This window comes from Mycetomoellerius zeteki, unplaced genomic scaffold, assembly GCF_001594055.1.
Source record: "Mycetomoellerius zeteki isolate Tzet28-1 unplaced genomic scaffold, Tzet1.0 scaffold22, whole genome shotgun sequence".
Taxonomy (NCBI): domain Eukaryota; kingdom Metazoa; phylum Arthropoda; class Insecta; order Hymenoptera; family Formicidae; genus Mycetomoellerius; species Mycetomoellerius zeteki.
This window is the reverse complement of record NW_017257172.1, coordinates 14,904-131,582: the sequence shown is the minus strand read 5'-3', so window position 1 is coordinate 131,582 and position 116,679 is coordinate 14,904. Positions and strand designations below refer to the sequence as shown.

Below are 116,679 nucleotides of genomic sequence, written 5' to 3'. Positions count from 1 at the left end.
ATTATATACTTTATATTTCTTTCTCTGTGTATTGTTACACGAGAATATCGAGAATGACTTTTTATATACCTTGTCTAGCTTTAAACAAGAACTAATTCCTAAAATAGGAAGAAGAAGGCCTTTTGATACTTTTCTCATGAAATCTGCTCTCTCACTAGCGAGGCAATAGCTTCTATCGTCATTAACATGTTCGACATAATGCATATGCGAAAGGTATTAGTCGACGACTGATTGTGTACTTTGTGAATGGACGATAATGAATAATAATTATGTTGACGCACAAAAGTAATTGTAATTGTGCCATTATAAGTATTGAAATTTAAAACTGATTCTGATGATTCAATATTTACAAGATTTATAATCGAATCGTAACATACTTATGAATCTAAAACAATATTCGATAGCGATTGCTATCTGCGAATACAAAAAACGCAAATTTCTTTCGATCTTGCGTATCTTTGCAATGTGTTATTGTTACACGTAGCGTATGTAGACATAATATATAGATTCAGAAATTAATTGTTTTAAAAAAATTACTGCTTCTTTTCTAATCAAGTAAAAGTTCAGTCGCAAAATTCATTATGGATTAAAGTTCTTTCAGAAACAAACAATGTGAAATAAAACCGTAATATGAATACACAATAAGTAACGAAAAGGCCTTATCGGTCTGAGCTGGATTGAGCTAAAAATATTATATATAATAATTTATTTTTACACCATTTAATTCAACGTTGAAAACATAAAAATACATTTTTTATAAATACTATGTTTCCGTACAAATTTATATAGAACTGAATATGTATATAGATTCATACCGAAATATTATTTAAACATTATAATTCGACTCAGATTGATAAGATCTTTTAGAAATATTTTGAGATGAACTCCATTTGTATTTGTATTGCGTAATTAATTTTTTTGCTAAATTTTAAAGATTACTACTAAGAGATGGATATTAGATGAGGTTTATGAGATTTATGAGGTTAAAAATTTAGTATGCTTCTTGTATTTACAATTGTGTAGTTGACTTAGATTATGACGAATCAATTGTTAATTATAACGGACGCTAAGTGTAATTGTGTTAGAAAATGTGAGAAATTATTTACAATGAATTAAGTGCAATGCATATTATCGCGATTTGCATAAATAATTACTTCTGTATTCCAAATTAGTTTTTCGTGGATATTAAATTCATTGTCTGAAAGTATTAAAATTCATTAATGTCAAAGTTGCATTATCATTCCAAAAGGATACGAAGTAGATGCATGTGGATATGATTACAACACATATAAATACGGGAAAAAATTGGGTTAAAGCTAAAAAGTGAAATTTAATGCGACTCAAATTTAAAACACGTTTATATTAGCTCTGTGTGTGATCACGCGATTGAAAAATTCTCAAGGGCCATTTGCAATTTGAATAATTAGAATTAAGTATCGCAATCCCAGATAGCACATGATATTAATAGAACGTATATGAACGTTCTAAGAATATTGGTACATTCTTAAAATGTTCTATGAACGTTTATAAAAGGTGCTGTATGGGATCATTGAATAATTCTCAATTTATGATGATTATTGTATACGTATACATTTCATACATAAACACATACGTGCGTATACACACACATATACGCACATTTCATATTGTGTGTGTACATGAACATGCGTCCATCATTTTAGTTATAATTTAATGTATGCGTAATATAAATAAAAAAAATTTACTATGTGTACATTTACTATTTACTAAGTTTTATTGCATTACTGTTAATTAATAGTAATATTACATAATTGAACTTTTGAAGAAATAATTTTAAGAACACGCGTTTGTTTAAATCAAATTATTTTCTGTCTATTTTATTATTATATACATATTATATATATATTTCTATAATAAGCTTTTACTTTTTATATTATTTTACTCTGTTATATAAATAATACACGTGTAGTAAATTTTATATTATTTTGTATAATAGTTTTGCATTTCTAGAGTTTTTATTATTTTCTTTTAGAATTAACTTAATTATATTCATAACATTAGCATTTTTAATAATTATTATTAATAAGAAGTAGAAATACTTCTTATGTCATGATTAGCAAGTATCTTGGTCTCGCCCGGTTTCACGATCGCGGACGGGTCTCTCGTGGCAGGCTGAATGTCTTCCAAGATTATTTTTGTAATTTCGATTATATTATATGTCTTGTGGTTCGAAACCGATGTACCCTTCCTTGTTGTTGATGAACTAAAACTCGTTTCACTGATTTCCATATGACTAATCATAATATCCTAAAAAAATGACATGTATAAATTAAGAATAATTTCTTACGCTTCTTTTCGAGCACGAAGTATTAGCCAAAAATTGATATAAAATGTTAAAAACAAAGGACTCCGCACAAAACATATGCAAAAGTGCTTTCGGTCGAATTGGCTGAATTTTTAATATGTTGCAGTCCTTGTTATTCTGAACAAATGCCTTTAATTTGTTAAAAATGATCGTAAAAAGCATGTAAGCAAACTATTCACAATATTATCGTAGATAACTTACTAAATCGGCTTGCAAACGTTGAGAGACAACCGAATCACCATATTTGCGAAAATAACTGTCTGCGTAGCAGCTGCAATGATTAAGATTCGTCTGCTTATTAATGACAAGAGTCTCTGTGGAAGTCATATGCAATCTCGGCGGTAATAATTTTAATCGAAATCGTGTCTCATTCGGATTTGCAGCCCCAGAATGACGATATACATCGAAGGTGACATTGCATCTGCCTATAGTGGATGCGGTTTCACCCTCAAATGTGCCATCCCTGATATTATTAAAATTGTCGCCGGGATGCAGTTGCTCGGCCACCATCTTCAAGATGTTGAGGTCATAGATCCGCGTCAGCTGGCTTGTGATGATATTCTCAATGCCTTTGTCGTCAAAAAATAGCTCGATAGGCGCATCAGTGATATTTCTGCGTCGGCTCACGATATTGTCTTCCTCATCAATCATACCAAAATCGAAGCCGTCGACGTATCTAAGACTACAGCTCAGAGTATCATTCTTCCTCGGAATGCAATGCAACCGAGAGGTAATACGATAACCGGACGGATTGCCGCATGCTGGACGAGAACACTGCGGTATCCCTGTTACGTTCATGTGAACAGTGAAGATGTACTCTGGTCCATACGGCCACGCACCATCCTCGATAGGAAGTTGCACGGCTAAAAAGTTAAAATTTTTATAAGCAATTTATAAAACAATATCACTCTTATCGTTAGGTTATTATTAAACTTATTTATTGTTTATTGCGGCTTTATATTATATTTTATTTGTAACATTTATTATTTATTTATTGAAAGACGTACACTATAAAAAAATTCTTTTTTAACCCTTATACACACGATACATTCGTGTCCTACGTCTAATCCTATTTTTTTTTCTAAAAACTAAAAACACCTAACTAAATGGTCTCATCTTTTCCTATTTTTTTTAAATATATAACTTTATAAAATATTTTCTGAAGTATATGTAAGAATCACCTAATAATTTTTTTTATACTTGTAAAAATGATGAAAATGAACTTGGGACACAAACGATTTATCACGTGTAGCAAAGGTCCGAAAAATCATCATATGTGTACTAAAAGTTAAATTTTACGAAAGAGAAGAAATATAATTTATAAAGAAATATATAATTTATGATGATACATTAATTTATGAACAGTTGACTTACCTAAAAAGAATGGTATAAATGTTGCAACGATCATATCACCGTATACATAAATCGTGGTTTGACGCCACTCTTAATCTTGAAAGCGCTTTTATACTGTCTTTATATCGTTAAAGACATTCTTATTATGTAATTCATTTTAATTCACTCGACGTGTCAGCGCCAATTATATTAGAAGACTTCGTGGAAATGTAATCCACTTGCTTTTGACCTCTAACAGATTTGCTACAATTGCATATTTCCCAGATAAGACTAATATTATGTGCGTTATAATTAAAATTTTATATTTACTTAAGTTCAAAGTTTTATGCGAGAGTATATCCAAAATTCGTTGCAGGAAATATTATCCTCTCATAAAATATCCGTGACAAATATACTTTCCTCAGATGAATTATTCATTAACCTGCCTCTGAAAATATTAAAAGCCTGGCTTTTTTTAAGAAAATATACTCCCTAGAATTTTGTAATAAGTTAAAACGAATTACCCTATAGGCGCAAAATATTCCTAGGTCCTAGAATGTTATATAAATATTATTAAAAAAATTAAAATAAATTATTATAATATTTTGAGAATATTTTGCGTATAATTTTTTAATGTTACGAGAGTATTCTATGGATGTTGTATATGTCCACTTATATCAATATCCTTGATGTATTTCCTTTAACATCCCTGAAATTATTAAAATATTTATTAATATTAATTATTTTTATATTATTGTAGCTTGAATTCACAATCCAGTAACGAAAATGTCTTATCTGTCTATGTTGCATCTTGTGCTTAAATAACGTTTAATGTAATTTTACGTACATATTCAGTCCTACAACTGCACGCCAAAATTATTTTCAATCTTTAAACATATATTTAAATTGAACCGGTGTAACAGTTTTACAAACTAAAATAAATGTGTGTATGTGTGTGTATGTGTGTGTATGTGTGTTGTTATGATACTTTATAATGTTCGTACAATATTACAGTAACACTAAATAATGTTACTTTTGATAATCATGTAATATTATTAGGAGTGGATATAACCATCCATTAATATTTCAAGAATATTATTTAATATTAAATAATATTATGTGCCTATCTGCCTATAGGATAATAGATAAGAAGTGATAACGTGTGGATAGAAAGAGTTAAGGGATCAGAGAAAGAAGAACTTTAGAAGAAGGGATCATGAAAAGAAGAACTTTATTTTATATACAAGATGCTATTTATTTGATTCTGTTTACAGTTTGATAGTCTTAATTTAATTAGATATTTAATACCAGCAAATTGTATAGCTTGCCTACAATATGTAATGTAAGATATATGGTATATTATAACGTAAGATATATATTATCGAAGACACTATATAGATATACATACACACACATATATATATATAGACTGTCGCTTTAATTTATAAAATTGCTTGGTATATCGTTGTTAGTATTTAAATCGATCAGTTCGCCATAGGACAGAGTCGGAAGTTTATTTGGCGCAGGTTCAATGCTGTTTAGATTAATCTGTATCATTTCTTTAAAGGATAACGTCCCAATTTCGGATTCAGTCGGAAATCTTACTATTCCATCAAATTCAGTGAAGGTTTCGAATTTGTGTGAATTGATCTGTATTTTGCTGACAAATCTCCTCTGCAAAAAAGTATAAGGCAAAAATTTTATATATATGTACACAAATATACGCACGTGTACATACCATATCTAAGATTCCCCTTGAAAAATCGACATATCGCGGTGGATTAATACATCCCATCCGAGATTTCTCGATCGAGAGAGTCGTCCCAGGTTTCGCGTCGACCAATGGCAATATTCTGAGCCGAAAATCGGTATCTATTTTCTCGATCGTGTCAATCTCGGGTTCTTCACGCATGATCTTGTACGCGGCCGCGCAATCGCCCATTGTCGAGTTTTCCCTGGCCATAAATTGCGACATGCCAATCTTTCGCCGATCGACAATCACGTTAAACTGAGTGGCAATCTTTCGAAGAACGTTCACGACTTCCATGCGAGACGGTGGCTCGATCACCAGGCCTTCCACACCGTGCTCGTTAAATTTAATCTCAAATATTTGTTCCGTTTGTGCTTCCCGCGTCATGTTGTGCAGATTCTCGAATAATTCCGATTCCGTAATATTATACAAATGGCAGAATAGAGTGTCTGATGTTTTAGGACGACATTTTACTGTAGAGATCAATTGTATCTTGTGGACATGGTCGTGGGGGTCTGGTTTTATTATATAAGTGATATTCATATCATACGAGTATTCTGGCCCGAACGTCCATTCTGACGTATCGTTGACAATTACGTAGGCGGCTAAGTAAATTTAATTAAATTTAATATTAATAACTGTTATTTATCGCTAAAAAGATATATTTTTTATAAATGCAACTTTTTAAAACTCTAATTATATATAATACACACACTCACTCTCTCTCTCTCTCTCCCTCTCTCCTCTATTTCATCTGATCTTTTTTGCTTTCAAAATTTGAATCAAACTTTAAGACATTTTTTTAAACTTCTCTCAATTAAACTATTTAGAAATCGATGTATAGGCATGACTCAAATTAAATTTGTATACATATTTAATAAAAGATACAGCTCTAAAGCAAATTATTAAGAGTTTTTAAGAAAATTAGTGGCCGATAAATATCTAGATATATATAATTATATTTCAATTTCCTCGACAAGTTATTTTTATTTTGCTTTATGTTGTTTTTTTTTTCTTTAAAAGTTTGGATAAACGAATGCAACATTGAATGGTAGGCACGTGGATTCAAGTAGTTATACTTGTTAATGGCTTACCGACCTAGGAAGTACGGAATCACGCTGGCGTACATCTCGCGACAATGCGCCTTGCTACACTCTACACGTACGTTGATACTACTCCTCTTACACTCGTACGCTCCTTTATATCAGAACGTGCTCATAATTTAACAGCGTAATATTCAACAGCGCTTGCGTCTATAGTGAACCCCAGGATGCCGTATATTATGACCGCATATGACGTATGCACGTTCATATACATATACGATCATAAATAATTACATAATAATATATAAATAATAACATACAGAGCGTTTTAACTTCAATCTTTTGGTTCATGAAGTTAATATTATTACTGTAATTAATTCTATGGAAATGGAAATTTTTTATTACATCCTAAAGCGTTTATTTATGACATTTTGTGTCAAATAGATTTTACACTAATTTCCAAGATATTTTATTCTTTAAATTAAATTAGGCGTTCTTTTTACTATTAGATTATTCTGGTAATTATAATCGTAATATTATACCATTATTTTATTGTGACGACAAATATATTTTGTTAGGCGAAGAGCAAGTAACCATATCCGTTGAAAGTACATTATATTTTATGGCAGCCAATATTTCTTAGTCAGATTTGTGTTAAAAACAGAAGTCTCTTTACACACGAGCTTTAAACGAAGTCAAATTAGTTCACTCTGGATGTGAATTGTAGCGAGAACAATCATCGACAATATAGCGAGAACGTTTACCAAGAAGATATTCAAAGAATTAATGTCAATTCCAAGCTACATTATTCTTAAACAACCTTTATTACGATTGCATTTAATGACTTATATACTATATAAAATAATATAATTTTACTTTAGATTATATACATACGTATATTTTTAGTATTTTCAATTAAATAATGTTAAATTTTACAAACAGAAATTCCATTACAAAATACTGAATATTAATAATATATTATAGAATATATATTATTTATAACTAATTTTCATACATAGATCTGTGAAACAGTTTCCTGGATTTTCTTCAATACGATAAATATTTCTAATTATTCGTCTTCCGAAACAGTTTGCAAATTTGAAAAAGCAAATAGACTTGTCGAGGCTGGATTTTGGATCTCTGGCAGTGGAATTTTTGAAGTTTCGACGAGATCTATTCGCTTCAATTTTAGGCTTATCTTTTGATAAGGACGCATAATTCGTGATTTATTTGCTGTTTTCATTACACCTTCTGATATCGTATAGGATACAAATTTATCTTTCGAAATAGTGATATGACTGGTGGAAGTGGTCTGAAAAAAGGAAAAGACAGATTTTGATTTTAAAATATTGTCCAAGCCAGTAATTTTAAGAAAATTGTTATGTTACAAAACAAGTTTCGTGATATATATATATATATATAATTATTTAATTACGAGAAATCGAACTTTTGGAATATTCAAAAATGATAAAAAATAGATTATTTCAAAATCTTTATATCAAGTTTTAAATACGGTGGTCCACTTAAATCGATCATCTTGAATATTTCATTTATTTTTAATGCTATAAAAAATGTTTCAAATGAAAGTGGTACTGTTTCGAGAGGAACGTATTTTGATCACGTTTCACACCTTATTCTTACACATTTTGACATAAAACATAAAATATCTCGTAAACTACTGGTTTTTTAATTGATATCTCTATCTTAATATCTACTTTTATATGCAAAATAATTAGAAGAATCATATTATGTAAAAAAATCACATATTTCCGTTATAAAATTGAAGATGATCTTTATATTTTTTTGGAACCTCCACCTAAAAACAAACAACGTGACTAAAATACGTCCCCTTCAAAACCGTTCTACTTTCATTTGAAATATTTTTTTATATCATCAAAAATAAACGAAATGTTCAAGATGTTCGATTTAAGTGGATCAGCCTGTATATTAATAATTGTTTTCGTTGGAAAATTATTAAGAGTATCTTTTCATTTATCAATTTAAATAACTTTAAACAATTTCTTTATCGTACCATATCCATATAGAGTTGCTTGTCACCGCGACTATAATCCTCATCATTTCCAAAGAAGTATATTGTTCTTCGCGGGCATCTTTTCGGCTGTCTGTTTTTTTCCACCTGGAGCCTCTCTATAACTAAAGGACGCTCGAGTTCTGCGCTTGATGGCATGAATCCGATCTCGAATTTCTCACTCTCCTCAATAGAATCATCGTTATTTTCCTGGAAATCCAGATCTTTACGAATGATCTTAACGTCAACTTCGCAGTGACCCACTGTCGAATTTTCCATAATTGTAAATCTATCGCGACGTTCCTGCATTTCGAAACCAACATTCAATTGGCTGACTATACTCTTGATCATGTCGAGCCTCCATCTAGGAATCGATCTGTGTACCACCAGATTTTCAATACCTTTTGAATTGAATCTAATTTCGAAGGGTTCATCGCCCACGAATTTGTACCTCGTGGGCACAAAATCCTTCGCGTTCGAGCATCTATTGTCTTTTGGATCGGGACGTTTGATTAAAGAATTCTGGAAGTGGCAGCTGAGACTGTCGTCTCCCTTAGGTCGACACTTGAGCTCGGTAACAATCATAGCGCAGAAATTGTCGTTTTCCTGAACAATGTTGGCCAGGGATGTGTTTACGAGAACATCATACGTGCATTCTGGACTGTAACTCGCCCATTTGGTTTGTTCATACTGCCGATCGACAGTAACATTTGCAACTATATAATACAAAAAGATAGCTAGATAGATTGATAGAGATATAATATTACGATTGGTAAAGAGAAAAGTGAAGTTAATTTTTATTTATCAGATGAAAACGTTTTGACAACTAATCGAAATCGATATAAATAAAAATAATGTAAAATGTGATTGTGAGATACGAATTACTGAATTTTTAACATATTATTCCACTATATAAAGTCTGTTAATAATATAGAAACAAATTTTTAGAACATACCTAGGAAAAATGGCAGAATCGTCACTAACATAGTTGATATTCTCACTTTGACTGATGCTTCTGCCTGTCATCCATCTCCTCTTTATAGGAAAGATCTTGATGTCTTAATTTATAATCATCTCCTTGAAAATAATTTCGCGGAATACCATTTCCGCTTAAATTATGCAGATATCTTCCGTATTGGATGTGATAAGAACGTTGCTTTCGTACTTATTGTTAGAATTGCTTTAATAATGGCACGCATTGCAAGTGCCAGATTTAGATGTAATTGCTAAATTTGTCTGCGTTTGTTAATCACTGTTCGTATATATATCTTTATATATGCATAATCACAAAAAATATATATGTTTGTAATTTTTTAATAAAAAAACATTAAAAATTATATAAAATAAATACAATGATGACATAAATCAAATGAAAAATATATAATGCCTTGTTGAGCCAGCCATTAGATGTACATGTGAAAAATGATTTATTCTATTGAATGTACATATGTTTCGATCCACGCTTCAGATCCTTTTCACTGTACAATACAATCTGAAGTCCGTCAATATATTGCTTTAACGAAGTCATTATACTTCCCGATGCACTATGCAAATAATTAAAAAGTAAGGTGCAATTAATCCATACATTACATTATACAATAATAAGTCAAACAATAATTAGGTACAGATATGATCTTCGAAATGTGCAAGAAATAGAGATGTTAGGTATATTCGAACGTTGGGATTCATCTAATAATAACCATCATAGGTCAATGCATTATTGAGAAATAATAACTTAAATAAAATAAACATTGAAAAGATGGAAACTCATTTACTACTAAATAAGTTCTCATAAGCCTTATAATAATTCGGTGTCAGTCTGTAATTTAGGCTATTTTTTTATTCTGAATGTGAATCATCTCGGAGATTAGTCTTTTATTTAAAATATCTCTTTTTTATCTAAAATTTTAATGTTATTCCAGTCAAATTCATGCGAGTATTCCATACGATGCTCCGTGATTACTGATCTTTGCTGTTTTTTGCTATTAATATATATGATTTTGGTGTTCGCTAATTCTCGCTTTTAAAGTACTACGTGTCTGCCCCACATATGATGCATCTCATTGTTTGCATATTTTGTACACTACATTGATATGCAATATTAATGAAAGCCTGTCTTTATGAAACAATTCAATTTATTAACACTTCTATATGCCATACTGACTATTCTATTGTTATTTAAATAATTCTTAATTTTTTCTGAGATGCCGGAAATATAAGGTACAGTAAAATATTTTTTATTATTACTCTTCTCTCTCTCTTGCCATTCCTATCACGTCTGTCTCATAAATGAAATTTTAGTCTTTGTTTGATTGTGAAAAAATCAGCTGCAACGGATACCCATTGTTTAATAATGTTTTTATGATCTTGTTAAGATTTTTGGTGTGAAAAATAGGATGCGACAATAAAAGATCTCCATCTATTAACTCCACTATGACTCCTATTTTTTGACACATCGGATGCTGAGAAAAATAATTTAGATAGCGACCTGAACATGTGAGTTTTTAATACCAATCATACATGATAGTTATTGTATTTCAGCAAAATCAAAAATTATGTTACAATTAATTTATTACTGGATAAATACAATTATTTAATTTATTTATTACTGGAAATTAAATAAGTAAAATATTTATTAATCTTTTCTGATATATGTACAATAACAATTACAATTACAATATAATGCATTATAAAAAATATTTTTAATTTTCTATTAAATATACATACATATATGATTATTCTTTATATATAAGAATAAATATACGATATCCAAAATTTTATTCAATTAACTCTATAAAATTCAAAGTGAGATAGAAAATAAAGTAAGCCAATGCGAATAAATTCAAAACGGCAAAAGACAATGTGATCGTTTCATAAATTTTACAAGGAATCTTTAGACGTTAAACAATTGGATTTGCAAATGATATAAATGACATTTAACAATACAAATTTTCGTAATTAAAAATTGATGAATTGGATTGATTAAGAGCAAATTTTGATAAAGTACAAAGATCATCAATATAAGTTTAACTTTTATTTCTTGCCGTTCTTACAATATCATACAAGTAAATAAAGCTTCGTTCTCATATATGAAAATTCAATACTTCTAACTACGATTGTCGTCGTATTAATTATCATTATATAATTTAATTTATAGTTATTCCAAATGTCATTCACACTCACAACGTAATATTTGCAATATGCTTATGAAAATGCAATGTGTTGCACAATTCCGTAACCGTCTGAAATTTACATAATAGAAGGATGAATCAATCAAATTAATATAAGTCACTTTGCGACAAGTGAATTTCTTAATTTCGCCTTTCATATCAAACGTCTGTTCATACACCACCAAACGTAACATCAAAATCATTTAATTATCTTCCTCAGACGAATCGTCGATTAACCACCTGCCTATGAAGACACTAGCGGGCTCAGCTTCTTTTACAGCTGGCGGTTCGCTTTTCGCAGCTTGAATCGATTCGAGCCTAAGCCTTACGTTCTCGTAAAGGGTTGTTATCACGGTCTCAGTTATTTTGCTCGTTGTTATCACGTTCGAGGTACCTGATATGAATTCTGTTGATGTTATTATGATGTGACCATCCGACAAACTCTACAGTAAGAAAAAAAGAGAATAAATTCAATTAACGCAACAATCAAGAGTGTAATACTGTATTAAACATTACTTTGTATATTGTTTTAATTAAATTAAGATTGAATTCAAATTTATATTAAGTTGGAATCGATTTAAAAAGTACTAAGTAATTTATTAATGTATATTATATATTCGTCATGTAAATATATCTGTCAAAATTAACAATCGCACGGTAATATTCATGTAATTAATTAATTACGGAGGAATTTACAAGTAATCAATGTAAAAAATAAATGTACTTAAGTGATAAAAATGTGCTTACAATGTCAGACATAATATCGCTCTCTTCTCTGAAGCTTTCAGCGTTGCCGAAGTAATATGGCACTTTGTGCGCGCACATATGCAGATTCCGGATCTTTCGTATCTGCACCAGTTTGCCATCTTTCAGGCCGAAGACCGGCCTGAGCGCGTAGCTGAGTTTCGCGTACAACGGACGTCCCACAAGTTTCTTATCAATCTTGAAGGTCGTGTAACACTCGCCTTGGGTAAAATTCTCCATTGCGTCAAAGATAATGTCGTTTCCAACGCCATCGAGGACGGCACCTACGCTTAGCTGGCCCACAATCATACGGATCATGTCAAGCTCGCGCGGTTGAATGTTTTCATTCACCACTAGACTATCCAGCCCCCGCTTGTTGAACTTGATCTCGAACTGATCCTCGTTGATCTCGTAAGCCGGCTGCCGGTTTACCAGACCGGCTGGTACTACTGATTCCGACGGGTCCAGACTATCCACAACGAAACTGTTTGCCTTGGAGTCCTCGAAGTGACAGCTCAACATGTGACTGCCCTTCGGTTGGCAGATCAACTTTGATACCAAGTTTAGCCTTACACTGCCATATATACCTTCCTCTGGGATCGCCGTGCAGTTCACCTGGACTTGGAACGTGTATTCCGGCCCATGTTCCCATGGCTCGTCCACGGTGAGATGCGCGGCTGAGGAAAAAAGGTCATTACATCATTGCGCGCACTAGGCAAGTTATGACAGCTGATCAGGCGACGTATTATTCGACCGTCAGCTTGAATGGGCCGGTTAAGCCTGAATGAACCTAGATTAATGCAGTGACGTCAAGCAGGCCGATGTCTACGGTTAAATATCTCGATTACCTAGCGTTTTTCGTATTTCTGACGAGCAGTTCAGTAACGCGATTGAACGTTCGATTCGCGACGTGTCGATTTGGACGCATATCATTCTGGCTACCAGTACTTACAATACGACGGCCTTCGGCAAAATGAAATTCAATCACAAAGTATTGGAATCGATAGACGCGGTTCGAGTTGAATCAGTCCTGACTCGCTACGCGGTGTCACGATAATTTCGAATTCTCACCTAAAAAGAACGGTATCACTACCACGTTCATGGTGACACCGTGCAACGTTGATCTACTTTAATGGAGTTACTGATGTTCGAGCTGCTCTTATACGAGCGGCTAAACTGCACTACTGACCTCTTCTTACGATTAGCGAGCTCCAATTTATCCAAACCCGTTCTCTGTTTGTCACGGGAAAATAAAGCGTCTGCGTAAGAATAACATATTAAAGATCGAGCAATGGCTCAACAGCAAATAAGAAATAAATAACGAAAAGGTTACTTTGCAGATTTAGCTATTTGTCAACGTAATTGAATAAACACATCTACTTTCGAGTGCATACTTATGTTTAAACATAAGAAAAATGTTTATATATATATATATATATGCTACTTTAATTTGTATAAGCAGGAAACACTATATACATCTACAGATCTACTTTTTATGTAACCGTTTTTTGAAATATTGAGTTTAAACAAAATGGCAGCTGATTAATGTCAACAATTCTTCATAAAAAATCTTATTTTTGGCTTAGTTTTGACTAGAAAAAAAAACGAAATATTCTAACAAAAATTTTACGTTAAGAAATAGTTTTTAGTGTCTAGAAAAAGTATATAAAATTGCAAATCGATTAGTCGAACCGTTTTCAAGATATAGTGGTTATGCGTTTTGAAAACCATAGTATGCGTTTTGAGAAAAACGCGTTTGAAATTTTATGTTCATCTTGCACTACGAAAACAGTTTTACACACACTAAAAGTTTTACACACACACACACACACACACTAAATAGTCTATTCCAGAGCCATATAAAGCAAATCCTGCTGGTGGTTACTTCTAAAAAGTCGCTTTGACTTGTTAGCGCACGCATCTCCGCCTGAAGTGCGCGGTCTTCGTCTACTGCAAGGATCTATCTGGATTGCTTGAAGGATTTACGAACAGCATTGCAGATAAAACGATAATGTGTACAAAAAATAAACTTAACAAAAAATAAGCAAGAGAATCAACTTCTTACTATTAGTTATTCGAAGTAATTTTTCTTGTTAGCCTCGCTATAATATCGAAAGAAAAAATAAAAAGTGTTAGAAAAATTTTCTTACCACAAATTGTATCTGTCTTTCCATACCATGAATTAGGAAACAATTCCCACGTATAGCTTCGACAAAAAAGTACACTTATAATAAATACTACAAGGTATACATTAGAGGAAAAGATCGTGCACTAAGATTTTCCCGAGTTAGATTTTAATTTGCCCTTCGTGGATGATTGCTGACACTGACAATAGGCAGTGATGAGTCTTAATCGAATAATCGAGTAGACCTAACTGACCTAGGAGAAATGGCATTATGAACAAAATCTATCTCGACGATTATTACTGTCGGTGGACAAATCCGGTTTTTTTCTGAAGAAATCATGTTTATATTATATTATACATAAAACATAATACAAGCAAGTGTTAAAATATACATCTGACATATTGGTACCGTGCATTCGCATCAGATGATACGATCATTGATAAGAAACGATAGAATGATTAATGACCGTTTCTACCAAAGTAGTTTAATTTTAATCTCGGTTCAACTAACTCTTCTTTGTCTAATTTTAAAAATTATTGAAATAACATCTCGTTTGTAACTAATTTCTTTTGTAGTCTTATTGTTGAATGATTTGTCACCGTATTATCAATAGAAAGTTTAATGAAGCGCTCTACACAAATATTATTTATCGCTGTGCTAATAATGTATATATAACATTTATATAAAGAATAAAAGCATTTAGAATGCGTGTGTGAATAAGCAATACATTAATAAAATTGAGATCGCAAACTCTTATTGTCGAAATGGAGTACGCGTGCCCTACAACGTATGTCGTAAGACTCGATCCGTGTGGTCGCGTCATAATTGAGGTATAAAATATTATTTGAACAGCCGATACAACGGAGTGCGTTTATTGACCCAAGGTCATTGTAATAATTTCATAAGCGACGAAGTACGCTCGACATGCGCGGTCTATGGGCGATTTAGCAAAAGCAAACGTTGATATAGCAATCCTGTGCGCTAACATACCATAGTTCTGAATGCAACGCATCTCTTTCTTCGCAAGTTCTTGAATTAAAAGTGTATCTCAACATATTATTTGCAAGAACGCTATGATATCAAGCCGACAGATACGTCCGTGCGAGCATCGTAAATTTACGAAAAGCGCTATTACAAAATTGAAAAAAAAATGTAACTTGTGGAATGATCTTGGCTAATACTCAAGCATGGCAGCAGATCAAGTGACATAATTTTGCCATTAACACGTGGATAAGACAAATTGCAATATTAAAGTAGGTAAGATGACTGATAAAATGTGACAATATGTACAAACAAATAAGTTAGCTTATACATATGCATGTTATTTAAACTCTTTAGCGTAATGTCCGCTAAAATAAAAGTATTTTTTAATAAATTTGTGATTTATTTATTTTATATACTTTACTTATTTTATATTATACAATTATTGAGTATTATAAATCAAACATAATTTAAATTAAATTATTGCGATAAATTTAATATTTTATTTTAAATTATTTGTATTGCTATAAGTACTTATAATTAATTTATATGAGTGTGTATATTTCTAAATGGCAAGATATGATTCAAAATTGCAATAATATTGTAATGATTTTTTATATCAATAATTATATTATAACAAATAGAACTGATATGGCCATCTAGTAGTTAACTTTGCAATTAGAAGTATTTTTTCTCAGTCGGTAATTATGTTACCTTAGCGTCCATTTTGTAAGAGGGAGAGTACATATAGTATGTATGTATATACAAATATGTACATATATGGTATATATGTATATTCATATGTAAAATAGCATACATTATGTATATAAGATACTGAACTAATTAGATTAAAAAAGTATGAAAGCTATATATAGCACCTATATTAGTATTTTTTAACGAACTATACGTATATGTACATATGAAAGTTGTTTATAACATTCTATTTTTATTGGACAACACATTTTTTAATTATAGTTTATATATTTCATTTATTATCTTTATTAATATAAATTAAAATTTGAAAGATAATAACAAAAATCTAAATGTTTTTGTACATAATAATAGTACTTGAAGTATTCAAAATGCGACTTATTCTAAGTATTATTACGATTCAGATTAGTTACAAAGATATAGAACAAATAAATATTCTGTTTATTTACAGGATAACTGATTTTTACATTGGAATGTAAATTTTACACAAATCATCTAGAATTCTCAAAGTATTTATATAAAAAAAATTAAGTTTTTTGTCATTATTTTATAATTTCGATCGATACATTTCTATTAGAACACAAATAAAAAAATCCTGCTTCTTATTGTAATAACCTTTGATCTAAATGGTAAATCGCAGTTAATAAATATTTCATCTTACTTTTAAATGCAATCTGTAAAACTTTTTCATAATTTTTTTGAAATATGTATAACACATCTTTAATTACTTTAATTACTTTAGTTGATTTAATGATTTAAATATATAATAATAAATCATAAATCAATGATGACATTATATAAGTTAAATATAACTGTTCAAATTAATACGGTACTTATAAATTATTTATTATAGATTCGAAATAAAAGATTATTTAAGATTTAAAGAGACTTGATTAGAGATTAGAATAAATAAATATGACTCTGGAATAATGACTCTTATGTAACATTATCACGATTAGTTTCGTACCATCCTGGTACCAGGAAATCGAACTGTTACATTTATAACACACTTTCCTGCCTATTTCTGTAAATTTATCGATTTAAGAATAGCGTGTCTATTCTATCAAGTCTCTCGAAATAGTTATAATCTTTTAAAAAATAGTTGTACATCACAAGAATCTCGAAATATATTTGAAATATTATATAATGATTTAAGAAATCTTTCTGAAATAGAAAAATGTTCAATTGAATGAAAACAATACTCTATACTCACAAACACACATACACATACACACACAAACACTCACACACACACAAATCTGTTATAATATTAGAAATTATAATTGCATAGAGTTATAGAAATCATAACTACATACGTTTACATATATGCCTTACATATATTCTTATAAATAAATTCAATCTTAAAATAAAAATGAATGAATATACATTATTGGATAGATTAGCTAAAGACATACTTCGCTAAAGACATATATTATGCTGAAACTGGTTTCCAACACATTTCCTTATCAATGATTCTGCGCCGTAATTTTTGTTCGGTAACAAAAGAAAAATACATATCACGAGCAATTACTATATTTTTATAATAAAATCTTCGTAATTCAAGTTTTATTTCATCATAATAATACGATAACGAATAAACAATGATTTATTATCTAAGATTTTTTAATATAATTATTGTTTCACTATTAAGTGCATTATTTGACTAATCTGTATCACTAATATTCGATTATAACAAAGATCTATAATTATATATAATCTATTCTCATAATATGTATTATGTAAATTTATTTGTATATATAAATAAAGTTTAATGATAACGGTATTAACGATCGAATTTCTTAAATGATATAAAGGGTTGCATAAATATAAATGTATATTGGATTAGGGAAAAAGTCCCTTTATAAGTCGGTAAAAAAACTTTTTTAGTAACCCATATATTCTATTTTATCGGAGCACAAGCGTAGCATGGTAGACAGCGCGTGAATCTATCATGCCAGGGGACTTGAGTTCGATCCGGCAGATCCAAGAAATTTTCACGCGCTCACGAGCTCCTCTTCGGCGATCTGACAAACCACCAAATATATATCTATTGCCAAAGAAAACTTCTCAAAATTGCCGTTCGGAACCGGCGTCAAATTATAGATCCCGTATGTCTGTGTACAACTTTCGTGCGCACCACGAGCATATACGTACGAGAGGTAGGGCCGGTTCCGACTTTGGGATGTTGTATCGAAATAAATGAATATATTCTATTTTTAAAAAATTAACAATTACATCACTTGATAGAGCAACGTTTCAACTTCAAGAATCTGTATAATTTTTAATTGCGATACGATAATTTTTAACGGAATTACGAGCAATAAAGTCAAGAGAAGAGAAGAGAGAGAGAGAAGAGAATGTTTCTTTTTATTTAATCCGCGAATCATTCCCCTGATAGCAAAATATTAGCAATTTGCACGCAAATTGGCAGCAAACTCGATCAGATTTTGATTACAAAACCATAGCCATCTGTGTCCGCATTTGGCTATGGATTTGTCGACAAAGCCTGCTGACATGTTTTACCAGCAGATTACTGACAAAAACCGAGCAGAGTCTGCTGACATAACCTGACGGCAGATTGGCAGCAAAAACCGAGCAAGATCTGTCATTTTCATTTAAATCGACCTGGTTTCTTATAAGAAGTTTTGCGTACATGTATATAAACGGTTATATATAATTATATATAATTATATAAATATATATACTGATGTGAAAACTGGAAACAATCAATATAGTTTTATTGCTAAAATATTATTGATTAGCTTTATATTTCAAAAACACATGAAAAAGTTATAAAATAGTAAAAAAAAGAGATTCAGAAAACACATCCCAAAAGAGGTTTGGAATCTGTAAGAAATTTGCCTATACGATTTACATACGCCAATTCTTAGGACTCCTGGGCGATTTCTTCTTACGGGAAGCAAGTCTATCTCATGGCGATGCCGCGTATATGAAAATGACAGATCTTACTCGGTTTTTGCTGCTAATTTGCCGTCAAGTTATGTCAGCATGCTCTGTTCGGTTTCTGTCACCAATTTGTTGGCATAGCATGTCAGCAGGCTTTGTTATATTTTTGGCAGCAGTTTGCTGATAGTACAATTTTTTGCCTTTCTGCAATCAAAAATCGGTATTAGGCTCTGCTTAAAATCTATCTCTGCAGGTTTTGTTATCAGGATCAGGAACAAAAAATCGTAGGAACATTTTTAAAAAACGATTTTGTAGGGAACGCTTCAAATTAGGGAAAGCTTCAAGCTTTCAGATAATAGCTTTCAGATAGATAATCGAAAATTTGCTCAAATTTTTAGGGGGCACACTACTGACCTATAAAGTGAAAAGAAAATTTTTCATTTTTTTCAGCTCGTAGTTTCCCTATATGTAAAAATTACAAAACACTCACAAATTCAAAAAATATAGTAATCATTCGAAAGTAAAGATTTCAAGCTTTAAAACCCTTTTCTTAAATCTAAATTTTTATCATTTTTAACGAAGATATTGATGGGGAAAGGTCTTTTTACCAACTTGTAAATCCAATATACATATATATATGTACAAATATATACATATATTGTATATATATTATTCATAGTAAATATTATTAGTCTACAAGCGTATTAAAATTTCTAGTGTCCATTGTGAATAAACGCGAGAATGTAACGTTATATAATGAGAATATAATGTTATTCTCGTTTATTTTATATTGATTTACGTATTAAAGATCATCGTTTTTCATCACGCAGGCAAGTAATTCTGTATCTGACGCATAGTTATTCTATTGACGTAGGCGATTCCGAACTTAATGCGGCAGCTGCTTATTTATAAACATACATGGCAAGTTTTTAGACGAGCCGAGATTGACTTACCTCCACATCGATATGGATTTATTATATTATTAGAGAGTTTTTGCAATAACATGGATTCAGATACGGTGAACGCTAAAGTCACGTTATCCTTTTCTTAATTAGTTGTTAAGAAGAAGATAACGTGATCTTAGCATTCACTGTATCTGGATAAATGGTACTGTAAAAACTCCCTATTAATAATTGTTATATACTTAAATGCAAATAAATCCATTCTTTCCATAAATTTATATTTATCACAGAAGATGATTTTAAAAACTCACATCAATTCTTTCATCGGGCAGTTTTACCATTTACACAGTTTTACCAATTCCAACGATAATGTTTATGAAAATTGCGCTGCAAATTAGATTTTGCTTTATCATTTTTAACGGAGACAATGACTTTCCATTAACCATTCACGGTGAAATTTATCACACTTGATGGTTCAAAGCTGGTTGGGAAAAACCCGGTTCGGCACCGTTTCCATAAGCCCGCAGTAGCAGCAGCGGCCTTTAATCCCCACAATCTGATTCCGTCACGGCCAGGCGAAAAGAAACGGCCGTAAATATTTTGCTTCGGCTGTATTTCTGTTTTGCGTGACTGCGATTTGCGAGAACAGAAAATCGTAAAAGCGCTTTCGATTAAATGCACAAGCACGAAGACAGTATAATTCATAAAGAGGCACCGTATACCTCGTCTAATCACTTCGGAGAAAATCTCATTGACATTTAAAATGATTCAAAGTATGACTGACGATACATTTTCTTCCTCAATTACTCAAATACTTAATTACAAGTCAATTTTCTATTGTATTTTCTATTATTTATATGTAAATATTTTTCTATTATACGTACATGTATTTAATAGTATATTACAATAAGATACTATCATGTCTCGATAATACATTAAAAATTTTATTTAATTTTCTGTAATATGATTGTTAATTATTGCAATTAAAAATTTCTTGTGCCTACAGTATTTAAAATATTTATCAAGACACATCCTGTGCAGAGTAGGGAAAATTACTGATCTGGTAATTCCGTCGATACTTTAACGGCAAAACCGGAATTCTGACTGAACCAATTATTTGATGTAAATGATGAGTCTTTTACCAATAAGAAGGTACATTTCATCGTCACAGAACGAAAGAAACAAAATTTCCTCGTTTCTTAGACCAAATAAAGAAATCACATTTTGACCATGAAATCCAAACGCAGATAAAAATCTAAAAATAAAAGAAATACCACGGAAAAATGAGTTCTAAGAAAATCTTTAGAGGAAAATGTACTAATTTTCCATCTTTCCAGTCCAGTTGAGGGTCATTAATTATTTGCGTAATTACTGTCGCTCACGCGAATTATCGATAGAAATTATAAAACGAACTTAATTGCAGAACCTAAGATATATTTATGTAGATAACGTTGCAGATAATGTTGGAAAAATAATATATTTATCAAACTACAAGTCTATAATGTATGATCTATAATGAAAAACTTGTGAAATATATAATTCTTGAAATTTTTGTACCATTTTTTAAGATCACTCCCATTTTGTCGTGATAATTGAGAATCTTCAGTTAAAAGCTACGTATGAAAATTTAGCGGATACGCCATAAATAATAAGATAATTTTTATCTTCCATACTTTTTTTCATTACGCGCACGATAAAGATTACATTGCCATGAACTATCGACCGATGCAATAATTTTTGCAATCTGTTCTTGCTTTCTTATGTTGTTTATCTTTCAAACATTAACGAGAAATGACAGCGTGTTTCATCAGGAATACTAAAAATATGCATTACAAAAATCAATGATTTCCAAAGGTCTTCGTAAGATTACGGCACCGTTTGAGATATAATTTTTTAATGATTATTTTTCGTGAATAATCGCATCGAAGTCATTTTTGCTTCCTATCGCTGTTTCCATAGGGAATTCATGAATAAACAACTCGTATCTCTTTTCTTACGAACAATATCTGCGGATTCGTGATGACGACAGCGTGGATTTATCGGCTTAGTTAAATGCCTCAACATCTTGTTAAAACCGCAAAAGCCACGATAAATATGGGCGTAAATGTAATGTGCTGGCGAAGCTGGAAAAGTATGAAATTCATTGTCATTGCTGACATTGCAATTTCACGGTTCGCTATTCAGAAAACTAGATATAGTCACTCCAAGATTGTCATAATCTTTCGAATACATACCTAAGAAATTAATCTACCCGTTATTCGCTCTCAGTTATTATTGATCAATTAACTATTAGAAGAATAACATCGTAACATCGTCGTTAAACTTTTGAACTGTCAAACACGTACGTTTGCCATTTTCTGTATACGAGTGGTTTTCACTATTAACGAATAAAAGTATATAATTTTGACGTATAATAATGTAGGATTCCTTTTATTATATAAACCCAATTTATCTTTATTTATCATAAATTAAAAGTTATATATATAATATTTAAATATTAATAATATAATTTTTATTAATATCAGAAAAAAGGATATAATTGAAAAATATTAATTAATATCTTTACTTAATTATAACACATTAAAAATAATTTATAAGTTTAATTATACGTATCAATTAATAATATAAAAATTCCACATATTTTTTCTGCATTCAGACATTCCACAAATATTTAAGTATTATACAAATTTGAATTTATATAGGGGATTCACTGGAATTTACGACATGAATGAACCGAAATTAAAAGGGTGACTGACAACATAGCTTTATCGTCGTGATAAATTACAAGTATATTTTCTTTGCGAAACTTGATTCGCGGATGCGCCTTCGGGAAATACTTTCTTATCTAACAGCGATTTGTATACATCACTTCGGGAAGATTTTTGCGTCCACCAAGATATCGCAAACTCGACAACTGGGGGAAGTTGCAGTCAAGTTTCCCACAGACGCATGACTCGTCGACTTCGTAGTGGGGATCACAGTGAAGCCGAACGATTTATATAGAAGGAATGCTTGCTACATTAACACTTGAGTTTCGAACGGTGAATCGCACGATCGTTAAATCTCCCGGTCCCATTGGATACCGTTGGTGAAATCCTCGTGTATTTATTGAGTTCAGTAAACGCCTTGATATATTCGATAATCATGGTAAATAGATCTGATTGTTCCTTAATCCACTTAATTAATACTCTTGTATTATATAAGCTGCATTTATTAGATACCAATATTAATACTAATTTGGGGGGGGGGAAGAGAGATTATATATTTGACAATTTATATATTTACTTCAGCCTGTAATATTTGTATTGATTAATTTATACAAATCTCCATTTTATGATGAATTTTATTTCGATATCAATGTTAGCTAATGATAATGTATAATCTTCTCAAGTAACTTAAATTTGTTAAATGGTAGAGAAACGAAATTCTTAGCATTTTTTTATAACATATCTTTATCCATTTAAATTGAAATTATTCTCTATTACAGTTGAAATATATTATACTCTTCGCTACTGTGTTCTACATGGTGCAGTCGCAACGACCATGGCATGCTGGTACCGGTAATCGTCTGCCCCAGGTTCTACCTCAATATATTGATGAGCGAATGGCGGCGGAGCAAGCAGCTCAAGCAGGTCAAGCAGCTCAAGGAGACCAAATAATCCCAGCGGGTCAAGGAACTCAAGGAATTCCAGTGGGTCAAGGGGTTCAAGGAGTCCCAGTGGGCCAAGGGGTTCAAGGAATCCCAGTGGGCCAAGGGGTTCAAGGAATCCCAGCGGGTCAAGGAACACAAGGAATTCCAGTGGGCCAAGGAACTCAGGGAATCCCATTGGGCCAAGGGGCTCAAGGAACTCCAGTGGGTCAAGAGACTCAAGGAATTCCAGTAGGCCAAGGAGCTCAAGGAATTCCAGTAGGCCAAGGGGTTCAAGAAATTCCAGTACGTCAAGGATCTCAAGGAATTCCAACGTACAAAGGAACTCAAGGAATTCCAACGTACCAAGGAGCTCAAGGAATTCCAACGTACCAAGGAGCTCAAGGAATTCCAACGTACCAAGGAGCTCAAGGAATTCCAACGTACCAAGGAACTCAAACTGGTACCGATAGCACGTTGCTTGGAAATCGAATAGGTGATGGAGACAGCGGCTTTGCAGCTGCAGCTGCACCGCCCCTGAGCACGACCATAAATCCAGCTGATTTACCAGTCGATGCTCACGGCGACATTGACTTGGTAAATAGGATCAAGACCTGGCCGAGAGACAAGCAACCCTTTTGGTACATTAACTGGCAGGCGATTCAAGCTCATCGTGGCGACGTGAACAACACCGCCCGGCCAGCCCAAACGCAACCGAATTCAAGATCGTTTTTCGCGGGTTAAGACATCGAATGAATATTGCAAATCGAACAACCAACAAGACTGTAAATTTAAGCATTTGTTTCTAATAATAGATTAAGGACTCAATCGTCGATACATATTTATGGCCGTTGACGACAGCGGTTATTCCTAGTCAAAACCGTCTCTTTGGAAAAATATGCGATTTCATGTTTCGAAGAGTCGTCAATCAAGATTATTACATCGATCCGGTTTCTCGAGGATAGAGGATTCGGAGGCGATCGAAACAAATGTCATGTGATTGTGCGAATTCGCATGACTTGCCTTCGTAATAGAATTAGTGATCAAATTTTTATATGAAAAGACAGAAAAGACGATATTATGTGAAAGTTCAACCACAAAATAAATGTTAGTACTTCCAAAAAAACGATTGTAAACTTTTATTTCAAAACGTTACTGCAGAAAAATCGAAATAATATTATTTAACTATTCAACGATTGCGTCATTGTGATATCTTTACGTTATGCTGTAATCTTTTTGCAGCCAAAATTTCTGCTGAATCATAATCATTCTCTATAGTCTCTATACACAGCGCGCTATGAATCACTATAATGACTTTTCGTAAGGAAAAGACTTATAATTAAAATTGTCAATATCTTGTTTAATCCAATTGAAAATATTAACAAATGCCTATATGATTTACAGCATTATTAGTCGTTTTATAAAGAAAGTTTTCAACAACGCGCGGTTTGCATTCAACAGAAATTTATCAATGAAGTCATGTACGTGAATGACACCGAAGCAACGCGCGACACGATCCACGATCCACCTGCCGCGAAGAACAGTCGGCGCAACGTCGTTTACGTCGTACGCGACTCGACTCGTCGCGATTGGCTGGTCGTTCTGCGCACGTTGTCGTGCTCACGAAGGCTCGTGACGTCAGGGTACCGTCGGCCAATGCCGTCTCGCAGATCCGCAGTGTTGGTCGCCCGTCGCAGTATTCGTACTTCGTAGTGCTTCGTAGTGAGCCGCGCGCGTGCGGTACGCGAGAGTGTGTGCGTGCACTCGATGGGTACGCGAGATTCGAGAAGGCAGCCACGCGGAACGGTGGAAACGCGAGGACTGGCGAGGACGACCTGGACGACGGAGCGAGCATCTTGGTCGCACGACGACGCGTCGCGAAACGGCGTTAGACGCGATATGTTGGTCGAGATATACGTTTGAAGGGGACACTTGGTCGCGCGCGTGCTACGCGTACTTGGACAATTAGTGGAATCGGTTTGTGGTCGGGTGGGGAGAGGGAAGAGGGGAGAGGGGAGAGAGTCGAGAGAGGAACTGTGGCTGGTGGAAAAGAGCGAGCCAGAGTTGCCAGAGTGGTGGTGGTGGAGGAGGAGGCAAATGCGTCTGGCCGTGGCGCGACACACACGCGGACGCGACGGGCGCGACGGCGACGGGAGCGACGGAGATCGCGGGGGCGAGGGAGAGTAGATATAGCGTGGAGTATAGTATCGCGCCGCACCTGACAGTCCACGCGGCCCGGCCCCGAAAAACATTCTCGCTTCGCCACGCTATATACACGCGAGGACCGCGCCGTGTTTCACTCGGAACGCGAGCGCCATTGGCAATGTCGGGAAGTGACAGCCTGGCCGCAGCCGCGACGGCGACGGGCGTCGGAGGCGCGCGTACCTAACCTCACTTCGACGCTCCTTTGTCCGGTAGCGCGACACGCGCGCGCGCGCGCGCGCCCGCGCGCCTCGCCTCACCTCATCGCAGGGGGCTATGTCGAAGGGGGTGTTGTGTGTTATGTATCATCTATCAACGGCACGGGGGTACGATAACACGCTGCGAATTTTCTCGCGTGCTCCCCGTGCGCCCCCGTCGCCATCAAGTTTTGCCTATGATTTTCAGGACTCACTGACAATTATGTAATTCGAGCGAGCGTACGCTGTCGATCATTTGCCGAAAATTGAACGATCGGCAGATCGTTTATTAATCGATTGATGGTATTTCTGAGATACATTGTTATTGAAAGAAAGAGAAAGCGTTAATCACGCGACATATATTTTCCTTCTGTAGATTTCATCCTCTTGAATTTTGTACTACAGCTGTTATTATGCATGTATGCTAGATGTAAATAAAAAGAATAAAGTTGACTTGTCTATAAAGTTCTGTGTTCTTTATTTCATATTTACATTTAAAAGCTCAATATAATACTTGCTGAGGAAATTTTGAATATTTTTATTAATTATGTAGAGAATCTTTTACTCTTTTAATAATATATGAGTGTAGATGAATAATGAATCTTTCATATAAATAATACTCTATTAATGTTTTTGAGTGTAGCTGTAGGATAAACTTTTTAATTTAAATAATATTTTGGACACGTAGAGCATTACCAAGCATAAACCTCCTATGGATATATTCATGATTTATTAATAAATAATACTATATATAAAATATTTCATGTTTTATTAAATAATATATAAAATAAAAATCATTGTTTTTTCTGAAATAAATATTGGTTGATATATAATACTGTTATGAACGTATGTTCCGTGTTTCAGGCGATGAAGAAACAGAAGTCCAACCATCAAACTCAGTCACACGTCTTTCTTCAGATGGTAATTACTAATTTTTTTCAATATATATTAAAATAATAATATATACAATAAATATATACAATTATATATAGATTGTTACTTCTTTCTTTCTCTCTCTCTCTCTCTCTCTCACACATGTTTACCGTAACATTAATTTAGTGAAACATTTTTCAGATATCGATTTGTATGGCTTTTGTCCAGAGAGGGATGATTTCTATGGAGTAGTATGTGAAATATGCGATGCCATAGTGAAACCGCAAGCTCTCATTCAACATATAGGTATATATTCTTACATTATTAATTATTATAGTATAGTGTAACAAAGTATAATCAAATTGCTTTATGTTTAACATAATCTATTAGTATAAACAGAAATGTAGCTCTATTAATAATAATAATAACAATGAGGCGTGATATAATCAGAAACTTTAATTATTTATTAAATGCAGGGCTAAACATAAAGCAAGTTGAATTCTGATTTTATTATTTAGTTAATTATAATCCAAAATTATATTTTGAGTATTTATATAATTCAAAACGCAAAATTTTTGTGTGCGTTTAAAGTGAGCAATGGCTTATCAATTTATATATTTGAAAATTTTATTTAATATATTTAAATCAAAGTTATTGAATTTTAATTTAAAGAAATATTTTTATTATATATTATAAAAAATGTATGTACACAATGATTCCATTCGCAGCTGAGATTCAGTTAAATTGTCAAAATATTTGCAACTCATTAGCATCTTGTATACGTGTATTGCAGGTACTAAACATGTAAACACATCTTCTATTTTGCCACAGAGTGTCGCCATTCCGGCATGGCAAATTTTCCGCCACCTACGACCCCAGTCACAAAACCGTCCATAAAAACTCCCTTCTGCAAGGTCTCCAAGCTGAAGAGAAACACTCAACCATCAGTTCCTTCAGTTTCTGCTTCAATTCCTATTGTTGGTAGCGCGAAGCTGAACCACACGACCGTTAAGCGTACTGCGGATCAGGCGAACTTGTCTGTAGGTGGCTCTCTGCCGATCTCCTCGTCACCCCGATCGCCTCTTGAATCGATCACGGTACAAACTACCTCTCCTAACATAGCCGGTTCTTCGAATATTATCAGTGCATCTACAAGCAGCGGAGGGAGTCCGAGTAAAAGCCCTGGTCCCAGCAGTAACAGTGGCACCAACCAGCCTCGTCGGAAGAGGCTCAAAACGGATCGCTCGTTACTCAAAGACCGCGAGTACGATCCCGATCGGCACTGCGGTGTGTTGAACGAGGAGACCGGCAAGCCCTGCACCAGGTCGCTCACATGCAAAGCGCACACTGTCTCGCTGCGCCGAACGGTCGTCGGTCGCAGCAAGACCTTCGACAAGCTCCTCGCGGAACATCGTGCCGCGAAGGAGCAGCCGAATAGCGGCGGTAGCCGGCAGACAACGAAGGTGACGGTCTCTGGAACCGTCACTGTATCCTCGGCCGTTACCGCCGCCGCCGCCGCCACCGCCGTATCCAACCTGAATAATCCTCTTGCTCCCAACACTCCAGTATCTATTGCCGACTCGGAAACGCCGAGCTCACCGCCTGTACTATCGTTACCGGACACGTATCCACTGCCAAAGGTAAGCAAATCACTGCTTTTTTGTATTCGTAATTTTGTATTGTTAGGAAAAAAGAAAATATTTTTTTTAATCGGCCTCAGTTCAAAAGCCTCCATGCCAAAAGAACACCTCTAAATTTTTATCAAAAAATAAGATTTAGAGGTCGCTAGTGAACGATATTTAAATCAAAGTTTCGATTTTCCTTAATACATGTTTGATTTGATTCAAAAATAGCTTAATCCGGATTTTAATAGCTTAATTTGGATATGGTACCGAATGTTTTTTTGGTCGCTGAACAAGATGCAATAATTCATTTAACCCTACGATATATGTCTTAAGAAATATAGCCCGATTAATGTGAAAAAATAACCAAATTTCGAGTTCAAGATCGATTTTAGTAAGGTTCTAAGCGTTCAAATGAGTCGTTACTCTCCTCAAATTGTAGGTCTGTTCATCCAGAACAAGATCCGGTTGGAATTTTCCCGGGACCTCCTACAGGGCCTTTAAAAGTTGCATTTAATTGGATTATGAAACGTTTTTAAGGATAGAAAAAAGGCCCTGTAGAAAGTCCCGGGAAAATTCCAAGTGAATCTTGTTCTGAGTGAATAAACCTACAATTTGAGAGGAGTAACGATCCATTTGAACATTTAGAACCTTGCTAAAATCGACCTTGAACTCGGCTATATTTCTTAAGGCGTATATATCGTGAGGTTAAATGAATTATTGCATCGTGTTCAGCGACTAAAAAACATACAATACCACATTTAAAATCCGGATTAAGCTATTTTTGAATCAAATCAAACATGTATCAAGGAAAATCGATTATATATATATATACACATACGTACATACATACATACATACTTCCTTTCTCTCCTTCTTCCTGATTCTCCTGTTTCTGTACTATCCTCAGTGTGAATCTTCTTCATTTGCCACGCTATTGTTACTATTATGATTAGACTTTTGCGCGAACAATCTGTATCAAGAAAGCAAGATTGCTGGCGCAATGGTGAAATGAAAGTTTCAGTTTGATTGTGTGTAGTTGAAATAAAAAATTGTACGAGTATTGTTCTTTTGTGTACACATATTATTTTCATAACTTTGCATCTGAGAAAAATACAGGAAATAAATATATGGCTTTCGTACTTTTTGTCGAAATTATTGTGTATGTCTCGATAAGTTTGGAATATTATGCATGATATTCTTATTTTTTATTATGCTTTAAAAAAAACTTTCATTTCTGCATACTGTTATAAGTGTTAGTGATATTGAAAGGCTGGCTCAAAGAAGGTAACGCAGAAATACATTTTCTGGAAATGTAAAGATAAATTTGTTTCAAGCTTGTTTTTCAAATTTATTCAGGTCAAGCTTAAATGATTGTGTTTTAAGAATTTTAATAATTCTCAAGAAATTAGAAATTCGGGCAAGTATCCGAAGTCGAATAATATCGGAAGAATTTTGCAATTTTTTTACGTACCTTTCACAGAAATAAATACCAAATCCAATATTTCATATCACTATGTTCTTAAATTTAATTTAATGTTATATTTTATAGATAATTTTTTAAATATTTATCAAGAACAAAATCTAAATACGTATATTTTATAAATATTTCTTTTTATTATAAAATTTATTTTTAATAAATAAAAGAAACAAAACTGTTTCAAAAATATATAAACATATATAACAATATTTCTTATTTTCAATTTACCATAAGCACATTTTTTTAATTTTAGCTATTTGATAGAAAGAAAAATTTTATTAATCTTAATTTTCTTTGATGTAAGAAATATTTTGTAATCAATGTAGAAACAAAAAAAGAAATATAGAATTATGTTATTCTGCTGACAAACATGGATCGATCGACCCAGTGAAGTCAGCGTCGGGGTACAACCACAAGCTAGCGTGCATAAAGACAAACGCAGAGGGTGTCGGTTGATACTTGTTTTCTGTTTTTGTTATTGCAGGCTGTTGATTTGCTTTATCGGTGTCTGGCCCCGCATGGCTCCACTAAACCTGTAAGGCATGATTTCTTTTAGACACTTAAACGCCACCTTTTCTTACGGGGCCTATGATCCTTACTCTACGTATTGTCAATATTTTTCTTTTTTAGACCAAACTCGAAGAGGACTTTGTCAATTCGGAGGAGCTGCGGAATCTAGAGTCCACGCTGGTGGCCAATTCTACCATCGCTGGCAGCAGTAGTAGCAACAGCAGTAGCGGCTCATCACAACAGCAGTCAAGTTCAATGATGGCACCAATATCCGTAATGCTACCATCACTATCCCCATTACCGGGTACCAACAGCGAAGAGTCATCAGGAATAGCCACCTTGATACCAAGTACTACCACGACGCCCACAATGCCAGTCGTACCGGCACCACTGCCAACCACTTGCATACAACCACCTACGGTAGTCGCCACTGTGCTCGAAGGCGAGACTCCTGTGGACATCGATGCCGAGACCATGTCCATGTACTCACCCGTTTACACCACCAAAGACACTAAATCCCAGCTACTAATGCAGATACAGTCACGGCCAAATAGCCATTCATCACAGTCACCAATCTCAGTCAGGAATTATCAGCAAATGCAAGTTTCCATGCCGAGTCTGAATTTGTTCGAACCAGTGGAACAGCTGGAGCAACAGCATGCCAGTCAAATCAACGGCAAGAGATTGAATCATGCGAGCTCGGTATCGCGGCAACAAAAAAGGCACAAGTCACAACATGAGCAATTGTGCCAATCGTCGCAAGATTTTCCAACGTCTGCATCGATTCAGGTCGAAGCAACGACCACATCGTCGCCATATCCTCACTTCGGCGACATCTCCTGGTCGAATTGTCATCCGGAGCCATTGGCGGTTAGTCGGTGGCTCCGCATCTCTTCCAGCCGCAAACAATACAACTTCAATATTCACTGACATAAGACCCCACCCACTCCGGGCTGAGGACCGTGTGCCGCGGGCGTCGTTTGTCTACCTCTTTATCTTCATGCGACCCCCTTTTTCTTCACCGTCGCCCACGTCATCATCCTAGTCATCGTCGCTACACAGTCGATGTTGCGTCCACAGCCCGTCGAGGGGGGAAGACTCTTGTTTTCGCTATCATGTATGATTACTTCGCGCAATGAGATCAATTGCGATGTATCACCTTGGGCGACACTCCTGTCGAACTTGAAATGCGCCATGTGATCTTTCACTGCTAATATCGCGCAGCACGAATCTGTCAGATCACGAATGCGCTAATTGTGCCGTGAAGAATTCTCGATCAACGGCCTATGATGATCGCGTATGTGGACGTGTACCTGAACTCACGGAACTTCATAAAAAGAAGAAACGGGTTGATGCTCTATTTCCGTTTATTCGCTGAATTTATAATGTAAAATAGATACAAAAAGATCAAGAGAGATAAACAGATACGAGAATAATTGAGAGCATGTCTCGATGACAGTGAATGAATGAATGCATAACAACATTGCGATATCATAATTTTTACACAGAATCCTCACGGTATACCACTGAGAGATTTATTATACGGTTCATCACGTCGCAGAACATTCCTTCAGTCCTGTTTTCTTAACAACACGTATCACGACTCTCTTACAGGGATTGCGGAAACGAATTTTTTATTAGGTGATTTCGAAGTGCTTTTCAAGGTAAGAGTTTATGTTTTGTATCAGGGATATTTCTGTTATAAATCGAGCGACCTTTAATTGTGATAAAATGTTTCATTAGATCTTTCTACTAAAAACATAATTATGAAGTTGTTTAATATACATCTCGATTTCATAATCATAGTCAGGATTGAAATTGTTAAGCCATGATATCACAAATTATTTTTAATACCAAGTTTATTCGCTCGGCTCTTAAAGATTCAAAATGTTCTTTTGACAAGAGAAATATCATGATTTATGCAGTATTCTTTATAATTTTTACATTTTGAACTAGATTGAACTTAATTAAATGAAAAATTAATAATTGCACATAAAATTTTACGAACGGGAAAATTATAAGTACGCAATTGTTTTCACAGTGCATTTTTTACTGAATTGTGCATAAATTTTGTAAATAGATTGCAGATTATCTGTCCCATGTTGTACATAGAAAGGCGTTTAGTATCCTCTATAAAAACATAGTTTTTGCATAGAAAAAAACATTGACTTATTTCTCCATTATGTAAACAGATTGTACATACATATAGTTGTACAATCTTGATTGTACATACATATATTATATATACATATATATATACACACACATATATATATACATATATATATATTTTTTATTGATCACGATCTCTTATCCCTTTTGCATATACTCTGAAAATACGAACCGTCATTATTTAACGATATTTCCGCTTCTTTCTTTTTTTACCGTTTTTGCCATAAGGATATGATAGAAACTGTAGCTCCGAGTGATTTATTTTTCAAGTTGGTTTCATTCTACGTTACTTTGAATTTCACAAAACAAGAGATTTATAATGTAAATATATAAAAGGGACAAATAGAATATAATCTCTTTCGAGTGAATTATATTTCGATATATAAATTGAAGGGGTCAGTGGATGAAAATTTAAATTAAAAATTTCAGAATTCTCATATACGATAAATATCAGAAATAATAATTTATTTTTAAATGAAATGTTTTTGTGAAAGCATCATAAATTTATTTCATCTATTTGCCTTTTCAATAGTGAATCTGTATTCATTTCCGCTCATCAGTAAAAGTCCGCATAAATCTACGCGAACGACTATTGGCACGATCGATTATCGCACTGATTAAAGCGCTGATAAAATGCCAGGTCTTTATTCTTCCTTATCCCTATAGGATACGAAACGAACAAAATTTGTTATATTTGTATATAGTTAAATATTGTAGTGTAGGTGTGTTACTGTTTAATTACTATATAATTATTGAATTGTGACGCATGTGTCAAATGTATGACATAAATGAGAATTAAATTAATATATATTATTGTATGTGTATAGATGAGAAATTTTCAAAAATCGATCGATAAATTTCTTTTCTACGACTCAGGCCTGTTTTATTTTTAGCGCTTCGTTTTTTGAACGATTGATCGATCGCTCCAAATAAATCGTAGACGTACCACGTAGGTTTGCACGCGGACTCAAGCAGACAGATTAGTGAGCTACACGATCCCGCTGTATTCATCCAAGACGATTATTTATTTTTGTACGTACTCGTTGATTTGCATCTCTGCGCACTGCAATTTTCCGACGGGTGAAAAACGCGCGGGTAGTTAGCGATGCGGCAAGACGCATATACGCGGATTTCTTATCATAGATTGTGATATTTAACTATTAATGATTAGTAAGATAATTGTAGATGTCTCTATATGTGTTCGGCGGCAAGGACGTAGCGCGTTCTATTCTTTTCCTGATGGTAGACATATCTTGTGCATAAGCATCTTGTGCATAAGAGACGCTTTTTGTGCCGTTTCCCATCGATTTCGCCTTGTCAAGAGAAAAAAAAATTACTAATCCTGCGGAGACAATCTGCGTTGTTCCGCTTAGTTGTTGCTCGCATTAATAAACGAATTTCTTTATTGGTGAACGTAGTAAAAAAAAATTGAGAAATGATAAAAATTAAGCCAATTTGCGATAATTATTTGGAAAACGTCAAGGGGCAGAGGAATATGGAATGTATGCATGTGTGTGTTTGTGTGTATGTGCGTTATATTATATTGAATGTAAACAGGCGCTGAATATCGTTACCGCGCAGTATAAAGCGATGCTTCACATCGTCGTTACTGATCCTCTCGGCTACCTGAAATCGTGATAACTTGTACATAAATCGTGTAAGCAGATAATTACTCGCGTATACCTACGAATATCAATTAGCCGCATAGCTGCATAAGGACGTATTACATATGATGTATGTATATGCATCTGTGCAAATATTGCAGAGGGGGGAGGAGGCATTCACTGAAACTAGCAAGCATTGAAACTCTAATTGCTTCACAGGCGTCTCACCTACGTAATTTCGTGCGTATAATGCCGCATTTAATATTAGTTGTGATCCTCCTGATCCTTAGCGTCATCCACTTGACATAAGAATCATGGAAGTGATGAAAATTGCGCGGCGACGTTCAGCACTGAATGCGATTCTTTAATTCTGAGCTTCACTCGCTCGATATTAACGTCAGATGAGAAACAGGCAGCTACAAATTAGCCCAGTATGCGAAATATTACGAATCAACGAAATGTCGCGAAATGCTACGTCCATACGCGAAACGATACGGTTTCCTGTTTTCCTGAAAGCCACTTGTATGTACCACAGTTAGTGTTCATTGCTCGGCAAGTCACGATCGTATCAATGGATTATGTGCGGTCTTAAGAAACGATTCCGATAACAAACGTTAAAGAATTTGCTCTTTGGCTAATAGTGGCTCAACGATTGGAGGAGTCACGGATTTTTCACGTTATTGTCCAAGCTCTCGTAGAGCAATAATACGATCCATGATCGATTTTGCAGCAATAATAATTTCTTTAACTATAAGAGACATGTTCATTAAGAAAGCGTATTCGTTTTCAAAAACTCTTATGCTCCTACAACCGGCAAAATATAGAAAATGACCGGTGCTGCATCTTCCTGAACTGTGTAAAAAAGGAAGAGATTGAAAGAGATTCATAGAAATTTATTTTCCAAAATTCCAATTAAGTATTATTTTGGATTTATTAAAATATCAAATCTTTCTTTCATATATTTATTTTCACGGCTGTAATGAAAGTTAAGACATAAATATACATATGTAGAAAATATTTTTTACGTATATTTATGTCTTAATTTTGATATGTTACTAACCATCAGAAACGAATGGAAGAAAATAAAATGTTAATTTAATCCTGAATTCGAAATAGATTCCTATGAATTTCTTTTAATTTACTTATTTTTTTATAGAGACGAAACGCATTTGGATAAGAAAATTTTATTTAATTCTGAAAAAGAGAAGGGAACAAAGAGGAGAGAGAAACGAGAGAGGCGACAATTGTATTTTTCTTCGACTCGACTCCCCCTTGCTTCGTCAGCGCGCACGCGGCACGAAACGACTAGTATTTTAATTAATTCTAACGAATCCGCGTGAAACTGTGGTGCGGTGGATTGATACACGGTAGAATGATAAATTGATGAAGACTGAATATATATCGATGAGATCGGAAGGACTTATTCGGCGAATTAGATTGCCGTGATTTTTAGCGAATTTTTTTTATAGATTCTTCAAATAGCGCGTATAACGTTCACTTAATTTCCGACATATCGGTATTATATATTTCTTTAGCATATTGTTAAAACGTGTGCACGTTACCGTTATAAAAAAATAATGGATAGTTGATTTATTTCTCTTTGGCACTATAATTTCACGTGGAGGAACTAAAAAAAGGACACTCTGACGTCAGATTTATCGCAAAGCAAGATATTTTGTGGCATTTAATTTAAATATATGTTTTATATTTATTTGTAAATTGATTTTTTATTTGTTTACCTTATATACCCATTCGCAGGTTTATTATCTTTTTTTCTCATACACATGTGCTGGATAGAGGAAATTTTCATATAAGAAATAGAGATATGGCGAAGAAGGCTCATACGAAATCTGCATACATTATCTGCGCATTGTCACTTATTATCACATATCATTGTAAATATTATGATGCGATATTCCTATTACGTCGTATTATCTATGTGTTGTAACAATTATTCGATAATTAACGCGGCATATATAATTAACAAATATTTGAAATTGCATGTCATTTCGTAATTTCACTGTCTATTATTGATATGTAAATTTTATTAACATTGTTCATTAAATTAAAGAATCAGTGGTATTTATATGATATCATAACGTTTATTATAACGTATCATTAAAAAAATTGTTTTGTTAAAATTCTAATATATCATATAAATATTATAAATAAATTACTTCATGAATGCTCTATAAGAATTTTCTGAAAGAATAAGTATCTCAGCAATATTTTTTTCGTTATAAGTACAGCACTTCATTCTTTTTTATAATGAAAATTTAATCTCAAATTTAATGTAATTTTCACATTAAATATATAATTAAATTTATGAAAGTTATAAATGATAAAAATTTTGAATAAAATTTTCATTTATAACTTCATCAATGTATTAAATAATTAGCTAAAAATTTTTTCGAGACTGGAATGCTGTTACTGGCATACATTATTTTCGGGATACTCTAGGTCGTTGCCTCCGACTGAAACATGCATACTTTTATTACTCCATTTACGCATCGTCGAAGTTACGTAAATGGACGGAAAAACAGTTGACTGACCAAGAAAATGCAATATCTTAAAGGATCTTGAAAATTGAATGTCAACTATAACTATAAAAAATATATTTTACAAAATGATAGATTAAACGTTCTATGTAATACACTCATCGGTAAAAAAATCAAACTTTTTAACATTCTTCGTCATTTACCTACATCTTAATCGTCGCGATATTTTGTTATTGTAATAAATACAAATTTTGACATATAGCAGAAACAAGTTACTCGTCTTTTAAAACCATAAAAAGAAAACAGTTCTATTAGATTGTCCAAAAAACTATACTCTTAAGAAAATCATAAGATCTATAAAAATTATTCTCTACTTTTAGAATTATGTACAATTGAAATTCCTATTGAACTGAATAATTTATGAAATAAATAAAATAAGTAGTAAAATTCTTACTTTTCTTGCTGAGCTTATGTAAATTTTCGACAAAATATTCAGCAACTAAATATACTGTTGATACAAAAAATTGTAATTTTAATTCATTGTATCGACACAACAGTAATGTTAACAAAATCTTTTTGTCATTCGAATGACTATATTTGCTAATTACTCGCTAATTACATTATAAACAACAATCGTATACGGTTCTCGATGGATTTCTGTAATATACTTAGGCGATGTTTCAAAGATGCTAAGCGACTATGTGGAATATCAATTTGAATATTACATAATTTGTAGCGAGAGAAAGTGTTCAATGTGTCCATTTGAACTCTTACTTTTTCATACGTGTACGTTTTTGTCCCGTTGTCATCGTAACTTTTCGCATAAGTCTTCGATTTTTATATAGATCTCTCGATTATTAAATGATGTAGTGGCAGTCGTGTCATTGTAAGAAAAAGATATACGAACGATATAATAGGGTAGCGCGCGATTTGATTCGCTAGCGCTCGTGATCACGTTCTTCTCAGGTATTTAACATGTTTGTAAATCATGTAACTCCTTCCCGTAATCACTATACTAATGAAGGTAGTCGGTCCCCAATGAAAAAGCTTGTACAATAAACATCTTTCCGTGTCTCCTCGACCATCGTCGACGATCAATTTCTCTCACGAGCAGTCAAGAAGTCCATACCACTCATTGACGAATATACGTATTTCAGTATTTATTGTATTACATTTTTATAAATTTTCTAGGCGATCGCTTTTTATTATTTTACGTAATTTAGGAATATATTATTTCAGAATTTCTCGATTTACGCGAACAGAATTTTTTGTAAATTCAAATGTTTTCAGACTTAAATTAAATGAAATAGTCAAGTCTCATCAAATTTGGGAAAATATTATTTATTCTTCATATTTTAATGAGTAATATTTTTGTCTTATGTCGTTTATTTCAATGTAAATCACAAAATGAATGTAGTTTCGATTTTTATAGAGTAAACAGAATGAACGTAAATTTCTAATTATTCTCCATCGCAAAAGCTGAAGTGAGTATCGTGCGCATAAAAGAAATATGTAGATATATACGGATGCAAAGAAAAAGGAGGAAGTGCTTTTCAAATATTATATACTTCTATAAGGATGGGAATTCTCTATTTGCGTTATTACGTAAGAAGATTCATGTGTCCCGTAACACTACGCGCGGTCTCGTTCACTATTCCAAAATCTTAATGTAAAATTATGATATTTAAGAGACGGGAAGGATATTCAGGTGTTAGGAAGACAGAGAGTTCCTGATATCCGATTTCGATGATCCTTGAAGTAATTCTATATTGCCAACATAGTCGAGCGTAATATAAGCTAGAAAACGAGATGTGCAGTGATCTTTATTGCTAATGCAACTCGAATTAATGTTATATAAATATCACTGCAACGTATCTTTAGGCTTATTTCGTCAAGAATGTTCGTGGGTGTTAATAACGTGCGTTTCTATCTAGAGTACAATCGCACTCTTGATACGTTTACTCGAGATAATTCGAGCAGTATTACGACGATTTATTGTACGAGCGATTTTCACGCGCGGCTTGCCGTTTGATTACAAGAAGAAACTACGTGTGTAACGAACTATAGATATATTCTCTATATAATGTACGACAAATAACCATTTAATTCTTGATTACTTTATTATTGCAACAAATAAAAGACGGAGAGAGAAACTACGATCGTGGAAGAGTCAAATGTATTGCGGTGTGCATTAAAAGAGAAAAGAAAAGTCTCCTTTATGATCACCAGGAACAGTATTGTTACGCGGTTGATCGTTACATATGCATAAAATGCTTTGAAAATAAAATAATTTGAATCGTATCTGGTCGTATATTCTGTTATTAATTCCTCTATTTGCTAAATACTATTTTATTTTTTTATTTATACACTATTTATAGTCTTTCATTATTTTGATTTAACAAATATAACACAATATTAAAAATATTAATAAAAATTATACAACAAAAGTATTGTTAATATAACGAATTTGTTTATAACAATTACTTGCGTTTATAAGAATACATCTCATTTCCAAGTTCTAATAGCTTTTAATGTTTTGGAAATGTGAAGTTGGATGTCTATTTAAGGAATAGTTTCAAAGTAACGTGTGAAAGTGAAAGTAATGGCCGAAAAGGGAGTTTGACGAAAAAAAAGATGACGATGCAACGCACGCCGCTCTTCGTAAAACTCGTAAGAAGAAATGATATGCGTTCATCGTGAAAGAATACAACGGTCATGCAGATCTTAGGGGACGGGGAACTGGTCCACCCACTGGGAATTCCAGATTTTTTCATTCAGTGATTGTGGACTGAGGTATACATATCGAAGCTAAAAGCGTGGACTGCATTTATTAAAACTGACTTAACTACTATGTTGTCATTGAAGATGATTATTTGATAATAACAGTGCGTGTACGAATCAGAATTTTTGTTTTATTTGTAAAGATTTTTGCGAATATTTTGCGAAAGATTACATGGCAAGAACGGTTTTGCTAAAGTATTTAAAAATTTACAGATCTAAAAATAAATTTTGTTAAATCGTCAAACAATTATGTAGGACGCTCAAGCTGGTGGTTATAGAATGTCAAAACTTTGCAGCATTGCTTATTATGTTTAAGTGTTCTACATAAGAATTTTGATAGTCCAACAAATTTATTTTCAGATCTGTATCTAGCTAAATTTTTAGATACTTCAGCAAAATCCATGTAAAATTTTTTCCATGTAAGGAAGCGATAGTTACGTATTTGTAATGACTTGATGTCATCATCATACGCGGATATGATGTCTGAATGTTTAGTACGGGTACTTGACCCGTGCTCTTTAAATACGGAACAGCGATTCAACGGACAAAGATAGCATCACCACGAGGTACGAGAGCAAGATCTATTTGTATGGTTGGTGGAGTGCTCCAGCTGGACCTAATCGACTTGCCGCACGCAAATGAGAGGAAAACGAAAAAATATATTCTACACATAGAAAATTTAATTATCTAAACAGTCCAGCAAAAGAATGTTAAAATTATTGATATAATAGAATAAATTTGATATTTTAACATTATATTAAAATCTCTTGTCTCTATGCATATTGCTAGCAATTTAACAGTCTGTTAATCAATTTATAAGTGTCTTGCAATTATTAAGTGCACCAGTTGGAGCCAATCGAGTTGCTGAATTTATGTTTACACGGCCAGGTCATTGCCACTGCTGTGCAGTTGCTTTATTAGACTTTGTTGACTTTGGCACTTGACGAGAAGCAAATCATCATTAGACTGCCTGTTGCTGATTGGTTTTATGCCTTATCGCAAACATTTCAGGCTACCGTTTAATTAAGAGACGTGTATGTAATTTACATACGTATATACTAGATAATTATTTATCAAAGAAAGTTGTTATAGCCGCATTATAATGAGTGTTACAATAATTATCGACATTTAGTCCATACTTTTTCGTTGTGATAATAAGAAAGAATTTTCCTGATGAAATAATTAGTAACTAATGAACAAAAATTGTGAAGAATTTTATCGCAAGGAGATTTCAGCGACTTTTTACAGAAAAGATTTTTATTTTAAAACACAACCTTCGGAGCTATCGGTTTTCTACCTGGGACAAAGCTAAGAATCTTCTCCAACGTCGGGTCACGTCGGTGCCAGGTAGTGGGGTGTAAAGTTCCGAACGGCCCTATTCAGGGCCGAAGATTCGCCAGGGGAATGCTCCTTTTTTTAATGTCACCTATTTCATTCTTGATATATTCTTGCTATTTTTTTAAGTCACTTTTAAAATTAATTTGACATATCGTATTTATAGTTCTAAACCAATTTATTTCGTTCAAATGTTTATTTTTATTTTTAAATCATAATTATTTTGTTTTTTCATGAAGTTAAAAAAATTAAATATTAAAAGTTGAATCAAAAATGTCTATTAACTTTACATGTAACAAAAATATACACACACACACACACACACACACACACACACACACACACACACACACACACACAAAAGTTAGATTAAGAGATGAAAAAAATGATCTTCTCTTTACTCTTAAATGGCAAGACTTTTGAATCAAATATTAATGCAAAAAACGGCTGCGGTTTCAACGACCAAAAATCGTCCATCAATACATTTTTTGGTTGTAAGAACTGTAGTACGATTATAATAACCGTAAGATTTGCATATACGACTGTAAAGATATATCCATCTTACGGTTATCACAACCAAATGTATTGATGGGCAAAAATTATCATTAGTTCCAATTGTCATTATTTCCAATCGTAACATTTTTTCTGTGTAATAAAAACAAAGCGTTTCTATCATTTCGCTAAAACCGCTGTGAAAGTAAAAAATTGAATGAATTGAGATAATCCAATTATTAGATTAAATACAAATTCAAATACTAAAAATCTTTTATCGAACTTCAATTAGTGAATGTTACTTCAAATTAAACGAATATGTATTTATAGATGAAATACATATTCTGCTGAGTAGGAACGCAAAGAGCAAAATCAAAATCCGCGAATCCGTCCCTGACCCTACCGATCCCTACGGCAAGTAGTGGGTCCGAGAATTTCCACCCCGTCTTGTCCCTTTTCCTTGGGTACACGGGGGGCAACCTGTCGAGAGTCCCAGCATCCTCATCCACTTCTTCCTTCTCTCTTCGATCCTCTTGGCGCGCATAGCCGCCTATTTACCCGCGTCTCTTTTTCCGCGTCTCTTGCTGCGAACGGTGTATTATGCTGCACCGATGGAAGGGGCCAGAGGCCGAAGGAGAAGGAGAAGAACCAGTCGTGAACCAGAACCGTCGGTCCACAGAATCTCCCAGTCACCTCTCCGAGACTGTGCGGGGACCAGTGTGTGTGGAAATTGTCGCGCGCGATCTCGCCGGTGACCGTACAGGATCGATCACTTGGCGTAAAGTCGCCGCCGCGCCGCGTCGCGCCGCGCCGTTCTCGTCATCGTGTTGTAGCGTACGATCGCGCGCACGTTGATCGGGACGATGATGCGAGTGGTGGTGAGTGAAGATGAAAAGAATTAACAGGTTAGTAAATCATTTTCGTGCTTGTGTATGGTAAGTCCGTTTGTGAATGATTTATCTAAAAGAAACTCAAGTCGAAAAAAATCATTGGGGAGAGTAAACGAGTGCTTTGCGATCGTAAAGAGAGATGCTGTGCATTAATCAAGGATTATAATCCTTTAGTTTACTTCAAATGTAAAATATCATAGTTGACGTCTCCATAAAGATAGATATAGTTGATGTCTGCATAAAGAAAGATTAATATTTCAACTAAGATATTTCAATTAAAAACATAATGTTTACTAAATGATTATTATATTACGAAGCCTTGGATTAGCCTACTAAAACGATTAGAATCTTAAATTAGATCTAGAGCCAATCTTAAGCGCACCCTATTTCTACAACGAGCTAACTACCTGACAGTAATAATGTAAATTAAATTTATTCGCTGTGGCACGTTATAATAAGCATCCGAGATAGATTGCAGCGATTTTGCCGCGTTGCGTTATTATTTCATAACCTGAGTCACGAATCTTATTAAATGCATTTATTGATTTAATTGAATAATTATTTCACGCATGCTGTGCGCTTTATTGCACACATCAGTTAATCGCTGGAACGCCGACCAAAGAGTCAATAACCCGTGCTATATGAGGTCGATTATGTTATTGTTTTACGATAAACCTTTATTGTTAGAAATCACGTATTGAATGTCGCAGTAACATGATATATTTGTATCGTATAATATTCGTATTAAGGAGAAGTTCTCGAGACATCATCATTACATATATTGCTTTTTCATAATAAAAAAAATTTAATCTTTATTGATTTTTTCTTTTTATTATCATGGAATTTAAAATATTGGTTCAATATTCTTTCTCAGTAATACGATCATTATCTGACGATCGCATTAGCCTAAAGGGACTGATATCAATGTGATCAGCTTTGCACGATATAAATATATATGATTATCGTATTTCAATCGCAGACAGGACACCCACGACAATTTCCAATTTGCATATTGCGCTACAGCGTTAGAACGTCTATTTATGAACGCTTGCATCGTTATTTATGTTCTAGGTATGCTTGAAGGCAACTTATCTCTTTATACGTATATCAAACATGTTATCGGATACCCTTGCGATAGGTCCATATCTTACATATCGGTTTTATTACGAATGTTATTTTTGAACGTAAACCTTTTGATAAGGCGTTTCTGCACGCAGTCGCTTTATTATAATATATTAATTCGACGCCAAACGGTATGCAAACATTTTTATTATAAAAAGACGAACGTATGTTTAACAAACATACAGACATGTTAAGAGAGATACTGCGTCGAGCATGTTTTGCTGGTTAACTACACTAATCTTTCCTACAAACCTATGACACTCCAGAGCGTGCACCGTCTCGTTTAAGAGCAAGCGCATGCTAAACATCGAGTCACGAGCATTACGACTGACAGCAGTGTGATTAAGTCTGCAAGCGTAATGTAGGAAACGTTATTAATAATTAAAACGATGAATAAGTGATTGGCATTTATCAAATACTATCTCCTTTTGATAACACGGCCATATAAATGAAAACCTGAAATATCAAAAATTCAATACTTTTGATTCTTGATTTATATTCAATTTAATTCGAAGTAAATGCAACAATGAAAATTATTTACGTTATTCTTTTATTAATTAAAAGAAATTTTAAACACACACACAAGAAAACTTTCATAATAATTTTAATATTTGTAAAGATTATTTCTTAAATATATATAAAATAAAATTTATAATTCAGAAAATAGAATTAATAAATAAGAAAATCGAAATTAACAACATACAGCAAAAGGTAGACCCAGAAATCTAAAAAATTTGCCTGCGTCTTGCAGAGAAAAACCTTCAACATCGAAGTTTTTTTCTTTTCAGAATAACAAAGGAATAATGAGATCATCGATTGTAATAAACACTAGCTACTTTCCAAATATACTACAATCATGCCCAGCCCTGACTACAACAAAATAGTAAACATATATCTACATATATCTTGTAGTGTTCCACGCCCGTTTGTGTTCATATCTTTTTCAGGAATGAAGGCGCGCAGCAGCCTGCAGCGTGTGTGCGATTCTTTCTGTTTCACATAATTAATGCTCTCGCAGGCTGGATTACACAGGCCGCCGTAATTGCCCGGGGATTAGTTCGCCATTAAAGCGAAGACAGCGTAAACGTCGTTTCCGTGTAGAACGAATAAGCGTGATTTAACTGCGCTTTACGACACGATACACCTACTCGCCGTGATAACACGCGTTGCGCCCCGAAGCGATAGCGAGGTATTCGAGAAGATAGTTCGCCTGCCATCGTCATTTACATTTCGATTAACACTCGGCACGGCAGAAACGAATATTCTTGCACTCGGCGAAGTTTGCGCAATTGTCGGAGAGTCTAACGTAATGTTACGTGCCATAAATGTAATAGCTGAAACATCGTGCAAAATACGCGACGTAATCCATTTATTTAGCACAAACATCAAAAGCGATGTTTTATTTTATGACATGTGGATAGAAAGAAAGTACAATTGATAATAATAAATAATAGAAATATGCAATTATATTAACTTGATAATGCGTAGGTAATTGGGTACACTTTCGAGCTATTTACGCCAAACCGATGATTCGAACGTAATACGTATGTCTAATTTGCGTGGGCTTTTACTATCGATGACATCACAACTCGTCATTTTCTATCGGCCATTAATAAGATATTTCCATATAACAAGCTCTCGCATGCGCTTGGAGAATGCAGTAGCAGGTGCAAACAAACTCATCTCCGTCTTTTTTCCCGCCTGATGAAGCCGATCTGTGTCCACACGTGCGTCAATGCACATGTGCACTATTACATAACATACAGCTTGCAACATCCAGTCTATTTGGTTTGTAACAAAAGAGAGTATTTAGCACACAATCACTCATATGCCATTCCTATGTTAATGTGCGGCACAAATTGCAATATCATTCATCGAAGCTCCGTGTTCTTAAAAACTAGATACAATGATACTTGGAAATTATAAATTCCTTTCTCAATTAAGAAGATTCAATTCATTCTGTTTATTAAATTATTGAAGTTGCTCTGATTGAACAATCAGTATTTTTTAACTATACATAGAGAATTTCATTGCCAAAATATTAATAACACCGTGTTTGACAAAAAAATACCAAAACAAGGCTAGTCATTTCTCATAGTTTTTTGGACTGATTATGAATTCGATTTCTAAATTGCTTCACAATTTTAAGAAATTTGCAGTCAAAGCTGCATAAAATTGACGATTTACAAAATAGCTTCCAATTTTATGTTTATTTGAACTTAAGGACTTTTTAGGCCGTTGAATACGAATATCAAAATTGATAAATTCCCTTTTTTGCTCTTTTTTACAATTTCAATTATAAATTTCTCAAAATTGTGATGGAATAATTTTAAAAACAGATTCGTATTCAGCATCTAAAAAATTAAAAACAAATGCCTAATCTCGTTCAGGTGTTGAAAAATTTTTTGTTGTACAATGCAATAAATATTAAGAAATAAATTTTAATAATAAATAGATATAAAAAAATTATCGAAAACATATCGATACTAATATTTGCATGTTTAGAACATGCAAATGTTGGTCCGATTTCACTTTCTTCTTAATAGTTTTCTAAAATGAAACGCGTGCATTCCCATGATACCAGCTCACGTGTGGATGCAGCTGTCGTCATAAGTAACAGATTTCTCATCGAACCATTAAGTAGCTATTTCTTCCATCTGCCTAGACTGTAGCAATCTCTGAAATACATCCACACAAAATTCGTAGAAATAAACATAGACGTGGCAAGTTTTATTTTGTAAATGTTATTTTTATTTTTATGTGCATATGAAATAAATTAATATATGTGATATTTACTTTACCGTGCATTTTATTTTCTTCAAGTATTTAAATTCTCTCGAATCTCTCCTGAAAATAACACTTATTTTTGTTTGTCGTATATTTATGAATTACATGTTACATTCGCGTTTGTTTTAACGTATGTACGTGATGGGCATTTATGAATGTAAAATGTAAAAATGAGTAACATGTTATTCGCAATGCCAAGACCTTGACATTATTTCCGAGCTCGATTAAGTCGTGTAAATAATCGCAAGCTACTATACGCTTTTGACAACTATGGAAATATTTCTTTGAGGCACCGAGAACGACGTCATCGCACAAAACATAATCATGTTGGCATACGCTTCTCGGATACGTAATCCTTTCGCGGACATTTTTATTTGCAAGTATTACATTTTTCGTATTCATCTTTCATTAGTTTATAAAGCGAATATGCTAATCAAAAGAGGAAAATGCGCTACCCTTTATTATGTGTAAATTTAAATTAAATCAATTGTGCGGATTATTAAGCTTATTAATACAGAACGGCAATTCGTACATGTAATTGATACGATTTTAATTAATTACATTCACTGTAGCTAATGCAAACAAAAATTCTTTACATTTAATTCAATTGGATTAAATTAAAAGATGGAACGCCTAAAGCAAATTAATGTATATTGGGTCGGAGGAAAATTTCTGCGATACTTTTTAGCTCAAAATTGTACCTGTGGAAAAAAATTAATATGTTCTAAATAAGGAGCTTAATAAAAGTCTTATAAATTCTTTATAAGGATTTAATATAAATCCATATAAAGACTTTATATGACCTTATAAATGAATGCCAACATGTATACTATCTTTTGCATCTTTTAATTAGTTTATATTAACAACTTATTAAGTTTGATAAGCCTTTATTAAACCTTATTTGAGTTCAATTTATACAATTTAATTAAATCTTAATAAGTTTTAATGTGGTCTTAATTTATATGTGTGTTTGTGTATATAGAGCACAAAATCGTCTAAAAGATAACTAAAAGATGACTAAATTAAGACTTCTTTTAGTTTTTATATTTTCGTATATATAACGTTTAATAACATATATTAGATTCCCGAATCAGTTTTTACAAAAATCTAAACGAAATTGCATATCATTATATATTGCATTTCTACAACATTTTTCGTAATATGCCGTGTCCTGTGTACAAAAGCCACTATCTTTCATCATAGTCCCTTTTGGAGACTCGTTTTCAAAAAATATTTCATTAGTGCTCATTAGAACACGCATAAAATTTTTTACCTCTGCTGCGCGCACCTTTTATTCTATCTTGTATGGTTTTCAAACACGAGAAATTGAACTCCACTACGTCTGTCTGGTGGCGATCTCATGTACTACTGCTCGCTGGTAAGTGATGAAAGGTATAAATAAAATAATGGAAAGATATGTTCTCTTAATTATGTTGTCTTTTCGGTTAATGCAAAAGATATCTTTTAGTCGATTATTTCACTTTTCCGAAACGACAACCATAGAAAAATGTCTGTTTTTAAGTTGTCTCTCTTCTACAAAACTAAAAGACGTACAAAACATAAAGAATTTATAAACTCCTTATTAAGATCAAATATAGGTAAATTTTAAGAATTCCATATAAACATTTAATAAAGAACTTTATATAACTTAATATGGATCTTTATGTGGTCCAAATTAAATCTTTATAAGGTTTTAATAAAACCGAACCATTATTAAGATCTTATTTAATATCTTATTAAATTTTAATAAAATTTATATTAAATCATATTAAGCCTATATCAAATTATATTAAATCCATATAAAAATTTTTTTCGCGGGTACAATATCTTCGTTAAAAATGATCAAAATTTAAGTTTTAAAAAAGGGTTTTAAAGCTTGTAATCTTTACTTTCGAACGGTTACTATATTTTTTGAATTTATGTGAGTTTTATAATTTTTACATATAGAAAACTACGAGCTGAACAAAATAAAAAATTTTTTTGCACTTTGTAGGTCTGTAGCGTGCCCAAAAGAAATTTGAGCAAATTTTCGACTATCTATCGTGAAAGCCAATAAAAATGAACTTTTAGGGAAAATTTGAAACTTTCACATCAGATAGTTAAAAATTTCGCAACGAATATATTCTGTATATAATTTTGAGTTAACAAAATACCGCAGAACATTTCCTCCGACCCAATAATACTTATTATTCTCGACTTTCGCATTCACATGTTTACAGGAATAATCAAATTCCGAAGATTATATACGTATTATAACAATACTATTTCAAATTCCTATTGTAACTTTTTTAACGCAATCTATTCTTTTAACAAAGAAATGGTTGATATTCCTGACTCGCTGATGAAATGTGGCGTATGGTTATAATTTATTTTACGCGAGCCAATTTTCACCCACATATATATGGTACTATAAACAAATACCGTTGACGTGTGATCGCTTCACCGTATGAAAAATGAAAAATCGACCACGAGCAACACGACCATACATGTACAATAATGAGAGGCTCAAGTAGAATACACCCGGCGAGTCGGTCAGCACGAAATAAATCTCTCCTCGCTTAGTTACCTTTCTTGGCCGAGTTTTTGTTCCCGTTGCACTTGCCCCCGTAATTATCCATATGACGATAATCACGCGCGGTGAAACGACGACGGCGTCCACATCGTCGAGTTAATGAATCCTTTACCGTATATGTGTGTAGGTATGTATGTAATTTTTTTATTTTATATATCTTCGATTGAGAAAGAGAAAAGAAAGAAAGGAATGACAACACCAATTTGTTAAATGAAAATTATTCACACACACACAAATAAAAGTCCTAAATATTATTATATAAATAATAAACTATTAGTTATAAAAATTAAATGATATATATATCGATATATATCATTTAATTTTCATTTGATATATAAAATAACGAATAAAGATTTTTCTAAAAAAAATTCTTTGCAACGAGTTACAAATATTTATACGTTACAGTCAGTTTTCTAACATCAATTCAACTCTGTTTACTTTATCACATTTTCTTCGTTGGATCATCCAATTAATAAAGTCTCCACATAATATATAAAACATTTCTCTTAGAGAGAGTGCCACATGGGGTTTATTTAAAATTATACGTTTATTTAAAATAGCGGCGAATGACTTTCTGCACATTGATGAGCTCCGTTTATCAAAATAAACAATCGTCGCAGCGCGAATATTGCACACGTGACTGATAGATACCGGACATTTACATTAGATGTAAATAGAGTCACTGGGAATTGTCAATATTCGCCTCAACATATCGGGTCTTATCTTATGATCTGTTTTCTGTTCTGCACTAGACTGCACTAGAACTCTTTCTCACTTTCGATATATATCAAACATACACACACACATCTATCTTACTTTAAGTTCCAAAAGTGTACACTAGTTCAGTCACAGAAAACAGACCTATAAACTCATACATATGTTTGCATTAAACTTGCATGATCTTTGGAGATTTTGCATGAGAGACTGAAATCGTGATAACAGATTTTTTAAATTTCGTTACATTCGAATGTTATTTTTATTCTACACGAGTAAGTTCTATTGTGCATTTCAATAAAAGATTAAGATTTAGTTCATTGTTGCATCGTTAAAATTTTTTTAGTATATAATTATTATATTTATAAGTCTAAAAGTAAAATATAAAAATTCTTAAGGCTAACATTTGTTGCTGAAATCATCGTAAGTACTTTTGAGTCTTCGCTTTTAGACAAAGCGATACGATAATTTTATATCTTTGAATAATTTTTGTGAAAATTTATGTTTTGAGAATAGATGATATTCTACTGATATTATATAATTTTTAATCATGTTTAAATACGTAGAGATATTAGTGAATTCTCGACCCGTTATACATATTTGGTAAACATGCTAAACATGTTTGTGATTGGCGCGATCTAGCTTTGATGAAAAGGAGCGCTAATTGAATGATCGGAAAGGTAATCAAAGATCTCAATCAAAAAGAGAGAGGAAAAGAAAAAGAGTCGCTTCATTTATAGTTAACATGCATAAGTTATGAGAACAGATTAATATACAGAATCTCTATCATGATACGACCATGATATGCATGAACGTATCATCGTTATTTTCATCCAAGCAATAAAAAGTGTTATGAATAATACAACGCGAATTATTTGCCGATCACGGTTTTATAAAAAGTATGAAATCGTTGAGCAATCGTTCGCAAGTTTCTTAATCGTTCTTGGATACATGTCAAATTCAAATAAGATAATCTGATGAATTTGGTAAAATCACAAACAAGATAGCTAGGTGAGACCTTCGCTGAAACAAGTCATTAGTATTTTCGATGCGAAATACGATACGTTCAACATTCATCGCAGTCACATCTAAAAATCGATTTCACACGAATCTCATTTTATTATTAACGCTTTGCGTTAAAAAAGATGCATTTGTTTCTGAGTATACCACAATTTCAACGAATATATTCTATTGATATATAATAATAGTGTGGCTGAAGAAATAGATAATATTGCCATAATATAGTCAATAATAAATTTTAATGAAAAATAATATTTTAACTCGTAAGAATTTTTTCCACTTGCAAAGTTTAATATTTAAATGCTGTCAAGAAATTGATAAATCGAGCATAAAGAAATATTTGCAAAAATTAACTTTCATTAAAAAATACGATTTTTTACGAACCATTAATAAAGCACAGCATTGCAGTTGAAAAATGCAATTGCGATCGAAAGATTTATGCAAGGCAATGTTATCGCTGAAAATTGACGAGTTATTCAGCGAGGAATTCAAGAACGACGCTTTCCACCGCGGCGATTATTGGCGCAAAGTGTGTTCTCAGCTCTCGAGCTTTAAACGCTCTTAAAGGAGTGAGGTCTATACGCTCACGCCACGCCGCACGAGTCGTATTATTCAAGTCGCACCGCACGCGTGTGCGTAATGTGCATGGGCGAACGAGAAGCTGATAGGTGGGCTTACGGGTGTGCTTATGTTCGTTACCATGTACCGGGTGAAGCGAAGTGATGGCCGTGAGAATTTTTCAGGTAGCTTGGAGAGTTGAACTTGGAGAGTTATATGTCTGTATGCTATATGTCAATATTTTTTTTCTCTCACAAGACTCAGATTCTTATAAAAACTACATACACCCCATGAAAAAAGTAAGTTACGTTAAAAGATCATTAATATTCGTCAAAACAATTAAAAATAAATTTATTTAAAAATGAAATCAAGTCTTTTGAAAAAGCATACCAAACTCGTCATTATTGCTCTTAAATAGATATTCATATTAACATAAATATCTATTTAAATTACTTTTTTTAATCTCATAATTTTTCCAAAATTCTTTGCTAGGCTATACATTAGAAATCGGCTTTTCATGGTGAGAAAAAAAGAAAACGCCCACATGAAGTCTACGTGATTTCCACTAATGAAAAGAAGCGGCGCGACATCGGCTGCATAATGCATGCAGATATGCATCGGTGCTTCCCTTTAACGCGACATGACGAATCAATGAATAGCTTCTTCCGCGCGAAGTCCTGTAGCGGCACAGGTGCCGGAATGTTTTAAGCACCCTTTACATTTGTCCATCTATGTACACGTGCGTGTTATATTGTTCGTATGTGCTTATAACGCCGGCACGTAGTATGTACGAGCAGGACCGTATCTGGGTATAAAGTCGCCTGCGTGTAAGCATGGTACTTGGCGCCTTCCCCCCATACTACACAAAGTAAAAAATGCTGTATATAATGTAATATAAATGTTTTATTCCAAAAAATATAACGTATTTACTCGTAAATATTTTTTAGAATTTATATGAGCAGTCTTTAAAAATCAATAACAAACATCTATGATATGTTGAACAAATATTATAAAATACATAATACTGCGACGATTATCTGCTGTCTCGTTCTTGAATTCAGCCGCTTTGCGAATCGCAGTTGTCGCATACGCACATGCTACTGCTGCACTGCATAATATAGTAGTGAGATCCTACAGTAGAGAGTGGGGGATCTCTCTTACGTCCCATGAACTGGTTGCTCTTCTGAGAGCACTCACTTGAATTTAATTTGTGAAAAAATTTCTTTAAACATCGAACGTTTGCAATATGGATAATATTAATAAACGCGCTCACGAGCATAAAAAATCTTTGCAATTTGTGATTTTGTCGCCCTCATAAAAAAGGCACCTGCGTGCGATACACGTATTTTCTGCTCGATAGCTACGGCTCTGTGTACGAGAGAAGTCTTGCGTGCACGCCCACGCATCGCACGCCTCCGCGCGAGGCCTCGTTGCAACAGGCCCCGTGTACCACAGGCCCAATAAAGGAACACTCACACTGTGCTTCAAGGTAGAAGTTGTTATGGCAGAGAAAACAAAAGTAGGATGCGGCTGAATTAATCTAAATAATCTTTGACAATCACTTGCCACTCAGAAACAAACATTTCATTCAGTATTCTTCTCATTATTCTACATTCTCTCTCTTTCCGATTATTATTCCGCCTCCAATATTACTACATGATGCACTTGTTAGAAAAAGATCTGACGAAATATAAGAAATAAAATGAACTTCTGAAAATTTTAGCAGTTTTATAATTTCAATAATATTATTTTTTTTTCTTAATAGAGATTTTTTTAATAAAATACATAAAAATTGGAATTAATGGCGTGGATGTAGCTTTATTAACTTTGATCTAATAGCTGTGATTATGGTTAGCGTGCGCTATACAATACCATAAGCGCCTTTACCTTTTATGTCTAGAAACGGGCGTATCTAATTTATCTTCAACGCTTATGTATAAACTATCTCATTAACTCATGTAATATGTGACCCTGTTATCATACGCGTGCCTTTTCACAATAATATAGAGAAATGTTTATAAAAAAGCGATCTATATGTAACAATAATTTCGAAAAAGAGGATGTTAAAAAGAGGCCGATTTTTGCCCATAAAGGTGTAAGTAAAAGGAATAGCGTTTTTTATAGATTTCAATCTCCTGAATACGATAATGTTAATAAAAAGTTCGGGATCGATTCGAGATCAAAAAATCTACGAAAAACACTATTTTACTTACATCTTTTTGGGTAAAAGTTTCGGCAAAAATCTGCCCTTTTTTGGAGGATATACAAAAAAGGTCCGACTTTTGTGTCCAAAAGAATGTAAGTAAAAGAAATAATGCTTTTTTGTAGATTTTGACTTCCAGAACATGATAAAATTATTAAAAAGTTCGTGGCACTTGGAGAACACCTTGAAAAGTAAGCAAGAATATTGAAATTTGTTTAAATATATCACGTTCATGCTCAATTTTCAAAGTGTTCTCTATCGATCCTGAACTTTTTATTAACATTATTGTATTCAGGAAGTCAAAATCTATAAAAAAACGCTATTTCTTTTACTTACACCTTCGTGGGCAAAAGTCGGCCTCTTTTTAGCGTCCTCCTTTGTATTGTGTTATTTGAAAGAGTTATTTTAGTTATTTATTATCCTCTAATCCTATAACATTCGTATTTTTACAAGAATAAAAAGTATCCGATAGTCAGAAGCTTACATATTTCTTTTAAATTCGTCGGTTTTTTTCTATGTAAAATTGACGATTGACTGAGCAATCGTCGAAGTTGATGTCGAACAACGGATTTTCCAATAACGGTAATCTAATAACGCGGGATATTAGCGACTCGATACTGCGTCATTACGCAGTTTATTGTGCAAGATGTTTTCCCAACAGTGAGCAGCGATAACATTGTATAATCTATATTAATCATGCATTTTTCCGATATCTACTGAAAATCGGTAATGTAAAGTAACAATGCAATAAAATGATTTTACGAGCGGTTTCACGCGTTCCTACTGCGCTTCCCAGTATTTGAAATTCCTCTGATATTATCATTTTCTGTGGCTTCGCAGTTGACTGCTAATTTCTAAACTAACAATTCAATTACGACTATAGAAATTACTGAAGCTAAAGAAAATACTATCTTAAATTATTAAAAATTTTTAATGTATTTTTATTCTAACTTAAAAGTTTTGTAAAATTTAATCAATTTATTTGCAACAATAATCAATATTCGTGGCCTTAACGGTATTCACACTTCATTCACAACATAATGGTTAGTGATAATCACAAATTAAACACGGTAAGCAAAGAACAGCATGATTGTCCTTCGACTAACTCGCACTATCTTTAGATTCATGGTAAATAGACGACTTGTAATTTTTATTTATCTATTACACATAAATCGAAGTTTATATTGCAGACTGTTTTCTTCTCTCCGTTATCACCGAATTCTCGAACGTAATATGACTGGTAATCTAAAATTGGATTATTAATACCACATTAACCGGAATATTTGCTATTTAAGTATTAATTAAATGCTCTGCAAATTTCCATTAAAGAAAAATCAATTCTGAACTCGCTAAATAATCTACATTTATTCCCCTCGATAAATGTGGAATATTCTATAGCATGCAAGATTAAATCGATTGGATTGGAAAAGCACACGCGGATAAAGAGAGGCACGTCTCGTAGGTGTTCCAACTGTTTCGATCTGATTCCGCCGACGATAGCGATCTACATTCAAGTTTAATTTCTATTTATATGTCCCATTGTCGCAGGCGAACACAGAATGGAGATCAATTTCACGCTCAACTAAATCGCGTGCTACGATATTGGCATGTTATATTGGGAAATCCTTGAGGCAAATGTCTCCCGTTTGTTATTTCAACGACGACAAATGAAATGCCAGCGTACAAAGAGCCGTAGAAACTTAATTAACGCTAATCGGAATTTAAAAGTTATGAGCACAAAAGCACTGCTTTTATACAATCATCGACGTTTACGGCTTTTATTCCATTTTAATTACTAAGAAATTGATGTCATAAAATATCATCTCACATATTGAGACAAACGTGCTACAGACACATAAATTGATTTGTTTTCTTTCTATTAATATTATTTTCTTCTTTTCGATAAACTATGTAAGGTACCTGAGTCGAGTAAGGCCTACCTAATTTATTTTTTTTTTTAATTATATTTATAGGGATATTGAAATAAACTAAGTGAGAATTAAATTTTCATTTCACTCACTTCCAAAAATAAAATATATTGTTTATATAGAATATGTGTAAATGAATGGAAAAAAAATTTTGTTAAACTTTGACATTGTGCTTTATTACATGCATATGAATATAATAAAGCCCAAATCAAAAGTAAATTGAAAATAATAAAGAAAGTAAACATTTTCTTTCTAAATCAGTTTTAAAATGATTATTAATCATAGGAAATTCCTTAGGACTTACTCTACTCTCAAATATTACAATTATCTTTAATTTTGTTTGTAATTAACTTTTTAATCTTTGGAAATTTCTAGCAATTTGAATGTAAGTTTGGCTTCTTAAAAGATAGCAGCATTAAAAATCGTTATCTTCTGGCGTAAACTCCACACATAAACAAATAATATAATAGCTATAATAATAATCACATAAGTGGGCCTTATTTAATAAGTACATTGTTTAAAAAAAAACTTATACTTATTTTAAAAAATTGACTTATTAGTTATTTTCCATAGTTAGGAAGTTAAATATAATATTATAATGAATTATAATAAATTATGAAACATTGTATACTATAAATTTTGCAGCAGATTGTTATAAAAATAGCCTCATACACACAAGTTTTTATTGTATTAAACAAACGTGTTGCTATCGATTCTAATTCTTTAATCCTTTTTTATCTACTTCCTATCACACATTTTTTAAACATACCATATACTGCAGACGTAAAGCGAGTCTTAAAGTAATAAATTTAATAGGGCCTTATTTAGTGCCTGACCTTATTCGGCTCCAGGTACCTTATTTATTATTATTATTTACTAACAAAGTATAAAATATTTACAACATAATTATATTAGTTAATTACAATATTATTTTCTGCTTTTCAATTTCTTCGGAAATGTTTTCCTTTCTGATTATTTGTTTTCGAAACATTCGCGTTTTGGTTTCATCTGAATTTTCGCATGGCGTCGTCGTGGTAGAGTCGTTACTTCCTGTTGTTGCACCGCAAAAGAGTCATGAAAGAGAGACCGCATCTTCGCGGCGAGAAGATGACAAAAATACGCGTTATAGCTCTAAGTCGTCATCCGGTGCGGTGATATTTTCGGCGTGCACACATTCATTGAGAAAAGCCTTAATGGGCGAACGGCGTGTGGGCGCACTCATGGCGACGTGTTACGCGTGTGCGTGTATCCATAGCACACAAATCCGTCATAATAATCTGTCGAGTATGTATACTTTGTCTCTTTAGTGCGCAAGAACGTCGAATAGACGAACGGAATATCTCGACCTTTGCAATGCGACATTCAAGTCAGTCATTTCCCATTCACGAGAAAGCGGAAAATGAACGGTTAAGTAAGCGTCGATGCGCCCGAGTCACTCAAATAGTAAAGAAATCAATTTCTGAATGCGTGGCATTTCCGGGTTATTTTTACAGCACGCAGTCATGAATACGCGTGTATTGCTCAATTCTAATCCATTATTCCATTTTGAATATATATGTATATGTATTTCGCGGCCTTTAGAATTATTTTACATACAGTAATGATAAGGACGCGCACGTTTAGACATTGCTGTACCAAGAAATTGGGTAAAGAGTGATTATTATAAATTACTTTAAAAGGTAACACGAGTGTACAAAAATTCGTCGTACAGCTGTCATTGCCGTTTCCGCGCGTTGAAAGTGACAAATGGTCCAAAACATAAAGAGCACAGTTTCTTAGAAGGGCCGACAAACGCACGGCGTTCAAGGGTGTTTGAGAAACATGCGTGATATATTGGGCTTTACATGCGTGCTTTATCGGGCTCTAAAGCCGCGTTAGGTGAAATAGACGGGCATAAAGCATGACGCATAAGCTTTGTAACTTGTTGTTTCATGATACAATCTCGTTTGGAGATGACGATGGAGTTTTACGAGCTCCCGAGCACGTAGAACGTAGCGAATAAGTTACGAACCGCGGAAGGATAATGCCCCCGAATAACTTCAAGAAGATCCTGCGGATCGCCAAGATCTGAATATCTGATTTTTCCATCGCACACGCAGGATGTATTCTTTTCGTTCGCTCCGTGTGCCTGTACTTTGACGATGCACATGACCCTTTATCTTTCACTCTTTTCTTAGTTTCCTCCTATTTATATACTGTGAAGAGCCTCGTTATAAGTAACGCGCGGTTAATATCATGCTTTGAGAAAAATTTCCAGCAACGGTGAAGTTGACGGGAAAACAGGAAATTGATATTAATGTATCCCGCTAACCCTTCACGTTACTCATAATTGTTATGCGTCCTGTTGTATCGTATTACATCCTCATACCGATAATGAAAGGGTAGCGAACGGTAATCAATTATTCAACGCACATCGAAGATTCCTAAAGTTGTGTACTTTGAAAGATTCATAAGAATATATCTTTGAATCAAGAAAAGTATTTTTTATTTTATCATCTGACATTATATAAAACCTTTATTGATATACGTGTATTAAATTCTCAAAATAATTATTTAAATTAAAAGATGAGGGAAATTTTTCGGTAGTATCTATTATGACAGAGTAAAATAATTAATCATTTTAATAAAAATATATTTTATTTCATTAAATTTCATCTAACTATTTATTTTAATATTTTAATTGTAATTATATAATAATAATAAAAACATAACAAATAATTAAAATAGTATAATATTATTCAAATAATATAAATTAAGAATAAGAATTGTGTTGAAAAGGGTTACGAATCACATAAGAAAACGATATAATGTAAATAATGAGTATAGTATAATTAATAAGAACTAAACAAAGATATAAATATAAGAACTATATAAACGACGATTCCGATTGGGTCATTATCAATGTCAAACATGTAATAAGCAATTGGTATAAACATATTTAAATTATAAACGGCTTGATATTAAAATAAACCGATTTAAACATGATTATTACACATCGGAAATATTTTGCTAAACCCTTCCAAGAAATCTAATAATAGCCCACGCCAAGTTCAATATTATCTATGAAGATCAGAGAGACGAGCACGTTGTACCAGACAGATGCAAACGATTGCATCCGTTACACGCGGTAGCCGAGACAATAATTCATAATGCGGCTGAATATATCATAATATCGCGCTCATACGATGGAAGGGAGGATCGCAATATGCGAATGGCCGGTCTCTTGCACGATTTCTCTATTGTTTACGAGCCATTGTGTCCATAATCGTGGGCCAAAGGCCAAGAAGACGGCAATACGACACGTCGCGGTGTTTCTTTCCGTGTGCATCGTGTGCACAGCGCGCGACATTTTCTTTCCCTTTGTCGGCAAGATAAGCGGGATTTTCTCGCGCCGGATTGTTCCGCTTTATTGCACCGCGTACTCGTGACTATTTATGCGCTCCGTTAATGGAATCTCGCGTTTCACTTGGCGAACGATTGTTCGTTTCGATCGCTTTTGGCAGATATCGTGAAAATGAAAGTTAGCACGCGTTGCTACTCTCGAGCTCACTCGAGCGTTCTTCTTCAGTCTCCCCCGTAGGTGACAAGTGACGAGGATTTTTATGGTATAGTCTTACAAAGAAGTAAACGGATCGAGCTTGCTTTCGCTGGAAAGTAATGATGACGTTTACAGTGGTATGATGGGATCTACCTGGATGAATCAGGCTTCAATCTCGTTCTTATCATTTGTCTACTTAAATGGTAACTTCGTTGTAATTAAATAAAATCACAATTTTTTAATCAATTTCTCGAAAATTTCAGATTTTTTAGTATCATATTTTTCAAATCTTGTAGAATAGTTAATAAACTAATATTAAAACACGATAATATTTATCGTAATAAAGTGTGTAATTTCATATATAGTTACGTATACGTCATCCATTTATACAGAGTTAACAAGAATGTAAAGTTGAGCTAATTATTATAATTGAATTTCTCGACTCGATCGAACTCGTGATATACAATATGTTCGACATAATATCCGCTTCTTACAGCATTACCGGCGAAATTGAAAGTCACTTGATTTAGTGCACAACTACGTATTATTTTCCATTTTGTCTTTGCAAACAAATTATAACGAGACACGTGTAAGTTTTACAAATATCTTATTACAATATTCATGCGTATATTATATATCGATGTTGTAAGATAATTTTCTGGAGACATTAATAGATAACCGAAGATGAAAGTGGTTGTACCAGGGCATTAGCCTTGCAAGGACGAGCGCGATCATTATTCACTACCGTCTTCTTGCTACTTGCTAACTTTATGTACTCACATGTACGAACATATGTTTTGAAAAATCTAACGTGACATCTGAGCTACATTAAAATATTTATTAACATATCTTTTTACACACATTAAAAAAAAAGATTCAAAAATTGATTTATTTGATTGTAAATAATTTATTTTTTATTTATCATATTGCCTCTAAGAGGCAAAATTATTTACTTCAGAAAATTTTTGAATGAAAGAGAAAATATGGGAAGCTCGCGAGGCACCTTATATATTAATCAACCGAATAATTAATTCTTGCGGAGGCGTCGCGCGTAATATGTCGTCCTAATTCCTGCAACGAGCGTATGGGCGTACTATAATTCGTTATCAGACGGTCGGGCTTATCAGAAACACTATATATCGATCCAGTTTAACACTGTCGGATCGACGTATTCCGACGTAAGTCGCGTTTGCGCTTTCCGGTGCGGAATTTCGCGCGATTTATCGACACGTTCGTGCGTTCATCGTTTTTCTGAAATTAGGCCATGGTTTCTGAGCTCGCGCGAAGTCGCTGACTTTACTTTCCATTCAACGACGACACTGCCGTCTCCCTACACTGTACGTGAGTAGCCTCTAAGTGATCCCTTCGAGCTCGCCGAGACGGTTTTCTGTCACGAAGAGGAACGTGCTTTCATCTCGATTCGACTGCGATGCGAAGATTTTTCTTACTCGCTCGAAAACTTATTCGCTTTGTCTTCCTCTAATCAGTTTGTCGAAGGAGAACTGTTTGATTAGTAGACGTTTTGCGCACGTGATCCTCAATAAAGATTTCCGAAGAATTTCCTTTATCAGTAAGTATAATCATGTTTCGTAACTTGAGGTAATACTTTTGATTTGAGAAAATTATAACAAGTATAAATAAGCTGAAAACTGTTCGACGTAAGAGACTTGAATGATTTAAATAAAAAGTGAAAGCCACGCATAATTTCATATTACATCATGTTTCATAATTATCGTACGTGCATATAGTTAAATTATTAATTTATGATGTTTATACAACGTGATATCATCAATTGAAATCAAAGAAAATTGTTGAGCGAAAGTTCTTTTGTGAATTCTGAAACAATTCAATTATAAAATACATAATAAAATTAACAAATGGGTTTATTTTATCGGTAAATATATCTATCGTAAATACGTCTATTATCTTATATATCGCTCGGAAGATAATGTTTCCACAGAGATATCTCTTTAAGATATCGATATAAAGATAGTGAATGTGCAAATAAATACAAAGCGTAGATTGCAATATAAAAAAGCGGAAGAAATATTAATTCTTAATCATATATTAAAGATTCTGCAAAATTTAAGATGAAATTTTAAGCGAGCGGTAAACAACATCTCGAGAAGTGGAGAAAGTGGCATTTAAAAAAATTACAATCCAGGCGGTTCGCCGGAAATATTGCATCGAATATCTTCCGCCCACAGAACAATTAAAAGTTTGTGGGGACAGACAAGAAACCGCGGGAAGAACGCACTGTCGTCAGACCAGAAATCCGGGATACGGAATTAGCTCGCCCGTCGCGAACGCGTCATGAAAATCATGTTTAAGGAGGTTTATACCTTTCTGCGGTTTAAAGCGCGACAAACGTTCGGCGCCTAAAAGCGCACTCTGCACCATCCGCGTATAATAATTCTTTCAACGTACGAACACGTGGATGATATATTACGACAGTGTCGTCGCAAATTTCTGAGTCACGCGGATAACTATCAATTAGTAAAAAAAAATGTGTACCGCCAAACTTTATTTTATTCCGTGCATCATATAATAATAGATTTGTTCAAAAGTCTTAAATAATGCAATAAGAAATAATAATGCAATAAAAAATAAGCAAGTATAGCACAATTAAACAAGTTAACTGCAGAAATATTACGCGTATGAGTATAGAAAGTATCGAAAAAATCTGAGAGAAAAGATATTCGCGACTAATTAATCTCTTCATAACTGATCGCAATCCTGTGTAAAAGAAAATGTTTTTGCATCGCGCCCCCGTTATTAAAGTGTTAATTGCTACATCTTACTAATTATATTAATGAAGATCTTATTGCAAACTTTCCTTCAATTGAAATGACTTAAGAAACAAAGACGAAGCGGCTGATTAAGTTGTGCGATTTTTAACGAAGGTGTGTGAAACGATTAGAAAATTATGTAATTATTCCGAGAAACTACAACGGTCGTGCGGTTGTGCAATAATCACAATTAGGGCGTGCAGACAGTTGTTTCGACTTTCGCTCAAAAAATCTATCGCTCTCGGAATTTCTTCCTCTTCACATATTTCTTATATGTACGAGCACAAAAAAAAACGCGATGCAATGTGTGAGTCTCTTCATGACGTTTACGCGACTAACGTACGATTTTATTTGCACTTTCAGGATTATGGAAACGCGGATCTGCAAGTGTGTCTGACGATCAGCCGGGATCATGGCCCTGACTGTCGTTCCCTCGACCCGTGTTTTCAATGGAAACGGTGAGTCACTTTTAATAAAAGTGCATTATACGTCTATGGAGATCGTTGGCCATAATTGAATCGGAAATTATAAACATGGAATGTAAGAACCTATAATATAGACTCAATATTATTTTACATTTGAAAACAATATCTATGATATTCAAATAAAAGTATGAGAAAGATAATAATAGTAATAATTATTATTATAGCAGATTATTTTTCTTATATAATTTCATTTATTATAAAAACGTTAAATTTTATTTTTTATACTATAAAATTACTGCTATTATTATTATTATTATTATTTCGTCTAACATTATTTTCATTTCTTGTAATTATATGTAAATAAGAACAAAGACACCTGACTGCGTATAATTCAGAATGTGACGCGGAATACTTCGAGATGTGTCGAGGCGGAATTCATTAAGTCATTGCCACGTATGTTCGTGGTACTACGAGCGGGCGGTATGACACTAAATGGAATCTCCATATTCACCCGACTAACGAACTTCGCGAGATTATTATAACTATGTTCCTCTGGATAGTTGCCAATGGTTACAACATATTTCGGTTTACATTGCACTGCGGCCATTAACCTCGAATAAAGAGTCATTCGACGAAGATAAATAACACCTGATTGATTTAAATTTTAATTCTAATTAAAATAACTATTATAATAGATCTCACCAATCAAAAACTTCTTTCTTAAATCGCGATTGAAGTGTAAACAAAATAGTTTCAAATTGTCGATTATTCTAACAATTAATTTAATCAGTCGCCATTAATAAAATTTTGAGTAATATTAATAACCAATTATATATTACAATTTGAAATATTTTTCGAGTAAGAAAAATTGATTATTAGATAAAATAATATCATTAATCATGTATATATTTATTCAACACAATAAATCAATCAAGATAAATAATTAATTCAATTTTAAATTTAGATTTAAGGATGAAACATGCGCTTTTCGAATAAACAGAACTTGTAGAAATTATATCTGTGTTATCTTGGTGGCGTAACCTTGACCAGTTATCTCAACAGTAAATGCTCGTCTTATCAGAAATAAATATAAAGGCAAACGAAATTTTGAAGTAAAGTGTTTTTGCTTATAGTGGGGACGCAGGCGTACGTTTCCGGTTCGAAATGCCTTTGTTGCCCTTACGGATATCACATCGATCTGGACTTCGTGCGTTATTGCGAGGCCGTCGCGGCCGGAAGCGCCGGGGACAGGCCCTGCACGGAGCGACGTAAGAAGCGAGAACGTCGTAGACAATGTCAGTCAATGGAGGTTCTTCTGGGCCTGGTAATTAGTTAGCAATATCTCTAGTTGCGTGTACTGAAAGCACCATTCTACTGTGCTTAACAAATAGTAAAACCGTGGTAGTTACTAATATACTAAGTTCAATTTCACGAGAGAGAATATCTCCTATAGCGAATACGTAAATACTTGATGTCACATTTTAGATATTTTGTATATTATTTATGATATTTATTATTATTATGAATAATGTAAAATTTTTTGCTTTAATGATGTTGATAGTGGGATTTAATTAAAAAGAATTTATTTGACATAATTAAGTAAGGCTGTGATAAATAATAATCGTGATTGACGATATTCCGTATTATAGATAAAAATAAAAGTGGTAAAAGACATAGATCTTACATTTAAATGCCATTTCTAATTCGGTAATTCCATATTTTAAAAAATTACAATAATTTTAACCATGGTATCAAATTACTTCATACCATCGCGCCTAGTTTGTTTCCACTAAAATTTACCGACTTTGACGAGATAAACATGTTCATCGCAAGGCGACGAAATCGTGAAGATTCAAGATAAATCACTCGACAAAGCGCGATGGAGTGCACCAACATAATTCATATCATCGGACGTGGCGAACAAGCGTCCTCGTGTTAGATAGTTTCCTTTATTTTTGATTCTAGGTAAGTCCGGCACTGGCGGGCATAGAGGCTGAATTGCCGAAAATACCACAAGAATGTACGACCGCGAACGGGCTGACTACTCTGCCGAGATCAAATCATCCGCCGCCAAGACAGCAGAGAGATTTGCATCCCTCGCCAATCGTCGATCTCAGCGATGTCGTGGGTGATTTCGAAGCAACCCTCAAGCGATCTTGCAGGTCATCGAAAACCTCCGATTGTCGACTTTTCACAGAAATCGGTAAAATATTCCTTCTTTTATCGATAAGAGCGAAAAATATTACAAACATTAAATATATATTACATCATTAAACAATTATTATAGAATAATTATATAGAAATTTTCTAATTATAATTTGATCTCTCTATTAAAATATCGCGTCAGGAATTTGGCGTTTGTATTTTGTCTTTCATTTAGAAACAATTGTTGTTAGAAATGCAGTAGCAACTTATTATTAATGAAACTTATTAATGAAATCCATTTCGCGTTAAGTGCCTCGTCTACTGATTGTCGGAAGACAAAGAGTTCTAATCTCTAAATTATTAACGGTAAAATTAATCACGAAAAATCGGAACATCACTTTGAAAAAAAAAAAACGCTTTCGCGACCACTCGTAAAGGAAACTCAATGAGTCGCACGACGAATTAACGGCTGCTGTGAAAGAGCGGAGTAAATAAAAGAGATCTGATAATTTTTCACGCACATTGGATTTCTTCGCGCTAAATCCGTTCGCGGCCATCTTAGGATTCTCCATGGCCCAATGACCTGCTATATAGCGAGCAAACGGTGCGAGGAGAGAAACGGCCTCTTCCGTGTCTTTGAAGTCGCCACGGCATCGGAACACGTTAATTATTTCGTTATGCGATTGCCTTCTTATTATAGGCACCGGTGTTGATTTCACGAGTTCTCGCCTACGGAATAAATCGTCGCGGAAATTGTATTGTTTGGAATCGTCGACGCGTTAGAAATTACTTGTGCGTAAGCTTTCTGCGTCTAAAGTGATAATTGAATAACACCTCGCCGATTGAAAGTGCGCGACTATAATTAATTGCGAGAAAGCAAAGTAACGAACGTGCAACGTTTTTTTCACTATGTTTATAGCATCTTCCGTTACCTTCTGCGATGCAAATTCATGTGGCGAATGCATTTGCTGCTAAATATTTTCTCTTCACTAAAATATTATTTTATAGAAATTCAAATGAAATGAAAGACGTACGTTATTTTTTTATCTTGCGCTAAACTATTCGAATTTATTTTCTTTAAGAAATTTTTCAAGCGCAATTAAGATCAAAACTTCTTAAAATAATTAAAATTCCTCATTAATTTCAGTTAATTTGTTAAATCAAGGAAAAAAGGTGTGCAAAATGATATGCGTACACAGTTTTTTTTGTATTATTATACAAAATATAATGAGTGACTTTTATCATCGTGTGCGGTAAAGAATTTTCATAAGAATATTATAAACTCAGAACTTTATAACTACTTTAAAGGTACCGCTTGTCTTTAATTACGAAGAAATCGTTCTGCCAAACATTTTATTTCGCAGGCTCTTAATTTTATCAGATGTTTTAAAAGCGTTACTCCGGTCACCGTTATTTCTTTTAAACGCCTTAAAAAGATGTCTTATCTCGTTTTGGTAAACCAACTATCTTGTAACGGCTCATGCAATGGTTTCCAAACTTTTACGTTTTGTAATTAATAAAGTATTCTCTCATAATAAATTTAAATCGAATGATGTAAATATATGTAATATGATATAACTGACACTATTGAATGTTTAACAAATCTATGTTAGGTTTAATTAAATGAAATTTTAATGCAAAGAACATATCACGAATATTCATAATAAACTATAAACAATAATTATTTATAATTTATAACAAAGCAATAATTATATTATACGACAAAAATTTATTCTAGTTTTATCAAACGCATAGATACTTTAAAATAAATGTTAAAAACAATGTTTAAAACAAATTTCCTAAATATAAAAATACGAAATTATAATTGAATAAAAACAATTTTTTTTTTCTTTGAAGATAAAAGCAATAGCATAACGAAGTTCAGAAGTCACTAGGCGAAAAATGTTTCTCTCGTAGTTGAGTCAGATGCTTTCGCGACTGATTAAATAATGATACGGTTGATACCATTATGATTTTTTATTTTACCAATCACATTCCGATAATCTCGAAACATCAGCCCCCTTCGCACACGTTTCACTCTCTCCGATTTCAAAGCTGCTACTTGGGTGATTATGTTTCGCTAGGCGACAATCGCATCCGTTTCTCACGATACCTGAAGAGCCTCTCTGTGTTGGAGAAAAGAGTTCTCTTGTCTCTTTCGACGAGACGAGTCGGCTCATTCTTACGCTTGTTTTGCGATTTATCGTGTGACCGACAGCACCCCGCCGACAACGGAAACGTGTCGCAAAGTGTACGGTTTGTATCTTCTTTCGTCAATCAACTTGCAATTAGCATTATACAATCATCACAGATACAAGAAAGGAGGATGTCCGAAGAGGGAAAATTTGAATAAAGTGATTAGATGAATTGAAGAGAAACTTCTCTGTTTAGTTTTAATATTTGGAAGCCAATTTAGAATTTAAATAAGTTTTAGTAAAATATTTGTTAAAATATTATTAATTATTTTTTAACATTATGCGTGACTAAAATTCCTGTTTCTTTAAAAATAAATATAATGTAATCAAAATATTTTAACGATAATTTCAATGGTATATAAAAATGTTCGTCTTTTGGTTTTATTATATTATTATATCATCTTTCCGTTAGATGTATTGCGAATTCGTGAATATTTATATGTATGATGTATAAATGAAATTATTTCCATATCTGTCTCTCACCGTTAAATTACTAAATATTCTAATGAAATATACAGAGGAAAACAATTAGTCGAGTATCAATCAAGATTGATATAGATAACGGAAAATATTTCAAAGCGAAAGAAAGTTTTAATAACGTCCATTGTTTCCGTGAAAAAAGAAACGAATAATAAATTACACTTCTTGACAACGAAAGGAAAGATGCTCAAGATACATCGCTAGCTTAAGGTTAATATCTGCAAAAACGCGCGTTCTAAACCAATTAACAGATCTTAAAGTATAATAACATACTACGCCAATTCATCTCTCAGAGATCGGATCTACCGCGTAACAAGCTTCTCCGGCATCGCCCATCGATTAAATCCCACGTGAAAATGCGTCGCGGCAATTTCTTGCGGCTTTACGTGCTATTAAATCGCAATTCGAAGATAGCTGGCGGTCGTTTCTCCTCGCGGGCACGCAAAGAGGAGGTACATACCGTATCATACGAGTTCGCGAGGCTCGCGCTGCGGAACGCGGCGTGGAAGCCGACGCGACGGTGCGTGGCTGGAACCACCTGCTTCCGGTCGTTGTACCGGTGGCGGTTACCGCCACCACGTTTTCCACGAGACGTGCAACCGTATTACCCCGCGGTTACATTGCCGTTACATCGTCATTGTCCGACCGCGATGTACAACACCCTTTGAGGCATTATCGTCAATTTGGCGATGCATACGAAAATACTTCACGCAATAATTAGCCAATGTGCGGTATTTATAACAGATACATTTTTAACGGATCTCTACGATAATGATATCAATTCGTAAAAAAGTTTATTCTTATAGAAATGTAATGTTAGAAGATAGTGATTAATTACTTATTCTGAATAATAAAAGCACTGAACGACAGTGTAAAATAAATAACTTCTAGTATTGAATTGGTCAGTATTTTGGATTTTTGTAACGGTCGTATCGCGTAATTATTATATTTACACATTTCTAATATATTTGTTAAATAGCATTAGAAAAGAATGTTGATAAAATTTAAAGTAGGAGAGAATACATTTTCATATCGTATATTAAGGAGGCATAAAACACATACATATATTAATATTTACGCTTTAAACAGATTACATACATATGAAAATGCGTTCATAACGTTCTGTTTTTATTGAGCAACACATTTTTATAGATCATTTATTTTATTTGTTATTTTTATAATTGTTATAAACAAAAATTTTTTTAATGATAACAAAAATTTAAATTGTTTTGTATAAGTACTTTTTTAAGTATTAAAAATGACATATGCAAAGTTTCACTGAGGTTCACCAATTAGATTGTAACAAATAAATATTTTGTTTATTTACTGAACAATTAATGTCTGCATCTCAATGTAACTTTACATAAATATTCTTAAATTCATAAAGTACTTGTATAAAAAAATTGAGATTTTTATCATTATTTTATAATACATTTTAACATTTTCTATTAGAGTACAAATTACAAAAAATATTACTTTTTATTGAAATAACTTTTGATCCAGATGGTAAGCTGTCTCTAATTTTTGTTGTATTACTTTTAAATGCAATTTAAAGTAATCTGTAATTTTTTCAAGTAATTCTTAACATATCCCCCCATTTGCCTTACAACCTCCTTAATGGAATATGATTTCCATACTCCATAGCGTGTAAATTTCGGAGCAATTCCCAATCACCGTTGTATCTGATTAAGAAAGCGAAACGGTGCGTGTCATGGTAATAACGAGGTGTTTGCCTGTGTCATAAACAGAAACGAGACGTCGAAATTTTCTCTCGCTGAGCTTAAAATAACCGACTGCTCACGACAAAGTATTAACGCGATTAAATTTCAAAATTTCGCATGTAACATGCAAAATGGTTAGTAGTCTAGACCGATTGCTCGAGTAGCGTGACTTCACCGTCACCGTTCCTAGCCATTTCGGTGCAACCTTGCTCGGGCAAGGTGGTCACATATGGTCGCCTGCACCTGTCGAGCTAAACACGCGCGCACCCAACTGGTTCAACTATTTTCGAAGCACGTGCACATCGAGAACGAACGAAAATAAGATCGCGAAATCGCTAAAGCATCGACATAAACTCGATGACCGCGCGTAATCGGAAATAATGTCGCACGGTATAAATATGTAATATAAGCAATTCTTACCGAAGTGTTTCGTGTCGTAATCGTGAATATTTATCGTTTGTCATATTTAAGATTCAATCTCGCGTGTACCTACGTGTGTCGAAGTAATTGCGACAAATAGCCTAATTAATTGCCCGTGAATGGCGTTGCTCGCCTGTTTGGTGACTTTGTTATTATACAATCGTTGCTTAATCGTTACCAACACGCGTATGTTTAATTCAAGAAATTACGTACCTCAACTTATCAATGTTCAATGAATCTTAGTCGTTATTACACAATTATGATATTATTTCGTGGATTGTGAATGTACACAATCGCGTTTGTAAAAAATGTAAAAATTCTTTGCGTATACCTTTTTAATACAAATACATCTTTATTAAAAAATCGGTAAAAGTATTAATTTTCAACATTATAGTAGATAATCCATTGTTATTACGTAATCACTAATAGGTAATATTAATTAATGACGCGCATGAGAGTATGCGAAAATTGTAAAGGTTCGCAGAATACAAATTCTTTCGGGTAAATCATTAATTTTCTACACATCATTAACTGTTGCTCGATTTATTTCTCTCCTACTAAAATTTTCTTTCAAACGTAACGAACACATATAAATCATTATTTCGCACTCTCTCGGGGAAGAGCGCAAAATTTATTTAGTATAAAACAATTTCACTTTAAATAAAAACCATCAAGTTTCCAATCGGCAATGCAAATATGTACTCACAGTGATTATTAATATTTTAAAATATTTCGCCGAGATATTTCTCTGTTAATTGGAATAAATTTCAGTAAAAGTTTATTCACTATTTTTCCGCAACTTGCCTGCTATTGCAATTAACCCTTCATTTCTTGCGTGAGATATAATCCAAAATGCTCCAACTTTATAAATTCGCTAAATGTATAAATATACCTATAAATATTTGGAGATGTCAGAAACATGCGAATAATAAGAAAAAAGAACGCAAATAATGTAGAGCTAAGTACTCTGATATTTCGGATAATTTTTATCATGAGTTCACAAAATCGATCGTGTGAGTGCATTTAACAGAAATCGATCAATTGAATATTTCGCTGAAGATTGACTCTTTGAGTGACGTCGAAACATTTCACGAACAGTTGACAGAGAGACCCGGATACCGCGAGACGTTGGTGCTTTTTTCCCGCGATTAGCAAATCGGTGGAGCATCAAAAGAAGAAGAGGCCAACGAAGGAAGAGAGGCTTTCGTCCCCTCCTCCATTCACCTTTAATGCGAACGGTTGGTGCGCTCGCCGAGGCTCGACGGTTCGACGGCATCACAGTAGTCAAACGCAAACTGTCGTCGAAGCGGCGAAGAACCGCGACGGGCTGGCTACCGCCGGGTGTATATCGGGGCGCCGAATGCGAACGAACGAGCGAACGAACGAAACGAATTTGCCTACCTACGCGAACACGATGTGATCGCCTCTCGTTGCCTCGTCGAGCCAATTATATCGCCAATTTTGAGCGACTTTAAAGTCGCCCTCCGAGCTATACGTTCTCCGGGCGACCCAATTCGCCGAAATAAAGATGAGGAATAAACGAAAATAATATAGTTACCTCGCGAGAGCACGTCGCGACGAACCGCCTGGACTCCTCGACGGCTCCGTCATCGAGGGAAATCGGCCAAGATTGCGAGCGAGGACGACGATTGCGAGAACGATTTCGCGGCCGGCAGTGCCCGATGATGGCGAAAGACCGATGATTTCGTAGCGGAGTGTTAAAACGCACTGTTCACCGCGAGTGCACTTCCTTTTTCGAACGACTGATCTGACTGCGACGCTGTGAAGTTGACCGTAAAAAATGCATCTTGCCAATCTATAATTTTTCCGTTTGAATGCTGACTCACGATTGGCTAGAGAAAAATATTCCATATTTGAAAAAAGGAAACTTGCTGAATTCTCAAAATAGATCCGTTGTAAGATATGAGAATGAAAACATAATGTTGGCCGATAATTGGAACCCAAAGCGATAGCGCGCGTTGTTCTAAAATTGAAAAATACGATTATTTTTGCACATCGAGTACGTCGAAAAACGAATCATGTTCTTGAAATATCGAACAACTGACAAAGATAATTATATAGATTTGAAACGTTAGAGGGCAATTAAACGGTAAAAACGATACTACCTTTAATTAATTTACTCGCGAAATGTTATTAATTGGTGATTCGGAATAAAAAAGAATAAATTTCATTGAAAACTGGACCCAAGTCCCCCTCCCTAAGACGGCGTGAAGTAAGTAAACAACAAGTAGTAATCGGCAACTTCAGTTGGACGCGCGGAATTCTGACGAGTGTTTCATCGTAACAATTGCGTTTCCTTCTGAAAAGTCGCGCAGACAAGTACAATAGATCCACAAGACATCGACGAACGGCAAAAATGGGAGTGAAGAATTTCATCATGAAGAAGATTCCCTTCTGGAAGATGAAGGCGAAACGGAAATATCGTGAGTTCGTTTCAATGACCTGCATCTTTTGCATTGGAGAGAGAAGTATTTTTCGCTTGTGATTTGATTTCGATTTCTTCTGCGAGATTTGCTCGTCGATTAATATGCGCAATAATTTTTTAATTAAACTAAAGTAGAAAAATATCGAATAGGGCAAATCAAGACGCTGTACCAACGATTGCATTAACATTCACATTTTTTTTTGTAATTTGACCGCCGTGACGGAATGGACTGCCATTGTTTATCATCATACTGATTAGCGTACATCACTTATAGCAGCGGCGCAAGCGATTAACAGATAGTTTATCTAACAGTAAACAAGGTGAATTTGTTATCGAGAGTTGAATTCGTTATCTCGCCTCGTGAAATCGAACGACTTCAAAGATCGGTTGCTCTCTCCCTCTTTTACTTTATATGCCGACATCCGATCACGATGTTACGCTATTCGCGAGTAGCGCGCAATGCCTTTTTCCGTATTCGACAAGTGCATCTGCCTGAAACGTAAACGAGCAAAAAATGGAAGTGCCAGGGACGTCGCGAAATCGGAGTGTCAGTGTTCGAAAAAAATCTTATCTACGTTATCGTAACGATCAGTCGAAATGTAGTTTAGGAGCAGTGATAGAGAAGAAATTGCATCGCAGCGAACGCATCCATAAATAACGTATCCATAAATAACGCATCCATTTCATAAATTTGCGATTTTTATTCGCTCAGAATAAAGGATTTTTAATTGAGGAATTAGGTCGTATAAATCTTTCGTTTTGTTGAAAATTTAATTTTCTAGAAGTCTTTAAATAAACAGTGGTTATTTTATTATGACAAAAGCTAACTTCAGCTGACATGCGAACACGTAACTCTTGGCACGCAACAGTCGGATGGTTGCCTTGTTAATTTCTTTCGCTCCTCTTCGCGACGAATTTATCGCGATCTCATGATAGGCATGCGGCAGTAATGTTCGTCTCTGCTGCGAAACTTTCACGATGTTGGAGATCGGCGTTTAGCCTTTTTATTTCACTTAATCCACATGTGCAATGCGCGTGATGCGCGATTCGAACGCTTCAACGTTAATGATGATGCATATATAGAATATTCTGCAACCTTGCGACCTTAATTTTAATGATAAGTTTCTCCTCAATTAAGAGTCGATTTTTTCTTGGCAAAAATGACGAAGGAAGTCTGTTTCGAATGCTAAATATCTTTATAAATCTCTTTAAATCTCAAAATATTCTATTAAATTTGAAGAGACACTTTGCCAAAGAATACGTTATTAAAATTAAGATTGTAGATTGTGAAATATCTCGTGCGGACATATCGTTCGTCACGAATTGCGTGCTGAACATTTTGCATCGCGACGACCGAGCCCACGAGACATATCACGACATTGTCAAAGGAATTTGCCACTACGTCTGCCACATTTCTTCATTGTTCTCTTCGAGATAACGTTCTGCTCTGTAACGTAATTGCTCAAGTGCCGATTAAAAAACATTTCGTCAGAACAGGTGAACTTAGCCTGTAGTAAATGTTGCACAATAATAATACGTATATATGCAATAATACATAATATGGCGATATACAATAATGACGCAAAAAATTTAATCATTCTTCTCCATGTCTATTATCGAATAATGATACGTCAAAAAGAGCAATCAACGATTGCTAAAAGAAATAGCGACGTTATTAGTAGCTACATTAAATGAAATATTTCTAAGAAATATTCTTGTGCGATTCTATTGTATATCTAGATTCTAACGGGTTATAAAGAAAGAGAAAGGCACAAAATATCAATTTATTAATAAAATTATTTTATTATTTGTTTCTTAAAATAAATATAAGTATTATATTAAATAATACAAGTATCAATTATGGATTTTATTTTTCAAGAGTATATTTTTCTGAAAATCTCTCCCTCGTGCGGAGGAATCAGTTTAAATTAACTTCCTTAGTTAAAGGGTTAACAAAGCCGGAGGGCAGAGTTGATCGAAGAGGGAGATTAAAGTGGATGTTTCAACGTTCAGCGCAATCACGTTTTCTCAGAAATGAATAAAATATTTCTTGCAAAAAAAATGCATCGGATAGTTAAGCGTATAGTTTCCAAGACTAATTTTTTTCGCTAGATGGCACAAATGGGACGGCACCGGTGCAAAATGCGGCTCAGACAGACCAGCCGGCAGATTCTGACAACGCCAGCGTTGGAAGTGGCAATTCGAATCTTAGTACCGGCGCACTTCAGGTATGAAATTTATACTTTATTATCAAGGTTGGATAAGTTAACTTTTTTTTTTAACTAAGTTAAGTTAAAGTTAACAGCCTTGAAAATTTAACTTTATTACAATTTAAGTTAATCCATAATGGAATTAATTGAATTAAAAGTTAAGTTAATAAAAAAAGTAATTAAAAAGTTAAAAGTTAAATTTGGTCCGAACGGACAACCAAAAAAAAAAGAAAAAGAGAAAGTTTGACCATTTCACATAATTTTTTGTATTTTTCCTTTCTCACAGCATATTTATTAAAGAATCTGGTTATTTTTCACAAGTAACGATTATACAATATAAAATTATTAAACTATATGCTTATTATTCTCTCTTATTATGTCTGAAGATTAACTTAAAAAAAAATCAAATTAAAAGTTAATAATTATCGATAAAATGTAATTAAATTAAGTTAAAAAGTTAAGAGTCTAAAATGTCTTAACTAAGTTAAGTTAAAATTAATTAACTTTTTAACTTTTTAACTTAACTTTTATCTTTTTAATTTATCTTTTTATTTTTTTAATCTAACACTACCCAACTTTGTTTATTATATATTTATATAACTATCACATTATACAATATTACTATAAATTATACATTATATTATGATTTATTTGTTGTAAGAAAAAAATTGCATAGGTGATTAAAATTCGAGCAACCGAAAATTGAAAAGTTACACAATGATTTTATTCTTGCCACTATCCTATAAAAGATTTTTAATATTTTTATACATTATTCCTTATTACTCCTAATTTTAATTGATTTCTAATTAAATATTTCTAATCTTAAACTTGATAACAGTCTTTACCAAGCTCCTTTTCTTCTTTAGCTTCTAATTTTATATAATATTAGTAAGTTGACTTAACTTTGTAAAATATAAGAACAAAGAGAGATAATATTTTTTATATGTTACAGAATATCAGAGAACAAATGGCGGCATCTCTGGAACGAATGAAAGAGCTAGAGGAACAGGTCAAGGCGATTCCCATGCTGCAGGTGAGTTCTCACTAATTTCCTATTCTCCCACCTACGCTTTCGTAACGTTCATCGCCCGGCATGTAATTTGTACCCAGGCGAGCTCTTCCGTTCTAGCGAAACGTTCGTGTGTAAGATATTCCCGCTGCTTTATCATGATCTCGTTGTTCTTATTACGACGACGTCTCGTTGCACATTCAGTACATAAACTATGCGAAAATATGAAGTTCTCACACATTTTTAAAAAAATTTCGTAAATTTATATTTATATTCATGTAACAATCGCTACCAATTGTAATATAATAAACTTGACCTAAAAAATAATAAAATTAAAGAAGATAAAGATTTTTTGTATTTTATTTTTAATCAATCTTATATATTAATTTCATTTTGTTTAATATGAAAAACACAGAATATTTTATTCCTAGCTTATTCTATCTATTGATACCTGATCTAAAAAATATAATTACATAGAATATTAGTCATTTCCCGGGAAAAAATATTTTATATATAATTTTATAAAGGGTTATTCTATTGCTACAATTTATTTAGTATTCCTTCAATTGGTAATATTTCTATTACTTCCGCAGCGCTAAAAATCATGTTTTCTCACGCGTCGCAATTTTATCAATCTCTATAAAAAAAACTACACTATTGCCAGACTTATCTAACTCCGTACACATAATCTCTTTCTTTTCCTCTTGCAGGTGCAAGTCTCGGTATTGAAAGAGGAGAAGCGCAATCTCCTACGGCAAGTGGACGAGCTGAGTAAAACGAATTCCTACAATGACACCCTACACAGGCATCGCAGTCAGTCGTTTTCGGAACAACACAGCACCCTACGAAACTTGAAGAACTCTGAAAGCGTATCTACCAGGGACATGGGAACCATGTGTGGCGTGATGACAAGGGATGTCGGGGTGTCGTACCAACCGGTAAGAATTGTATTTTTATTTAAGCATACAAGCTATTTATTTCTCTAAATATCTAAAAGACGTCTAGCAAATCTTGAAATTCTGAATGTGTGTTTTTATTAAAATTATTTAATTAAATATTTTAGAGAATATATTATATTTTTTGTTGTTATTTTAATATATTAGTTTATTAACCTTAATAGCTTCATTAAACTTTACTTCACTACACACTTTTAGAATATTTATCTATTTTTACTGTAATTCTATATAAAATAAATAATAAAGAACTAATCAAATTAGAATTAAAGATAATCAATATTATATATTAAAGTTAATTTAAACTTCTATGCTATTTGATGTATGTAATTTTTAGATTACATATCTAGTTTCTTTTTTAAGTTAGAATTTCTCATTAAATTATTCGTCGGTTATATACATCCTGAAATGAGCATCGATTGCTTGTTCTCTAATTAGAAGTGAAAATCGGAATTTAAATGGAGATATATTATTTTGTCGTGTCATTTTCTTACATCGTCGAAGTCCAGCGATTTTCGCGCGCGTGTACATATTTCGCATAAATATTTATAAATAGATACGTCGAGATTGAAGATTATAAAAATATTAGTTACAATATGTATCCGCTTTTTAATACAATGCTGCGTTTCTTTCTGAAACTTCCCAGATATGTCATCGGTAATATAATCTGCTCGGTATGCAATGGTTCGTAATATTTAAGGCGATTAACAACGTATATTCAAAATCAATATTATGTTATTTTATGTAAAATTGTGTAGCAATTACATCGAGGCTAATTAGTGTATAAAAGGAGATATACGTATATATAAATATAATTCTGAACAAAAATATGCTTTAATAACTTATATTCAAATTTACCAAAACTCATTGCATCGAGTTAACAATTATTCGCGTACAGGTTCGAACGAGAGACGTCGGTATGATAACAAGCACACCGATCAAACCATCGCTACAGAAAAGTCATTTACGAATCGAAGAGATTGCGCCCGAGATCCAGGACCAGAGTACCGTATTGGCCGACGAAACATCGTCAAACTTCTCGAACCTTTGCGATTCCCAGCATCGTAGCTGGAAATCGAGTTTGACCCGCAGTCAACTGATGCTGGAAGAGATCCTGCCGGAAGTACGAAAACAGCAATTAACGAGAACTTTGCTTCAAGTGGAATCTATACCGCCTAACGAAAACAATGTGATTAATCGCAAAACCATAAAGAAAACGCGAGACTTCGGTATCAATACAGAAAACAAGTCCAGGAGTCTTCAATACAGTCACTTCCTAATTGAGGATATTGCACCGGAAGCAAAGAAGGAAGTAAAAAAGCGTTCTTTCGGCACAACAACAAGATTAAATATGAAGGATCTTCTAACGAAGGAAGATGCTGAATTGCTTGTGGAACATGCTTTAAGGAATTACAAGAACAGTTTGGTAAAAGACACTTCCTCCAGGAGCGTTCAATGCAGTCCAGAAACGCCTAAAGTCGCTGAAAAGCGGGATCGGGCGGTTCAAGTGACGGAGCAGTTTAGAATGCGCTCGCACGTGAGCGTAACTGCTAAGCCGATGACGTCGGAGGTCGGGATCGAAGTCAAACTCGGTTCTTGCATTAGAAGCATAGGCGTTGGACCAGATCCAGTGCAGCCGCCTGTGTCGTTGAACTGGATAAATTTGAGAAGTCATTCGTTCAACTATGGTGACACGCGAATGAAGACAAAAGCTAGCAAATCGGTAGCGGTGATGGTGGAGGACTTGGTAAAAACCATCACTCGCGGCACCGATACTTCCGGTCTCGCGCCAAAGTGTCGAGATTTTGGTACCTCGACGATGAAGAAGACGTTGATCGATGTGTCGGTCGGTGATTCTGTGAGGCCACACATCTCGATCTCTTGCGCGGCGAATTATTGCGACAATTGCAAGGAGACAATCAAAAGTTTGGCGAAGCAAATCGCAAATAATGCAGAGAACAGCTTGAATCATCAGAATAGCAATATGGTATCCAGGATTCCGAGGCCATCCCATATTCCTCTGAATACCAGCGATTATAGAAGACAGTTCAAACGTCAGGACACTTACACGAAAATACCAGCCGCCGGTGTGATTAGATACGACACGGACAATAAAGAGCAGTATGACAGTAGTAATCGGTTAGTCATTTGGAATTACCTTTATTTTATCTTATCTTTTACGAGATACTGGAGAAATAATAGAGATTTAGAGATTACAAATTTAAATATTTTTATTGCAAAGTATTCTTAATCTATGGGAAATAAATTAATCATATCTAAATTATTCTGCAAAAAACGATGAATTAGGGAGAGTGAATTACTAAATATTATTTTACTCCATGAGGCTTTATGAAATCTTTATTATTTACTTGGAGAAAATTACAAATTGCATATAATTAGTACATGATGGTTATCAAGATGCTTTGAATTAGTTCGAATATGACGTTCAAATCAAAGAAACTTTTCTTTAACCGTATAGCAACAATTTCCGTATAGCTCAAATTTCTTTAATTCAAACAAATGCTTTTTTAATCGAAGAAATCGAGAATTATCAAATTTTAAGACCTATCAAGACTTTCAAGAGTATACAATTTCGAATAATATTCGAAATGTTTCGAAACAGAGCAATAATTGAATCGATTAAAAATTCGCAAGAGATATGATCGAATATCCATCATTACATAATTATTCTTATAATTATTCTTTTAAATTATGTCAAGTTTAAATTTATTGTGTAGTTTTAAACTTAATACTTCCAAATGAGTAGATTTCCAATGATGATTTCCAAAATGAGAACGAAGCATTTACCCCTTCAAAACTCGATCCTCTCTTCCCGCTCAACTACGCTCCACGCCATCTGTTATTTCCGTGGTCGAAGGTCGCTTTTGCAAGGGGGTTGTTTCGCGTAAAAGAGGGTGGAAAAAGGATAGCACGAAGCCAATTACAGAGCCGCGTATGACGTACTTCGTGCCTGCCAAGCGTGCCGAGATAGTTTGTTGTTGTTTTTGAGTCCATGGTTGCGCGCGTGTCGAATGCGTCATCGAGTGCTCTTCCTGGCACAGCAATTACGTACAAAATACCGCGACGAAAGTGTCGAAGCGTCAGATATTAATGCGCGTCTCACATTGTACTGACGGTTTTGCAATGGTGAACGAATAAGTGTATCCTCGATCTGGACAGATCGATGCAACAGCAGCAACAGCAAACCACCTCTCGTTTATTTAGCGATCTTGAAGTCTCCGATATCTCGCCTTGTTTGACCACGGAAGGGTAACTTCCCCCCCTTTTCCACTATCTGATATCTTCTATTTACAGCATCATACTCATTGCTACTAATTTCATCAGTATCGTGTTAAATTTTGAATATTTTAATATTAATAACTTTATTAAGGATACTTTTATAATATTTCATAAATCTTTTTTATTTAAGATTTGAAATTTTTAACCTTTTCAATTACGCCAATTATTAGACTATATTAATTTTATTGAATAGATTTTGCAACTTTCCTTATATAATATGTACAAAGAATAATAATTAATCAGATGAGTGTTATACGTATATAAGTATTATATGCCAAGTATTTTTAAACAGATATTTAAAAAATTGTTTCTTCTTGGCTCTTACAGCATTCAACAATTGCAATCCGAGAAAATCAAGGATGAGAAGATTGTGTCAGAAGAGATGCGTAACGTGGAGAAGGAGACAGATAATGAGGAGAAGTCGGAGCTACCAGAATCAGCTTTGTTTCAACCAATCCAAGATAAGCCTAGGAAAAAGGTTGAGCCCTCGAAGGAGATGCAGGCCGCCATGAAGGTGCTCAATGACAGTATCAAGAAATCACCTAGCAGAAATATCTCTCATCAGCTTAAAAATGCTACCAATATTATACAGCAAGAATGGTTCAAAATATCCAGCACATCTAGCGCGAATCCGTTAGATGTCGAGGATTATTTGGACCGTTTTGAGGAATGCTCGAGCACTCTGCTCGAGTATATTGTCAATATGACGGACACCAGTGGAAATACAGCGATGCACTATGCGGTCTCTCATGGCAATTTCGACGTGGTGTCTATATTGTTAGATTCGAAAGTATGCGATATTAATAAGGCGAACGTGGCTGGTTACACGGCTGTGATGTTAGCTGCTCTGGCAGAAGTCAGAAATTCCACGCACGCCTCGGTAGCGAATAGATTGTTCCAGCTTGCTGACGTCAACATCCGAGCAAAATTGGTAGGCTCAGCTACATTATAATAAATACAATAGAAGTATTATCTATGTTTACGAAAATAATTAAAAAAATTTTCTCCTGTTTTTTTTTAAATATATTTATAATTATCTAATTTTTTTTTGTGCAAACAGCATGGGCAAACTGCGCTGATGTTGGCAGTATCGCACGGACGTAAGGATATGACGCAACTGCTGCTAGATGCTGGAGCAGCAGTTAATATTCAGGATGAAGACGGTAGCACCGCATTAATGTGCGCAGCGGAACACGGCCACACCGAGATCGTGAGGTTGCTCCTTGCACATCCGGACTGCGACCCATCTATCGTCGACGTAGACGGCAGTTCGGCCCTGAAGATCGCCCTGGAGGCGGGTAACCGGGATATTGGAGTGTTACTTTATGCTCATGAGCACGTTAATCGAGGCATCAGCCCATATTCTACTCTGAGACGAAGCAGAAGAGGTTCCAAGCCGACAACGCCCACTGGACCGTCTCCTTCGGCTCCAGCTAGCCCGGCGCCATCGCGACGCATTCACTCGTCCAGCGTTTCTCTGAACACATCGAAATATTCCAAATAATTCCGATAGCCGATCCTTTATATACAACTTTCTTAAGATTCATCCATCATGATTTTTCTTTTCACACATTATTTAAAACGTATAGTAATTGGCAAGCGAGAGTCACAGTATAACTGGAACTTTATATTTAAGTATAACTTTTCTTTTATGTAATCTGTTTTATATTCTCCTATAAGTTATGGTTATATTTATAATGTATATTGTTATATACATCATGCTGCGAACATACGACGCGATACATTGAAGTCCTCTTGCCTAACGATCGATTTCTTTCGATAAAACTGTATTGTATAATTTAGGAAGTCAAGAACAATGCTCAACACTGTATATATCTATTCAGGGTAACGTTGGAAAAATCTTGTAGTTTAGTTTGTAGCAGTAATCTTTAATAATAGTCCAGTGTAGGTGCTGCCAGGCATTTTGACGAATCTTTCATAAATCCTTCGTAAATTTTATACGATTTTAATTGTATAGCACATCCTTGAGGAATACAATTTTTCTCTTAGACAGGATGTGGAAGTACAAAATAATTAATATCCATGACGATACAATCCACAGCAAAGAAAATTGGTTAACCTTTTTGTGTTTTTCTTTTTGGACTCTGTGGCATTGAACATTCCAAAAAGAACAATCGTCGATCCGAATTTCTTACGGTAGAAATTTATACAATATTTAATACATCCAAAGTTCAGGCCTAATCTCAAATTACTCCTTGGGATCAAATCGTCAATATCGTGTGCATATATATACATATTATTTATATACACACGATATACAGATACACCGATATGCGTAGAGAAACATTACGTAGTAATATATGTAATAAATGTATATGTTATAACAGTGTGAGAATTTTACGATTCAATAATTGACGGCGTTTTCATGCGCGAGCGACATCAAACGTACTTATCACTGTTCTATGTTGAGATAAAGATGTTGGATAGTGAAAATTGTATAAAAGCAGTATATCTAGTTGTAAAACGTATCGAAAGACTTACGAAGAAAATTATGTTTTTGAACTTGTTAACAATTTTCATATCGAGAATTTTATATATGATCATATCGAGACGTTAATATATGTTTATTTAACCGAACGAATCGTCAACACGAGCATTAAGAATAATAGCGTTCCATTTACGTAAAAGAAGAATAAATACACTGTGAACGTTTTTCTTATAAGGTTGTGAATAGAGTTATAATTAAATTATTTAAGTTCGAGAGAGATCAAAGATCCATAGTTAAACATTATCGTAAGTGTTTCTCCATCTCCGAGAGTAATTCTATGGCGATTGTTGGCGTGAGATATATAATTGTCTGTATATCAAACGTGTAGACAATGTATGAAACATCTTGATACCGTAGGAATTTATAGAAAGTAGAAAAGTACTCCTTTATTGTTTGTGCCTTTATATTTAATATATAATACTATTAATAACACTCTGAAACACGATTCTTTAAATGCCCCTCGTCTATAATCGATCTAATATACAGGATGTCTCACAACTACCACATTTCCTCTTAAGAACGTGTTTTTGAGGTAATTTTGAGACGAAAATTCTAATACAAAAATGTCGAGGCTACAAGTTTTTTTACTTATAATTGGTTAAAGATAGTTTGTAATTCAAAAACTATTATGCGGGGTCTACAATAGAAGTCGTAGCGATCGTAGGGTCTTAAGTCATAGAAAATTGACCAATCACAGTTGAATATTCTTCTCATATTCGACTGTTATGGGTCAATTTTCTACGACTTAAGACCCTACGACTGTTACGACTTCTATTGTAGATCCCGCATTATAGCCACGATATTTTTGTATTATGCGGGGTCTACAATAGAAGTCGTAGCAGTCGTAGGGTCTTAAGTCGTAGAAAATTGACCAATCAGAGTCGATTATTCTTCTCATATTTGATTGAGATTGTTAATTTTCTATGACTTAAAACTCTACGACCGCTACGACTTCTATTGTAGATCCCACGTTAAGCTGGTTCTACATTAGTCGCGTCGCAAGCGTGTCGCAAATGTTGCGGTCCAATCAAAGTCGAGCTAGCTTGTCGTTGATTGGACCGCAACGCTTGCGACGCTGCGATGCGACTAATGTAGAACCAGCTTTAAGCCCATGGCACATACAAATAAGGTCGTAACACATAAGCAGTAATGCGGGGTCTACAATAGCAGTCGTAGGGTCTCAAGTCGTAGAAAATTGACCAATCACAATCGAATATGAGAAGAATAATCAACTGTGATTGGTCAATTTTCTACGACTTAAGACCCTACGACCGTTACAACTTCTATTGTAGACCCCGCATAAGGAAATCGTAACATTGGATTCGCTACTGGCCTTACGGTCTCTACTGTGCGATTGGCCAATTCGCTTATTGATTACGGCCTTACGTTTTTGACTGTGTTCCAAATTTACTGCCAGCACTGAAAATGTTACAGTTTACGTTACGTGCACATAGATTTTCAGTATTGGCAGTCAATTTTGGAACACAGCCTTTGTATGTGCCATGGGCTTTACGGAACGTACTCTTGGCCAAGTGAACCTTGAAACGAGGACCAGGGCCACCCAAAACTAAAGAAGAAGATGCTTTTACAGAATATACTTCCGCAATTTGTCTATTAAATGCTGACGCTCTGTACATATTTAATTAATTATATATACATATATATATATATATACATTCATACACCAAATGCAGGATTGGTAAGTTAACTTTTTTTTTAACTAAGTTAAGTTACAGTTAACAGCCTGAAAATTTGACTTTATTAAAATACAAGTTAATTCATAATGAAATTAATTGAATTAAAAGTTGAGTTAATAAAAAAGTAATTGAAAAGTTAAAAGTTAAATTTGGTCCAGACAACCAAAAAAGAAAGAAAAAGAAAAAGTTTGACCATTTTATGTACATAATTTTTTGTATTTTTCCTTTCTCACAGCATATTTATTAAAGAATCTGGTTATTTTTGTTCACAAGTAACGATTATACAATATAAAATTACTAAACTATATGCTCATTATCCTCTCGTATTAGGCCTGTTCTTTTTGGCTGAACTTTTGCACCACAGTTCATCTTTCTTCCTTTTCTCTCCAGCAGGAAAAAAGAGGAAAAAAGATGAACTGGTGCAAACGGTCAGCCAAAAAGAACAAGCATAGTGTCTGAAGATTAACTTAAAATAAATCAAATTAAAAGTTAATAATTACCGATAAAATGTAATTAAATTAAGTTAAAAAGTTAAGAGTCTAAAATGTAACTTAAATGTAAGTTAAAATAAATTAATTAACTTTTTAACTTAACTTTTATCTTTTTAATTTAGCACTACCCAACCCTGACAAATGTTAATTAATACTCTATAGTTTATATAGCAAAAAAAGAATCATTTCAAAAGTATTTGTAGAGTATCGATATTATTGACTGGCGATATAAATTTTTCTTTACAACATATATAAAAATTAATTTATAATTAGTTAAGAAACATTAGGATAATAATAAATCTTAAAATTATAATAAAAAAAAATTCTAATTCTTATTGGTGACCTAACATAACTTTTTAGTCATAGCAGTTAGTACTTGTATTGTATTCTCAATCAATTGATAGCATCGATCCCTTTCATTTCGATACACGTCACTGCGATGCACTACGATCGTGACGTTGACACATATTGACACATATTTTCTATTCTCCGGCTGTCTGCATTTTCTATTTAATTGGTAAATTGAAAATGTTATTATATTGAAAAACTGAACAGATATTTGAAATAGTTAGTACGAATGTGTCGTTTATTTGAGGTTATATTTATATGTTAATATTTTCAGTTTAACTATTTTCGTTTAATACAATTTACTTACGTGGAAAACATATTTTTACTTAAATAATTTTTATTATTACTTAACTGAGTAAGTCTATTTTGTATTACAAGTATTATATTTATATAAGCATAAATAATTGAACTGACCTCACAATATGTATTTTTCTAGATAAAAAAAGATTGAAATATTTCTCAATTTTTAAAGGTGTTTTGTGGGACAATAATTTTCTTTTGTATCTGTTCATCTGTTAACCTATCAAGATTGCTAACAAAATGCGACGTTCTCATTCAGGTAAGTTGTCAGTTAACAAATACATCGATTCTTATTTTAAACATAATTTTTACTTTTTCAGGAGGTTATGGCTATGAGCCATTACCAAGTACATCTCATAATACTATGGAAGACGAGAATGAAAGGATGACTGAAGAATTGAAGGATAAAATTCATGCTTTAAAATCATTATCTATTGACATTGGCACGGAAGTCAAATACCAAGATAAAATGCTAAAAGGCATGGTTAGTTGACTAGCTTTTTTAAGACGTTGACATAATTTTGTATATTATTTTATACATAGCAAATAATACAAATTTATATTTTAGGATGACGATTTTGATAGAACAAGTGGTTCCTTATCTGGTTCTGTAGCACGTGTATTGCGTTTAGCAAAGGCAGGCCACAACTATTATATTTTATATTTATTTCTTTTTTCTATAGCAGTATTTTTTGTATTATGGATAATTTTGAAATTTAAATGATGGTACATAAGGAGTGTATATCAATTGCACACGAGCCGATTGCGCAGAAGCCAATTACTGCGTTGAAAAAAAAAAACCATGCAGAAGTCGCTGTGATTGACAGTGAGCAATTGCTACAGTGTGCAAGTGAATCACTCACGTACATAAGTCTATAGATAAGATGAGAGAGGGTGATATGTGTATAAAACGTAATTAGGATAAAAGTATAATAGTTTGTGATTAAGTTATTCAACTATCTTGAATTTTTCGCATTATTTCATCATACAGGAAACTTTACTCTCATTTTATAAAATAACATACGTATTGTTATGTCACCTGTAAAAAAATAATTTGAAAAAATAGCGAGATGACATACTCTTAAAAAAGAGAAATATTTTTTTGTACAGATATGTTATGCTCATGAAAAAAATATAATCTGTAAATGATAAGATCAAAAATTGTATTTTTATTTTTTAATTATCCTTTTCGTCATAAATTCTGATATGATAAATTGTTCTTTTTATGATCTGCTTTCTAGTTTATTACTACAAAGAACTAAATTACTAAATGATAAAAGCGCCTTCTTTTTACCCTATATTTCTCATATTGGCGACACTGTGTGCTCTCAGGAATTTGGTCGTAAACATGTGGTAGCTTTAAAAGAATTGATAGGTTAGAGACGCGAAAATAGCGAAAGTGCACTGAATGGTTATGATTTTAATGCAAAAAGTTTACGTGTGGCCTCTCATCTGATTTTTGAAGAGGCATTCACTGGATCTAAGTACTTGATCCATCTCATCGCATGATACTGTGATCTTATAAGTTATAAGTGGGTCAGAAATCCATAGGGGAAGAAAGAAGAAGAATACAAAAGGTTGTACAAGATGAAGATTAAAACTTTGCGAAAGAATCCTCTGAGTCGACCCAGGGAGGAAGATGAAGTGGCGAATGATCAACCGAGTACGTCAGCGGATATAGCTTCAGAAGTTTTGCTGCCGTCTGACAGTAATTTTAACCACATCAAATGCAAAGCTCTGAGGTACCAGAAATGCCAGGAATTGATGAAAGAACGAGCGAAAGCAAAGAAAGCAGCGAAAAAGGCGAGGATACAATCGGGCGCTCCGAAACAGGTGCCACATACTTTAGAGAGCCTACGAGAGAAAGATGAGACTACGATAGTAGGTAATCTGGATGATGAGGCGAATGAGGAGCTCAAATTTGACCTTGAACATGACGAATTTGCTGCCTACTATAAGCAAGAATATGAACCTAAGGTCCTCATTACATATGCCGATAATCCAAACAGGAAAACGAGAATTTTTGGCAGAGAACTTACAAGGATGGTACCTAATTCCATTTCGCTGTATAGAAATCGCTCTGGCGTTAAAAAAATGGTCAAAAGTGCTACTGCCCGAAACTTTACAGATATAATCATTGTCAATGAGGATCAATGCAAACCAAGTATCCTTATAGCTGATTATAAACTGATAGTGTATGGTCATTTATAAATATTGTAATAAACTAATACTTTATCTGTTGTATAATATATCCTGTAGATAAATTGATAGGAAATTATTAGAGGCATCAGAAATTTTTTGGAAGCTTTACTTAAAAAGCAATTTACTTGACCAATTTTAATTATACATCATATAAAATATCAAGCTCTTAAATTTAAGTTATTTTTATTTTGAAAGTTTTCCTTAAATAATTGTTAGATGGAATGTTAGTCATTCATCTGCCAGACGGTCCTACTGCACACTTCAAAATTAGTAATGTCAAACTAACAACAGATTTAAAGCGCAACCATAAGGAGATCACAGAACACAGGCCAGAAGTTATTCTCAATAACTTTACTACACGCTTAGGTTTCACCATCGGCAGAATGCTAGGAGCCTTGTTTCATTATCAGCCAGAATTTAAAGGAAGGAGAGTCGTGACATTTCATAATCAAAGAGATTATATATTTTTTAGACATCATAGGTAATTTTATAGTACTTTTAATTTTAAAAAAATATTTTGATGAAAAAAAAATTAATGTAATTTCTATATATGACAACATTTCTCTAAAGTTAAAGAATTTATATAGACTTTATTTTTTATATTTATTATTAATCACATGGAATTTATAGAACTTAGAATTAACATCGGTGTAAACCACATCTCTGTTATACTTAAATCTAATTGAACGAATTTACAGATACGAGTTTAATCTCAAGAATGGAAAACCGAGATTACGAGAACTAGGTCCACGATTTACTTTGAAATTAAGATCACTGCAACATGGAACATTCGACAGTAAATATGGCGATTACGAGTGGATTATACAAGGTCGCAGACACGAGATGGAGACAAGCAGAAGAAAGTTCTTTTTGTGAATTCTATGTATACATATATTAGGATTATCTGGGAAATAATTTGTAAAAAAACTAAACATGATTGTATGCCAAATATATGCTAAATAAACTCTATTAATTTTTTCGTACAAAAATATGAACTCACAATACTTGTATCACAATACTTATGAAAACAGACTATCTAATTGGACAAAGGCTTTTTAGTCGAATAGGACGAGTCGTTATTGTCTCTCGGATAACTATACTGTTTAGCCACACGTGGTTTGAAAGAATCAAGGGCTACTTGAGTGCGGTTCAAAACGTAAACTGCAGCTGCAAGGCCTCCCACATTTACACCAATTATTTTTATCACCCAGAATAAATCACCAGCTGCCATCAGAGCCTAAAATGAAGAATAGAATTTGTTTTCGGATTATAGTAAAATATTTTACTTTAATTCTTTTCTTTCATATTTTAATTGCTATACATAACTGTAATAAAAACTTACGTCTTTAAAGTTATATCTATCATAAGTGAGTAGAATGATTTGTCCGTTTAATTTTACTATACGACCAAATTCTAGCAAAAATTTTTTGTAAAAAATTTTGTTGTATGACTTATTCCCACTTCTTTTACCAAAAGGCTGCAGATTATTTAAAAAATGATCATTTTTAATGAAAAAATAAAAATATGTAAAAATTAATTATAAAGTTGGAACAAAATTTTTAATGATTAATTTCCATACCATATCAGTAACAATAATATCAACGAAAGAATCTTTGAATGGCAATTTTGAAGCAGTCCACTGTACAAGATCTATTTTACATGTAACTGCTGAAGCATTCATATTTGATTTTGTTCTGTCCGTAGCTCTGGAATCATTGTCGCCACACAAGACATATGAATGTGGAAAAGCTAGTGTTGCCTGAAATTTGTATTTGAATAGAATTTTATGAATTATTAATTTTATTATTGTAAACATGCAATATACCTCTATAGGAATAGAACCTCCCCCGCACATAGGATCTACTATTATATCTCCTAGCTTGGGATTTGCTAATTTTAGCAAATTGTAACATATAGTCGATCTAAGAGTAGTTGGTCCAAAATTTATGATATTTCTGTGATGCTTGGATTTGTGCGTAACTCGTAAATGTGTTATTAATTGATCTAAAATATTTAGAAATAATTAGTATCTATTTAACTTCTCTCATTATTCATATTAATTGATTCTTGGAAGTATTCTTGTTATAAAACTTTATGTGTACATTTCTTAAAATTGTTAAAATTCTTTAGTCTATTAATTCTCATTTATCGTACCATCTATCAATTTGCAGACAATTTCTAGATGATACATGGACAAGTCAACCAACCAATGAAATTTGTCCTGTAGTACCTCTCCGATAACCCTAGCAACATCCTTAGATTCAACTGCATGTTTACCACTCCTCTCACATGTTACTCTATATTTGAGTATATCATTTTCTTGAGATTTTGAAGGATCTTGACCCCTTTTTTTCCCTTTCTCTTCTTTCATCTCTGATACATCCCAATCATAGGGATCTTTTTTCTCTTTCTCTTTATTGCGCATTTCTAACATCTCTGTTTTGGCTACAAGATCTTCCTTTTTAGCTTCAACGTGTTCTTCAGTCGTTGGATAAAGTTTTCCCTTGAAACTTGTTGCACATTTCCATGCTTCAAGAGTTTTCTTCCATGTTTTATCTGAATTCGAAAGTATGTCCGAGTTATAATTTCTTATATGCAATAAGTCTGATTCTTTGTTATTAGTAAACGATAAACTTCCGTTCTCAGCTACTATAAATATATGATCTATCGATCTCATTTCTTGAACCTATAACATATATGACAAAACATAAACATTATGATTCTTGCGCCTAATATTTAAAAAATAATTTGAATTAATTGTATGGAAGAGTACTTTTGGAAATTCGTCCCAATCGATATTAAAATAGATTCTTCCGCGTTGCTTAACCACCCGAACATCTTTGCCCAATTTCTCTTTGCATTCGTCAATTGCTTCCCATTCGAAACCTGCGTCAACAAAATCATTTGTTGTGTAGGACGTTGTTGTAGGTTATGTTTAAGAGACGCGCGTGGATTTCTCCTTATCTCATGGACAAGTTCACGAATAATTTCGTACCTGTGTCCACAGTGACTCCAATCGTAAAAATCTTGTCATTATCAACAGATTCCGAAAAGAGTTGACTCACAGATTCGCTTGCACTCATTGTTGAGATTCAATCGTCAACCCCAGTCAATCCTCGACAAAAACACACGTACTCAGTGTTGCTCAGTGTCACGCAGTGTATATTTACCTGACACGTTACAGTGTAGCGGCTACACATATACGTAACGTTGTGTATGACTTGATTTTCATTTGTTTTCTTTATCGAAGAGAGTCGTTAGAAAAGTCTGAAAGACTATTAAAACTCTAATTAGTTTAACCTTTCGATTTTGTATTTATGTTAAGGATATTTTATACCTATTTTCAAAATGATAACAAAATTACGAAAAAATTACAAATTATTCTATATAAATCACGTTTAAAAATAATACGACAAATTTGGTAACAATTTACTATTTGAACCATAAGTTATTTTAATAAACGGTAGTATTTTTTAAATCTGTGCTCTCTAATAAAAATATATATGGAAATGTATTATAAAATAAATGATAAAAATCTCAATTTTTTAATATAAATACATTACGTATTCAAGATTATTTACGTATAGTTACATTAATTGCGATGCATGAACTAACTGTCCACTAAATAAACAAAATATTTATTTGTTCTACATCTTTGTAATTAATTAGTGAATCGTTATGAAACTTTGCATAAATTATTTTGAATATTTAAAGTACCTACTTATAAAAGAAATATGTAAATGTTTTAATCATTTTTAAAATTTTAATTTTTAACAATAAAAATAATAACAATAAAATCAATAAATTACAAAAATGTGTTATTAAACAAAAATATAATCTTATTCACACAACTTTTATATGTATATAGTATATTTGAAGTGTAAATATTAAACATACTTCAAAATTTAATTTTTTTTGCAGGGTTCATCTAATCTGTACGTCTCTAATACATTCTTAATATTTACAGACAGCCCAAATAACACAGATGATTTTAATAAATTCAAAAAATGATTTATATTATTCTTAATTCTTTATGAATTAACGTAATCTATTCGAAATGAACTGAAAAAAATTTCTTTTCGGTAATAAGGAAGGACTATAAAAATGTATTATATTTTAACATTTTAACTAACTACGTAAATCAAAATTGAAAGAAATCTTTTTTTCTGTTTTAGTATGCGGCATCGCCACTAGATGAACGTGACGAAAACTTTTTCTCGTAGATAAGAAATCACCAGGACAGAATAAAAGGCGCAGCATAAGAAGATTTTAGGATATCGATCACGTAACTTCTTTAAGAAACGTGAAAACAGAAAATTTTTTTGTGTGCAGTGTTATTATGTACTACGTACAACACACATATAAAAATTTTCGTGTTTCGCTCTAGCTAGAGAAAAAGTTACATGATCGATATATCTTGGTCTATCGTCAATCGTTTCTTAAGGAGCGATGTCGGTATATTTTTTTTACATTGATTGAGCCCCAAAATTGGGCTATGAATCAAAAGTCAAGTGTTTTAACAATTTTTTTGCGGGTTATAAAGCTTTACCTTTTTTTTTTATCTGAAAGAGTTCAGAAAAAGTATTTTTTTAGAACTCTTACAACTGCTTACAACTGCTTTAAGACAAAAATAATGGAAATAGAATTATTTTAGATTCCCTCTGCTTCAAGGATATTTAAAATAAAATAATAAATTTATAAAATTATAAATACAGAATTTTCTAAATTTTAATGTTAGCATTTTAATTTTCCTTTAAACTTCTTCGCGCGTTTCTCTCCTATTTTCCTAATTTTCTGTTTGAAAAATTACAAAGAATGATCGGATAAAATTAATATTAAAGTCCACAGAAGCAATCGCGAAGCGATAATGTGAACGATATTGCCTCTTTAACAAACAAAGTGATCGGGTATCGTAATGACGGGTCATCCGAATAGAGGAAGACGATTCGTTTAATGACAGTCAATAAGTATTTTTGGTATGTGCATAAACTCACACATTACAGCGAATGTTATAAATGGACCAGCATCGAATATGCAAACGACGTTATACCTTTTCGCGCTGTCAACTAACGTGACCGCGTCCGGCAGCGCTGAGAGCGCTTTCCCGTGTTTTAATCTATTTCATTAATTAACGAAAATTATTCTGACACTCACAATCACACACCTCGCCTCTGCGACGACAGACAATAAAATCGATGCTATTTTATGATACCGATAGGAGATGTTGTATGCCACTAAAGCGCAGATTGAATGCGCTATTGTTAGTCCGCAAGCATAATTTTGCGATTGATTGAAAATTTATCTGATGTTGCATATTAGCCAAAACCAAAATATACGATACATTCAAGTCTTTTTTAATTTCCCTCGATTTGGGATAACACCTATCAGGTTAAAGAAAATATTAAATTAAATCATTTACATTAATGTGTATCTCTTCCTCTTAGACGATTCTATTAAATTATTCTGTCATTCAACAGATTAATATTATTATACGAATAACGTTGGAATATTTTAATTAAGAACTAAATTTGTATTATTTTTATCGTCGAAAGAGAGATAATATTTGAAATTTGACGCAGCAATTTCTAATAATAGTTTCACATAAGTTAGCATGCAATAGATCGTTTACAAAGTAATTTATTATAGAATGTTAGCGACGCGCATTCAATACAATTTAGAACCGAATAATTACACATTTTCTTGTTTCCGATCGACAATCGTTCGCGATATTCTTTATGTAGCTCAGCTCATTCAAGGTTCAGGCTTGCAGCGGTTCAATAACCCTTTACCGTGGCACATGAATATTCAGCGAAAGCGCAATGGGCGTCCATCGTAAGTGCCAATTTCAACTTTGTGCGCGCACCGTCTCTATGACTGAAATCCAGTTCCTCCACTTCGCGAGACCGGACCGGACGGTTGGACGTCCGCGACGTGAAGGCTCATATTTCAGTCGCGGTCATCGTAAGGCACCAAATGTCAAACGCACAGACAGACCACGAAGAGAGATACGCGAGGCATCGTGTAGTCGGCTATAAATCAGCTCGCCAATTCTCAGTTCTCCAATTTTTCCTCTCGCGTTTCCTTGTGTGTCTCGTACACCTCCAAACAATATATACAAACAATATACTCGTTTTATTTCAGCACGACGTAGTACCGAAAATTTTATGAAAGTGGTTTCTATACACTTTTATTAATTTAATACATAATGTCATAATAATTACGTTAAGTCCTAAAGTAGTCGTGCTAATTTAATATCAGTAAGATAAGCGATTCCATAATGAATATAACGGATTTAAAGTCGAGTCATCTCATGTTACGTCGTATGAGTGATCCGCAGAGAGTCATTTATCTTGTATGCTAATTTGCATTAACTCGACGTACATCATCTTTGGATAATTATATCTAATAGTTATGCGCCCCTAACTAAGAATAATTGATGAACTTAAGATTGTTCCACGTGCGAATCTTCAGCAAATTTCAATAATAGAACGTTATTCAATCGATGAGAAATTAATATTCAAAAAGGCGTAGTACAGTAGATCTTGAATATAACACGAGGCACTTATTTTAAAAGCGTTTTCGAAACGATATGAATTTCAATAAAAACTCGATAAAATTTTCAGTATTGAAACTTCAGAATGTGATTTAATAATTTTGTACATAATACGAACGATAATTTTCTACTTTTAATCGATGTTAAATATCGAATTATTGTATACCGTAATCTACAAGTTAATTGCACTTTACGTGAGTTCGGTAATTAATAACTAATAATCAGTAATTGTGAACAGGTCAAATAGCGCTAACATTTTAACGGGAATAACAACTACCGAAATAAATAAGAAATTGGGGCATTTCTTCGCCTTCGTCCCTTACATCCCCAAAACAGGCAGTGGGCGCGCGAACTAGGACACGTGGAAATAAATATGTAATTCCTTGATATTCATAGACGATCGATCGGTATCCTGAAATTAGACTCATCATCGTTGGCAAATGGCAGCGCAAGAGAAAAAGAGAGGGAGAGAACAAGAAAAGGTGATAATCCATCGGCTGCGACGGAGTCTACGTTTTCTTCGACTCTCTCGGGTCATTTCGGGTCGAAAGTTCGCCAGGGCACGGCCCCCCTATACATAGAAGCAACCAGACTGCTCCTCTTGCTGCTATCGCTGCCGATGCTGCTGCTGCTGCTGATGTTGCTGGTGATGCTGCTGGTGATGCTGCTGCTGCTTCGCTGCTCGTCTTTCTCTTTCGCTCTTTCTCTCCGCGCCGCGCCGCATGGCATCCGCGAGCTGACAGGTGAAGCCGGGCACCTGAAATATTCATCGGACGCTGGGTTGAACGAGGCGCGACCGAACGTCAATCTGTCAACCTGCTTCCAGCTTGCTATATATCCGCGTATGTAGGTATTCGCGAATCTCGCATTCTCGTGTGTGTATGTGTGTGCATTCGGCTATGAGACGCGCGTGTATACTCGATTATTCGCGACATACACACATACATATTGACACACGAACGTGTCTCCTCCCACCGCACTGGTTATATTGGCAATTATATGGAAAGATGAGATCGATTCAGCGACGAATGCAGATTTCACATTTGCGAACGTGCCTGACGGCCGCGAGATCGCGATATATGCATATCATTTTTGCACTCTATCTGTATCATCGTCATCTGAGAGATAATAATCGTATCTGGTGTCAAAGATCGAATCTTTCATTATTATGCTGCTTATTGTAAGTAATATATATATATATATGTATAGATTATGTATTTATAGCAAATATGCAATCCAATATACTGTATTTATTTATTATACTATTTAATTTATTATTATAACTATATAATTATTTACTATAGCTATTTACTATACTATATTTATTTTTGCCATTACATATATATAAATGCTTTTTAAAAAATTTACCGAAAATAAAAATTCAAAAGTTGTAATTTTAGTTTTCATTTGAATTATCGGAGATTTCTTTTAAAATTGTAGCTGAGAATTTAATTAAACATTCGCTTTAAATATTTCAGACAAAGTTTAACTCGAAAAAGAGGGCATTATTTAATTTGACTGTCAGAATCCTAGTTGCAAAAATAGGGAGAGAAACTGTCGAAACTATTTTAATAAAATCTGGAGACACGGTAGTATCTCAGCGCTAAACATGGCGCGAGACACTGCCGTGGCTTTACGCGAACCGGCGAAGGATCTCAATAACGATTTAATATACATATATACATAAAACTATATATGCCTAATTCACGTTTCGTCTTTCAAATGTCATCGTGAATACGATAGTTATTTCATTATTCAATTTTCTCACATGATGCATAATAATATTTTTTGCAGTATTATAATTTTTTTCAATAATAGATTTGTATATAAGAGATAAGTGCTTCTTTAGGTACATATTGATATATACTCTCGATTTGAACAAGATATACGACTACTAATGCATTATGCACATTTACGCACTTGTCAACGCATGTATAGGTCTCTCACTCGACGGTTTCCCGCGTTTTCAATCGTACAGCTAGAGATAGGGTAAAAGACCGGTGAATTAAGCCGACACTTCGAGGGGCTTTTAAAATTTAAATAATGCATTGTTGCCGGACCCGTCGTTCGCCTTCTCCCGCCGTCGGTTATCCCATCTCGAACGATGCTCGGACTGCGTTCCTGGCTGTCGACCCTCGTTTCGCCGACTTTTTGGCAGTTCTCGGTAAAGCATTGTCGGTACCAACATCGACGTGCATCAGGAATTGTGTAATTTTCCCGGAGAAAATGCGAAACGAGCGGAAGAAACTTTGCGGCCAACCAACCTGACATGAGCTAATGCATCCTTCGGAATTAATTTTTCGTGATCTCCGACATCGAGATAAATTGGACATAATGATTTGTAATATTACATCTTGAATGTGTTCTGTTTTGAGTTTTGAAATTAATGTTTGATAAATTACACGTTACGTTAATAATTTAATATGTATGTAATTTGAATTATATACTTTAATTTCTAAAAATAGCGATTATAATACATGAAATTTTCATTAATTTAATATATGGAAATAAGTGTGAAGGAATATTTACAAGTATTTCATATTATTAATGCATTTTATTAAAACATTTTACTATATTTTAAAAAATTATAAATTATTACATATTATTGCTAATACATGCATACATACACATATACATATACATTGTATATATACGTGGGTGGTTCGAATCAAACCAGGACTTTTATTCTCATGAACTTAAGAATAAAAGTCCCGGTGTGACTTCAAATTTCAAGAATTCAACATATAAATAGTAAAAATTAAAAATCTTAAAAATCGAAAAATGTCAGGAAAATTAATCGGCAAGAAAGTCATGCTATTAAAAATTCCAAAAATTTTCCAATGTTTTAAAAATTTTCTCAACTTTTACAATTTTCTGAAAATGTATTAACTACAATGATTACATGCCATTTTAATCATAAATATATTTTATCTTCTGTTATATTATTGTTTTGTTTGACAATATTAAATTTATTGGAAACTGTGATTGAAACAAAAATAAAATCCGTAGCAAAGTGATATTTCAGTAACGTGTATTGTGCACGTTCGAAATTTTAGGAGATATTTATTGAAGGACTTTTAAATATGAGATAGGAAATTTGTTGGTATTATGTATAAACGTAATCATATAACCGTAATAAAGTCTGGCATCAGGTAAATTCTCATGTTTATTTTTTGAAAACAAGTTTGATAATATGGTACATATGTATCTAGCAAAAATGTTAACATAAAAAAAATATGTGAAAAAATTGATAAAATTATATAATAATAGAAAAAAATATAACGCAAAAGTAATGTTATAAACATAACTGGTCTATACTATAATATCTTAGTACTATATTTTAATAACATTTTTTAATATTATTAATATAATAGATAATATATCGCATACATTTTATAATGTTTTTATTCACGTTGCATTTTTTATTCACAGTTAAAAGTGAAATAAATTTATTTTACAATATATAGAATAATATTTATAATTTTAGGGGTTATATACATGTGGTATATTGAAACGAGTCACACAGTTTTCAACCCATTAAAATCTGCGGGAACAATTCCCTTTCATGGCTCCCCTTGGATTAAATTTTAACTAATTTCGTATCCAGCATTCACTGCCCATTTTCCGTCTCTATCAAAGTTATAATTAAAATACCATATATGTGTATTTTATTACAAATTCGTTACTTCATTTTCTGCACAAAAGGTCATGCTATTTCTATTTTACGATACTGTCAAACATTTATAAGACATTACACATTTCAAACTATATATATTTATAATTTTCTTTTGACAGAAATAATAATTGAGCGGAAAAAAACGAATAATTATATATAATTTATTTCTACACGTTAATCATGTATTCCTCTATTTAAATTAATAATTATATCTAAAAGTTTCCATGAGATACAAGATTTATAAATAGCCTACAATAAAATTAATTATCGATATTATCAAAGTTAAGCTTTGTGCGAAAATTATTACTTTGTATTTTCGATTTATTACATATAAATGTTTACTCTTTTTAATTTACTATAGACTTAGTATTTAGATATAAATATAGAAGTAAAAGGATAAATAAATTTGTAAAAATAAATAAATAAAGTTGTAAAAATTAAGCGCTTATTAAAACATTTTATGTCATGAATAAGAAAACCTCCGCTTTAATTAATAGGCGTATCATTAGGCCTGTCATACTGATCCCATTTATTATCAACAGCAATCTATTTTCCATCACTTAGCTTATTACCCGTTTCACTCGACGACTATAAACGCCAATTGCAATTATTTTTAATGTCTTTACGGAAATATTAGTCATACGTCGTATTCTATAATGCGCCGTAATAATTGTAATTAAAGGGATCGTAACTATCTGGGATGGTGTACTTCCTCGCGATATAACGCTCACTGTGAAGTTCCCACGTTGCGATTCTTGATACGACGAGATTGATACACATGACTGAGTTTAAAGGAAAAGAGACGCTACTAATACGCAACAATAAGTATTCTCGTGCATAATATGGTTATTTACATAAATGCGACATGTTACAAAAATATTCTCACAATTGTCAGAAGAGATAATCGCAATATGTCTTATTTCTATGTATAAAAAATATGTTAATAAAGTTCTAAAATATCTATGATTATGTATCAAATATTTTATATTTTTAAACACTAGTTCGCAGCGCTTGCATTCATAAAAATATAGTATAGACATATTATAAAAGTCTTAAATTTATTATACAAACGCAAACAAAAATTAGACATAAATTCGTAAAATTCTTTTTCAATAAAATTACAATTACAAATTCTCTACAATTGAATAATACGATCAGCAGGTAACGATGATAATCAGCTCTTCCGTGATTATGATTATTGCCCGAAAGCCAATATTATCAGCAAGGCTTTCTGAGCAACAATCAAAAGCATAAAGAGCTCGGTTGAAGTCGCAGGACATTTGTAACGCAGGTTTCAGGTGACTGCACAGATCAAGCATAGTCCTGTAATTAAAGCGCACTTTGATTAACGATCGCAATTATGTCAATCGCGTTTTATTACACGTTCCTGCGGTATCTTTATTGCGAGACGAGGAGATCCGCGAACGGAATCGAAATTAATTTCAGAATACTCGCGTAGGTATTACATCGATTATAATGGGACCTTAAAATCAATCACGCGGCAATAAAAGGTTCCACCGGTGGAAAAAAAAAAAGACACGGCAGAAACGAGCGCCGAATGAAGAGGAGAGAATCGGAAGTGGCAGGAATACCGCGCGCTCGTCAATCTTCGCGAGGAAATGATTGAGACGAATGGATGGAAGGGCTAGCCGATCATAATTTTATTACATCGCACGTATCGGACGTCGAGATGAGGAGGAACTCCGGCAGCGATATCTTTTTTCCTCTCCTCCTCTCATTCTCTCCTTTGCTACCGCAATCTCTCAGCCGGTCGAGAGGCAATATCGGTAACTACGTTTCACGTCCAATTTTAAATCGATGCCTCACGTGAAAAGTAAATCCTTTTCCACTCTACCGAATTTTTCCCCACAGATTTCCACTTACCTGATTCTTCTCTATCGAGATTTTCGCTCCTCTTCCTAAAGCTGGAACGCATCAGCTTTTACCGTTCTAATATTTTCTAAAAAAAAAAGGTAAGAGAGTATAAGAGAAAATGTATGTAAAATATGATAAAAGATTTGATCTCTTTATCTTATCTCGAGAATAATTACATATAAATGAGACTGAAAAATTGCAAAACATATTTTTTTATAGAGATGGTTTGCTTCAAGTATTGATTTTCGCTGAAATAGAATTAGAATAAAATCAACAATATTTTAGATCTATAGACAATATTTATAGCCTACACAATTCATCGTCGAAATCATGACTGCTCATGAGTCACTTGAACTCGACGAACATTCTGCACGAGAGGTGCTGGCTTAGCAGAAAAGACAATGAAGGCGGAGCAATGAACGGAACGTTAAAAGCGATGGAAAACTTGATACACTATTTATATCTCGTGTCACTTGTACACACTGAGTTGCAATATATAATTCAAAGTTGCATATATAATTCGATAATGTTTGATCGGATAAGTGCGTGGGCCCGACAACTATCGTAATACTCTATCTACTGGTATGATCGATTTGACGGTAGATCGCAGACTGGCTTCAATGGGTATTGAGACAAACAAGTATTCAGGAAAATACTCTAATCTTTCACTCTTTCAGTTAATGCTTTTCCCGAACAATGAGAAAGCGTTCTCGTGTATCAATGAATTATCTCAATGCCGTACGATTCGAGAACCGTTATTCGCAAGTTGTTGACGCTGCACGCGCCTTCACAATGACATATAGGTATGTCGAATGCCCAGAGAGCATCAGTTTTCCACTAATACAAAATTCTATTTCGATTATAGCTTTCGGATATTACGAGAATGTTTGCGCAATTTACGGAAACCGCAATATTAGTCCATTTGCGGCTTCCCATTATTGAATACTTCTGCTAAAATCCTCATGGTACTTCTCCATTGATACACAATAGTTATCTACGTCTTGCAAATCTAGAAATTAACAAATTTAAAATATAATATTACGAAATTTTAACCCTTATCTCCAATCTATTAATAATTATTTTCAATATATTTATTTCTTTTCAAAATTATAATAAAATATAGAGAGAGTTTAATTGTATAATACTTTGAATGTTCTTAAATAATGAAAATTAAACGATCTCTTGTAAGCTATAAAAGCTTATAAAAATTCTTTGCAAATATTCGTTTTTGCTGTAGTTAATTATCAGAAGTTACACGAAGTGCATAATGGCAAAACATCGCAATTTTGCAGCGCAACCAAGGGTTTTGACGAGGTTTAAGCGAGGAAGATTGAATTTGTCGAAGATGCAGTTTTTGTGATTATCAATGCACCTTTACGGGGCAACGCGAGGTGCCTGCATCAGCGATCTAGTATAATACGTTCATTACGGGATGGTCAGCTAGTTTCTGACCACTGAGTCTCGGTAAGTTTTCTACTTACCGAAAAGAAAGAATTCAAATATTATTTGCGTTAATACAAAAAATTATGTCGACGATAAACTACGTTAGATGTGGAATGTAAATTAGACAATATTTTATATGATTGTAGTAGCTCTATTATATTTGAATAAGACAGTTATTTGAGGAGAAATGCCGTCTTGCTGTGAGCGAATGTACTGGTCATGTTTGCCCCAGAGCAATGCGCAACATGCAACAGGTATCTTACGGCTTTCTGCAATCTACCACTGTCAAGTTCTCCACTTTCATCTCGTAATGGTTTTGAAAAATGGTCTTGAGTTCATTTCTTTATCACATAAGCATTCTACACATTCGCAACATGCAATTCCATTTAGCTTTATACGTTTAATATTTAAAAGCATAACATAATTTGCATCTCACAATCAGTACGATAATGATATAGTACAAGCATGCGATAAAAATAAACCCCGTTAACAATAAAACGTCTAGCAAGAATGATAACAAACGAGAAGTCAAATAAATAAGAACTCGTAAGAACGAAAGAAATATTTTAATTAATTTTATTATACAATCCTATCTCTAAGGAAAATAATGTTTATTAACATTAGAAATTGTGAAATTTGAAATTTTAAGGAAACAAACTTATCAACATTTTAAATTTAAAAACTGAAAGAAACTCGATTTTCTCAAGAATTAGCATTGATCTGAAATTAAATAGGACTATTGTCATCTCAGAATAAAGACAAAAGAGCATTTATACAGATGATAGGATTATCATAAAAAAAGAAAGAACCGACCACTAGTTTAATGTTAAGTAATACAATACGATCTATGTTTCCCGAAGTCTGGTTTCTTGCGTATTGTGTAGATAAACACAAAGTAGCGAGTTATGAATACGGACCAAAGATTGAAGCGTTAGCACAGCCACGAGGGAGAGAGGAGCCTTGGGCGCAGGAGGGAACGCACGGTTGCAGCCCGAGAGCGAACGGCGATGTGTCAGTCAGCCACTGGCGCGCTTTACCTGGTAACAGAACTGGATCTCCTCGATGCAGCACCTCGTGATCGGGAGCCGGAAGCGGAAGTGAGGGACTACGATCGCCGCCGAAGTCCGGGACTCGAATGACGTAATGCCGGACCGTCGCGGAAGGGTTGCAGGTGAAAAAGGGGTAGGGATCGGCGGCGCTCGTCGCCTGGTGGGGACGACGAGGGATTCTGCGCGATCGTCGACGCCGGCGTCGCGACGCCGCGTGATCCCCCCTCTGCCCCCGTCACTCGTCCCGTCACCCCGACAAGTATACACGTACCCCATCAGGTATTTCCGATCTCTTGTAATTTGACAATCGGCCGACGTCGGGTGCCACGTCAGTCAGCCAGTTAGTCAGTCAGCCGCTCGCGCGCGCTTTAATGCTGGGGTCGTCGCACTCCGGAGATCGGCGCGAAGCGCGCTGGCTGATTTATTTTATTAATTAGGCGACACACACACACATACACCGAGACCGCCGCCAATCCATCGCAGGATCTCTCTGCGTATCCTGCAAGGAAGCTAATTCTATTAGGTGAGATACCGGAGTGTACTCCGGAGTTTTTTTTACCATATGACACTTCCTCGTCATGGACGAAGATGTAATACGGAAGTAAGTGACGTTTCATCGGATTTTCAAATAGTTTCAGAAATAATGTTTTGTATATTTGTAGGTTTTTCTATTATTCGTGGCTGTACAGAGCGACGTTGATGTGTATAACTTGGATTTATGCAAAACAATAGAGTGAAAGATCTTGACAGATGTCGATTTAAAACTAAAGATAGAGAAATTTTGCTGTTTTTCAGATAAATTTTTTAAATGTCACAGCTGCAAAAGAAGATATTAATCAAATCGTTTTAGCAAAATATAGAATTCGGTTTTCAGACACTGCATCGAATTTCAAATTAGTACCAAAAAACACATAATGTAATAAAATATCGTCAACGTCAAAATCTTCGAGCACAAAAAAGTGTACTTATAGAATGACATTCCTGTTAGTCGATAAAATTTTATGTTCTAAATATATAAACATCTGACTTTTGCCGATTCATGCCAGTCTGCATATTCTCGCTTAGATTTTTCCAAGAACGAGCCGTTTTTTTACTCATTACTTAAAATTCGTAACTTCCAGCAGCTGCGGTTAACGTTCGACGTCCTGACAAAGAACTCATCTCGATACACGGCGCTTCTAATTTTGCAACATCGCGCGCGCGTGCTTGAGTGCGATGTTATTGCGGAAGTGCCGCGCGAGCAGAAGTTTAATTCCTGCCATTGGCTCCGAGGCGAAATTGACTTTGACGAATGATAGTTGCCCGCCGCGGGCTGTATCGAGAATGGTGTGACGTTAATGCGAAGTTGATGTTCGATAAGCCGATCTCGGTAGATATTTAATTTGCGCGTTGTAAGCGAGTAGATCGCGAATGATTGCGTGCGGGACCAGTCGGCGGAAGAACTAACTTTGTCAATTTTATTTCCTGTATTTTTTTTGTATTCGTGGTATACGATGATAACGATATTAATAAGCAAAACCGCAGTGCTTTTTCAGATTTATCGCAGCAAATAAACCGCAAATATCACAGTTCTTTCAAGACGAAGATTAATTGCATCGACAGATGCATATGGATTAGAAAGGCATGTTATCAAGTTATCGATGTAAACGTCAAGAACATTTTTCATAATACTATCTCGTGTATCTTCTATGCTTCACATTTTTCTTTACAGTTATAGTACCATAGTTGCATTTGGAAAATGCACCACATTTTCGTAAATCCATGAATGCGCTGTCGTTGCTTATCGTAGAGTGCAATATACTCCCTCTCGCGCTATTCATTCCGTAAAAACTGATTCTTGCCTCGATAGAACGTGCATCTGCTTTCCTGCGGCTGTTATTACTCCCGACTTATTAAGCTGTGCTGAATTAATAGCATTACGCATTCGTGAAATATTGCTAATTACGCCACATAAATATGAAACACGTACATAAATAACTACCATCTGAGATAAGTATTATTAAAGATGAGATTTCTCTCTCAGTGAAACTCGACAAAGTATTACATTCTGATTTATCGCGTAAAAGCTTCATCAGAGTATGTGGAGTGTTTCGAAATAACAGTAATTCACAAGCTCCGTTTAATGTAAAATATCCGATCTGATGAAATAAAATATGATATTGCTAATAAAAGAAATAAAATAAATTGTCATGGAAGTTAAAATACCGATTAATAGTAAGTAAATGAAATGTATCTGTCAGCTCGCAATTATTCGAAAAGGTATTGCTTTTCTGAAACAACGTTTGTCCTGAAAAATCAAAGACTATCGAACTGCGACGAGTTAAATAAAGAAAATGCAAATGATCGAATTGCTAGTCGAAACGTTAATGGATACAAACGATTCTGTTAGCTCGTAATTATACCGGATTACTTTTCCGAAGCAACAATAAAAACATTGCAGAAGCAAAGTGAATTTCGCCGAGATGCAATTTCTACCTTTCTCTTATCTCAATTAGCATCTAAGATGCTGCTCGTAAAGCATATATCGTTCCAATGCATTTTTCAAAAGTCTCGTGCTTGAATCCAAGACCGAAAACGACTCGATGTCACTCGATGGAATGAAATTTTCACGTTGATTCGACTCCGACGTCAGAGGAAAAAAACTGCATTCGCGCGAACACGGTGGAGACGTGTAGTAGGCGATATCTCCGTCGCCGGATACTAATTCGCTTTCGTTAATTAGCGCCCGCTCGAAAACGGAAGACGCGGTTACATTATGCAGGATCTTCGGATTCGCGATCGCGTCGCGAGTCGGATTAAGCGCGTTACGCGAAGCGGCGCGTTAAACATTCAACGTGCTCGATCGATCTGGACGGCGAAGTGAGGATTATAAATAGGAAAGAACACCGTTGCATATAATGTTGCGATCTCGAGAATTTAATTAAGACGCTTTTGTAGCGTGCTCTACTTTGTAAAAGTGGTATCTCGATTGTTCTTCTCGAAAAGAAATTTCCAATACGCGGGAATTGCAGCACCGTAATTGCGAATTAATATATTCTGTCTTTTACATGCAATTTCAAATCAAATTTCAAATCTAAATATGTATTTATAGTTTTCAACTGGCGAGCTTCAGACTTCAAAATATAAAATAAAATTCAGCATGTTATACGTCAATTGGCTCGTAATTACGAGTTCAAATATAAGTTAATAAGGACTTCTTCTTTCCTAAGATTCCTATCTCCTAAGTTTACAAGATGTCACGTCCGCATTAAATGTCATGCATTAGATTACATTCTTTGCACTGTGAATACTCAATTGCGAATCTCCCCGAGATGCAGCTAAAGTTCAACGGTCTCTTGGATCCCTATTATCCGCTGCAGAAGATTAGATACAAAGTACAGGATATACTGTTACTGTAACCAGCTCGAGGAACGTGGTTAACTCCAACACAATCAGAAAACAATCATGCTAAACAAATTTTGTGTTATAAAAACCATAATCGGAAATGTTATTGCCAGGGTTGGGTAGTGCTAAATCATAAAGGTAAAAATTAAGTTAAAAGGTTAATTAATTTTAACTTAACTTATTGTTAGTTATATTTTAAACTCTTATCTTTTTAATTTAATTTAGTTACATTTTATCGGTAATTATTAACTTTTAATTTGATTTTTTTAAAACCAATCCTCGAACACAATACGAGAGGATAATGAGCATATAATTTAGTAATTTTATATCCTTTATATTGTATAATCGAACAGAAAGAACCAGTGAGTCTTTAATAAATATGTTGTAAGAAAGGAAAAATACGAAAAATTATGTAAAATGATCAAACTTTTTCTTTTTTTTTTGGGTTGTTCGTTCGGACTAAATTTAACTTTTAACTTTTCAATTAATTTTTTTATTAACTTAACTTCTAATTCAATTCATTTCATTATGGATTAACTTGTATTTTAATTAAGTTAAATTTTCAAGCCTGTTAATTTTAACTTAACTTAGTTTAAAAAAAGTTAACTTACTCAATCCTGGTTATTGCATTATAATTTCTTCACTGTCATAAAATTATAATAAAATAACAATTTATTCATAATACCAATAAAAAGAAATGTTTTTTCAAAATTCCTTTAATCTTCCTATAATTGTCTCTAGAAAAATAATCATATATGATTAATATCTTATTTAATTGTTAATTGTAACTTCAGCACAATTTCACGCCAAAGATCTACCGAGAATTGTTACTTATGGACGGATTATAAGATACATCATCATTGCAGCTATGTGCAGAAATTGTCGCGTATCGCGTCGGTTTATCAAGCAGCAACCACCTGCGCATCACCATGCATCGCCGGATTATAAAATCTAAACGTCGACCACATAGATCAGGAGATTTCTCGGAATGTGTCAGAAAAAATCGGAAATGTTACCGCGGAATATCATCGTGTTATTATACTGCCTTCTATGCGTCGCATTTCACGATTGCAGCCACATCCGAACACGCGATCATGTCGAGCTCGCAACTCTGTGCTGGAAAGATTTATCTCCGTTTCGACGAAGCACCATCATATCCTCGTTACTTTCTACGAAATCATAAATTAAAATCGATCATGTCGAGCTCGCAACTCTGTGCTGAAGAGATTTATCTCCGTTTCGACGAAGCACCGTCATATCCACGTTACTTTCTACGAAATCATAAATTAAAGTCCAGTCGGGATTGTTTATTAGTGAGCCATTGTTCTCCAAATAGTCGTCCGCTCGCAACCAGCTCGCTACAACCAGGTGCATCGCCCTTCCTGCGTCGTCGTCGATGATTACTCAACAACCGGGTCCATGATCGTCGACCGGCCGTTCTACAAAGGGCGCGCATCGAAGGCTCGATTGCGATCCAAGGTCACACGAGGAAGAACCGTGAGTAATCCAGCCGGCATGGTCAATGACACGTTATGCAACGCGACCGTAATGATGCCGACGACGTCGAATCGCTTACTCGACGATTCGTCCTCTTCCTTGTTCCTCACGCGCGCGAAGATGTATTCGCCCCCGCGAAACACGAAGTATTACACAGAAACGCTAGGTTCTCGACACGCGATCGGAAACTCCTTGTAATATTGTACAAAACATGCTACAATGTGCAAAAATAAAATCTTCTTGAAACAATAACGTAATTTATTATTGTTTCTTTATTATTAATTTATTCTTAAATCTTTTCGAAATTTAATTGTGTTTCATATTATTCATATTTTCTCGCTTTTAGATGTAACATTGTTATAGAAATAACTTTAGAAGATTAAAAGAGAGATTTAGAAAATTAAAAATTTCTATCAACTCAAATATTTTTTGACACGATAACATGATAAAAATTATTATCTTCATAATACATACAATTTATGCTAATTAAAATAATTCAGAAAGTAAACAGTAAAAAAAAGCAAATACGAATCATACGAAAAAATGTGTGTACTTTGAGAGATAAGACCGGGGATACAATGAGAAAAACTACCCTGCTTTTTTCAGACGCGCAATCCCGTGTGTGTAGTGCTTTTAGATTTGTCCCCGCGATGAGACACGAGTTTTTTACCCTCGAAAATCCAGCGTATCGACTGGCAACAGTGCTGAGAATTCCACACGTGCTCTGCTCTACACTCGAGAAGGAGAGTCCTCAACAGAGACGAACAGGAGAAAATGAAAGAAGAAAAGACACGAGGAAAAAAAGTAAAACGGTAATATTCGCGATGTGCTGGAGGTGAATTTAATCTGTAGACAGCATCGACTGGGAAGGTTCATCAAATTGCGATGAAATTTTCAACAAGTTTATCCCGAATCAATTTAATATCATGGAAAATTTCTAGCGTTGTTTTCTTTGGATATTATATAATTTAATATCCGATTATATGAACTTCGTAAAAGAACATAGAATTTAATCTCACATATTACCTGCTTTACATATACATATAAGAAAAATTATATTTAATTTTATCATCTGATGTTTTTCTGATAAAGTACTTCTACTTATACTTTATACATATACGTTAATGCTTGTAAGATTCATTAAGATTATTAAAATATATATATAGATATATGTTTCAATTAAATTCAAGTAAGATTCTACGGTTCTGATATATTCAATGCTAGACTCTCTTGCATGTCAAATTTAAATATGTATTTATAGAATAATTGATTGCCACACATGCACATTTTCTTTGAATATATGTTTATATTTTTCTAAAAACATATTAAAAGACATTCATAGGATATATATTACGCTACGTTACTTACTCATTGACAAATTTATCGCTTCTATATCATTATCATCATCATTATTTAGATTCGCTTAGTATCTCCAAATTCGCGTACGTTCAAAGCGACGTGTCTTTCTGCGAGCGTCGTTTGAGAGAAATGTGACTTTAATCGCACTACGAATAAATGTTTTATTCCATTGGCAAGTGGATGCGGTCACGTTGGTGAATAGGCGCCGACTGACAGTGACAGATTCGCTCTCGGTTCTAAGCAGCTTAGAGTTCCCGGTTCCGTGCAGTTCCATCATTATCGAGTGCCCTTAATTGCTAACACCGGTGTTCCTATGCTGGTACTGCTGGTAGCGAACGAGTGAAGGTACTGAGCGCGTTTGAACTTGAAACTGTACGGCCCTGAGACGCAAATCATCATCTCGAAGAAGCCTTAAGCAGCTGTTACGTCTCGCTTGCATAGCAACGTGATTCAATTTGCGTCGTTTCGCCATTGAGCAGTGACGTAATAAAATAAAAGTAAATAAAATAAAATATTTCGAACACAGCAGACTCACACATATCAAGCGAAGGATAAATTTTATGACGAAATATGCAACATGGATAAAAAATATATAGAAGCATTTTGTTTTAAAATTAACGTCACAAAAAATAATAAATTCGTCATTCTGAGTCAGTAATTGAACGAATAATTTTGAATAGTTATTGCAAAATTTGAAACCAATGTAGATAGATAAAAATTTACGTTCGCTAAAATATGAACGCTACTGCGATCGTGATTATTCGTTTCATCGAAAACGTTACAATAAAGCTTATTCAACAAGGAAAATAAATTTTCAAATCAACACATCGAAAAAATGCATAGACACGAGCAACGATAAAAAAAAAGCTACGTACACCCTGAGCAACTTCACCTGATGCTGTTTGCGCAGCTGTAACGTTTCGAGTACCTTTCATCGTTTGAAACTCTTCAAACAACTCCGATCTTTTCTATTAATAAAAGCGCTGTGGTATAACTCTGGTACATCAAACGCACCGGATATAGACGCACTTTGGATTTAACGCATTGTAGATACTGATTTATTCTCGCATAATCAAATATGCGACATTTCATCGCGTTTCTTAATGTATTGAACAAAAGATAAAAAATAAATAAAAAATTATATCGTAATGTAAAACTAAATTATATTACTAACAAGATATTTTTAGCATATGTCCTACAGCATAAATAATTATTACCCTCTATGGTAATTTTATTGCTTTATTATAGTAAATTTTCGTGGTGGAATTTATAACAGCTATATCCTGCAGAACTTCATTTAACTTTCTTAATTGGCCATCATCTTACTTCTTTGAGCAGCGAGAATAAGTTGGATCATTAACGCAAAAACGAAAGCAAACCGGGTATGAAAAAAATTTTGTGTGCACATCAGTAATTCGAGAAGCTGCACTGTATAATCAGCAGCGATCGATAACTAGTAATTTGTTGCACTGCGATGCCCGATATCAGTTATGAAATTATAGTAAATTGGGTAATTTATACATGGAACACTTTAATTTAATTTCCCAAGGTATCGAGCAGCATTCAAAAATATTGAATCATTAAGCGAGGCGAAAATGTCTGATATAAGATAAACGAGAGCAGATTTGCATTTCTGTATCAAGATATCAATTTCCATAAATCTTACAAGGTGATACAATATTTTTAACACTTCGTTCTTCGTACTTTTAACATTTGATACCGAAATGTTACTTGAGTAAAATACAGAAAAATAATATTTAAGTATTTTTTATTTAAAATTAATGCAAGATTTAAAAAATCAATATTTAATTAATATTATAATAATATAAACTTATACAGTAATTATTTTTGCCAAGTAACTCGGATATATTTTGGAATTTTCTTTAACAGCTACAAGTGTTAGTGTATTAAGAGATGACTGATATCACAGCCATCTTTCATCCCACTAAAAATCGGAGCGAGTCATGTAATTTCCCAGTCGTCGCGGTTGAAAACTTTCTTCTGATCATACTTCCGCGGGACAGCGAGAAAAGTTGCGTCGTTAACGGAGGCAGGAAAACCGACGGTGGAATAAAAAGCGGCCCCGTAGGGCCCACCAGGACCGTGAAGCATTAAAGCGCTATTACAAGATAGTGCGCGCTCGCTCGCGCGCGAGAAAGAGAGGCAGAAAGAGAGACGCGCTACGCTTATACACGGTGATGCGGCAGAAAACGAGAGAGGACGGGTTCTATTATCCTTGAGAAAAAATCTTTGCCTTCGCGCGGATACCTCTCCTCTCTCGCTAGAAGATGCCTGAATTGGATTCGAGGAGAAGATCCGCAAGGAGCAACGCCGCAAGAAATCGAACGCCGTGATCGTGAGACCTCGCGGCACAGGAAGTGAACTGAAACAATTCGTCGATACCGTAATAAAAACTCGCGAGTCTGATGAATAATCATTCGTTCGTATGTGTATGAAACTTTTCTGCAAAAATTCTATCGATATTAGATAATTAAAATTTTATGCGCCATTAGCCAACAATGAAGTTTCTAATATACTCGTCTCTAAAAATATAAGAGTATTTGGTAGATTTTTTCTGTATTAATTTAATTTTCTATATTTATTTAATAATTATTGCCATAAATTTTTAATAGCAATTAAACCAAATAATAATTCTGTTAAATTTATCTTAAATTAATCAAGAAATTATACAAGAAATTGTATCTTTTTCATAATATATAACAGTTTTAAAGAAATGCGTGTGTAAGAAACAATTACAGTAAGATCTGGCTCGTCGGAAGTTCATCGCCTCGTTCGTTCGTGTTTCGCTGCGTTCCTTGAGAAATTCGCGCCTCGACGATTACACGCGCTTCCAGCGATCCGTGATGAAACAATTACTGGCGATACCGCTCTCTACCAATAAGCGGAAAATGAGAAAAATAATTGCTAGTTCTACCCACGCGTGAGAAAAACAAAATCTCTGCGATCAGGACCACCCAGATTTCACTTTTATCGAGTAAATAATGATCGTCCAACTGTGCTAACCGCAAAAATTTTTCATCCGTGGCAAATACGGTTGTGCGACCTTAAAAAACTGTCACGTTTCTATTGACACAGATATCACCAAATCGTTTAAAGTGTATAACGAATGTAAGGTTGCATTACACGATATCAATTGTATCGACTCTCGATATTCGATATTCAAATTCTGTCATCTTTTATCCGTCATCTTTATTAAAAAAATTATATTACTCTTTTTTTTAACAGTTTATCTCTCATATCTCGTTATTTTTAACATTGCAATATTTGGATCTCTATTTAAATCTTCATATAAATTTAAAACTACGTATCGAATCTCTCATCGTACGCATGTAATTTTAGTAAAAATTATCCCTTTTTATAGAAGTTTATAATATCACATTAATAATATAGGCACATCTCTAAATAGTATGATAATGACAAAAACGACATTCCGAGATTATAGTGAAGATGATTATGTATAAAAGAACGAAAAATTGGTTAGTCAAGGTAATTGTGGCATGCAGGTGGAAAGTCTCTCGGACAAATAATATGGCGAGTCACGACAGCTGATAGACTTCATAGTTCCTGTGATACGCTATAATGTTCTCAATTGTATAAAAATATAGAAGGCCGTCGTGGCAGACCTGTCGAACATCTTTTTCTATACACCAGGAAATACTTTCGATTGGTCCACGGTTTTTAAAAAAGGATAAAAGAGAACGACTTCAACATTAATCTACTTAATTATTTAATATCAAAAAGTTTGCGCGATACAAAATGAATTTAATACTCTAATGAGCAATCAATTTTTATTCAATGACACGAATACCGAATGGCACGAAATATATTTCGAATATTTTATAATTTTACAAGCGGATTATGTAATGGCATTAATATCGGTTTACAGAAACGGCAGATGTCAGCGCGCACGATTAGATAAGGAAACTTAAACTCATCGAGTTGTGAATAGGCGGATTTAACGATGCCTTTCATGTTCGAAGGCAAAGGCGACACCGCAAAGAGAGCCGTGCCGATCCTTTCCAGAAAGGATTTCCTTTCGCGGATAATTTTCTGTCATTTGCCGGTGCACAATATACTGTTGATGATTGCCGCTGAAACGAGCAATAATTTTTACGTGGTAAACCATTCGCGCAACACGTAGCACGTGTCATCAGTGATCGTAAAGATAATACGGCGCCATGATAACCGTCGTGAGAATCCTCGAGAGTGATGCATTCATGATCAAGACACTCGATATACGCCCGCGCATTCTGATGTTTATTTTCCCGCGGGGCAATAAGCACTCTACCAATTAAACGTCGCGCAGGATACCTGTCGCTCGATGCAACGCATTTACATAGCTGAAATGATGAGAGCTATCATCGAACGAACACGCTGATTAACATAATTTATTGCAAATAAAGAGAGAGAGTAAATCAAAGGCACATTTACGTCTTGTTAAATGTATCAAAATTCAACGACTGCATTTTGCACGTTGCAAGACAACACGTAAATTAAAACGAATGTGACAGATAATTCTCTTAAATGTGGGATCTATTATCTGGGAAATTTTGTGAAAAATTATTTTTTTTTGTGTTAAGTGTAAACGCGTATTAAGATTTATATTTTTATATAAATATAATAATTTTATAAATTAGTACTTCATAAAAAATTTAATTTTCTAAATAAAGAAAAAATGTATGATAACATCAAGCTAAAATTTGCAATATTATTATTTGTTACGCTTTTACAAAAATTGACATAAAAACTACTCTCTTTCATGTCCTGCTACCGTTTCTCATTAAAGCATAAGCGGCGCATTACACGAGCTAATGTTCACTGCGAATCGTCATCTAAGGGGAGCTAATGCTTTTGTACAACTTTTCTGAGAAGCGTGCTCCAGTTTCCACCATCGTCAGCTTAATGTCGCTACGTAATATTACGGGAAAACGAAGAGAACGCTGGGATTCGTTTGTCGGTCAGCCTTGAGAATCCCGAAGCGAAACGCAAGGAGCCCGGGATGCAAATGCGCTTAGAAACGATGCTGCGTACCGAGAACTCGGCCTCTGAGAGCCGAGCAATAAACGTAATGCAAGGATCGCCCGGTTATGCGATACGATGCGATGCGATGCGATGCTTTCCGCGCACCGAGGAACGTTTAGCTTCTTTCTGGGATGTTCGCGAGAATTCTCGGTCAGATGCGCTAAAGAAATGAGAGGTTGCTGCACAAGCAGCTTCGCTAACATTGCATTGTTCCGTGGCAATGAAATAAAACAAAATGTTATACAAAAATATATTTTCCTTTTTAGTAGATTTTAACGCGAGAATTGATACGATGTAATGAAATTGACTAGTTAATCAACGTAAGCAATTAAAAGTAGCTAGATTAGCGAATAATTATAGTCAGATGTTTTTGTTTGGCAGCGAAATTAATGATTTATGCTATTTTGAGCGTTATTAATACGTATTTGCATCATGAGATCGTAACTTTAAAATAATATTGCATGGCTATGCTATTTATAGATGTACAATTTAGAATATATTTCTGTGTAAATACTTTCGAGAGAGAGAGAGAGAGAGAGAGAAAGTTAAATTGGCATTCAGTCGAGGTACTCTATTATGAAACATATATTTCATTAAATGTCGGCAGCTTATCGGCGAGATTCGAGGCATACTCGTGTATCGAATTGGGACCACTAAGTGATAGAGATACGTGGAGCGTCCGATACCACGGCCTATAGCGATACAAAGTTCATCGCTCTAGGAGGAGAACAAGTTTCACGACCGAAGTGCGGTAAGGTGCGAATTCCAGCGAGCAGAGCATTTACAACTTATGGTCTTTGACCATGATACGTCTAAGATTGGCTAGCAATCTGCAAAATTTATATAAAGCCATTCTACAACTATAATGGATCCCTTCTCTTTCAGATCGTAATATCTTCAATTTAAAGCTAATGTGACTTTTAAAATAAAAATGCAAAATTAGAAAAATATGACTTAAAAGATTCGTAAAATAAAAGCTGTCACATAATCCTTTGTTTAAAGGAATATCTCTAAGGCAAAAACAGCATTATAGACTCAATCTACCAAGTAAAATACACTTTCTACCGTGCTTTTTGAAACCATGTATACCTGCTATGCAAATTTGCAGCTGGAAACTGAATTCTTGGGTAAAATTCAACGATCCCGTGACTGCATCGTCGTCGTCTCGTGCAGTTGTTAAACGGGAAGTTTATTTAGCCTACAGCGTAGCAACCATAGTCCACGCTCAGTTGCACACACATACACGCGCATCGATTACACAGGCGTGCGGTTTGCCTTAATTGCAATCCAATTTGTAATTAACTCGGTTCACCGGAACGTCGGAGTAAAGGTGAGCATCGGCGATTTCCCCGCGATGCAGGGGAGTGCGTTAATATAGAAATTTTATCCTGCCCTTTGTGCGCGTCGAAAACATTGCAGGGTATGTACGTGGCACGGCTCTCGTAGGGCCAGCGTAGTGAGTTAAGAATCTATGGCAGTGGCAGAGAAACCACCTCGAGTAAATACGAGTCATGCTCGAAGGGCGCATTCTTCGCAGAGGTTCTCCAGTCGCATCCTTGCGGACGATCTCGAGAATCTCGTCTGTGGTTAGATTCATCTTAATCCTCGTTGAAGATAACATCGACGAGTATATTTCAGATGTCATGACAAGATTTTAGAAAAATATATAATAAAAATAAAATTGTGTTAAAGAATAGCACGTTAATTATTTCAAATGAATATATAAATTTTCACAAAGATGTTTTATTTTAATGTTAAAAAAATTAAATGCGCAATACATAATATTTTTATATGATTTAGAATAAGAATTAAAAAATTGAACGCGACCATCCTTATACTTGACTCTGATTGGCAACCGCTACGACCTAGAGAGCGAGCCTATTTAGAATAAACGCATGCACACAGACCGAGGAAAATTACTATCTCACGATCCCATCAGAGCTTTTACAGAAAACCAGACACGCTCTCCGGATACAAGAGTTAATCGAAAAAAAAAACAGCACGTGCGATTAGAACACCATCGAAGACTTCCGTGCTGCACGTCGAAAATAATTAAAGTGTTATCTGAAGACCGAGAGAAGACGGTGTCACTCAGTCCACCCTATACATCAAAGCATTTCACTTGCTCTTTTTTCAACACTGCCAAGAGGAAAGAAAATGAGAGGCAATGAAGAAGAGAGAAAAGTAGAAAGACAGTGCAGAGCTGTAATAAGTTATAGAAGTCCTATATCGCAATATAAATTTGCGTTCTAGCGTGATCATAAATATATGCATGATCAAAATAAATATTAATTTGTAATTGTAATAAATAGCAATAATAATATTTTTTATAGTTGTTATATTGACAGGGTAATAAGAGTCGAATGAAAGTATCAAATTTAGAATGAATAATTAGAAAGTTACATGTATTAAAAAACAATTCGCATTACATATATTCACGTAACATGTTTCGGCTACGAGATTAAGCCATCTTCAGATGTATGACAACTTGAAATTTTTTTTTTACTTAATTGAATAATAATATTATAAATCATATTGTATTATATTATAGAATATTATGTTTAGAAGTCAAGATAAATTAAATCATGAAAGTAAATTCGCGATACATTGAGAACAAATTAATTCATAATGATGAGATGATCAAATTCGATGATATCGATCTCGGTTTATCAGCGGAATTGCGATATGGGAATACGAAAGGGTAGAAAGAGATCAAGGTTTAAAATTCAATTATACTCCGTGGGTATAGAGAACAATCCGTCGGTCTAGCTATCATCATTCCTACATTAATCCCGCGCCCTCGGCGGCCTCGAGTACCAAATATCTGATATATCATTTCGCCCTTATGCTGGACGATGTTCAAATATCCACCTCGTTTTGTATATTTTCAAAAGTTACAATATTACACGAAATATCGCTAAACTTGCAATTAATTATATCGACGAATTAATTTAATCAGTAATTAAAAATGTTGAAAATTTCTGACATAAATATCGAAATACCAACTCTCTGAAATTTTATTATTTACCAGGTTTACTGTAATTATATTAAAATAAGTATGTTACATAATTAAATATATGATTATTAAAAAGAGGAGAGAAATTTTAATTATTATTAATAAATAAATCATTATAATCAGCGGTTAATATCGTATGCGATAAGAGATTACTATAATATATTTAAAAAATTGGTAAAAATGATAGCTAAAAGTTTAAAAAAAAGATTCCACGAATTCCCTTGAAATAAATTTCACACTATCGGAGGAACGAGCGAAATAGCAATCTATTCGTCTTGTATCGATTCGGTATCATCGGAGGTATCGGTTCGATACCTCCGATGGACAGGAAATTTCAACGTGGTCGACGGCGCGAAGGGCAATTCTGCGGCGAGTCGAAACTCCGATACTCCGATATCGCACACGTGCTTTCTTGTGTGTATGCACGTGCGTGCACATCAATGTCAAGTCGGTCCAACCGGTCCGCGCGCAGTGCCGAGATATCATAAGTGGTATACAAACTATGAAGCGTGCACCGCGAGTGCGGAAGGACAGTTAATAAGTTTGGAGTGACTCGTGCATGCGGAATGTTTGCCGCCTTAATTAGAAAGTGCACGGAGAATTGCGAGTTGCATTTGGGTTGCCGGGCTCGCGACAAGTCCCGCATACCGAATTTTCGAGGACCGGTCATTGAGATTTGACTGGTCGGCAGAATCACGAGCGTATGGAAGTTATGTCATAATTGCTAATTCGTATAAAGCATACATGTCGTGTTTAGTGAAAAGGAGGAAAGTAAACAAACGATTGTAAAATTAATGACGTAACTAGCGTATGACGAATTAAAACTTGAGTCCAAGAGCTAATTAACCATAAATACCAAACATCAAATGTTAACGTAATTTCCAATTTAACGTTGAATATCGCAACTGTTTACGGCATGATAATTAATTCGTGGATATAACGTTGATATGTATAACTAAAATTTAAGCTTTAACTTTGTTATTTATTATAATTTCAGAATTATACTCTCGAAAATCATATTAACTTAAAATAAAAGGTAACGTTGGGTCACAAAGTATTTTTAATTAAATAATAACAATTATTTTCTACATATATAATAGTGATATTAAATATAATATTAATATAATTATCAGAGATTTCCGAGAACAACATTGAATTAACAAGATTTAAAAATAAAGATTGGCTTTAAAAACAAAGCTTGTTTTTAAGAACATTGAAACGAGAATAATACTCAGAATAAAATGATAAGATACCCGTACAATGTAATAGTCATAGTTTATATAGTTATTCACAGTATTCGGGTAGCAAATATCAGTACTAGTTTCTACATTTAGGTCCTCTTGAACCAAATGTTCCTGTGAGTAACTGTGCGTTACTAT

General features: G+C 33.9%; 10 protein-coding genes across 18 annotated transcripts; 5 read left to right on the top strand and 5 right to left on the bottom strand.

Moving 5' to 3' along the window:
- Positions 1–2,013: 2,013 nt before the first annotated feature.
- Positions 2,014–3,788, bottom strand: LOC108722816 (uncharacterized). Its single transcript, XM_018448120.1, has 3 exons — positions 3,719–3,788; positions 2,546–3,207; positions 2,014–2,286 (listed from the first exon to the last, which is right to left on the bottom strand). Exons 1-3 carry the CDS (start codon positions 3,750–3,752, stop codon positions 2,059–2,061), a joined length of 924 nt encoding a protein of 307 aa, XP_018303622.1. The 5' UTR covers positions 3,753–3,788; the 3' UTR covers positions 2,014–2,058.
- A 1,310-nt stretch (positions 3,789–5,098) lies between these two features.
- LOC108722813 (uncharacterized) lies at positions 5,099–6,621 on the bottom strand. Its single transcript, XM_018448117.1, has 3 exons — positions 6,525–6,621; positions 5,415–6,031; positions 5,099–5,350 (listed from the first exon to the last, which is right to left on the bottom strand). Exons 1-3 carry the CDS (start codon positions 6,553–6,555, stop codon positions 5,114–5,116), a joined length of 885 nt encoding a protein of 294 aa, XP_018303619.1. The 5' UTR covers positions 6,556–6,621; the 3' UTR covers positions 5,099–5,113.
- An 876-nt stretch (positions 6,622–7,497) lies between these two features.
- LOC108722812 (vitellogenin-3) lies at positions 7,498–9,519 on the bottom strand. The gene is made up of 3 exons (XM_018448116.1): positions 9,454–9,519; positions 8,502–9,214; positions 7,498–7,781 (listed from the first exon to the last, which is right to left on the bottom strand). The coding sequence occupies exons 1-3, from the start codon at positions 9,482–9,484 to the stop codon at positions 7,539–7,541; spliced, it is 987 nt and encodes a 328-aa protein (XP_018303618.1). The 5' UTR covers positions 9,485–9,519; the 3' UTR covers positions 7,498–7,538.
- Positions 9,520–11,543: 2,024 nt separating this feature from the next.
- On the bottom strand, positions 11,544–13,669 carry LOC108722810 (uncharacterized). The gene is made up of 3 exons (XM_018448114.1): positions 13,484–13,669; positions 12,416–13,089; positions 11,544–12,111 (listed from the first exon to the last, which is right to left on the bottom strand). The coding sequence occupies exons 1-3, from the start codon at positions 13,512–13,514 to the stop codon at positions 11,872–11,874; spliced, it is 945 nt and encodes a 314-aa protein (XP_018303616.1). The 5' UTR covers positions 13,515–13,669; the 3' UTR covers positions 11,544–11,871.
- Positions 13,670–23,051: 9,382 nt separating this feature from the next.
- On the top strand, positions 23,052–24,820 carry LOC108722844 (glutenin, high molecular weight subunit DX5). 2 transcript variants are annotated; one of them, XM_018448177.1, is made up of 3 exons: positions 23,052–23,186; positions 23,527–23,749; positions 23,831–24,819. In XM_018448177.1, exons 1-3 carry the CDS (start codon positions 23,184–23,186, stop codon positions 24,409–24,411), a joined length of 807 nt encoding a protein of 268 aa, XP_018303679.1. In that variant the 5' UTR covers positions 23,052–23,183; the 3' UTR covers positions 24,412–24,819. The 2 variants fall into 2 exon arrangements, with proteins under 2 accessions (XP_018303679.1, XP_018303680.1); XM_018448178.1 differs by having other exon boundaries at positions 23,102–23,186; positions 23,527–24,820.
- Positions 24,821–25,990: 1,170 nt separating this feature from the next.
- On the top strand, positions 25,991–32,256 carry LOC108722803 (ataxin-7-like protein 1). Its single transcript, XM_018448107.1, has 6 exons — positions 25,991–26,048; positions 26,931–26,987; positions 27,141–27,245; positions 27,771–28,579; positions 30,526–30,576; positions 30,672–32,256. Exons 1-6 carry the CDS (start codon positions 25,991–25,993, stop codon positions 31,479–31,481), a joined length of 1,890 nt encoding a protein of 629 aa, XP_018303609.1. The 3' UTR covers positions 31,482–32,256.
- Positions 32,257–42,132: 9,876 nt separating this feature from the next.
- On the top strand, positions 42,133–81,820 carry Kank (KN motif and ankyrin repeat domain-containing protein 2 kank). 5 transcript variants are annotated; one of them, XM_018448164.1, is made up of 10 exons: positions 42,133–42,338; positions 61,918–62,012; positions 63,113–63,303; positions 63,945–64,182; positions 73,499–73,614; positions 74,549–74,629; positions 75,316–75,543; positions 76,457–77,697; positions 79,186–79,789; positions 79,919–81,820. In XM_018448164.1, exons 2-10 carry the CDS (start codon positions 61,967–61,969, stop codon positions 80,360–80,362), a joined length of 3,189 nt encoding a protein of 1,062 aa, XP_018303666.1. In that variant the 5' UTR covers positions 42,133–42,338; positions 61,918–61,966; the 3' UTR covers positions 80,363–81,820. The 5 variants fall into 5 exon arrangements, with proteins under 5 accessions (XP_018303666.1, XP_018303667.1, XP_018303668.1 ...); XM_018448165.1 differs by lacking the exon at positions 42,133–42,338 and adding an exon at positions 59,926–60,102; XM_018448166.1 differs by lacking the exon at positions 42,133–42,338 and adding an exon at positions 60,276–60,335.
- A 2,166-nt stretch (positions 81,821–83,986) lies between these two features.
- Positions 83,987–85,254, top strand: Bet1 (blocked early in transport 1). Of its 3 annotated transcripts, none has more exons than XM_018448169.1 (4): positions 83,987–84,072; positions 84,340–84,462; positions 84,524–84,687; positions 84,772–85,254. In XM_018448169.1, exons 2-4 carry the CDS (start codon positions 84,444–84,446, stop codon positions 84,925–84,927), a joined length of 339 nt encoding a protein of 112 aa, XP_018303671.1. In that variant the 5' UTR covers positions 83,987–84,072; positions 84,340–84,443; the 3' UTR covers positions 84,928–85,254. The 3 variants fall into 3 exon arrangements, with proteins under 3 accessions (XP_018303671.1, XP_018303674.1, XP_018303673.1); XM_018448172.1 differs by having other exon boundaries at positions 83,989–84,072; positions 84,376–84,462; XM_018448171.1 differs by lacking the exon at positions 83,987–84,072 and adding an exon at positions 84,242–84,258 and having other exon boundaries at positions 84,376–84,462.
- Positions 85,255–85,551: 297 nt separating this feature from the next.
- Positions 85,552–87,310, top strand: LOC108722811 (probable ribosome production factor 1). The gene is made up of 3 exons (XM_018448115.1): positions 85,552–86,367; positions 86,622–86,886; positions 87,104–87,310. Exons 1-3 carry the CDS (start codon positions 85,791–85,793, stop codon positions 87,279–87,281), a joined length of 1,020 nt encoding a protein of 339 aa, XP_018303617.1. The 5' UTR covers positions 85,552–85,790; the 3' UTR covers positions 87,282–87,310.
- Positions 87,311–87,441: 131 nt separating this feature from the next.
- LOC108722814 (THUMP domain-containing protein 3) lies at positions 87,442–89,536 on the bottom strand. 2 transcript variants are annotated; one of them, XM_018448118.1, is made up of 7 exons: positions 89,401–89,536; positions 89,179–89,291; positions 88,560–89,091; positions 88,231–88,409; positions 87,985–88,164; positions 87,748–87,882; positions 87,442–87,642 (listed from the first exon to the last, which is right to left on the bottom strand). In XM_018448118.1, exons 1-7 carry the CDS (start codon positions 89,486–89,488, stop codon positions 87,442–87,444), a joined length of 1,428 nt encoding a protein of 475 aa, XP_018303620.1. In that variant the 5' UTR covers positions 89,489–89,536. The 2 variants fall into 2 exon arrangements, with proteins under 2 accessions (XP_018303620.1, XP_018303621.1); XM_018448119.1 differs by lacking the exon at positions 87,442–87,642 and having other exon boundaries at positions 87,789–87,818.
- Positions 89,537–116,679: the final 27,143 nt, after the last annotated feature.

Bases quoted from the DNA above. Each gene is read 5' to 3' on its own strand.
- LOC108722816 (XM_018448120.1), bottom strand. From the start codon at position 3,752: ATGATCGTTGCAACATTTATACCATTCTTTTTAG. The intron at 3,208-3,718 runs GTAAGTCAACTG...TTAACTTTTTAG, and splicing joins ATTTATACCATTCTTTTTAG to CCGTGCAACTTCCTATCGAG. The intron at 2,287-2,545 runs GTAAGTTATCTA...TCATTTTTTTAG, and splicing joins AACGTTTGCAAGCCGATTTA to GATATTATGATTAGTCATAT.
- LOC108722813 (XM_018448117.1), bottom strand. From the start codon at position 6,555: ATGTACGCCAGCGTGATTCCGTACTTCCTAG. The intron at 6,032-6,524 runs GTCGGTAAGCCA...AAATTTACTTAG, and splicing joins CGTGATTCCGTACTTCCTAG to CCGCCTACGTAATTGTCAAC. The intron at 5,351-5,414 runs GTATGTACACGT...ACTTTTTTGCAG, and splicing joins CAAGGGGAATCTTAGATATG to AGGAGATTTGTCAGCAAAAT.
- LOC108722812 (XM_018448116.1), bottom strand. From the start codon at position 9,484: ATGTTAGTGACGATTCTGCCATTTTTCCTAG. The intron at 9,215-9,453 runs GTATGTTCTAAA...TGTATTATATAG, and splicing joins GATTCTGCCATTTTTCCTAG to TTGCAAATGTTACTGTCGAT. The intron at 7,782-8,501 runs GTACGATAAAGA...TCCTTTTTTCAG, and splicing joins AGCAACTCTATATGGATATG to ACCACTTCCACCAGTCATAT.
- LOC108722810 (XM_018448114.1), bottom strand. From the start codon at position 13,514: ATGAACGTGGTAGTGATACCGTTCTTTTTAG. The intron at 13,090-13,483 runs GTGAGAATTCGA...TTTTTTCCTCAG, and splicing joins AGTGATACCGTTCTTTTTAG to CCGCGCATCTCACCGTGGAC. The intron at 12,112-12,415 runs GTAAGCACATTT...TTCTTACTGTAG, and splicing joins GCGATATTATGTCTGACATT to AGTTTGTCGGATGGTCACAT.
- LOC108722803 (XM_018448107.1), top strand. From the start codon at position 25,991: ATGTCGGGAAGTGACAGCCTGGCCGCAGCCGCGACGGCGACGGGCGTC. The intron at 26,988-27,140 runs GTAATTACTAAT...AACATTTTTCAG, and splicing joins CACACGTCTTTCTTCAGATG to ATATCGATTTGTATGGCTTT. The intron at 30,577-30,671 runs GTAAGGCATGAT...TTTCTTTTTTAG, and splicing joins CGCATGGCTCCACTAAACCT to ACCAAACTCGAAGAGGACTT.
- Kank (XM_018448164.1), top strand. From the start codon at position 61,967: ATGGCCCTGACTGTCGTTCCCTCGACCCGTGTTTTCAATGGAAACG. The intron at 73,615-74,548 runs GTATGAAATTTA...TATATGTTACAG, and splicing joins TTAGTACCGGCGCACTTCAG to AATATCAGAGAACAAATGGC. The intron at 74,630-75,315 runs GTGAGTTCTCAC...TTCCTCTTGCAG, and splicing joins AGGCGATTCCCATGCTGCAG to GTGCAAGTCTCGGTATTGAA.
- Bet1 (XM_018448169.1), top strand. The intron at 84,688-84,771 runs GTTAGTTGACTA...TTTATATTTTAG, and splicing joins ATAAAATGCTAAAAGGCATG to GATGACGATTTTGATAGAAC.
- LOC108722811 (XM_018448115.1), top strand. From the start codon at position 85,791: ATGAAGATTAAAACTTTGCGAAAGAATCCTCTGAGTCGACCCAGGGAG. The intron at 86,368-86,621 runs GTATCCTTATAG...AATAATTGTTAG, and splicing joins TGAGGATCAATGCAAACCAA to ATGGAATGTTAGTCATTCAT. The intron at 86,887-87,103 runs GTAATTTTATAG...ACGAATTTACAG, and splicing joins ATATTTTTTAGACATCATAG to ATACGAGTTTAATCTCAAGA.
- LOC108722814 (XM_018448118.1), bottom strand. From the start codon at position 89,488: ATGAGTGCAAGCGAATCTGTGAGTCAACTCTTTTCGGAATCTGTTGAT. The intron at 89,092-89,178 runs GTACTCTTCCAT...TATATGTTATAG, and splicing joins ATTGGGACGAATTTCCAAAA to GTTCAAGAAATGAGATCGAT. The intron at 88,165-88,230 runs GTATATTGCATG...TACAAATTTCAG, and splicing joins GAGGTTCTATTCCTATAGAG to GCAACACTAGCTTTTCCACA.